This window comes from Pollachius pollachius (genome assembly GCF_949987615.1).
Source record: "Pollachius pollachius genome assembly, chromosome: 17".
Taxonomy (NCBI): Eukaryota; Metazoa; Chordata; class Actinopteri; order Gadiformes; family Gadidae; genus Pollachius; species Pollachius pollachius.
The window spans coordinates 10139285-10278607 of NC_136950.1; the positions used below are offsets into that span (position 1 = coordinate 10139285).

At 46.2% G+C, this 139323-nt stretch overlaps 15 protein-coding genes across 16 annotated transcripts in view; 7 read left to right on the forward strand and 8 right to left on the reverse strand.

Annotated features, from left to right (window-relative positions):
- LOC307088426 (disks large-associated protein 1-like) overlaps window positions 1-2851 on the forward strand; it is a gene marked incomplete at both ends in the record, with an annotated part of 28860 nt that extends 26009 nt beyond the window's left edge. The window contains 4 exons of the mRNA XM_079754320.1: window positions 1-339; window positions 711-802; window positions 972-1124; window positions 2636-2851. The exon at window positions 1-339 is cut by the window's left edge and continues 92 nt beyond it. Coding sequence (XP_079610446.1) covers window positions 1-339; window positions 711-802; window positions 972-1124; window positions 2636-2851 — 800 coding nt within the window. The remainder of the gene's footprint in view (window positions 340-710; window positions 803-971; window positions 1125-2635) is intronic.
- Window positions 2852-7362: 4511 nt separating this feature from the next.
- Window positions 7363-11322, reverse strand: tgif1 (TGFB-induced factor homeobox 1). Its single transcript, XM_079754387.1, has 3 exons — window positions 11082-11322; window positions 9297-9511; window positions 7363-8800 (listed from the first exon to the last, which is right to left on the reverse strand). Exons 1-3 carry the CDS (start codon window positions 11095-11097, stop codon window positions 8078-8080), a joined length of 954 nt encoding a protein of 317 aa, XP_079610513.1. The 5' UTR covers window positions 11098-11322; the 3' UTR covers window positions 7363-8077.
- A 2353-nt stretch (window positions 11323-13675) lies between these two features.
- Window positions 13676-15415, forward strand: otud1 (OTU deubiquitinase 1). The gene has a single exon (XM_079754750.1). The coding sequence runs from the start codon at window positions 13968-13970 to the stop codon at window positions 15351-15353; it is 1386 nt and encodes a 461-aa protein (XP_079610876.1). The 5' UTR covers window positions 13676-13967; the 3' UTR covers window positions 15354-15415.
- Window positions 15416-24528: 9113 nt separating this feature from the next.
- On the forward strand, window positions 24529-64299 carry prkdc (protein kinase, DNA-activated, catalytic subunit). Its single transcript, XM_079754555.1, has 86 exons — window positions 24529-24776; window positions 25286-25362; window positions 25450-25554; window positions 25838-25912; window positions 26206-26314; window positions 26451-26563; window positions 27208-27307; window positions 27538-27593; window positions 27724-27754; window positions 28017-28174; window positions 28334-28480; window positions 28936-29100; window positions 29276-29444; window positions 29648-29697; window positions 29883-29990; window positions 30250-30399; window positions 30863-30975; window positions 31337-31496; window positions 32088-32168; window positions 32269-32388; window positions 32762-32921; window positions 33374-33483; window positions 33662-33749; window positions 33879-34042; window positions 34637-34789; window positions 35292-35399; window positions 35699-35925; window positions 36098-36192; window positions 36447-36549; window positions 36828-36961; window positions 37585-37815; window positions 38162-38388; window positions 38680-38888; window positions 39187-39319; window positions 39609-39767; window positions 40273-40479; window positions 41115-41303; window positions 41464-41568; window positions 41942-42109; window positions 42735-42862; window positions 43392-43599; window positions 44194-44372; window positions 44695-44863; window positions 45078-45143; window positions 45278-45341; window positions 45705-45853; window positions 46135-46275; window positions 46623-46742; window positions 46851-46994; window positions 47085-47236; window positions 47610-47741; window positions 48019-48130; window positions 48445-48569; window positions 48677-48826; window positions 49153-49326; window positions 49655-49753; window positions 50111-50321; window positions 50780-50963; window positions 51485-51682; window positions 51841-51956; window positions 52452-52583; window positions 53520-53699; window positions 53975-54186; window positions 54300-54438; window positions 54817-55005; window positions 55745-55969; window positions 56187-56295; window positions 56418-56520; window positions 56728-56875; window positions 57259-57433; window positions 57758-57951; window positions 58328-58511; window positions 58967-59127; window positions 59444-59655; window positions 59883-59970; window positions 60074-60217; window positions 60503-60710; window positions 61214-61281; window positions 61373-61593; window positions 61835-61927; window positions 62050-62130; window positions 62237-62308; window positions 62461-62662; window positions 62867-63055; window positions 63446-63585; window positions 63891-64299. Exons 1-86 carry the CDS (start codon window positions 24614-24616, stop codon window positions 64093-64095), a joined length of 12315 nt encoding a protein of 4104 aa, XP_079610681.1. The 5' UTR covers window positions 24529-24613; the 3' UTR covers window positions 64096-64299.
- Window positions 64300-64668: 369 nt separating this feature from the next.
- garem (GRB2 associated, regulator of MAPK1) lies at window positions 64669-73125 on the reverse strand. Its single transcript, XM_079754485.1, has 6 exons — window positions 72789-73125; window positions 71940-72080; window positions 71155-71285; window positions 69335-70606; window positions 68721-68884; window positions 64669-67714 (listed from the first exon to the last, which is right to left on the reverse strand). The coding sequence occupies exons 1-6, from the start codon at window positions 72907-72909 to the stop codon at window positions 66928-66930; spliced, it is 2616 nt and encodes an 871-aa protein (XP_079610611.1). The 5' UTR covers window positions 72910-73125; the 3' UTR covers window positions 64669-66927.
- A 1428-nt stretch (window positions 73126-74553) lies between these two features.
- ncf2 (neutrophil cytosolic factor 2) lies at window positions 74554-78900 on the forward strand. Its single transcript, XM_079754845.1, has 15 exons — window positions 74554-74743; window positions 74949-75031; window positions 75133-75241; window positions 75481-75615; window positions 75768-75875; window positions 76171-76230; window positions 76336-76379; window positions 76819-76960; window positions 77113-77178; window positions 77448-77523; window positions 77655-77698; window positions 77817-77968; window positions 78307-78421; window positions 78546-78663; window positions 78762-78900. The coding sequence occupies exons 1-15, from the start codon at window positions 74570-74572 to the stop codon at window positions 78848-78850; spliced, it is 1515 nt and encodes a 504-aa protein (XP_079610971.1). The 5' UTR covers window positions 74554-74569; the 3' UTR covers window positions 78851-78900.
- Window positions 78901-79490: 590 nt separating this feature from the next.
- On the reverse strand, window positions 79491-83559 carry dph2 (diphthamide biosynthesis 2). Its single transcript, XM_079754846.1, has 7 exons — window positions 83376-83559; window positions 82904-83071; window positions 82626-82738; window positions 82006-82226; window positions 80917-81582; window positions 80370-80555; window positions 79491-79627 (listed from the first exon to the last, which is right to left on the reverse strand). The coding sequence occupies exons 2-7, from the start codon at window positions 83051-83053 to the stop codon at window positions 79500-79502; spliced, it is 1464 nt and encodes a 487-aa protein (XP_079610972.1). The 5' UTR covers window positions 83054-83071; window positions 83376-83559; the 3' UTR covers window positions 79491-79499.
- A 355-nt stretch (window positions 83560-83914) lies between these two features.
- On the reverse strand, window positions 83915-87962 carry mcur1 (mitochondrial calcium uniporter regulator 1). Its single transcript, XM_079755067.1, has 9 exons — window positions 87617-87962; window positions 87030-87149; window positions 86727-86830; window positions 85985-86086; window positions 85358-85399; window positions 85120-85191; window positions 84953-85006; window positions 84732-84846; window positions 83915-84356 (listed from the first exon to the last, which is right to left on the reverse strand). Exons 1-9 carry the CDS (start codon window positions 87879-87881, stop codon window positions 84301-84303), a joined length of 930 nt encoding a protein of 309 aa, XP_079611193.1. The 5' UTR covers window positions 87882-87962; the 3' UTR covers window positions 83915-84300.
- A 2811-nt stretch (window positions 87963-90773) lies between these two features.
- On the reverse strand, window positions 90774-94481 carry rgs9bp (regulator of G protein signaling 9 binding protein; the record flags this gene model as incomplete). Its single annotated transcript, XM_079755021.1, has 3 exons — window positions 90774-91156; window positions 91652-91958; window positions 94386-94481. The coding sequence occupies 3 exons, from the start codon at window positions 94479-94481 to the stop codon at window positions 90774-90776; spliced, it is 786 nt and encodes a 261-aa protein (XP_079611147.1).
- A 1791-nt stretch (window positions 94482-96272) lies between these two features.
- On the reverse strand, window positions 96273-101388 carry LOC307089022 (kinesin-like protein KIF20A; the record flags this gene model as incomplete). The annotated part of the gene is made up of 17 exons (XM_079755108.1): window positions 96273-96509; window positions 96612-96731; window positions 96818-97021; window positions 97366-97531; window positions 97669-97808; window positions 98005-98184; window positions 98317-98485; window positions 98610-98759; window positions 98862-98924; window positions 99011-99122; window positions 99313-99492; window positions 99762-99840; window positions 99948-100123; window positions 100237-100375; window positions 100547-100666; window positions 100824-100913; window positions 101227-101388. 17 exons carry the CDS (start codon window positions 101386-101388, stop codon window positions 96273-96275), a joined length of 2487 nt encoding a protein of 828 aa, XP_079611234.1.
- Window positions 101389-102423: 1035 nt separating this feature from the next.
- Window positions 102424-103933, reverse strand: rps20 (ribosomal protein S20). The gene is made up of 4 exons (XM_079754303.1): window positions 103805-103933; window positions 103026-103125; window positions 102775-102848; window positions 102424-102643 (listed from the first exon to the last, which is right to left on the reverse strand). The coding sequence occupies exons 1-4, from the start codon at window positions 103805-103807 to the stop codon at window positions 102461-102463; spliced, it is 360 nt and encodes a 119-aa protein (XP_079610429.1). The 5' UTR covers window positions 103808-103933; the 3' UTR covers window positions 102424-102460.
- Window positions 103934-104455: 522 nt separating this feature from the next.
- mos (v-mos Moloney murine sarcoma viral oncogene homolog) lies at window positions 104456-105481 on the forward strand (the record flags this gene model as incomplete). Its single annotated transcript, XM_079754615.1, has 1 exon — window positions 104456-105481. One exon carries the CDS (start codon window positions 104456-104458, stop codon window positions 105479-105481), a length of 1026 nt encoding a protein of 341 aa, XP_079610741.1.
- Window positions 105482-111325: 5844 nt separating this feature from the next.
- On the reverse strand, window positions 111326-113379 carry plag1 (pleiomorphic adenoma gene 1; the record flags this gene model as incomplete). Its single annotated transcript, XM_079754730.1, has 2 exons — window positions 113111-113379; window positions 111326-112601 (listed from the first exon to the last, which is right to left on the reverse strand). Exons 1-2 carry the CDS (start codon window positions 113356-113358, stop codon window positions 111326-111328), a joined length of 1524 nt encoding a protein of 507 aa, XP_079610856.1. The 5' UTR covers window positions 113359-113379.
- A 4320-nt stretch (window positions 113380-117699) lies between these two features.
- Window positions 117700-120644, forward strand: chchd7 (coiled-coil-helix-coiled-coil-helix domain containing 7). The gene is made up of 4 exons (XM_079755274.1): window positions 117700-118019; window positions 119158-119217; window positions 119334-119432; window positions 120160-120644. The coding sequence occupies exons 2-4, from the start codon at window positions 119164-119166 to the stop codon at window positions 120262-120264; spliced, it is 258 nt and encodes an 85-aa protein (XP_079611400.1). The 5' UTR covers window positions 117700-118019; window positions 119158-119163; the 3' UTR covers window positions 120265-120644.
- A 4814-nt stretch (window positions 120645-125458) lies between these two features.
- The window catches only part of arhgef4 (Rho guanine nucleotide exchange factor (GEF) 4), an 87897-nt gene continuing 74032 nt past the window's right edge, over window positions 125459-139323 (forward strand). For both annotated transcript variants that reach the window (XM_079754809.1, XM_079754810.1), the window contains exons 1-2: window positions 125459-125850; window positions 129404-129433. In XM_079754809.1, the coding sequence (XP_079610935.1) occupies window positions 125653-125850; window positions 129404-129433 (228 nt within the window). In that variant the 5' untranslated portion in view covers window positions 125459-125652. The remainder of the gene's footprint in view (window positions 125851-129403; window positions 129434-139323) is intronic.

A 139323-nucleotide genomic window follows, 5' to 3' on the forward strand; every position in this document is an offset into this window, starting at 1 on the left:
GCCGCTCCACCATGCCGCGGGGCTGGTCCCGCGACGCCACCTCCACCACCTCCTCCACCTCCACGGTCAGTATCCAGGGTTCGGGGAACCACTACCACGCCTGCAGCGGAGACGACTACAGCGACCCGGGCTTTGACCCCTCCATCCTGCCGCCTCCCGACCCCTGGATGGACGCCGGATCAGGGGGGGAGGAGCTAGACCTGGGGGGCGAGGGGAGGTCTCTGTGTCCACGGGACGGGCTCTGGTTCTTAAAGCTGCTCCGGGCGGAGACGGAGCGCATGGAAGGGTGGTGTCACCAGATGGAGAGTGAGGAGGTGGACCACCAGCTCCCTGAGGAGAGTGAGTGCACCTCTCCTTCCCCCCCCCCACCAGCCCCCATCTTTTTCTACACCTCCACTTTTCCTGTTTTCACCTTCTCACTTTCTCGCCTCTCCTTCTGCTCTTTTCCTTCTCCCTCCCCTTCTTCTCCCTCTTCACCTCCTTCTCCCCTCGTTTTTTTCCTTTCCCCCCTCCTCTCTCCTCTCCCTTTAATGCTAATGTTTTAATTTCCCCGAGTTAAAATGATTCTATATCACAATCTGTGTGGACTTATTTTGACTAAATTTCCCGTTGAAGGTCTCCTCTTCACCACTTCCATTGGTTATGAAGCTGGTAGTAACTGTGTGTGTGTGTGTGCGTGTGTGTGTGTTTTCCTGTGTGTGTGTGTGTAGTCCAGGGGAAGATCCGCAGTGCTGTGGGCTCGGCTCAGCTCCTCATGAACCAAAAGTTCCAGCAGTTCAGAGAACTCTGTGAGGAGAACCTGGTGGGTACCGTCCGTCTTTGTCCACTCCCCGACACAACCCCTCTCTTACTCTGCCCCTTTCTAACCACACCTCTTCTGATCACATCTCTTATTAACACACGTTGTGTGTGACTGTGTCTCTGTGTGTGTGTGTGTGTGTGTGTGTGTGTGTGTGTGTGTGTTGACTCAGAACCCAGACACACGGCCGCGGCCGGTCTCCCAGGACCTGGCCGGGTTCTGGGATATGCTGCAGCTGTCCATCGAGAACATCAGCCTCAAGTTTGACGAGCTGCACCAGCTGAAGGCCAACCACTGGAAACCCCTGGAGCCCCCTCCCATTAAGGTACTCCCCCCTTCCCATTAAGGTAACCCCCCTCCCATTAAGGTACCCCCACACCTGTCCTGAGCCACCCCGACACCAGCCCTGAGACACCCCTACACCTTTTCTGGGAAACCCCTTCATCCGTCTTGATACCCCCCCACACCTGCATGAGACACCCCTGAACCTTTCCCAAAGCCCTACACCTGTCCTGAGCCAGCCCTACACCTGTCCTGAGCCAGCCCTACACCTGTCCTGAGCCAGCCCTACACCTGTCCTGAGCCAGCCCTACACCTGTCCTGAGCCAGCCCTACACCTGTCCCGAGACACACCTTTACACCTGTCCAAGACACCTCTACATTTTCCCTGAGACACCCGTATAGCTGCCCTAAGAGACCCCTACACCTGTCCTGAGACAGCCCTACACGTCTGAGACACCCCATACCTGTCCCGAGATACCTACTTCCGAATTTAAAAAAAATAAAATATGTATAAATAATACCACTAATTCTATCCAGCATGCTACATTAGCCGCCGTGACTTCACAGCCATTAATGTATAATGTAACGTGTGCTAAGCTGTCTGTGCCGGTTTAGCATTAATATGCAGTGAAACGTGCATTAGCATCAGCTAGTGTGCGTTAGCGGCTGCAACATGTTGTATGCATTAGTTTAAGCATGCATTGTAAGAAGTGTGCGAAATACTCTGAGTCACTGATCAACACTTGAGACCCCCTGAAAGCTTCAACTGCAAAATTGTGGGGGGCTCTTGAAAAACCTTTGAAGACGGTTATTTTAAATCTTAAAATAACGACAGAAAAAAGAGTTAAGAAATTCAACCAAGAAAACGGGGTATTTTGCACACTGAGTGTAAGCGTGTGTTAGCGTCTAACATATTGCCTTCATTAGTGTAAGCATGCAGTGTTAGCATGTTTAGCATCAGTTAACGTGCTTAAGCGGATGTCTTAGTTTAAGCATGCAGTGTTAGAGTATGTTAGTGTATAATATTTTACCTGCTATAGCATTAGCATTGGGGGGATGTTAGCATGTATTAGCATCAGTTAGCGTGCGTTAGCGGGTGTAACATGTCGTGAGCCTTAGTGCAAGCATGCTGTGTAAGCATGTCTCATGTGCTGTGGCTTTTAGCATTAGCGGGTGTCAGCATGCACCGTTAAAGTGTGTAAGCGTGTAACACGTTGTGTTTGGCATCACCTGGTGTCTCTGGTGTTGTGTTTTGTTGACAGTGAGCCGTGTTACCGAGCTGCGGCCCACGCGTTTGGCCGCCTGTCCTCCACTAACGGCCACTTTGATCTCACGCAAACGGCTGCCGCCACGGCCGCCACTCACCCTTTACCCCACGCAAATGGCTGCCGCTGTGTGAATCCATTAAGTCTTTTCAAACCTGCTGCATGCGCTGACATCACTGTGTAACCCTCATCCTCATCATCACCAGCCGATCTCAAAGCTCTCACTCCGCGCGGCGGCACCGCCGCCGGGGGGGCGTGACTCAGACTGTTATATATGGTTCCCATCCAGGAGAGGAAGATGGCCCCTGTCGTGCCAAAGAAGCCCCAGAAGGGGCACCCTCCCCTGGCTAGAGACCGCTCGCTGGAGAGCTCTGAGCGCCAGCGGCTGGAGGCCCGCAAACGCCTGCTAGCCGCTAAGCGCGCCGCGTCCGTCCGCCAGAGCTCCGCCACGGAGAGCGCCGACAGCATCGAGATCTACATCCCCGAGGCCCAGACCCGGCTATGAGACGATTACACACACAGCAGCATAGACACGCGTACGCACACATCATCAGCATACAGGCACATACACACTCGCATCATCGACATGCAGATACACACATGTAGATAGATACACACACACACACACACTGGATACACACTGGATACACACACACAAAAGAGCACTGAACACACAGACTCACCAGTGCAGGTGTGTCTCCTATAGCAATACTTGGCAGGTGCTTTGAGCAAAGCGCAGGGTGTACCTCGGTCCCCAGGGTGGTGGTTGCAGCTACAGAACCAGGCCGCAACCAGATCTGTATTTGTTATGTATTTATTTATTTGGATTTATTTATGTATTTATTCTCCTCTACTCCACCCAGTTGGGATGTAGCAGCCCCCCCCCCTCCCCCCACCAGACGCTACTAGTGACTTCTGTATTCCTACGACCCTGTGACCCCATCAGGTGACCTGCTATTACAGAGCTAGCTGCTAGCCTCCAGCTAACAACACTAGCCTCAGATGAACCCTGCTAGTACTGCGAGCATTGCTAGACTCTGCTAGCCCCCTGCTAGTAGCACTAGCAACACTAGCCTCAATTTACCCCTGCTAGTACTGCTAGCACAGCTTGCCTTTGCTAGGCCTCATTAGTACCGTTACCACCCTAGCCTCAGTTAGCCCCTGCTAGTAGCACTAGCACCGGTAGTCTGCTAGCACCGCATGATGCTCTGTAAATACTGTGTTTATTGTGCCGTTAAATACAGCACAGCAGAGAAAGGTGTGTATGTGTCTGTGTTTGTCTGTGTGTGTGTGTGTGTGTGTGTGTGTGTGTGTGTGTGTGTGTGTGTGTGTGTGTGTGTGTGTGTGTGTGCTTGCATAACACGCTGCCAATCATTTTGCCATGTCAGTATGGAGTTGGTTTGCAACAGACAGACACTAAAACGTATGAATGTTTGATCGAACATGAAAATAAGACCATATTAAAGGTTACTCTCTAGTGAAACAAATTTTCCTGTCACTTCAACCACTGATTGGCTCATATATGTCAGCCAATCAAAATTATTCTGAGGGGATTGCTCCCCTAGAGATGGGTCCCATGATTTGACTGTTGCTCTTTAATTAGGTGATATCTTGTCAAACTGTTACGATTGTTTTACAGTTCTATGAGCACCAAGTGGGTAAAGTAAGTGATGACAGCTAAGAGCTCAAATACAGGTACATAACTAACCTTGGATTTAGTCATCAGCTCGCTAGCTAGCTAGCATGGCAATAATTGGCATCATAATAGGTAGCAGGCTAATAGCTAGTGTTTCAAAAATCCCTTATGTGGAACGCCAATGCTGTGTGTGTGTGTGTGTGTGTGTGTGTGTGTGTGTGTGTGTGTGTGTGTGTGTGTGTTAAAACACTCATTTCAAGAGTTCTTCCTATTTTTGTAGGTCCGACGTGGCCTGTTGAATAATAATAATAACCAGTATAGACGACTTCTCCTCCGCATACATGATATATTCTATATTCTATATTTATTCTGCGCTTCAAGCGTCTTTTGGTTTGTTGTGAGAACCGACAGGACCGCACGCATGCCGTCTCTCACCCGTGTTCGGTTGGGTTCTGTTTAGGTTCTGGTGTTGTGTTCCACCGTCTGCGTCACTCTCTGGAATGTTCTTCAGGAGAACACGGAGAGACTGGGAGAGAACCTCTCTCTCCACATTCTCCTCCCAAAACCCGGAGTCTTTCTAACGCCACTCCTGTTTTATATCAACCTTTTATTTATGGAGTAGGATTTTTAAAATGACTGTTTATGAAAATTGTGAATATTGATATTATGCACTGAGGACATGGCCCTTCAACTGTGTCTGTGTTATTTTTTTGTTTTAAACTTTTTATTTTATTTGTTCTCCTCTGCTTCTCTGTCATCAGCCTTAATTTACCTATTGAGCACAACAGCAGCCTCAGGGGAACCGTGTGTTTGTGTGTGTGTGTGTGTGTGTGTGTGTGTGTGTGTGTGTGTGTGTGTGTGTGTGTGTGTGTGTACGTGTGTGTGTCCTTGTGTGTGTCTGACTGTGTTACCCATGAGCAGTGTTAGTTTCCCCGGGTCAGGATCTTTCGGGGTTCGAACCCACAACCTCCTCCGTCCGTTGAGTTCTCAGTTACTAAAGTTCAGTCTATCTCTTGTTTAGTGGGTTTTGACTAGAGAAACGCCAAAAGGTTTGAAGTCTGGTGCCATTGGGGGTGATGAGAGGCGAGCCTGCTGCCTCCATCACTAGAAGAAGGGAGAGAGAGATTGTACGTGAGCAAACATAGGCGAATTTGTCTCACTTCTGCCATATGATCAAGAGTCTTTATTTATCTGTTTATTTTGTACAACTATTTTGGAACTTCTATTTGAATAGTGTGTAAAATGTTTGACCTCCTATCTGTCCTGTTCCGTGTGTAACATATCAGAACCGAGCTCCCTGTCATCCCTGGGTGTCACCCAGGAACCCAGAATGTTGGATTGTGGGTAACAGCCAAAATTGAACAGAGACTCTCCAGCAATCCGACACTTCTACGGTTTTGGCATTTAGAAGGATCAGAGAAACCGTTCAACTGGACATCATTTGTACATAAATTAATGTTTCCTTTATGTAAATGTTAAAAAGTAATTATAATATAATTAAGTAGTTATACTTATTTTGTAATTAATATTACTACACTGTTCATGTCATGGCACGTGTATTAAACTCTATCAGCATTACAATAAATATCTATATCTATATCTATATATATATATATACATATATATATACATATCGCTATCATCTCGTCTTTGTTTGTGTGAGTTTGACCAATTAAAAGCATTACAATGAGGAATGGCTTAGTTTAAACCCTTTTCTCTCCGTGGGGGCGGGGGCTGTGTTCATCCAACCATCACCCCTGGTTTCCTCTGGGGAAGAAGACTTCAAACATCAATCACTCCCTTGACCACCAAGTGATGGTGACAAGCTATTTAAAAAGTACCCTGTAGGGACATCCCAAGTCAGGAGCGTCCCCCCAGATGAATGTTGGATGGATCAGCCTACCCGTCTAAAGTCTCCCCAGTGGACTGTACCAACTGGTAGTCTGATCTTGTTTCATTCATCTGGGTTGACGCTCCCATTTGTAATGTCATTGAGGGTCATTTTGCAATGGCTTGTACTGTTCTTATCAACATCACCTTGTGATAAAACAGGAGCAATTTAAAGACGGACCAAAGCCTACAAGAGCAGACCAGCACCTCCAGACTGGTCCACCTACTTGGTTTTAGGTGTCTTGCTCAAGGGCACCCTACGATCAGAGCTCGGAGTAGATCCAGCAACCTTCATCCACCAGGTGACCAGAGCTACTGGCACCTCCTTCAGATGTTCAGGGACAGCTGGTATGTTCAGACACTCCTCCATGTGACGTAACACACCCACATCCTACTTGCCATCCCATTCAGTCAACTAGTCGATGCTTAAATCCAGAGGGCTACAGTGAGTTCAGAGACCGGTGGATTAGGAGCAGGTAGGGGTTGGACAGTGCAGATACAGGTCATTAAGAAGCATGTAAGGGTCGAACAGTACAGAGACAGGACATTAAGGAGCAGGCAGCGGTAAGACACTAGAGACCGGTCATTAAAGGATTTGGCCGGTTTGCCAAGACCCCAGGTTCACTCTTGAAATAGTCTATATCGAGTTGTAAATCAGCCATCAACTGACCCCGTCTGACGGTGTAGGAGTGTTTGTGATCAATGGCTGGTTTAAGTTGCCTCACCTTGCCTAAGTCAGGTGGATGGGCTCTGGAGCTGGGTGAAGCTGCACTCCTGTGGCGTTGCACTACTGAAGTAGTTTTCTCCAATAGTGCCCCAAAACAAGTGTGTCGATTCTGTGTTTACACGCCACTGCGCGTGATCACCAACGTGTTTTATCACACTGCCTCAAACCTAGCCACCATCTTCACTCAAAAACTGCAGGCCTCAGTCTCTAAGCCGTCAGCATGCGCAGTGGGGTGTAAACACAGAATCCAACTTGTTTGAAAAATCTAGACATATGGGAGTTGCTAAACACTACTTTGGAAAAGAATAGATCGCCAACTGCCTGTCTTCATGGCTCACACAAATCTGGACAAACAATGTCAACAACTAACCTGCGGTCATAGCAAACTTCCCAAATCTTTTATGGCGCAGGTCGGGCTGAGGGCCGTGTTAAGATCAGATATTATCAACCACAAACCAAGTGATTAATAGTAGGTCAACCTACTGTCAACAACTGCTTGACTCCTTCTAGCCAAGAATGATTGAGAACGATATGCATCGGTGGCCATTTCAACCCTGAACCAGCACTAATTTATGCATGGGTGCCTTAAAAAGCGCTTCATGAATGCAATTATTCATTATTATTCAAGTATCTTGAGTCCAGACTTCCAGCAGGAAAACATTAACTTTTCAGAGATTTAGAAAAAAACAAAACTTTATTTGAATTGCAAGTGACCTCTTCTCGCCACAAACAGTATGAAAACAAATCACATCTGTGGGCATGGAATCACATGACCTATACACATTGTACATAAAAGGTATTTAGTTCTGTAGTTTAGTGTGTTTGGTTGACTGGCCTTAGCTCGCGGAGGGACGGCTGGGTCAGACACCCCCTCCCTGCTGGAAAACAAACTTTACCTTTAATAGGAAATGGAGACGTTGTTTAAAAAGGGCAAAAACTGTAAAAGCAAAATCCAGACAAACAAACAAACGCAACAATATTACGATATTCTTATGAAAAAACATAACATGAACTACAGTAGTGATGTCATAAATGCAGAATATTGTTCTGAAGACACTGAGATGAGCTTCCGCTGCCTTAGTGGGCCAACCAATCAGCAACTGATCTACGAAATGTAAAAAATAAAGGAAAACGTGTGGAATCGACCAATCCCGGTACAGAATAAGGTCTCAGACTCCTCCCCCTTTCTCATCGTTTAAAAGGAATAACATAAAGCAGGCAGCGTTAGTCTGACAATTGTTTTTTGGTCCCTGTGTGCAAAAAGATGGAGCATGTAGAAAATAACATGTACACGAAGAAATCATAGACAGCCAAGGCACCTGAATAACGTCTCTTGTTCAACCCGGAACCTCCTTCTCCACCACGGATGGTTCCTTGAAGTGGGCGGGGCTTACCGTAGGCCGGCCCCGCCTTCCCACCTCACCATCGAGTCACTGAACGGTGGAGCTCCTGCTCCTCTTCCTGCTTCTCCTGCCGGTCTAGGGGACCAGCTGCTTGGCCTGGAGCTCCATCTCCGCGGCCCTCTTGAGGGCCACATCCACCAGGAGCTGGAAGCCGCTGAAGTCCTGGGTGAGGTCTGGGGGCGTCGGAGGGGGAGTGTTGAACAGCCCGCTGCTGCTGGGGCTCAGACTGCCCTCCAGGGTGGAGCTGATGGAGGTCAGGAGGGAGGCGATGGAGGACGCGGTGATGACATCGGGGGCCAGGGCGACGGAGGTCATGGAGGATGTGGGAGAGGAGGGGTGCTGGTGCTGACCGTCGCTGGGGGGCGTGTCCTCTTGGCACCTCGTGGCGCCCGCCGCCCCCCGGTCCGTCTCCGTGGCGACCGCGAGGGGGGGGATGCTGGCCTGCATCGCCGTGGTGACAGTGGTGTGACAGATGACTGAAGGCCGGAGGGGCAGGGAGGGAGATGAAGAGGAGGAGGAGGAGGAGGATGATGAAGAGGAACAAGAGGGGGAAGAGGCCTTCCGTAGGACCCCCGGCAGGGCAGCGTGGCAGCCGGACGGGTGCAGCACCCGCTGGTCGTAGCCGTCGTCGGCGCTGGGCGGCGTGCCGGGTGGCTTGGGCGACTGGGAGCCGTCGGAGAAGCTGTCCCCGGACTTGGAGCTCTTCCGGGAGATGGTGAACTGGTCGGGGTCCTTGCCGTCCTTACGGAGCATCTCCGGGAGCAGGCGGCGCCGGGCGTTGATGAACCAGTTACACACCTGGGGATCAAACACACACACAATTAGTTCCAGATCACAGAAACATGTGGAGCCACCGCACACACACTTGGTGTCAGATCACAGGTAAACTAGGAGCAACCACACACACGTTGTTTCAGATGCATCTTGGAAGCAAAACCGCTGGCTTAAACTTGCTTCTTCGGTTTTGAAAATGATGATGCAGCAATATTGGTCAAAACAAACAAGACCTAGAAGGACAAGCTAGGCTGAGGCTAAGCTAGGAGGAGCTGCCTGGGAAAGGGGAGCAAGGAGAGGAGAGGATAAGAGTGAAGAGTAGAGGACAGAAGAAGAGAGGAGGAGAGGAGAGAAGACGATCATAGATATATGGAAAGAGGGGGTTCCCCCCCTTCCAGAGCCAGAAATACTCTCTCCCCCCCCCCCCCCCCCCCCCGTCCTCGTGGTCAACCCTCCTTCATCCTAGCATCCCCGCAGACCTCCTCATGAGGCTGCCCCCCAGTGCCCCGTCTCCTCCTACCTGCAGGGTAGAGAGCTGCGTTTGGCGGGACAGCTGGGCCTTCTCGTTCTCCGAGGGGTAGGCGTTGTAGCGGTGCTCGTACAGCCAGTCCCGCAGGATCTGCACCGACTCCTTGGGAAGGTTCCCACGCCGCTTCCTCTTCCCGCCGCTGGACGACAGGTCCAACGGAGCGCTGTCCTCGTCCTCCGACTCGCTGGCCGACAGCATCATCATGCCTGAGGGGGGGGGAGAAAGGGAAAGTGAGTTGAACATTTTATTTTATTTTGTTATTTTCAGCACTGTGCATCGTTTTTTTTGGCAATTGTGTTCATGTATGCTACAGTTAGGAGTGAAAACAACTATAGTATGGGTCCTCCATGTGCTAACCCGCCTGTAGCCCCGCCCTCAAGTCTGCTCGGCAGCTGATGTGTCAGAGCTGTCATCTCGCTGCACCATGTGATTCATAAAAGAGGAGGGGGCGAGAGAGACCGTCACAAAAGGCAGATCTGACGGCGCTGTGTGTGTCCATGAGGGTTATAAAACCTGCCTTGACAAACACTGCCGAGGTCGGGCCGCATGCCACGACTCACATCCCAGACGATCAAGGAAACAATTATTGACCAAATGGGGAATTCCTCCCTAACGAGTTTTTTTTGTTGTTGGCGGCTTTCACTCGTTCTTTGTTTTTCTTGAATCCCTCTCATTACAAACGCACTCGTTTGACGTGTTAAACATTGACGTGGGCTTTTTATTTAACTCACTGGGGGGGGGGGTTAACAGAGTTGGTGACTTTGCGTTCTGATGGTTGAACAAGTTTCAGAAATAAACAACTTTAACTTTTACCACGTTAATAGGTTGGAGCAGGTAAAGTGTAAGAAGGGTTTCCGTGGCGGAGATTTGCGCTGCAGCGGGATGAGGTCACCGGGGGGAGGGGACCTGTGGCTGCTGCGTCTCGCAGACTAAACAAAAGAATCCTGTGGAGTCTCGGCTTCTTTGTGTGTTCGCTTAAAAAAGTTTTCCAGACCAACTGCTGCACTTTCGACTCCAAATCATTCCCGGTAGACTTAGATCTCTATCACCATCGAGAGGGGACAACATTAAAACGACTAGAAAGTTTCCCGCGGAGAGCTTGTCTGCTGGGTAAGTTTGAAGAAGTTGTGTAAGTCTATTGTGTTGTCTGAGGACCACGAGGTCAGGGACCCGAGAGCAACACACGCATACACACACTTCTCCTCGAGGTCACAAAACACTGAAACAAACTCTCTCACTGCGTCCCCCCTACAACAAGATTCCCTCAATAATATAAGCTGCTACATGGGCTTTTGAACCTTCTTCGGATGACTAAAGTATGGGCTATCAACACGGAGGAACAGTTGCTAAACTACAATAAACTTTCTCGCTTTTCAAAGCGTCCCCCCTACACACAAACACACATGTTTAACGTCTTGTTGTATGGTCGCCACATGTAGAACCACCATAGCAGGTAAACGGGTTCAACTAAACAACACTCGACCCTTTCACAGCATAAAGTTAAAGCCTTGAATACAACAAAAGCGGTAGTAATACATTAAGTGTGAATGTGTTGGAATATGCTGGGCTGTCGGTGTTCATGGCTGGGAGGTAGCGGTGTGTGTGAGTGTGTGCGGAGGTTATAAAGTGGTAGGATGGACGTCCCGCAGCACATGGACGAGCTGGAGGAGACAATGGACTGCATGGCGCACGGAGGCGCACGGCTATTACCGTCAACAATTCGGCTACATTACGCTCTTTTGCATACGATATCCACTTTTAAACGCGGGAGCTTACCCTTTTTTGACTTCATCTCTGCGATTAAATCCCTTTTTCGCCGTTCGCCACGGACGAAGCGCAGTCGTCAGTTTCCTCAAGTCGCTGCAGTTTTTCCCTCCAGATATTCCCAGCGTGTATCCGAACTGTCGAGATTCTCCTGTAACACAACACTACTTGTTTGCTCTTCTTTTCTGGTAATATGTTTCCCCCTTCAGCGTGTTTCGGGAGAGAGTGACCTGAGACGTGCACTAAAAGCCGTCTGGCCGTGTGTTTGATCGAGGATTTGGATGACAGCTATCTCTGACAGCTGTGTGACTCAACCGCTAAGACCCGCCCACCAGCCAGGACTCTGACATCAGCAGCCTGGAGACACAACGAAACGCACTACACAACACTATTCACACGCAAAATCAAAACACTACAACAAACATACCCTGTAGATACACACATTACATGCTACACAAAACTATGCATCCACAACACTGCGACATACACAGCTTGTAGAGACACATTAACACACCCTACACATCACTATGCACAAACAATTCACAACACTGCAACACAAACGGCCTGTAGAGACACACAGTAACAAACCCTACACTACACTATACACATATTACGCAAAATACAGCCTACAGACACACTAATGCACACAAACAACAAAAGTCCACACATACAGCCTGAAGACACACATAATAACAACCACAATAAAACACTACACAACACTACAAGCCATACAGCTTGTAGAGACAAAACAATAATACACAATAATAAAAACTGCAAACTACACGAGACTAAACTATATGCACAACACTACACAACACAACATACAGCCTGTAGAGACAATATTACACACTGCACAACAAATAAAGCCGGGTAAAGACCCACAGTAACACACAAACGTCACTATAACAGCACTCAGCACTACACAATACGATATACAAAATGCATGTCTTGTGTCTTTTCAGTTTCTTGTGTGATATGCTCATCAAAACCCTGTTTTTCAGTCTTAGCACAACACAATAACAGACTTGAGGAGTGACGTCACACGTGTCTCTCGAACCGCGAGAGGGAATCAGACTCGATGTTGTTTATGAATTGGTGCGACAGAGTTGTAAATGCACTGCCGTTATATTTTAAACATATCATTGTACTATTCATTAATCTTAACATTATTATTATTTATATCATAATGCGGTGCTAACGTCTCAGCATCTACCGGCAGCTAACCACCGCGCGACAACAGACTAGGTCGGCGGTTCATTTGTATGCGTCGCGCGGCTCTGCGACAGCTGCTGCAGCGGCGTCGCCTCGCGCTCTTTTATCATAATCCCAGCTACGTCTTTTGTTCTGCACCGTAACGGTAACCAGGGGCTGCACACACGGTGCGAGGGCGCCCTCTGCTGGTCAGGCATTGGCACCAAGTAAATCGCAGGGAGTTGCTTGTTTTTGTTTGGTCATGCCCTGGAATAGGCCTAAAAATATAAGACTCCCAAAACAAATTACCTCTGAGATTGTATGTTTAGTTTAAGCGCATTCAAATTTATTTGTGATTATTTTACATCGTTGAAAAGTCAGAATTGGGTCTTCATACCTATTTTTATGATTACCAGCCCATTTTATTGATATTGTATGATATAATGTAGTCCTATGTTGTTTAACCTGATCTCCTCTCGTGGATGAATATAAAGTCTGTCTAAAATCGAACAAAGAAAATCGAATCTGATCCCACCGATTTTTTTGAAAATTGGCCAAACGTAACCAGATATAATGCTGGTGTTTCTAGACAATATTTGGATATCCTAACTCCTTTCTTATGCTCAGATCCCCAAGTTAAAAAGTGTTTTTTCTTTCATTCTCCTCAATACTCATCCACAATCTGCAATCTGACACTCGGAGCATAACTCAGAATGAACAACTAACGGATTTATCTCAAACTAACTAAACAAATAACAGCCTTTTATTTAAATCCCGGTGACAACGCGCTCCGATGGCGCCCCTACCGGCCACGTCAGCAATAGCAGAAAATACAAGACAAGTCAGAAAAGTTGGTCACTTTTAGTTTGGAAATCATCATGTTCTGATGTAGCCTAACAATAATAATATTAATAATGTAGGTCTTATATTAGTCAGTCCAAAGGCCGACGTTATAATGTTATTATTTACTAACCTTAGGTAATTTAGTGTAGGTCGACATCTGCTCTGCACTGAGTAGCCTACATTATAAATATAACATTATACATGTATAGTTCTTTGAAATGTAAAAAAAAATGAATAAAGATTAAACGCCTGTGTTTGATACCGATCATTGTAACATCCAACATAGGGGAAAAAAAATCTTTATTGGGCTTCAAAGCTGTCAACTGTAGGCAATTCAACAACTACTGGATAATAAAATCACTAATATTACTAAACTACTTTTATCTCAAACTATTGTTTCTATGATGCTGGTCTATTAAAAGGCTGTGATTCATCAGAGGGAGACTTCAGAACTTTATTGGTTAATGTTGGCACACTGAATGCATTCCACAGCAGCGACGCCACAGCGGCGGCTCGAGGCGCGTCTGAGCGCTGGTCACCGGATGGTTCGCATTCTCTCGGGGTGCTGAACGTTACCGAATGTCACCGGAAGCCGACCATGACACGACCTGAAAGAGGAGAGGCGCTGAATATAACACGACAAGGTCTAAAATTAGTTAGGTTCGGTGCCCTACACGCATGACGCGCACGACGGCTCAACTTGACCGCGGCCCTTCCCTGCAGTGAGGTGGGACTCACGGCCATGGAAACGTCCACTACAACTCTCATGTTGTCTCTCTTGACGACACGCGGTATTTTTAGCCGTGGCGGTCACCGTCCCCCTCTCAACAGCCGCCACACTTCACTATAAAGCAGCCGGGCACCATGCGGCAGTACAGCAGCGGTCTGACGCATTACCCGCGCGCATCCAGCAAAGTCTTCATAACTTTACGACGCGGATCGGAGCTGTTGAACGAGACGACTAGTTCAGAGAATAAGGGAACCGACACACAGCACGGGACCCCTCCATCTTCGACGACCTGTAACGGTAAAACCGGGGATAAACTAAACACAGCGCAGTCGCCACCTTCCGTAAGAGACATGCCCGCGTTCTCCTACTACGAGGCTGTGCCGGTACATCCGGTCCGCTTCACCACCACGGCGGAAGTCATCGTCCGGCGCTCCGGTGTGGGTGAGAGGTCGGTACCGATCCACATCACCACAGAGAACAGGAGGAAGAGCCAGTCTCCGGTATCTGGGTCTCCGGACTGGGAGGCTTCACACCTCACCGAACCTGACACAAACAGGATGCTCTCGAATCTCTTGGAACATCTGAGCAACGGAACCGAACTCTTCCCCTCGGAGTCGGACGGTCCATCCGGACTTGGAAATGGTCTTTTCAGCTCTGACGGGACGAACGGAATCGATACCGGTAGGGGCCGAGAAGAGCGGGACAGAGAAACGGCGCGAAATCCAAACGAATCAAGAGTCGTTGTACCTCCACTGGACGTGGGACCCATCACAGGTGACATTTTGGTGATATCATCCGCAACCTCGGAGGAGAACGGGGAGGAGCCCATCCTTCTGAGGGAGTCCAGTAGAGACTCGGAGGACCGGGGAATCCAGTCCCCGGTTCATGAAGCCCCCCTCCCCCTGGGTCTGCGGGACCAGGTGAGCCGGTACCTGGCGGAAGTGGAGGAGCAGAACGCATACCTCCGCGAGAGGAACAAGTTTCGCTTTCAGGTCATCCCAGACGGGAACTGTCTGTATCGTGCGGTGTGTCGCGCGACCTCCGGCGACCAGTCGGGACACTTGGAGCTGCGCGAGCGCACCATCCACCACATCGCAGACCACCTCGAGCAGTTCAGTCACGTGATCGAGGGTGACGTAGGCGAGTTCCTCATCAGCGCGTCGCAGGACGGCGCCTGGGCCGGATATCCGGAGCTGCTGGCCATGAGCCAGATGCTGCGCGTGCACGTTCACCTGACCACGGGGGGTGGCGCGCGCAGTCCCACAGTCTCCACAATGGTGCACTACCTGGGCGGCGACGAGCACGAGAACGAGTGCACGCCCCCTCGACCAGACGACATCTGGCTCAGCTGGCTCAGCAACGGACACTATGACGTCATACTGGACCAGAGTGACGTCCCAAACCCGGAATATGAGGACTGGTGCATGCAAGCGCAGGCGCAGAGGAGGCGGGACGAGGAGTTGGCGCGCGCCATGGCCGCCTCTCTCTCCCGAATGTACCTGGAGCAGAACGGAAAGTGACGCAATAGACTGAAGTTGAACCTATGATGCACTGCAACTTGCACTTTCTGTTTCTGACTTGTTTTTATGGGATTTAAATTATTTTTCTAATAAGTTTTTGTACTACTAGAACGAAGTGCAGTGCACCTGGTGTTCCCTCTGTCGCTCAGGCGTGCAGACGTTTTTATAAAGTTAGTTTTTGTGAAGATTAAGAATATTTTTTTGTGTTTGTTATTTCGTATCTTGACTTTATTTTCATGTATTCCTACATAAAGTCTGATTTTCGCTTGTGGCCTGGTTGTTGCCTGTTCATTGTCCTGTTCCTTTTCACTTATTCAAATCTTAAAGGATTTGAGTTATAGTAATACATTTAAGTGTCGACATATAACTCATATCGGCCTACTAAAAACATGATGCACCAGGATTGAATTGCATGATCGCTAGTTTCAATAGCCTTTTATTTTTAGTAATAGAAGAATCATAAAAAGAAACTTCAGCTTCTTAATTCATAATTGATGTCTGGCAAAGTCATTTGGGAAGGCACCTTTAATACAATCAAGTCTCGTTATTATAATCAAAAACCAACAATTAAATCTTCACAAAGTCCACCATCACTTCACTCCTCTTGAGGCAGTAATTGTGTCGTTTTGGCCACCAGACGGCGCAAGAAGCTTCCTGTACACCTGAAGTGGCCAACAATCACAACAGGCCGTAAGTGAAAAGACAATAAGGTAATGAAATAATGTCAATAATTTATAGGTGTTAACACGCTGCTCGCTGCCTATATGTGAACTAAATGTTGAGACTAAGCATTTGGAATGGATAATCCCTCATATGGAATCGACAGTGATAACCGTCACTAAAACAACCTTTTTGTTAAGTTATCCGTTATTGTCCCTTATGGGGGAAATTCTTTCTCTGCTTTTGACCCATCCGGTTGCTGGTGAACACATGCACACCCGCAGCAGTGGGCAGCTGCAGTGCAGCGCCCGGGGTTTCAGGTGCCTTGCTCGAGGGCCCCTCATCCGTGGATGAGGACGTAGGAGAGTGCTGCACTACTACTACTTCCCCCGTCCACATTATTTGTATACCTGTTGGGATTCGAACCGGATACCCTTTGGGCACTGGTCCAGCTCCTTCACCAGTAGGCCACGGATACCCAACAAGGCTGTGTTTTGGCAAAGAGGGTACTCGAGCTGTTTGATAAGGACAATTTAAACTGTTTATAAAAGATGCATTTTCCGGCAGGAGGTAGAAACCGAGGCGTGTGGAGATGCTTTGCCCCTGTGTGGCACAGGCAAGCCATTGCGCCTGGAAATGGAATTGGTGTAAACCATTGAATGTCTTGAAGTTTATTCAGTGAACACATTTCAATTTGCAACCAGTCGATGAGATTGAAGTACAGCACTGAAGGAGAACCAACAGCTTTTGACCAACAATATAACTTTTTGTGTGTGTTTGATAGCCATATCTGGTACTCTAGCCATTGAGATACAGAATTGAGATACCTATATCAGGAGGGATATATCCTGAGATAAACCACAACAATAGATAGTAGATAGCGTAGATGCGGCTGCCTGTGTGAAATCCTAGTGTTGTAATGTGTAACAGCATTCATGGAACTCCAGTCAGCTCCCCCAACTAATTAGGAACAGTGATTATGATTGAGTGGCACCTTGTTTCCAACCAATCAGTGACAGAGAAGAATGAGATTGGATGTACATAACATTTATGAAGAACCTTCCCCAGCTGAGGTGATATCATTCTGTATGTTTTAAGTGGAATTGTAGTGGTTGATCTGGTGTCACGGTTTTACCACGGTATCTGTCCACTGCCATGGCTCTCATAAGGTAACATTTTTATTTTCTGCATGACAGAAATCCATGTTTTAATTTTAGCATAAAAAATGACTTCCCTTGCCGTCCCATGGACGTATGTGTAAATGCGCAAATCTTTTATTTGGGAGTTGTTTTTATAAACAAATCACTTGAACAGATTCTTTTTATGGACACCAGGGGACAGATTCTAACAGGATGGATGCATTAAAATGGCTTTTATTTCTCCTAGGGTACTGCGATTGTCTGTCCTACTTGTTGGCTGTCAAGTAATTGGTGAGTTTAAATCTTAAAAGAGGCCATTATAAAGGCCTTAAACCATGTGTTAACACATGTGTTTAACAGCTTCCAGGAATGGGTTGGCTGGGAAGCTTGGATATGCACAAGGGTTCATCCAAACCCCCATATATCAGCCCTATGAAGAGCAGACCGGATCCGCTCCCCAGCAGAAACCATGGATGCCCAACCAGAAGCACACCCTCATGACAGCACAGACACAAAAGAGATCATTGCCCAACCAGCAGCAGCAGCAGCAGCAGCCTCGTGGCTACCAGCAGCAGCAGCAGCAGCCTCGTGGCTACCAGCAGCAGCAGCAGCCTCGTGGCTACCAGCAGCAGCAGCCTCGTGGCTACCAGCAGCAGAAGCCTCGTGGCTACCAGCCGCAGCATCCTCGTGGCTACCAGCCGCAGCATCCTCGTGGCTACCAGCCGCAGCAGCCTCGTGGCTACCAGCCGCAGCAGCCTCGTGGCTACCAGCAGCAGCAGCCTCGTGGCTACCAGCAGCAGCAGCCTCGTGGCTACCAGCAGCAGCAGCCTCGTGGCTACCAGCAGCAGCAGCCTCGTGGCTACCAGCCGCAGCAGCCTCGTGGCTACCAGCAGCAGCAGCCTCGTGGCTACCAGCAGCAGCAGCCTCGTGGCTACCAGCAGCCGCAGCCTCGTGGCTACCAGCAGCAGCACCACCAGCAGCAGCAGCCTCTTGTCTACCACCAGCAGCAGCAGCAGCCTCTTGTCTACCAGCAGAAGCAGCCTCCTGGCTACCAGCAGCAGCCTCAAGGCTACAATCTATTGGAGCAGCTTCTACACCCGCAGCTGGTTGAAAAGCATCCTAGCATTGTGCCCAAGCTTTGTACCACGATTAAGAATATAGCTAGCTGGCTGCAAGGTCCCAGCTGTGTCCAAAAAAAAAAGCCACTACTCAGTGATGTGCTAGGGCAACCTCACCTGCACCCAGATCTGCTGAAATTTCTGCACGCGTACCCAAGTTGGCTGCATTCCTTGGCCATTCCCGAGCAGAAGCCACACATTCCCCCTGAGCCTGAAGAACTGGAGAAACCCATCTACATGCCCGCGCAGGAGCCGTCTATGCCCGCGCAGGAGCCGTCTATGCCCGCACAGGTGCCTCACCTGCACCCAGATCTGCTGAAATTTCTGCACGCGTACCCAAGTTGGCTGCATTCCTTGGCCATTCCCGAGCAGAAGCCACACATTCCCCCTGAGCCTGAAGAACTGGAGAAACCCATCTACATGCCCGCGCAGGAGCCGTCTATGCCCGCGCAGGAGCCATCTATGCCTATGCAGCAACAGCAGCCATCTATGCAAATGCACCCTATGCAGATGCAGCAGCCATCTATGCAGATGCAGCCGCCGCCCGTGCAGCAGATGAAGCGGCCGCCCGTGCAGCAGATGAAGCGGCCGCCCGTGCAGCAGATGAAGCGGCCGCCCGTGCAGCAGATGAAGCGGCCGCCCATGCAGCAGAGGAAGCGGCCGCCCATGCAAATGCCTCAACAGCAGGGATCTATCTCCATGGCCCAGCAGAAGCCTCAACGGCAGTATCCAGGTAAAGGTTCTTAACACTGATGTACAATGTGTGGATTTTTTTTTTTGTGCAAGTTGCTTATTGAAACTACATAAAGTCCTGCAATGTTTAAAAATAAGTCCATAACCATGAATTGTTCAATCACTGACCACCTTTTGATTGGCCTTAGGGTGATTACTGGAGGGTCCTCAGTGAAGCGGAGTTCAACTGTTCATCTGCCTACAGAAAATAATAAAATGGTTCATTTTAAATGGTACTGCTTTTATTGGCCTGTGGTGTTGAGCTCGGTGCTAAAAAGCGTTTCCCAAAAATATTTTAGGCAACGCCTCAATTTTATGAGGTTCAAGGTATTGGTGTATCCTATTACGATCGTTATAATCTTGATCGTACGTTTCTGCACTTGGTCAAATGTATGAAAGTTGGTTACAGTCCAGGGAATAACGAATCCATCCATGACTTGTAATCACAAGCTCTTAAATCTGGTCTTTGCCAACCTGGAAACTAGTTGTTTACTAGAAACGGCTCTGGCTTAAAGACGGGTTGCTTCTTCAAAGATCAGCTGTGTCAATGTTCTCTGGTCTAACCTCTCGCTATGAGAGGCCGCTGGAGTGCAAAGTTATTGTTGCACTTCAAATAGGAACATCACAATTTGACCTGAAATCACAAAGGGACCATTAACCATTACTCTTATATCCCAGGAATCCTTATCACATGTGTTTATAAATAAGTTGATGGCATGACTGTAGGAAAATGTCAAATATAAGCCAGCTTGCCATAAACTAGGCTAAAATCTCACTCTAAAACTAGTTTGGTTAATGTTTCAAATTTGGTAAAGGCAGGTATTATTCTAGGTACATGTCAGAGGGTGTACTATTGCACAAATATTTAAGTTATTTTATTAAACTAGATTAGTCAGATGTATCTTTAAATCAATGTGTCATGAAAATAGCCATTATCCTGCTGTCTTCCCTTGAATGACACTACATACCCAAGGACGTTTACCTGATAAAGGTGTTTCTTGGTAGTTTATATATCCATCAATTGTAAATATTCAGGGTTAGTTTTGTATATACAAGTGATATTTGGGTGGATTTGACAGAATTCAAGCTATGAATAATTGTAAAGTGTTTGTCGAGGTCAGGGCCGGGTATAAATGTAGGGGATGTGAAACTCCCCAACACCAAGTTGATACACTTATTTTTTTTCACCTTCCAACCAATTAGGAACACTGATTATGATTGAGCTGCACCTTGTTTCAAACCAACCATTGGCAGAAGCATCTGATTTGATGTAGTGCACTTCAAAATAGCATTCAACAGCAAAGCTGATTCGATTGTTATTTTCATGGAATTGCTGTTGCTGCTTCAGGGTAACAGGTTTACAGTAGTGTCAGTCCAGGGCCATCGCTGCCAACATGAATTTTCTTATATGGTAATTTCAAAGTTTTTACCTTCAGCTGTCACTACAGGCTATCTCTGGACAGATTTGAAAGGCTTTCATTCTCGTCTAGGGTGCTGCAATTGTCTCTTCTACTTGTTGAGGAATTCCAAGTAAATGGTGAGTTGAGGCTTAAGCTATGAGATAAGAAATTCATTCCTGCATGTGCTCAACAGCTTACAGGAATGGCTTGACTGAGAAGCTTGGATATCAACCAGGTCTGGTCCGAACCCCCATATACCATTCCTATGAAGAGCAGACCAGATCTGTTCCCCAGCAGCCTAGCCGTGGGCAGCAAAAGCCATGGATGCCCAAGCAGCAGCCTCGTGGCTACCAGCAGCAGGAGGAGCCTCGTGACTACCAGCAGCAGGAGGAGCCTCGTGGCTACCAGCAGCAGCAGCAGGAGGAGCAGCCTCGTGGCTACCAGCAGCAGGAGGAGGAGGAGCCTCGTGGCTACCAGCAGCAGCAGCAGGAGGAGCCTCGTGGCTACCAGCAGCAGCAGCAGGAGGAGCCTCGTGGCAACCAGCAGCAGCAGCAGGAGGAGCCTCGTGGCTACCAGGAGGAGGAGCCTCGTGGCTACCAGCAGCAGCAGCAGCAGGAGCCTCGTGGCTACCAGGAGGAGGAGCACCAGCAGCAGCCTCGTGGCTACCAGCAGCAACTTCGTGGCTACCAACAGCAGCCTCGTGGCTACCAGCCCTTGGAGCAGCTTCTACAAGAACTACAACCGCAGCAAGCTCAACAGCCTCGTAGCATTGGGCCTAGGCTATGTACCTTGATTGAGACTATAGCAAGGTTGCTGATAGGTCCTAGCTGTCTGACTCAGCATCTACCTGAGGAGCCTGAAGAACCTGAGGAGCCTGAAGAACCTGAGGAACCTGAGGAGCCTGAGGAACCTGAGGAGCCTGAAGAGCCTGAGGAGCCTGAGGAGCCTGAGGAGCCTGAAGAGCCTGAGGAGCCTGAAGAGCCTGAGGAGCCTGAGGAGCCTGAGGAGCCTGAGGAGCCTGAAGAGCCTGAGGAGCCTGAGGAACCTGAGGAGCCTGAGGAGCCTGAGGAGCCGGAGGAGCCGGAAGAGCCTGAGGAGCCTGAAGAGCCTGAGGGTTCACAAAAGCAGCAGCAGCCCGCAGAGCAGCGGTCTCCGCAGCAGCCTCGATGGCTTTTACTGCAGCCTTTCTTTAGTCAACTGCAGGCTCAGCGGCAGCCTGCACAGCAACCGTCCACACAGCAGCAGTCTCCGTAGCAACTCTCCACACGGCAGCAGTCTCCACGGCAGCCGACACCTCAATGGCGGCTGTGGCAGTCCACTTAAAGGTTCTTGACAATGATGTGGTACAATGCATGGATTCTTTTTGTGTAAAAAAGACGTCCATAACTATGAAACCGTTTCCCCAATTGCATCATCAACATTTTAATGGCCTTGGGGTGAACCGTGGAGGATCCTCAGTGAGTTGAGTTCAACCATCTGCCTACAGAAAAAGAATAAAATGGTTTATTTTAATTGGTGCTGTTATTATTGGCCTGTATGCATTTTCACTACTGATCAGATGCAAGTGAAGAGTAGCTTTCCATGTGTGTATTCTTCAGAGCTCACTGCTCAAAAGGTGTGAACTTATTTTTGGAACACTCCTTATGGAGCCCATAAGGTATTGGTGCATCGTAATACAATGACTACACATTTCTGCTTTTGGTCAAATGTATGGAAGTCGGTAACTGTCCAGGGAATACAATCAATTCATGATTCTGAATCATCTCACCCACCCAATCTGGTCTGTGCCAACTATGGTGAGAAACCCCAGTGGGACATGTTATCAAAACAAACATTCTAAAGTGGAAAAAGTAGATTTTACTAATAACCCATCATCTGCCTTAAAGATGGTTGCTTCTTCAAAGATCAGCTGTCAATGTTTTCAATAACTTTGCCGCTATTGTGCAAAGTTATTGAGGTGCTTCAAAAGGAACATCACGTTTTGGCCTGAGATCACGCAAACGGACCCGTGACCACTAATCTTATCTCCCAGGAATCCTGATCACTTGGTTTATAAAGACGCAAACTATATTAGTCAGATGTATCTTTAAATCAACGTTTCATGAGAATAGCCATTATCCTGGTGTCTTCCCTTGAGTGGCACTATACCCAAGGAAGTTTACCTGATAAAGGTGTTCCTTTGGGCGTCTCCAAGTTTTATATCCATAAATTGGAAACATTATTTAAAGAGCCATTTGGGTGGATTTGAAAGAGTTCAACTTTTTAACCAAATCGTAAAGTATTTGTCCAGGTCTCGGGCCAGGTATAAAATGTAGGAAACTCCACAACACTGAAACTTATGTTGTGTTTAAATTGGTCTACTTGTGCCCTATATATTGCACTATTGGAGTTATACCTTCTTGCATACGGATTGAAACCCAGCAGCAGCAGCAGCAGCTTCAAGAACAGCCAGCACACTATAGGCCTCGGGAACAGCAGCAGCCTCAAGAACAGAAGCGACAGCATCCCAAAGTGCAGCAGCAGCAGCAGCAGCAGCAGCAGCAGCAACAAAGGCAAGAGCCTCGTAGCCATTGTTACGTATTTTAAACACATAAGCTACACACACATAGCCACTAGGAAGTAGGATTGAACACATAGACCTTAATTACCATACATAGCCACTAGGAAGTAGGATCGAACACATAGGCCGTAATTACCATACATAGCCACTAGGAAGTAGGATCGAACACATGAGCTGTAATTACCACACATAGCCAATAGGAAGCAGGACCCGACATTTTAAGATGCAATAACTATTCCAGCCATAGAGGGCAGCACCTTTAGACAGGTGAGGAGGGCGAAACCAATACGTCATATAGGCCACGCCTACTCGGTATTAAACCAGGGCCTGAAGCCGATGAGATCAGAAACATCCGGCAGTCCATACTAGGGAGTTAGGTACAGAGGCCTGCTGTTTGTCGCTCACACGCGTGTCCATACAATTACCCTTATTTTGCTTCATAGTTACCATACCGAAATACTGTGGCGACTCCTCCGGGGTCGCGCAGGGGATCCTGGGAATTGGGGTTGTCAGTTGACAAAAGGGGCTTTTGTCAACTTGTTTTGTTGCTAGGTTAAGTGGGGTTAACGGGTTTGGGGTCTTTATTGGTTGTGTGTTAATTGTGTGTTGTTCCATTGTTGTGTGATCGGGACCATAAGTGAGAGTGTTGTGTGTGTTGGTCAGTTGTCCCGTGTTTCTCTTATGTTCGTCGTCGTTAATAAAGGCAGTCCGTAGTCGTGCGGTGTATGGGGCACGGAACTGCATAACTGCATGTACTTGGTCTCCCGTCTCGTCCTTCCCGTGCGGCTCGCCGCAATACTTTAACAAATAAAGTGAGTGAAAAGCCATCCGGATTAGTCTACTTTCTTCTACAACGCAACACCATCCGCCCAATATGCAGACGCCCCAGCAACCTCAAACGCAGCATACAGAGCTGCTTTTGAACCTGCTGGAGCACATAGCTATGTGGCTTGAGAAACTTAGCTACTTGCCCCAGCAGGAGCCCTGAAGCTACGTGCCCCAGCAGAAGCCTCAACAGCAGGGGAACACCCAGCTACATTCAACAGCAGGGGCAGCAGCCTAACCACACAGAAGTTGTAGGTCATGTTTATTCAACTGAAAACTTGAATCCTGCAAATTTTGAAAGAGGTCAATAACAATGCAGTTTTTAAGATGACAACTTTTAACACTTCCGGTTGATCACCTGACATATTTGCATGTCTAAAGAAAAATAAATGTACTCTTGTTAATTGTTTACATTCTTGGCCAGTAATTTTCAAAGAATTAATTATAGGGAAGCTCATATGACTAATCTGAGTAGGTTGCGTTGAATTAGGGAAAAGGGCGAACATTGACTATTTTCAAACTCAAAGTGCGTTACAAAACAAGGTAATGAGCAAAAAAATGGAACATAAACGTACATGACACTGTTGCGCAGTTGATTCGGAAAGTAGTGGACACGAATAATGCAAAGAAACCCGGGCGTCGAAGAGCATGCTGGGAAAGACTTGTGCAGCGGCTTCTGATTGGCTGATAAAACTTCCGCACACCAAAACACAACAGACGAAAAGCATTGACTCAGGATGCAGCTGGATGCAGCGGAGAAGTTATACTTGGCATGTGTGCTAGCTATGCTTATGGTGGTTTAAGCAGGTGTATTTGAGCTGCAGTCATGTCTTTTAATACCAACGCTTCTGGGGGGATTCATGGAATACTTGTTAAACTACACGAATCACTTACTGACGAAGACTTAAGGTCTGCAGCTTTCAAATGCCAGGACATTATTGGTGATCTTGGACAGGAGTGTTTGCTATCACAAACTGATAATGAACTTGGTAAGTCTAACTATGCTACGAGTGCCCCACTTTCAATCGCCATTTTATTAGTTTGTTGGGTTATGATAAGGTGTAGCCAACGTTAAATTTGCGAATTACCCCATGTTTATAATGTTGCTCAGCAAGTGAAAGTGGTAAAGTCACGTATATGTGTAACGTACATATTGAAATGAGCGACTCGTGAAAAGCGCTGCAAAATACATCAATACAATTAATTCTGTAAAATTAAATTGCTCAAGTAGAAACCAATACAAAGTACAGCCCCAAATTCAGTGTTGGCTAAAACATATATATATATGATGGTAACTTACAATACCTTTTTGACCTGTCGTGAAAGAATGTAGTGTCATGTTTACTTTCAGATGCAATAACTTTCGAGATTGTAGGTAGTCATACTATTTTTGTCATCAGATGGAATCACAACCGATATTTGGTTTAATACCGTATACATCTTCATAATATAATTGTACTTTTAATATGGAATAACGATTTGCCATTCTATGTGAAAGCCCTGCAAACATCCTTGCTGTTCTCAAAGGACTGTGGACTTCTCACCTTCCTCAGAAAGTCTCTTGGAATAGATGAGGTAAATGTCTAACCAAAACCAAACAAATTAAACCAGATATAGTTTTCTGCATTGCATTTGTTAACACAGGCATTATGTGTTTTGAAGCTTCGGGAAACAAGGGTTGAGATTATAAATTTCCTGGAAAAGTTCCTGCAAAGAATGTCATCACGGAACCGGAGCTGGGAGAAGTCTTACGCCGTTGATATACGGGTATGTTGGTGACTCTGGACAAAAATGGCAATGTATAATCTATACATCACCCACACTTGTGAAGTCACCATTTTATTGAAAGGGCAACATCATTTGTCTTTGTGCAAATGTGTAGCACATCTAAACAATAGCAGAACGAGAGATTGAAAGTACCATAAAGTATCTAGAGAAGCGATAAGCTGGCCAGTGATAAACTGTAGGCGATTATTCTTGGATAATATCACACTAATGGAAATCTCAACATGAAGAGTTGATTTGACTTGCTCTTACTTTTGCCCTCCAGGACACTTGCATGGTTGTGTATACAAAGGATAAAGCAGCAAAATGCAGAACTCAAACTATTGAGCTGCTCCTTAAGGTGAGTGTCTCCATCGACGTCCTTCTCCACCAGAATATGTAAACTGACTTAGTTAATGTTGTGAAACTGCAAGTGCTGATTAGAACGGAAGGGATTTTTTGGTTATCTATGTGAGGTCAAGCATTTTAGATTTCTTGGAAATGTTTTAACAAATAGTACCCAACCACCTCCAAAAGAAGCAGGTAATATCCCTTGTTTTAAGTCATCGTATATACACACACACACTCACACTGTATTAAGCCACGGTTTATGATCTTGTACATGGTTTATGACACATCTGTGTTACTTCTTAGGTTCTCTATCTGACCAAGGCTTCCAGTGTGGCATCTGACTTGCGAGTCTGTGAAATATTCAACAGATTCTACAGTGAGCTCTGTCAGAAATTCAAAATCCAAGATTCTGGTGAGTTTGCCCTTTCTATTTTGAATCAGACATTCTTTCTTGAAAAATATGTCAACAATAATCATAGCTTGAAATGAAAGGGGTAAAGCGCTAAACTGCTTGAAAACCCCTCTGCTCCCTGTAACGGTTGCTGCAGTCCTTGGTAAAATCTATGAGTTGCTGGGAGCCCTCGGGGAGGTCCATCCAAGCGAGATGGTGTCCAACTCTGAGAAACTCTACAAGGCCTTTCTCGGCGAGCTGAAGGAACAGGTACGCTCTGGAGATGCCGCCAGACCAGAGCACACAAGACCTGCTGCACACCTTTAAACATTCACCCAGTGGCACTGGCACAGAGCCTGGGCCGGAAACAAAAACTGGAAAGGGGCAGAGTTACGCCTTGTTTCCTGGTTAGTTATGGAGCCTTTCAGATAGGATTTAAATAACTTTATTTATACAGAAGCCATTCTACGTGGTCTTGTCTGAAACCTTACAGACACTTTTTCTAAGGACATCGGTTTCAGGCACAAGAGGTTTTAGCTTGCCTACCCATTGGGAAAAGTATGAAGCCGACTTTGTGTGTACTGTTAGCTGATATAGTGCTTACAGATCCCCTCCACCAGCAACATGGTTAGTGGAAAGGAATTTGAGGTAGTCTACCATCTGATTTGTGAAACTACTGAATTACTCACAATCTTGGGATTTATCTATTTAGTTTAATATGCAGAAACTAAATAATAATGTGATTATTTAATTTATCCATAATTGGCCATCTTTTAGAACAAACAGTATTCATTTCAGAATTAATCCTGTGTAACGAAGTAGACATTATGGACACTAGTGTCAAGAGAGCATTTTCCCTTACCTTGTTCTTGATATATTTGTCTGCAGGATTTCTCATCCTTGTTTAATTTCAGATTACCTCTTCCACAAAAGAGCCCAAGCTGTTTGTCGTGGCAGGCTGTCTGAGAGGCATCGCCGCTCTGTTGGTCAACTTCCCAAAGACCATTGAAGAAGGTGGGAGAAGCTTGGTTATGTCCCATTTCACACAAATCAACGTCCCTCCTCATCAATGTTCATGTAATGTACTAATACCCTGGAAGTAAAAAATCTCAGTCAGCCTTGTTTTGATTATCAGCCTGTGAACGCGTTATGATGCTGTTTGATGGCCTGCATTGATGGAATATTAAAATCAACAAAGTCATCATCTTTTAATTTAACCTATTTGTCTTTGATGTTACACACAGACCCAGTCACATCCAGAGACATTTTCCAGTATGCCTTGAAAACAATCAGCCCACAGGTGAGAAGTCTTTTTTAAATGACAGCTTGGAATTAGACGGTGGATAATATCTCAACTCAACAACAAGTAGTATAGTACAACAAGGTCTTACCTCCAGAACATTGTGTAATATCTCATTTGTTACCCGTAGATGGAGATGAGTCGCTACGCTGTCACCTTTGGTAAGCTCTACCGCTAGGGTTCTTCTGGCTTGAATGTCCCAAACACCATTGTAAGAAAGGCGAGGGCGTATGATTGTTGCATGTTGCACTCTCTAGGACGCTCTCCTTTACCCGGGTCGTGCTACTGCAGTGTTGTCACCCGTCTTCTGGCCCCCTCCTCCTCTCTCTCCTCAGACAGAGGTTAACCAAACGCCCTCTTTTAACTCTCTGTCTGTCTGTCTGTCTCTCTGTCTCTCGCTGTCTGTGTGTGTCTCTCTGACAGCTGGCCTGAAGTTGTTGGGGAAGCACGCAGCTCAGTTTGGAAGCTGTTTGATGGACCACTACAAGGCCCTGTTTGAGGTCATGTCCAAACTCTGTGGCCACATCAACGGGGAGATGAAAAAGACGAGCTACTACGCACTCGAGGCCTTTCTTAAACAGGTGACCGATTTTAAGGATGAAGCTGGCTGTCTCTCTCTCTCTCTTACTGGCCCCCGCTCTCTCCTGTCTTAACTGTTGAACTATTGATATAACTGAATGCTAGGTTATCTACCCCAGTGCATTATATGGTATCACAACTGTTGTTGTTTTGGTTCTCAGGTTGCCTTCCTGGTTGCGGAGAATATCGAGGAGCACAAAAGCACATTGAAATTCTTCATGCAAAAGTTCTGTTCCATAATTAAGACGATGGACTCCACCCACAGAGAGCTCTCCATCGCCATACGTGGATATGGGTTCTTTGCAGCTGTATGATTATCTTATTTATTAAATTATTATTAATACTACAAAACGATTCCCGTTTCAAATATAATACACGCAAACAATTCAGTACATGGTTGCCTGTCAATCTGCTACAGACCACTTTGCCTAAAGAAAGGGGCTTTGGCAAATTCTGGCATGAAAACAGAGTAAAGCAAGTACAAGATTGTAGTTTTTCTAATAGAAAATAAAACTTTTTTTTTTTTAATTGAGAATCGATTGGTAAACGTGAATCTAAAACAAATCGATTTTTCTTCCCCCACCACCTGAATTTAAGGCAAGTTTTTTGTTATTTATTAGTTGTCAATGTAGGAAAACAGTCTAAAGTCCTAGACAACATAGGTGAAGGGTCGGTTTGCACATCCATTGTTTGCAAATCGCCTTTTGGGTGAATGGCGTGAAAATGGCAGCGGCAACACAAGCAATTTCCTCTCCCTCCATAGCCGTGCAAAAAGGTGTGTCCCCAAGACGTGGATCTGATGTACACAGAGCTGATCCAGCGCTGCAAGCAGATGTACCTGACGGAGTCTGACGGGGAGGAGGAGAGCTTCTACCAGCTGCCCAGCTTCCTGGACTCCATCGCCTGCGTGCTCATCCACCTGGACAAGGTAACGCTTAGGCCTTCAGAACACCATGCTGCACCGCTGGGTCAGTGAGGAGTTGTACCAACAATGATGGCATCTTTGTGCTGACTATGCTCTGGGACTGGATAATAGAACATGCTTTGTTATGGGTGTGTATATGGCTGTGTATGATAATGGAGTGAGTTGTTGATGGCTTCAGATCCCCGAGGTGTACACGCCGCTGCTGGAGCGCCTCCTGGTGGTGCAGATCGACAGCTACCCCCAGTACAGCGAGCGGATGCAGAGCGCCTGTGGCCGCGCCATCCTCAAGGTGCTGGTTGCCATGGCTTCCAAAGGGCCTGTACTGTGGAGTTTTATCAGTTCAGTCGGTGAGTTGACGTTCTAGATATATATATAGGTTTTATTAAAACGATCTAGATACGTAGTACTTGATAGTAACAATGACGTACTTTAAATTTGTTCAATTCAATGTGTGGGTGACAGAAACATGTTGAATACCCAGTATGGTGGTGCTTCTCTACTGTGCGGCCTGACAACATGCCTAAAAACCAGATACTCTGATGTGTTTCAGTGCATCAGGGCTTGATCCGTGTCTGCTCCAAACCCATCGTGCTTACAGAGGTCAGATCATTTATCTTCAAGTTAATTTATCAGACACCAATATCAATGTTTATTTATCCTATGAACACCTTAACCAAACATGATTGACAACGATCTTGGCAGCGCTGCTCTTACTTACACGTATTGTAAACCAGGAAAGGAGGACTGTGGTGCACAATCCAGTCAACATCCCTCTTCCCTCTCAGGACAAGAACCCGGAGAACAACCAGATGCTCACAGGCAAGTGGAAAGTCCCCTCAAGCCTGGACTACCTGGGCCTGTATCGGAGCCTGCTAGACTGCGACCGTCTAAAGGTAATCTCTCTGCATGCTCACTGAGTGATACTTGGCGGATGGGTTTATCCGGGCTTCAATGATTATTTTATTTCCCATACTAATGGCTGGCAGTTAATCTGTTACACGTCAGCCTTCTGCGGAAGGGGTGCTTACATGGAGGTTGGAGAGACGAGATGATTTTGACCTGTATGCATGCAGGCCAAAATCAGGTCATAATCTATGTTTTTGTTAAAACAAATCCCAACGAGTCATTGCAAACTGAGTGCTCTTCTCCCAGGACTCAGGATTCTTGGACGGAGCGTTTGAATGCCAGAACAGTGCACTGATCTCCCTGAGCCGTCTGCTGTATGATGAGGTCATCAAGTCTATTCTGCGCATAGTGGAGAAGCTGGACCTGTCCGTCCAGAAAGTCTGTCCAGAAAGTCAGGTTAGCCCCAAATGGCGAGATATATCTGTCCGCGTTTTAAATGCAACCATCACTCTCCCGGAATGGGAAATCCCATGGCAAGAGATTGTCAGAATTGACTATTCATTTTTACCGTGTGTTTTTGATAATGGATTTGTTCGGGCACATTAGATTCAAAATTAGTATAATTATATGCAAGATGACCAACATCATCATCATGCTATCGGCAATATTTCATTACCATTTTATGCAAAAAGCTTTGTATCTCCAAAATATGCAATTTTATATTTAGTCATATTTATTAAATTTATTTTTGTTTGTTCATACTACAATGAACAAATGAGTACTTTGGTTACACTTGACTAGCAGGCCCTTTCAGACGAAAAAACCGGTGGGCCCCTCACTAGCTAACGCCCGTGTGGTTCCATAACAGGGCGTTGAGCTGGTTGTATATATCTATGTTCCTGTTCTCTCCATCCCTCAGGGCCCGGACAACGTCAACATCGTGGTGCTGGAGTCCTCGGACCCCACCGCCCATCTCATGCCCAACAAGGTCAAGGACTTCACCGCCTTCATCAACCTGGTGGACTTCTGCAGGTGACTCCATCCAACACTTAATCCCAACCTTTTCTCGTCCGTCGTTCAACCAGGGCTCGATTGTATAAATGACAGCAGTTCATATCCTCGCGTTACAAGCAATGGTGTTTACCAAGTAGCTCGTCTGCATGCATGCTGCAATGGGTATGTTGTCCCACCCCAATAAATACAGCAGCAAATGTTGGCGATTAGTACGCTATTAAGTATGGTATTTCAAACCTGCATAGCACACTTGGGTTTAAATTGAGAACCTTTATCACCACAAAACGTTGCGGCATCATAGCACATTTTGGTGAACACATGTTGTGTGTGTGTGTGTGTGTGTGTGTGTGTGTGTGCGTGTGCGTGTGTGAATTGTCAGTGCGCTGCTGCTGAGTACCCATGCAGAATACTTTGAGCCCTGGGTGTACCCGCTGAGCCACCAGCTCATCCTCCACTCCATCAGAAACCCCCTGGTCAGCGGCTTCTACAGGCTGCTGGCCGTCTCCATGAAGATGTCCCAGAGGATCCAGTACTACCAGGTATCTGTTCCCCCTCTCTGCTACTGTGGTGTGACTCTACCTCAGGGGCTCCTCTGCTCAGGTGCTTTGACGAGAGATTAGTGTGCTTGGTCATTTTGTGATTTAGGTTACAAATTTAATTTTTATTGTTTATGTTTTTCTTTATTACTGATTGATTATTTTTCCGTAATGCACGTTATCGCGGCATTTAAATACATAGTTGACAAATAACACTATTGAGGGCCCCGATTTTTGTTTAATATGGTAACAATATGCAAAATATGGTGCAAATATGGTAATAATATGAAATATGGTAATAATATGCTAATAACCTAGTACATGTAATAATGACTTTTTTTGTAATTATTTTTTATAATCATGCCCTAACTTTAATGTGGTGGGCCTTGAATGTCTGGTTGGTATCATAGTATGCCTTAGGCCATAAAGGCTGTGAACCACTATTCGGATAATGAGAACAGTATCATCATCATCGTATCCAACATTGTTCTATACTTGCTCTAGGTTTGACTAAAATCGCATCACAAAAACATAGCTGGTAACTGGTTACTAGCAGTGGGTTACTCAAATATGACCTCTACTCTTCTTTTCTAGGGAGTTGGCACCTCAACAACATCATCCGTGGAGCCGGTGAAGACCAACTGCTTTGCCCTGCTCGCAAAGTTCGGCAAAGAGGTCGGCTCTTCTCCCCCCCCGAGGAGTCCTCAAAGCGGCGTGAGTTGTGTGTAGAGGGAAGCAGAGCGGTCTCACATCAGTGCTTGTGTCCTCCCTGCAGGTGTGTCTCCGAATGAAGCAATACAAGGATGAGCTGCTGGCGTCCTGCCTGACCTTCGCCCTCTCCCTGCACCACAGCATGGTGGCTCTGGACATCAAGGCCTACTGCCCAGCACTGGAGGTGGGCATCTCTGTACAGCTCGCTCACCCTGGAGACCACTATAAGCAGGGGTCACTTGTTGCATGAGTAGCCATGAGGTTTGTTTAGCACTTGCATGCAGAGTGAATGCTAGTGGCCATGCGAAGAGAACCCAGGTAAGAAGTTAAGGAGCCAAGATTAAATAAATAAGTGTCGGAAATTGAACCCTTTTTTTAAAAGAAATTTCACAATACCTTCCTTTTGAGGTTTGTTAGTATAATTCAGGATTGCTATCAAATATATTGGGATGTTTGCATAGTTTCAGTACATTTGCACTTTGATTTTGATTATTCACAGTGAATAATAATATTAATTGTGTGTCTGTGTGTCTGTGTCCGTGTGTGTGTGTCCCCAGGCGGCCCTGAAGCTGGGCCTGAGCCATGTGCCCCTGGCCAACGCGGCGCTGGACGCCCTGGAGGCCTGGTCCTCCTTCATCCCCATGGAGGTCATGCAGCCCTGCTACCAGAACGCACTGCCCCTGCTGGACGGATACCTCAAGTCCACCTCCACCAACGGTTCTCTCTTCATACGCTTCAGCAGCATTTCCCTGGATATGAAGATAGAACTATTTTGACTGTGATCAGGCTAAATTAGCCTAATCTATTCCAGATGTATATGCGAGCACGTAAAGCAGTTAACGATACGATGGGATTAGATGTTAATTTAATCCGCTATCGGGCTTTAATTTCCTTACTTTAATTAAATACAAAATTGGTTAATCTGTGATTGGTTGGGTACTTGTTGTCTACAACATACCGTAATCCACTGCACCCCCTAAACTAAACCCAAGGTTCATACAGAGATGGTATTATATTTGCACCTTTCTGTCAATTGTCAGGATTTTCATTAGTTGGAGCGTGAAATATTTAGGGTTTGGATGCCAGAAATCGTAATTGGCCACTAGACTCTAAACTGCATTTGAGTTGAGTCATTATTAGATGTTGTGTTGTTTGTGTGTTGGTTTCAGAGAAGGACGACAGCGGCTGGGAGATGACGTCATCGGTGTCGTCTAAAAGTGAGAAGGGATACGGCAGAGTGATGAGGAGGCTGCTCAAGCAGTCCAAACACCTAGTCATGGTAGTGGCATGCCAAGGGTTAACTTATTACTCACCAGTACTTCTGTATTAATGACCCAGGAAGTCTTCAATGGTTGGGATAAATAGGGTCATGCAACATAAAGCCTTCAATAGTTCAAGGTGGACAAAGTGAAAAAATGCCATGCTTTCTTTTTGTGGCTTCTTCAATGATTTCACAGGAAGATGCTCCCGTTGTCATGGTGAAGCTCAGGGTCGTGCGGTTGCTAGGGCACCTGGGAGGACAGATGAACAGGAATCTGGTGACGGGTAAGGAGCTGCTGTTGTGGAATTAAACGTCCACTTAAAGCTAGCAGAAAGCACAATCCCAACAGCGGGTGTCTCAACCAAGCTCCCAAACTCTGATAACGATGGCTCTCCCTTAACCCTGTCATGCAGTGGTGTCGACGGAGGAGACGATGAAGAAGTTTGTTGCCTGGGATACGGAGAAGAGGCTGAGCTTCGCCGTGCCCTTCTCGGACATGAAGCCAGTCATCTACCTGGACCCCTTCCTGCCCCGCATCAGTGAGCTGGCGCTGTCCACCAGCGACAGACAAACCAAAGTACGTGACCTGGCCACCACGTGGAACAAATACATTGAGCCTCAGAACGGGGAACCTGGCCCAAAGGATGACCGAAATTATTGCAACTGGGGAATTCTTGTTATTTGCTTCAAATTGTAATGGCCTGAGCTCCTTTATTACACCGCAGGTGTTGTGAATTATAAAGCTGCGGTAGTCTAGATACGATTTGAGAAGTCCAAAGTGAAGAGATTAAAATTAGAAGCAGAAGAGAGCCTGATTTTGAAAATGAACCCCGAACAATTCACCCTCGCTCTCTGCTCCCTCCCTGCTCGTTTCATTGTCGCTGAAAAGTGCTGCATGCACGCACCTGTGGGACAGCCATGATAATGCTGTGTGAGTGCATTGCGATAAGAAGATGAACCAATCAGGAAAGGGAGGCTCTGATTGGAGAGAATAAGAACTCCTCAATGTAAAAAGTTTAAATTACAGTCGACCACAACACTGTCTCGCAGAGAATTTCACTCACTTAAAGGAGCTGGAAGTGGTCCACACAGTCGTACACAGGAAGAGGTTTCGTGAACCAGGAGTCCCCTGGTGCCGGCCCGTGACCCCGGGGCTCTGTGCTCCGTGCAGGTGGCCGCGGGGGAGCTGCTCCACAGCCTGGTGGTCTACATGGTGGGGAAGAGCGCCCAGATGGTGGACGATCCCAGCAGCCTGCCGCCCATGTACAACCTCCACAAGAAGCTGTTCCCCGTGCTGCTGCGCCTGGCCTGCGACGTGGACCAGGTCGGTGGTGTGTCCCTGGACCGAAACCAAGTAGAAATATATATGGACAATTAGTGTGGTTGGTTCTCTATATCAACTGCTGGCAATATGAATTGGATCCACCTTCTTCATGCCTTTGTTCCCCTGCGGTTCCTTGTCAACTGGTATGACAAACGTCTAGGATTAAGATAGTAGATTTACAATACATAAGAGCTCTACATGACTTAAGATACCAGATGTACAGTACTTTAGAGCTCTAGATCGAGTAAGATACGAGATGTACTATACTTTAGAGCTCTAGATGGATTAATATAGTAGATGTATAGTACTTTGGAGAGCTGGATGGTGTTATTGGATAAACGATTTATGCAGTTTAATATATTATTTACACTAGTTAGGATAAAGTTGCATGTTTAGCAATGACAGGTGTGATGTGTGTGTGTGTGTGTGTGTGTTTGTGTGTGTGTGTGTGTGTGTGATGTGGTCAACTCTTGTATGACCAAACCTGTGGTCTGGTTGCCAGGTAACGAGGCAGCTGTTTGAGCCCCTGGTGATGCAGCTGATTCACTGGTTCACCAACAACAAGAAGTTTGAGAGCCAGGACACCGTTGCGGTTCTAGAGGCTATTCTGGTAACGGGACGCCTCCATCTCAATGCACCCATGATACGTCATAAACGTACATGTAGGGTCGGATCAGAACTTTACTTGTTATTCTTTTTATAAAATCATTCAAAAAAGTAAACCACTGGTATATTGCATAATTACATTGTGTTCTTATCTTTCAAACATATTTGTAGATTGATACTTACAAAATGATATATTGTAAATACTATATATTATTTGACAGAATTATTCCTTGGGAGATAGTTCCGCCGTTGCTGTTTGAGCATCTCTAGGTGAACGCTGACCCTTGACCCCCGACCCTGCAGGATGGCCTGGTGGACCCCCTGGACAGCACGCTGCGGGACTTCTGCGGCCGCTGTGTGCAGGAGTTTGTCAAGTGGTCCGTGAAGCAGACCACGCCCGCGCAGCAGGAGAGGAGCCCTGCCAACATCAAGTCTCTGTTCAAGCGCATCTACAGCCTGGCCCTGCACCCCAACAGCTTCAAGAGGCTGGGGGCGGCCATGGCCTTCAACAGCATCTACAGACAGTTCAGGTCAGGGGACCGCTACGCCCGTTCACCTTCAGTCTAGACGGGGCATGCTTCGTTTTAGTAGATGTCTACCAGTAATCTTCGTTCCATCAGTCCTCGAAAAATGAAAGGGCGCAGTTACGCCTTGTTTCCTATTCGATGACGACAATCAAGTAAGTGATCTCTGTCTATTCAGGGAGGAGAATGCCTTGGTGGAGCAGTTTGTCTTCGAGGTTCTGGTAGTGTTTGTGGAAAGCCTGGCGCTGGCCCATTCAGACGACAGATCCGTTGGTAATATTTCTCTCACTTTTTTAGTTGAATATCATTGTTACCAAAAATAGAAAGAAATGTATATAACTTAATTGGTTGGTTTTCCATAAATAAGAACAAATAATTATTAAATGCATGCCAAAAGTATAAACATTATTGTTAATAATTGATGATAGCATATGTACTTGAGAGCTAGGCAGTGTTATGGAGTGCTCTGTGTGGAAACGTCTGCAGCGGAAGGCATCATTGAGGTTGACCTAGCGTTTCGCCCTCAGGTACGCTGCAGCAGTGCATCGGTGCCATCGACCACCTGAACAGGATTTTCCAGTACAAAGCTGCCGCTCTCAACCAACACAACGCCAAGAGACGCATCCCAAGGTGGGTCCCCAACACCTGCCTATAGCTTGGGGTTCCAGCCTAGCCACCTGTGGCTCGGTTAATGTGCTGGAAGTATTCCCAAATGTGTAATGTTACATAACCATGGCATATCACAGAGGGTTGGATCCACTACATGCAACAGAAAACGTTAACAAGCATATGAATATGCATGGAACATCATGGAACGTCTTTTTCTGAGGCTTAATGTTCACCTCAATCACCCATACCAACATGATGAAATTATTGACGGATTTCCCTTCTCGCCTGCCTCTATGTAGAGGCTTCCCAGCAGGCGTGAAGGTGTGCCTGTCTGACATGGTGCGCTGGCTCCTGGAGCAGTGTGGCCGACCGCAGGCCGAGTGCCGCCACAAGTGCATGGAGCTCTTCTATGCGCTGGTCCCCTTGCTTCCAGGTGAGCTGTCCTGTGCCCCAGCTTAGTACGCCTCAGCCGTATGGACCTGCTTTGTGTGGAGTTCAGAGCCAACAAGATCATGGCATTCCACAAATTGTTGTTAACGGAAATTCATCTACTTATAACTTTATCTGTGCCTGTTCTACACATGTGACACATGTGCACCCACGTCCAGCCATGTGTTATAAGCCAAATTTAGTTATTTTTGCTGTGTAAATTTGAATGTGATAAAGGGCCCCGAATTTACCACCAGGTGTGAGTGTGATCGGCCATTACAAGTTGTTCAAAACCTTCCCTGCCCTGTGTCTCGTGACCTTACCGGTGGCAGTTTCCACCCAGATGTTTGCTGTATAGATCAGGCAGATTTTAAAACAGCTTGTAAAGGCTAATTACACCCACACCTGGTTGTAAAACAGGGGACCACTATTCATTACATAAATCTGTTGAGGTTGAAGTCTCATTCAATCCCATTCTGAGGCTTTTAAATGTATGCAACCTATAGACTCCTCTATCCTTTACAAATCCTGTACACAATGTCCTCCTGAGGCATATTCACTCATGTCCCACCCTGTAGACTGAACACAGCTGTGGCCTGCGTCTCTTCCCATCGGGTCATCCCTCAGGTAACAAGGCCCCGTCCCAGTGGCTGGACGCTCTGCTCAAGGAGCAGGGGGTGGCGTTCCTGATCGGGAAGTTTGAGGGCGGGGGCCTGATGAGCCAGTCCACCCTGAGGGACCTGTCGGGCCCCTTCAGCGTGCGCACCACCCTGCAGTGGATGGACCTGCTGCTGGCCGCCCTGGACTGCTACAACACCTTCATCAGCCTGCACCTGGTCAAGCCCCACCAGGTCCTAGGTAGAGCCCCGCCCCTCCCCTGGTCTCCCAAGAGTCTGTCTGGTTGTCGGCTGTCGGAACACAGCCAGACGTTGTGCGTGTGTGTGTGTGTGTGCGTGTGCGTGTGAATAGCAATGTATAGCAATTGGTCCTTTAATGCCCCAAAAAATGTTTGATGCATAAACTGTTTGTATGGTTTTATAGTATATGACATTGAATGTTATTAATTAGCTTCATGGATTAGTTGTCTAAGTGAAAGTTACAAATTCATAAAGGCTTCCCGTTCATGTTCACATAGACTCTTCTGTAATCTGTATATAATCGGTGTCTTTGGGATTTATTTGATTTATTCTCGTTGTTCCTCGAGGTTCGGGAGAACAGTCCAGCTTCCGGAAGGCCATCCGGTTCTTCCTGACGGAGCTGGCCACCCAGGAGCTGTCTGCGGCCGAGGGCTGCTTCGCCGTGGGCCAGAAGGGCGCCGTCTTCAGCCCGCGGGAGGTGGAGCAGTACCACTACAGCAAGGGCACCATCATCGTCCGCCTGTTGGAGTTCGCCAGCATGGTCCTCCTCAAATGTGACCAGGCTCTCTGGAAGGTGGCGTCACATGTTATACGTCCAGTTGAATAACTGATTGATTATCATGGCACGCTCCCAGTTGAAACACACAGTTTTTTTTCATGACACGCATAAAGTGATTATAATTGTTGTTCATCCATATTCCAATTCCGTATCTGAAGAATGTGATGTGTTAGTTTCTTTGTTGGTCTTTCATCTTTTTCGCTCATTTTTCTCTGTCTTCCTTTTTTCTCTGACGTTGTCATTCATCTTTCCTCCCTCTGTCCTTCCCTGGTTCCGCCCCTCCCAACGTGTCCCTCTCCCTCCTAGCTCTTGGAGCAGGAGGTGTTCTCCCCTGTGTTCTTTGAGCTGACCGCGGCGGTGGTCTGCCAGCCGTCCTCGGTGGGCTTCAACATGGCCGACGTGGAGGTGATGAAGAACCTGCCGGAGGTGTGTGTGCCGCTGCTGAAGGCCCTGATGGCCTCACCGTACCGGGCCGGCCTGGAGAACAGCCTGGGGACCAAACTCACACGACAGAGGTGGGTGCCTCATCCTTTGTAGAGTACCGTACCCAGGGAAGTCCTTTCATGTTCTGTAAAATATTGTTCCAACTCAATACTCAATGCATGAAAATGCATGCAAGTGTACTATATAATGAACTGGGATTCCATGCAGTTTACGATGATGAGTAATCAACTTATTTATTAGAATTAATTAAAATATGAATTCCTACTTTGCTATTGTGCGTGCGTGCGTGGTTATATCATTGGTTGTTGGAACAAGTGATGTTGCGTGCGTGGTCATGTCATTGGTTGATTAAACAAGTGATCTGCGCAGTGTGGAGGAGCTGTGTGAGATAGACCTCTACAAGGAAGGCAGGCAGAGCAGCCACGACCACATGGAGATGATTCTGTCTGCCTGCAAGCAGATCCACAAGGCAGGCTTCCTCAGCAGCATTCTGCACAGCAAGGTATCCCAAAACAACCGTTTAATCATCATAAAGGGTTGGGGTTTGGGGTAGCATGTTGAAGTCTGTCTTTTCCACTGTGGATGACTTGGGACTTATTTTTACCTCGCAGAAACTTTTCCACACCGACATGTCGTTCGAGCACACACACAAACCCACTTACACCAAGAGACCAGCACATTTATCCTCCACATCGGATGGACGCATGCGGATCTTCTTTAGCTTGCTTGCTTGGCTCATGTTACACCGTTCATTCGGGCCTGCTTTGCTGTTCTCTCCCCTGGCAACGTAGGACGCGACGTACGCCTCGGACCTAAGCTCCAGGCTCCTCATGACGGTGTACAAGGGCATCGCTCCCGGGGAGGACAGGAAGGCCCTCCCTCCCCTTGACATCAACAGCAGGAGGCTGGCCGACGGCCTGCTCCAGCTGGCCTTCTCCCTCAGCCAGCAGGTGGGTCAGGATGGGGTTGGTTCTGTCTGGACTCTGCTCACAAGGCAGACGGGCGGATATCAGGGCGGAAGGGGGCATTTTACCTTATTTATTTATTCGTATTTGTTCTGATCAATCTGGATAAGTGTCCTTCTGAAAGCTTCATCCCATAAAGGGAATTTGTTTTCCTTTGATATAATCTATCAGAGGTAATGAAACAGAAAACAAGGCTTTACTCCACCCTTTCAGTTTTTCTACTCCGGTCTTGTGCGTATACTTGCAGAAGTTCTACTATATCATAGTAGGACCTTTTTGTATATATTGTATATACCGAGATATCTTTTGTATATATTCACACCTTTTTGTGTTGTCGGTTTTTTTTTTACCCCAATGGATTATTTTGTTATTGTACTATAATCTTGAGCACGGTTATTGTAACAGCGAACTTCCCCACTGGGATCAATAAAAAAAACAGAATCTAATCAGCCCTACTCCTCTCCTCTTTCCCATGATGCACCCTGGCCAGAGCGACTCCCTGGTGGAGCTCCTGCTCAACACCATCCGGCTCTCGGTGCCGCTGTCCGGTGGTCGAGGCGGCAACAACTTCCTCTGCTTCTCCCACGGCGAGTACTTCTACAGCCTCTTCCAGACGACGGTCAACGCAGAGCTGCTCCGGCTGCTGGACGCCACCGTGCCGGCCCTCATGAGGGCTGCCTCATGCAACCCCAGCATGGTACGCTCCCGCAGAGTTATGAACCCGCCGAGATGATAAGGTCCAAGGTGATGTAGGACTCTACAGTCGTGCACCCATTGCCTTGGTGGAGAGGTGTGCGTAATGCTGCTGTAGATACCAAACCTGTTGGAAAGAGACATTGAGACTACAACACCAAATAGATTTTTCCTCCCTCTCCGTTCCCCTTCCACCCTATGTTAGCCCACCACTGAGAAATGTTGCATTTCATACACCTGGGATTTACCGGCAAGATTCATTGAAGCAATCATGGAAAAGATGCTCACAGAAATGAGGATGCTTAAGCCATTTCTCGCTGTTATTGTTCTAAAATAACAGCTCTTAAATCGTACATACGGCACCTTTGTAAGGTGTGCGTAATGTTTTGTATACAAAAGCTAAATAATTGATCTCCCCTCTCACCCCTTATTTTCTATTGTGCCACATACGTTGTCAACTAGTTCGTTTTTTTTTAATGTTTGAGCCTCAATTTTCAAATTGACTGAACAATTTAATTGAAAAGCGAATGCTGACGTCCTAAGAGTCCATTCTTGCTGACTGACGATGGTTTCAACGAGCCCTTCCGGGGCAGAGGTCAGTGTTCTGAGGCCGACGTTGAGTGGCTGTGTGTGCTCCAGGTCAGCGTCCTGCTCAACGGCGTGCTGGACCATACCTTCAGAGAGCGCTCTGTCCGGAGGAGCCAGGGCAGCCGGCTGGTGGAGCAGGTGCTGAGCCGCTGGGACAGCCTGAGGCCCTGGTGGGCCACGGAGACCGCCACCCCCGAGAGCAAGACCGCCACGCTGCTGCTGCTGTCCAAGCTGCTGCAGGTCGGTCACTCACTCACTCACTCACTCAGATATATATTTTTTGAATTATGTATAAGTGGGTGTTTCTGTGTTTTTGTTTATAACATGAGTACCCGATACAATCATTTTTGTGGGAATATATTTATGTTGCGTGGTCTAATATATTGTATTCGTGGATCAGATCGACTCCTCTGTGTGCACCAATATCAACCATGAGGCTTTCAAAGTGGTGTTCTCCACCTTCACCACACTGCTGGTGGACAAGACCCTCCCGCTGAATCTGAAGGTAACTAACTAATTCGCGACCTAGAACGCCAACTGCATAATCAATAGTTTAGAATGAACCAACCCTTAAATTCTCCCTTATACATTTTCTGTCTGGAAAGTTTTACTGGTTTGTGGCAAAGATGGGTCAATTCTTTCACTCAATATTACATAACCATCTACAAGAAAACTGTAAACAACGCAAACAAACTTTGTCAACTATAATGTAAAATTATACAGCCTAGCATCTGTTTTAGTCATTATTGAAAGACGGTTCATGATGACTACAAGAAAAACAGTCAAGTTTGTGAGGCGATGTTCTATTTCTCTTTGTTAAACTATCTTGTCTCTAATCACTCACTCATTCACTCATTTACTCACTCTCTCACACACAGAGCCAGGCCCTGCTGGTGTTGCCCTTCTTCACCACCCTGCCCCAGGAGCCCCTGGCCGACCTGCAGGGGGCACTGGAGGAGCTGGTGGCCTCTCACTTCCCCATGCAGTCAGACGAGTTCCCCCGCGGATCGCCGCAGCGCAACAACTACATGGACTGTGTGCGCAAGGTGAGCCAACCAGAGGCCGTAGGGCCACCCAGATGCCCTAGAGCCAACCCGAGGCTGGTGAGCCAACCAGAGGCCCTAGAGCCAACCCGAGGCTGGTGAGCCACCCAGAGGCCCTAGAGCCAACCCGAGGCTGGTGAGCCAACCCGAGGCTGGTGAGCCAACCCGAGGCTGGTGAGCCACCCAGAGGCCCTAGAGCCAACCCGAGGCTGGTGAGCCAACCCGAGGCTGGTGAGCCAACCAGAGGCCCTAGAGCCAACCCGAGGCTGGTGAGCCAACCAGAGGCCGTAGGGCCAACCAGAGGCCGTAGGGCCAACCAGTGGCCGTAGGGCCAACCGTAGGGCCGTAGGGCCAACCGTAGGGCCGTAGGGCCAACCGTAGGGCCGTAGGGCCAACCAGAGGCCGTAGGGCCAACCAGAGGCCGTAGGGCCAACCAGAGGCTGTAGAGCCAACCAATCAGCAAAGAGATGCCACATCTGTTCTCTGTAAGAACAGATATTCTCACCAAGTATTCCCTTTTAATGGCTGATGGTTGCCTCTGGCATTTAAAAATGACATTTTAGCTCTTAAATGTTATCTACACACCACTTTTGTAATACCTAAGTATCCATGTTGTTACTGTTTATAGCTCCTAGATGCCCTAGAACTTTCTCAAAGCCCGCTGTTGCTGAAGATCCTGGCTGGGGTGTTGTGTCAGGACTCCAAACACATCATGGAGGACCAGTTTCAAAACTGTTTCCAAAGCATCGCCAAGCGGTAAGCGAAACTTCCCAGGCTGTCACCATGGCCATTCGTACGTACGTCATTAAGTTTGTTTACGCGTACATCTTGGATTGCATAGGCTGAATAATCATTGAGGCACCAAGAAAGGTATCTACGTCCCAATTACAGTTTTTGCATGGACGCTTCCGTATTAAAGAAAATGAAACATAATTAATAAAAAACGAAATAATTTCAGCAGAGGTTTAATACTTTGATAACGGGACTTTGTCCATCAAGGTACTTCAAAATATTTCGATCACTGTATTTTTTTTTAATGATGAGGTTAAAAAAATGTACCACCAACTTGAGTGATGCCCACACCCAGTTTAAGACCAGTGCATTAGTGTGCTTGTAAACAAACTGACTGAATGGTCCTCATGAGGTGTCACCACAAAGAAGGACTCATGCTTTCTGCGTGTCCACGCGGGTCCGCTGTGGTCCGCTGTGATCCGCGTGGCGTTAGTGCCATCACCCGCCCTGGTCGTCGAGGGCTCCACCCAACCTTGACCTCCGGTCCTCCCAGGTCCAGCCCGGAGCGGCAGCTGCAGCTGCTGTGCCTGGTGCACGGGGTGGTCCAGCGGGGAGACCTGCCCCTGCCCTCCATGCTCCAGGCCATGATGGAGCGGGTGCTGCTGCCCCTGGCCTCCCACTGCAGCCCCGGCGCCCTGGCCCTCTTCTTCCTGGAAAACGTCTCGGACGTCATGGCGCTGCTGCTCTCGCGCTTCACCAAGGTCCTTGGTTGCTCCCAGACGCGGTTGCTTTTTTGATATACATGTAGCACCCGTGGTCTCGACTGCAATGGGTAGATGAGGCGCTAGCATCGCTCTAGGTCCTCTAGGAGGAACACTTTAAAATGACTCACGAATGGGTTTGGTGCTGGTTGAATAGTTAACAATTGTAAGGCCTTTTAGCATCGAAAGTAATACTGGGTTGACAAGGGATTGTACACACAGGGATTTCTGCTAAAATTCGAATCATATGGTTTACTACAGAGCAACCCAAACGTACTGCACACAGGAATACACCAATACATTTGGTAAGGGTTAGGGCACATTTAGGGCATTCAGCAGACGTTTATCCAAAGCGACATCCAATAAGTACATTTGTCAGAAGAAAGCAAAACAATATATCACTGTCGGAACAGTACACATATTCGTAGTAACAAGTGCCAAGCATTTACAATTGCTAGGTTATATAACACAGGCACACACATAGTACAGACACTCCCTATATTTTACGGTCAAATGTAGAGGGGCTTGCAGGGGCTTGCAGCTGTGCCATGATTTCCTACTCCGTCCACTCAAACGTCCTGTCCCGGGTTTCAGTCCAGCGAAGACGTGTTTGAGTCCCAGCTGCTGAGGAAACTGGGCAGCCTGAAGCTGATGGAGCTGCTGTACTCCCGGCTCCCCAAAGAGGAGCTGTACTCCAAGGAATCCCGCGTCAACCAGGCGTACTGCCGCTCGGACCGCACCGAGGGCAACGAGCTGTCCAAGGCCCTCATCAAGTAGGTCAAACCCCCCGTCAACCCACATGAGTCTGATTGTCGCCGTCAGTGTCATGTGCGTTCACAATAGCAATTCATGATATGATATGATGGTGATGTAGCCTCACACCCCACATTGTTTGTAACCATTGGATTCAGACCTACCATTCACATTGGACATAATCCTGTGATGGCACATGGATTGTGCTTCCTTGGTTTCACTATACTGGTCTTCTCTGTTACAATGGAACCATTAAAGGGCACGTTGAGCAGAAGAACCTCTGCCCACGCGTAGCACGGTGAAGTGCCCTGCATCATGGCTGTCCGCCCCCCCCCACACCAGGTTGTCTTTCGAGGCCTTCACGGAGAACATGGCCGGAGAAAGCCAGCTGCTGGAAGCCAGGAGACGGTACCACTGCGCCGCGTACAACTGCGCCATCGCCGTCATCAGCTGCAGCTTCAGCGAAGCCAAGTTCTACCAGGGCTTCCTCTTCAGCGAGAAGCCAGAGAAGGTATGCCCCGGTCTTCGGAGACCGTAAATCGTACACTGTTGATGGTTTAACGGTGAACAATAAAGGACGTGTTTTTATTGCTGATGGATGCTAGTTAAGCAGCTGATAGACCAGACACACATTGTCATACTTTTAAGACCGTGAGACTGTAGTTGTAGAAGACGTTTGCTTTCTTTTAAGATAATTATTTTGTATTTGTACTGTTTTTTTCCAGCATCAATTCATTTTGGAAAACCTTATCGATGTCCAGAGGGCTTATAATTTTCCAGTGGAGATCGAGGTATGTGGCAGCAGATATGCACTACTTTGTGTATTAATGTCCCTTTGTCACGGTTTCTCTCAAACCCCACAGCTCCCCTGTCCTTTCAATGTCACTGTATATAATCATAAACATTATTTCTTCTTTTGATATAGGTCCCGCTTGAGAGAAAGAAGAAATACATCCTCATACGTAAAGAAGTGAATGAAGAGAACGGAGGTACAGTCTTCCTGATCTGACCCGGGCATTCCCCGTTGGCAACCTTACAACCACATATATATCAATGTTAGTGTTAGGTGACATATTATACCACCAGGTGTGAGTGTGATTAGCCTTCACTGACATCAAAAGTGGGTGTTTCCACCTAGATGTATGCTGGATAGATCAGTCTACCATCATACCAAGTGGACTGTAGCAAACGTCGCTGATCTGTCCGTCATACATCTAGGTGGACGCGCCCACTTGTGATGGCAGAAGAGGCCGATTTACAAAACATGTTGTAACGGCTAATCGCACTCACACCTGGTGGTACAATATGTGACCTTTAACCTTTAACCAACGGACCCGTGTTGTGCACCACAGAGGCCCCGGTGTATCTCTCCTCCCAGTCGTACATGGCCGACAGCAGTCTGAGTGAGGAGATGAGCCAGTTTGACTTCTCCACGGGGGTCCAGAGCTTCTCCCTGGGATCCCAGAACCCTGAGGGGAACCCGCGCACCGTCGCCAAAAGGGCAAGTCGTCCCTCCACGGTCTCAGCCTCGCTGTATTGACTGACTGTCTGCACGAACCCTCACACTAAAGAATGGAACCGCTGCAGCAGCAGCCTCTATTGTCAACCGGGTTGTTGAAAGAATGGTTTCAGGTTCAAATGAGTGCACTTACTGCTGCTCTGCTGCTTTTGTTAAATATTCGTTTTCGGGTATTACTCAAAACGTTAGCTGAACAAAGCTAAGCTAACTGTAAATGTATTCTTCAATAAGAGGCACATTAACAATTATGATTTTCACCACAGGAGACTGAGGAGGCGACGGCGTCCCAGGACGTGTCGGTGGTTCTGGAGATGGACGAGCTGAATCAGCACGAGTGCATGGCCTCCCTGACGGCCCTGATCGGCCACATGCAGCGGAGCGGCATCACCCCCAAAGTGGAGCAGGTCAGGGAGGTGCTCCCAGTGACACACACACACTCAAACACCTCACGCACACGCAGACAACCCTGCTCCCCGTAGCCATCCAGGTTTCCACCCCCCCTCTGCTCCGTGTCATTCCAATCCCTGGAAATATATAAACACCATTCAAATGATAAGCCGTGGTGCTTTATGAATATTCAGAATACCGAATAAGCTGCAAGGTTTTAAATGTATAGATATTTCTTCTTTGTGAATTTGATTTCCACACATGAGTCCAAAATAAAGTAGGGCCCTTGTGAGTGACCAAACATCGTGTTAGTATCCGTGGAGCTTCAGTGCAGATACCGGTTCTCAATGTGTCTGTGGAGCAGGGAGCCACGCCCAGAGAGCTTCCTCCATGGATGAAGTTCCTGCTGGGCAAGCTGGGGAACCCGTCCACGCCTCTGAACATCCGTCTCTTCGTGGCCAAGCTCCTCATCAACACGGAGGAGGTGGGCACCCAATCGCCGCTCGCATCTCAGCGCTCCCCATCTTCTGTGCTTAGTGTTTCCACATTGCGGTCGGAGGAGTGCCTGTAAAGACGTACGGGGGTGTTGCAGGTGTTCCGGCCGTATGCCGCTCACTGGCTGGGGCCGCTTCTCCAGCTGGTGGTGTCGGGCAACAACGGGGGAGAGGGCATCCACTTCATGGTGGTGGACATCGTGGTGACGGTGCTGTCCTGGATCAGCCTGGCCAGTCCCAAGGTGCGTTGTGCCCATGCCCGCCCCTCAGGGAGCGGTGTAGGGACGCAGGGGCAGGTGTCAGATCATAGACGTCACTTCTCTGTCCCCCAGGGTAACCCCAGGGATGAGGTGCTGGCCAACCGGCTGCTGGAGTTCCTGATGAGGCACAGCTTCCACAGCAAGAGGGCGGTGTTCCGCCACAACCTGGAGATCATCCGCACCCTGGTGGAGTGCTGGAAGGACTGTCTGTGTGTGCCCTACCGGTGCGGCCCCTGCACTCCCGCTCTGTACAACAACTGCATTGCAGTTTTTCCATTGAAGGCTTATCTAAGTGATTGGATTCAAACTGCACTAATTAAAAATGGACATAACAGCAAAGAGGATTTCGGGGATATGACATATTCCACAGAAAATTACTCTAGCTCTTCCTAGTTTAAAAGTAAATAATCTGAACGATTTACAAGTTGAACAGTGCACTGAACAACACATCTATGTCTTTCTCTTAAATCTACGTGGCGGAACCGTCATGTCTCATGCTTTGTCTTTTGAATAACGGTGAACCCTTTGTGTGTTCCCTGTCCTTCTTGTCCTCCCTCTCCTTTGACTCTTTCCTGTCCTTGTGTGTTTTCCTTTTAGCGTGATCTACGAGCGGTTCAGCGGCAGCGACCCCAACAGTAAGGACAACTCCGTAGGGCTTCAGCTCCTGGCCATCGTCCTGGCAAACAGCTTGCCAGCCTACGAGGCCACCTGCGGAGTGGACTATGACAGGTGGGAGACCAGTGCATGCACAATGCAAGAAGACCCCTGATAGTGACACGTCTTTAAAGTCTGCAGCCTTCCTAGAGATCTCATCACATGTGTCAATGTGGTAAAGATTTGATACCTAGTGTGGGCTGGTTTAACGGAACACTCACTGGCGTAAATTATCTTGGATTGTTAAATGTGAACAACGACAAATCACGGGTCATGTTCTTGATTGATTACATGATGGTTCTGGAGCATTGCTCATGTCCTGGCTGATTCAGATGCATTGTGTGTCTCTCAGGTACATGCAGTCCCTGGCCAACAACCTGTCCTTCACGCGCTATAAAGAAGTTTACTCTGCAGCCGCTGAGATCGTTGGCCTCATCCTGAAGAACATGGCTGAGAAAGATGAGGTAGGCAGCGTTTCTGTCACTCTTATTCTGCTTTTCGTTAGCTTGTTCACATTTTACAAGCTACCAAAAAAAAAGGATGCTGTTATAAAGTTAGATTTTGCAGGTTTAAAGGTGCTAAAAAAAGAAAAGAAAAAAAAAGATTTCAGTATAATTTGTTAGAAATGCCAGAGGTATCCGTCAGCTATTGAGTCAAATATGCTGTGAGAATATCTGCTTTGAGTTACCTGCGCCTGCCTCTCAGCCAATTTGGATTTCAGACATGTAGGCCTACATTGTCTCCTGGCTTACTAAACCTGCGTGTCATTTGCTGTCAGTCTCCGCAAGTCCTTCTGAGCCTGGCGGCCAGCAAGGTGACGGAGCTGAAGAAGAAGGACCTAGACGACAAGTTCATCATCTGCCTAAGTAAAGTGTCAAAGCACTTTCCTCCCTTTATGGACCGGTGAGTAAATATTGTACCCATGTATATCACTACGACGTCACCAGTGTGTCTCTTTTTGACAACACCCTCACCACGATCACTCTCCGCCTGTTGTTTCCGTCCTGCAGATTCGTGAACTCTGTGTTCTTCCTGCTGCCCAAGCTGCACGGCATCCTGAAGACCCACTGTCTGGAGTGCGTGCTGAGCCGCGCCGAGGTCATCCCAGACATATACATGCTGCTCCAGACCAAGGGCTTTGTGCAGATGATGGCCCACAGGTGGGACACTGCACCACCTCCCGCACGCTCACATGGCTGGTGCCTTTCGATCTGCATTGGCGTTCATTTTCATTTATCGGGTGGCGTTCTTCTGTTGTGACTCCCCCATGTCTCAAGGCATTTCATGGCATTTCATTTAGTAAGCGAGTGTGCTTGTTATATGCTACAAGCAATGTCTTTTAGACATCGCTCACATGGCGGGTGCCTTTCCCCTGCATTGGCGTTGATTATCATTCACCGAGTTATGTCCTTCTGTTGTGACTCCACCGTGTCTGGAGGCAGCCTGACTCTGAGTGTTGGTGTTGTCTTCCATTCCCCCCCCCCAGGGACGAGGCGAGGCAGAGGGTGTGTCTGGACATCCTCCACAGGGTGCTGGCCCTGCTGACCCCCCCGCAGATGCAGGAGGTCCTGGGAGCCGTGACGGCCTTCGTGTCCCACCCCTCCCCCGTCTGCAGGGAGAGGATGTACGACATCCTCATGTGGATCCAGGACAACTACAGGCTAGTGCTCGGCTGTTTAGTAACTTATCTATTGGGCCTTGCTTTCTATCTAGAAGGCCTTCATCACATGACCGCCATGTTTGCCATGTGCACTGACTTCGGGGCCAACGCTAGTTCCTGATTGGCTCAAGTTGGCACCAAGGGGATGTCACTTGTTGGCGTAGAAGCAAAGGTGTTGCATCGATCAGAGAGAGAGCTTTGCTGAACTACTGTTGACCCAGAAGTTGTTATAGTTGATATAGTTGTTTTGGTGCTTGCAATGTTGGCCTTGAAGGTTTGCTTAGGTTTCAGGAAAGTTTATTTCATGGGACTTCCTGGTTCTCCTTAGTGATGAGGAGAGCATGGCTGACGAGACGTCGGTGAAGGTCCAGGAGGCCGCCAAGGAGACCCTCCTTCAGGGCCTCGTGGATGAGAACCAGGGCCTGCAGTGAGTACCCGCTCACACCCTGTGGCTCTCTGTTCATTTGGGAAACCCAGGGGGATTTCAAGTTCCATGTGACTTTATTATCATTTTTTGTTTCAAGGCATTTCAGGTAGGAAGCAATTTTGCTTGTTATTTGCTACGAGCCATTTCCTTTAGATTATTTATCCAAACAAGTTTCTTGCTTGCTCAAAACAGCACAAGAATATTCACTATAAAACAGTACATTCTTTTGTCCATTGACCCAGGGTCACACATTGTTCTCCATTTCCTACTCGCCCTTCACCGGGCAGTAGATCACTATAGCAGCGGTCCTACAGACCTGAGGGCTACAGCGCTGTGCCTGTGCGTGCTCCCTCCCAGGCTGTACGTGCGTAACTTCTGGAGCCAGGAGAAGCGTCTGCCCCGGGCCACGCTGGAGCGCATGCTGCAGGTGCTGCACTCGCTGTACTGCAGCCAGATCGAGAGGTCCTTCCTCAGCCTGGCCACCAACCTGCTGCTGGAGACCACCAGCCAGAGCCCCGACTTCACCCGCAACATGTTTGAGTACCCGCTGTCCGAGTGCACCTTCCAGGTCCGTTCTGTCTCCCGGCGCTTTGGCCGTCTCCGTGCCATCCTTTGACAGGTGGCATGGCTGCATTTATATAATTATTCCTTCTAACACTAAACCTTTGTGGCGTTAGTCATGATTTTATTATTTTACTTATTTTTGTTAAGTTAGTTAGGGGTACACACGGTAAAGATTCACTGCATTCGTTATTTTTTATAATTCCACCAAATTCTGTGTAGATGGCTACCAGTTAAGTAGTCGACTGCAATGAGGTGTATCAGCGGATGCTAGTTTTTTGGGCTTTGTCAAAATGAACAGGATAATTGAGAATGAAAATAATGAGCTGTATTGGGATATTCCCTCTGCATCCCTCTGATGAATCACCATGGTCACTACAGAGTCCATGGTGTAGAAAGTGATCGAGCCCACTCTGAATACTCTCCACTTCTCAATGCACGCACGCACCCACGCACGCGTTTCAGGACTATGTGATCGACTCAAACTGGCGCCTGAGGAGCACGGTGATGACCCCCATGTTCGTGGAGACCCAGGGCTCCCAGGGGCCGGCAGAGAGCCAGGCTTCCCTCTCATTGGCGGGCAGGGCCAGGGGCCAGCTCAGAGCCACGCAAGCCACCCTGGAGTTCACCCAAACACAGGCAGCGGGAGGTAAAGCAGACATGCCACACGATGCCATATGTTCAGCCACAGTATGCCCACCTATTTTCCAAAAAGAAAAAATTACTTCAACTGTTCAACTGCTTATTATGATGTCTTTCCATATGGCACACATTGCACCCCTAACCATCCCTGGAAGAAGGGACCCCTCCTCCTCCAGGTTTCTTCCTTGATAGTTTAGGCCGTGTTCCTTGGTCTCTGGGTTAAGAGGGGGTCATAAACGGTGAGCTGTGAGCACCCTTTGAAATTAACCAAAGTCTATAAGAGCTGCATAAAATAAAAGGGCATTTTTTAGTGATTCACTCCCTCCTGGCCCCGTTGAAGCTGTGGGAGCCTGTGACCCATCAGTCGGTGCCGTTCATCCTGTTGTGGTCCAGGCCCCGACAGGGCTCTCTGTGTCATAGGAGCTGGATCATTAAGAACATGGAAGCAAGCAAACAGTCAACCCCAGTCCAGTCGCACCAATGTTAACCCCTCAGTCCCTCCTGAACCGTCGTGGCTGTGGTCCGCAGGACGCCGCACCGCCTACAACTGGCTGACGGGCAGCAGCGTGGACACGCTGGCCGAGTACTCGCTGGGCTCGGAGTCCCTCTCCTCCTCGCTGCTGGCGTACGGCAGGAGGCCGGCGGCGGCACGGAGGCCCGCGGGGGAGGGCTTCGGCACCCGACGCCTCACCGCGCCCACCGACGAAGGGGACAGCCGCAGCAGAGGTGGGTGGGGGAGTGGGGCGCAGGCGGGTCCTATTGACCCGCTCGGATGTCCTTTCAGTGGGTGGGCAATGAGCAGTATTTTAAATCACACTCGATGTTTCCAAGAGGTTGATGTAATCCTCCTCCTCCCTCTTCCTCTTCCTCCTCCTCCGGACCAGCGGAGAGCGAGCGGCGCGCGGACATCCAGAGGCTGAGGCGCCGGTTCCTGAAGGACCAGGAGAAGGTCAGCCTGGGCTTCGCCTGGAAGGAGGTGCAGCAGCAGAGACAGAGGAAGGTACTGGTCACCGTGTCGGGGGTTCACTGGAGACGCTCCCCGGAAGACTGGGAGTCTTCCCCTTCTAATGAACAATAATGTCTTTAACAAATACACTTTACGCAGACATATAGTACTTAGCGTCTTAACCTAGCTGTCTTTGTTGTGTACGTGGAATGGGTTAACCTAGGAATTGTAATTGCTTAGCACTTGTTTCTATGAATATCTTGACTGTACCTACAGCGATATATTGTTTCTTTTTCTTCTGACAAATGTACTTATTTTAAGTCGCTTTGGATAAAAGCATCTGCCAAATTAATGTAAATGTTGACTTGATTAAAAATGTGTTGTAGATAGTAGAAACTAGGGAAGACAGGTGTGTGTGTGTGTGTGTGTGGGGGTGTGTGTGTGTGTGTGTGTGTGTGTGTGTGTGTGTGTGTGTGTACAACCAGCCTCACTTCTTCCCTGTCTGCCCTGTTCTCCGTCCCCCCCCCCCGACCGGCCCTCGGACCCCAGGAGGACCAGGTGGACAAGAGGCTGAGGAAGGAGTCCCAGGTGACGCTGTACCGAAGCTACCGGGCGGGAGACTTCCCTGACATCCAGATCCCATTCAGCAGCCTCATCGCCCCCCTGCAGGCCCTGGCCCAGGTCAGCCCCCCCATCGCCCAGCCACTGGCTGGCTGCCTTCTTAAGTACCTCACTGGTCCAAGACTAAGCTGTTCAGTAATGAAGGGGATCGGATCATAGATGGGGATGCTATGTGAACTGGATTGGTCGATGCATAAGTAATTAATGGCGCCGAAATAGTGGTATCCGTGGCACATCTCAGACGTGGGTCAGTGGCTCAGGAGGTAGAGCGGGTTGGCTGGTAACCGCAAGTTTGCTAGTTCGATCCCCGGCTCATCCTAGCTGAGTGTCGAGGTGTCCCTGAGCAAGGCACCTAACCCAAACTGCTCCCGGCCATCTCAACCCCTTGCATGGTTGACTCAGCCATCGGTGTGTGAATTGCCGTGTTCTTGAAGAAAGTAGTCTAAACCGGATCGCTTTTAACTCGCTTTATTTGTTAAAGTATTTCGGTATGGTAACTATGAAGCAAAAGGAGGGGAATTGTATTGAATACGCGCGTGGAGCGACCCACGGTTGACCTCTTTTCTAGCCACGGGGCTGCCATGGGTTTCTGACCTCCGATCTGACTCCCGCTCCCCGTTTGTATCAAGTAGGCGTGGCCTATGTGACGTTTTGGCTCCGGCTTCCTCACCTGTCTAAAGGTGCTGCCATCTGTGGCTGGAGTAGTTATTGCAGCTTGTATGTTGGGTCCTGCTTCCCCTTGTGACTATGTATAGTAATTACAGCTTATATGTTTGATCCTGCTCCCATGTGGCTATGTGGGGGTAATGCAGCTTATGTGCTTAATTTACGTTACAGAATGTGTGCACAAATGGGTGAATATCAGGCAATATTTTCAAAAGCGCTTAATAAATGCCGTCCATTTACCATTTATGTGCTGTTGTATGTCAGAAGTGTTCCCCTCTCTTATACAAGGACTAATGCCTCAACCTGTGTTGTATTCCTGTTGCCCGGCAGAGAGACGCCATCCTGGCCAAGCAGCTGTTCAGCGGCCTGTTCACGGGCATCCTGGGGGAGATGGAGGAGCACAAGTCCATCGAGGAGGCCCGGCAGATCAAGGAGGATCTCGTGAGGGACCTCAACTCCTTCCTCAGCAGCAGCACCCTCTGCTTCCCTCCCTTCGTGGCCTGTGTGCAGGTTCGTGACCCCTGGGACTGTCATCTTAAGTGTTTCCTGGTTGCCAGTCAGCATATTATCTAGATATGTGTATATTTAGTGATGTATTTTGCTGTGCATTTGCTCTTATTAACCCCGAAAATAACGGTTTTAACACAAATTATATGGAGAAATTGTTATAAGTCAATCCCTGTGTTCTGATGAACCAAAGCCAGCGTTCTTGGTATGGTGTGTGCAATGTGACCGAGCAACCCGAGGTCCAACCCAACAACCTGCCGACTGGTCCGTGTGTCCAGGACATGAGCCTCCAGCACCGGGACCTGCTGCACCTCCAGCCGGCCTCCATCAGCTCCACCTGCCTGGCCAGCCTGCAGCAGCCCTCTGGCATCCTGCTGCTGGAGAAGGCCCTCCGACAGGCCAGCGAGGGCAGCGCAGAGCCCCCCACCAAACGCTCCCGAGGACGCAAGGAGCTCCCCCCGGACACGGAGAAGTGGATCCACCTGGCCAGGTAGGCGCTGCTGTAGTCTGACTCTGCGTCTCGGATCGGTTCCAAAAAATCCATACCTTTTTATGATTGGGTAGAAGACGTTTTTATCGGTGCTTTTCCGCACGTGACCCAAGGCTATACAGATCACTGGAGGACTACGACGTGGTCCGCGGGATCTTTGGCGGTAAAATCGGGACCAAGGCGATAACTTGCACGGCACTCGATGCTGAAGCCAACAACGACTTTGCAGAGGCTGTGAAGCTCTACAACGAGGTAACCCAGTCCCTCTAGTATCACCATACTATCAGGTAGATCCATGCCAGTAGTGTACTGTTTATTGTGAGCACATCATAACCTGCCTGTTCTCAGACATGATACCTAGCCACCTTTATCCAAACCTTTAGTGTGCAAATTCTGTCGTCTTTCATTTTTTGTGGGCTGGAAAGAAATGACCTGAATCTTATCGACACTACTGCAGTTCAAACAGCATATTACCGTTAATATATTTGGTTCCTTTTGAACCAGATTTAGAGTATCGTAGACGATGGCTTGCCGTGTTTGAGCGAGAGGCTCACCAGAAGATGAGCAGCGTGTGTGTGTGTGTGTGTGTGTGTGTGTGTGTGTGTGTGTGTGTCTCCCCGTCGCGGCCAGGCTCTGAACCAGGAGCAGTGGAGCGACGGCGAGCCCACGGAGTCGGAGAAGGACTTCTGGGACCTGGCCACCATGGAGGCCTACAGCCACCTGACGGAGTGGAAGTCCCTGCAGTACTGCTCCATCATCAACGTGGACGACAGCCCCGAGCCCGACCTGGACAAGATGTGGGCCGAGCCCTTCTACCAGGTACTGTAGTGATGGGACCAGGCCAGGGAACCCAATCCACTGGAAGGGCTGTGGCTTCTTTAGGCCCAGGCTTGGTTTTGACCAGATGAATAGAATAGAAAGTAGAATACAATAGAATTCTTTATTGTCATTGTACTGGATACAACAAAATTGGATGGCAGTCTTCTTGGTGCTACCCTCCCACATCCCCACATCCTCACACATACATGTATTGACATGCATTCTCCAGTGCATGCTTAAAGTGACAGTGAGGTAGGCTGATGGAAGTGTTTAAACCTTACGTGTCCAAGTAGGACATGGTAGGATTTGGCTGCTTGGTAAATGGACTGCATTTATAATAGCACTTTTCTAGCCAGTGGCCACTCAAAGCACTTCACAATTATTGCCCTACAATCACCCAGTCACACATCGACGGCGCTGTCAGCCATGCAAGGCGAAATCCAGCTCGTCAGGAGCAGTTAGTTAGTTAGTTCGATTATGGATTTGACATTATGCATTTATTTAGCTTTTCTCTCCAAAAAAAACTCTGTAACTGAGAATTTTGACATTTCCCCTTAAGAAACACAAAATGTTGAAATCAAAAATAATGTACAAATATGTATCCAGCTGTTCTGCAAAAAATTGTTTCAACATGATTATTTTAGTTAGGGTTAGTCGCGATCAAAATTAGATTGATTGCACAGGCCTAACTGTGACTGTATGTGTGACTGTGTGCCTGTGTGTGTGCATGTGTGCCCAGGAGGTGTACCTGGGCCACATGGTGCGCAGCATGCTGAAGCAGCTGCAGCAGGGCCAGCGGGACCAGGCGCTGCTCAGCTTCGTGGACCGCGCCATGCGGGTGGAGGAGCGCCAGCGGCTGCTGGAGAGCCACCACAGCCAGGAGCTCAGCCTGCTGTACGTGCTGCAGGACGACTACGACCGCGCCAAGTACTACGCCCACTACGCCATGGAGCTCTTCATGCAGGTACTGGAGGGGGCCAGGCAGACGGGACACTTTCAAAGCTGATCCTTAGAAAATGAACTCAAATGTCATTGAAAAATATCACGTGGATTTCAATCCCCTGTGTTTCGTTAGCCTAGTTTCATTTTGTTCAAAGCGTTTGTAAAACATCTGCAAAGTCTGTTTAGCCAAAGGGGCGGGAATCACTGGTGTTCCCTTCAGTCTTGGCTCTGCCCCCCAGAACTACTCCAGCGTGGACACCCTCCTGGGCCAGAGTCGTCTGACCATCCTGCAGTCAGTGCAGGCGCTCACCGAGATCCAGGACTTCCTGCAGTTCATCAGAGGAGACGGTGGGTAGCCCAAGACTAGCCCACAATGAACCCACACCACACAGTTGATAGAAGACTATTACACTTTACACTGATGGCTGTGAGTCGAACCTGGTTCCTATTTAATCTTGTGTGTTTGTTAGTTTCTGTTTCTTCTCTGAAGCGGCTGATCAGATCCTGGACGGACCGCTACCCTGACACCAGAGTAGATCCAATGAACGTGTGGGATGATGTCATCACGTCCAGGTAAGAAGGGCCTGTTCAAATGTCAAAGGACTGTAAAGGCTATGAAACTGTCAGAGAAGATCATTTTCATGTGTTGGGTAGTTTAATGGAAAGGTACAAAGATTTTCCATGTAAACAATTGGAACACGCACACAAGCACATTTTAGTTTTGTTGTTCTCCCCCTCGTGCTGATCGTTGAACTGTGATGACCTCTCTCCGGGGCTCAGATGTTTCTTCCTGGACAAGATCTGTGAGAAGCTGGGCAGCCGGGGGGACAGCATGGACCTGGACGGCCCCGGGGCCTCCGTGGACGTCCTGGTCAACAACTGCAAGTTCGACATGAGGCTACGCATGGCCGACAGCGCGTGGAAACAGGTGACTGGAGGGCTGCTGGGTTTCCCTGTTTGCTCCTCCCCCTCTTTGGAGATGTGCTTGTATTCACGGACGACCTGGGCTTTAAGTAACCCTTCAGTGTTTCTCCATCCATGGTTGAGTCAGGTCCAGTTCAGTTGTGCAGCGCTGGATCACAATTCAAAGGATTCCATAACATACCTACATTCAGAGGGACTACAGGGGGCTTGGAGGGTCTCCACTAGCCCTTTCGTTAGAATATCAAATTGGCCAAGATTAGATCAATAAGCACAGAGCAAAGTTATCTCCAGCTGTCTCGTTTTTGGTCTGTTATTAGCAGAGTCCAGTGTGTTTCTGTGTATCGGCCGGCCTCCTGACAGTGATCTCCCTTCACATCACTCGTGCAGAGTAACTTCCCGGTGACCACCAAGCTGCTGAAGGAGCTCCAAAGGGAGGCCAAGACGCAGAGGGGATGGTACTTGCAGTGGGTGCACTGCTTCAGCCGCTTCAGCCACAAGCGCTGCCTGGCTCAGCGTCCCGTGGAGCAGATCACGACCATGCTGAAGAGCATCCCACTGCTGGGTAGGCCCTCACACGATCCGAATCACGAACAATGGACAGAGGACATTTTGATCAAGGATTTTTAAGGCCGGGGAGTAGAGCAGGGCAACGGGCAACTGAAAGGGGACGCTAGTTTAAATCCTCAGCTTCTGCTGGCCAACTGTCATAATGGCTCGTGGCTGTCACGTTGGCTTGTGGCTGCCAAAGTGGCTTCCTTAACTGCTTGCACGGTGGAAGCAAATGGATGCGTACGATGGGTCCAATGTAACACCAATGTGGCAGTAGGGTCCAGAGAAAGGTCAGTACTGTGGGAGTCTTTAGATGTTTGACGTCCCATCTCCACAGAGGAGCTGGAGTCAGACTGCACCTCGGCTGCGGCCCACATCTTCCGGGACCAGAAGGTCCTGCAGGGCACCTCGTACCACCTCCTGGCCTCGGCAGTGGGCAGCAGCCACTCCGTCCTGGGGGCCGTGGAGACCAGCAAGGCTGAGAAGGTGTTGAGGCTCGCTGGGTCCTCCGCATCCACCAGCCAGCCTAAGGTCAGGGACTAAGGGGTTCGAAGGATAAAATGTTTGCTTTCTGTTTTTTGGTCATATACTTCTTAATCTTTTAAAGGTGACATATTATGTCACCAGGTGTGCATGGTAGGCTTGGTAATCTAGGTGGACACGCCCACTCGTGATGTCATAAGAGGAAGATTTGCAAAACGGCTTCTAACGGCTATTCACACTCTCACCTGGTGGTATAAAATGTCCACTTTAAGTGAGTGGAATGGACGTAAGCAAACATAATGAGTTGTGGAGAAGTTTTAAAACTTTTTTTTTTTTTTTTTTACATATTGAAATGGTGTTCTGTTCAATGGCGCCCTCACGAGGGTATGACGTACGGCGGCTGTGTAACTGTGGTGGTGTTCAGGCGGTGGAGGCGGCGCTGCAGCGGAAGGCTCTGGACCTCCTGGTGGGCGCCAGCAGGAAGGCGGACGAGGAGCTGCTGTCGTTCAGCAGCGGCTGTGTGGAGAGCGGCGGCGTGGCCCGCACCTACATGACCCTGGCCCACTTCTGTGACCAGCTGCTACGGGACGAGGAGCGCAGCGGCGCCGGTGGGCCGGCAACGCACCGCCACACCCCACACACTAGGCCGCCGTAACTCTGACAGATCGCACACACCACCATACCTCACACCTCAACACACCACAAACCACACCACACCACACCGCACACACCATCACACCACACCACACACACCCCACCTCCTATTCTCGCCATAGGGAAGTATTAGAGGAATCAAACAATGTTACAAATATACAAAAATCCAATGTCATTCAGATTTTTGATCAAAGTAACAAAAAGACATTGAATTTGTCAATTGTATTATGTTTTTTTAAAGGCCAACCAAACCCTAAAACACCTTATTCAAATGAAAGGGGATGGAGTGGCTGGCATAGCAGTGCTATGGATTGATCCTGGTCAAAATGTTAATTGCACAAACGTAGGATGGAATGTAAATCTGGACGTGTGTGTGTGTGTGTGTGTGTGTGTGTGTGTGTGTGGACAGTGAGTGAGTTCCCTGAGCTGTCTGTGCTGCCCTTGCACGTGGTGGAGAGCACCCTGAAGGCCCTGAAGCTGAACAGCGAGGACGCCCGTCTGCGCTTCCCCCGCCTGCTGCAGATCATCGAGCTGTACCCCTCCGAGACCCTGGACCTCATGACCAAAGAGGTTTCACAATAAGAGCGCAACATTCACAACAAACCAGCTTGATCAATTCATGTCTACACATGAGACAATGCAGTTAGGGCTGAACGATTTGGGAAAATGATCGTATTGAGATTATTGTGTCCAATATTGCAATTGTGATTTAGTATGCAATATTTGTTTTTAAAGGTCCTTATGTTCTGTATTATTCACTCACTGAACAAGCATTCACTACACCCTTTGATTAATCGTTCAGCCCTAAATGCTAATATGATGTTATATACAACAGTAGATATTGTATCACCATATCTTGAGTTGACATGAAGGTTTCTGTGAGCAGATGGCAACGGTACCGTGCTGGATGCTGATTGGCTGGATGAGTCAGATGGTGGCCCTACTGGACAAGCAGGAGGCGGTGGCAGTGCAGCATTCGATTGGCCAGATCGCGGAGAGCTACCCCCAGGCCCTGGTGTACGCCCTCATGGCGAGCAGGGAGAGCTACCACTTCCAGGACTCTGCCACGGGACACAGGCAGCAGGAGTTTGTTAACAAGTAGGATTCAGCCTCCAATGCACTGTTCACCCTCATCACTGCGAAACTACTGAACTGTGTCCCCATCACTATAACACCACTGCACTCTGACCCCATCCCTACAACCCCACTGTCCTCCCATCACTAGAACCCCTCAACAACTTAAAGGGGCATTATTGTTGTATGTTTCTACTTTCTAACTTTCTAATGCTTTGTGTTTCTGTGTGTGTCTTTGTGCGTGTGCGCAGACTCACTAGTCTTCTGGATAAGGGCGGAGCTGTACAAAACTTTGTAGACTCTCTTCAGCAGCTTACAAACCCTGAAATGCTGTTCAAGGTAATGTGGTTTATGGTCTATGATATGGTCCGTTGAGTCTCTCAACAACACATGACTCTCCGGATCAGCCTCCCTTGAGCTCCGTCTGTCAAATTGTCCCCAGGATTGGTGGGAAGATGTGAAGAATGAGCTGGAAAAGCCAAGTTTTGACAAGGACAAGATGGCCCGCTTGTACAACGAAATGCAGGCGTCACTCGGGAACACCAGAGCTGAAGGATGTGGAAGTTTCCGGAAGAAATTCAGCCAGGTTGGTTGGTTTGGTGGAGATTAGTACTAGCTAGGGGATTTCACTTAAAAACTGCTCCATTATGGTTCTCCTGGTCCAATGTGTATGAGATTCAACAACAATAGAAGTACGTTGTGTTTGCAGGGAAGGAAACTGGACACATCGACAAAATATTTATCAAATCTTTACATACAATGTATTCAATGCCCCTTCCAATTCAAAACAAATGAACTGGAATGGGTGCATTCATATTTGGTTTTAGAGCATCAATTGTAAATGATGCAAAAATGTGTTGAAATGTTTCAGAAATTCTATAAAGAGGTGGAGAAGATACTGGGGCCCCAGGGGACAAAGCTGTTTGAGAGCAAGAAGGACAAGAAGCTGAGGAAACAGGTGGAGGACCTGATGGGGGAAATGCGCCACTTCCAGAAGGAGCCAGGCAACCTGAAGGAGTATTCCCCCTGGCTCAGCAGCTACAAGGCAGACCCCTTCCACAACCAGCTAGAGGTCCCAGGTCAGTGGCCCACCGCCGTCACACCACTGTCCTACACCACTGTCCTACTGTCCTACACCACTGTCCTACTGTCCTACACTACTGTCCTACACTACTGTCCTACACCACTGTTCTACACCACTGTCCTACTCTACTATCCTACTGTCCTACACCACTGTCCTACACCACTGTCCTACTGTCCTACACCACTGTCCTACACCACTGTCCTACACCACTGTCCTACTGTCCTACACCACTGTCCTACACGGCTGCCAGGGGCTGATGGAGTAGGAAAGATGAACCTGAGAAATACTGAATTGGAGAACATCTGGCTGATCAGGCATAAGGACATCAAAGGCCTACTGGGCATCAGTGATCACTGATAAATCAAACCTTCTAAAAATGCTTATTAAGGATAGAATCAAGGTGTGCTTTGTTATATTTACCCATTGTTCTTTGTCCCTATCTGAATAAAAATCGCTCTGGTTCCACGTCGTGTTTCTTGCCCGCTCTGATCTCCACAGGACAATACGACGGCCGGTCCAAACCCCTGCCCGAGTACCACGCCAAGATCACCGGTTTTGACGAAAGGGTAGGTTCCCCTTCTTCGCCCCTCACACAAGAGCTCTGTCCGTCCCGACGGCGCGTGGCCCCTCTGACCTCTCGCGACCTTCCCCCCGCAGGTGAAGGTCATGTCGTCGATCCGGCGTCCCAAGCGGCTGATCGTCCGGGGGGACGACGAGCGCGACCACCCCTTCCTGGTGAAGGGCGGCGAGGACCTGCGGCAGGACCAGCGCATCGAGCAGCTGTTTGGCGTCATGAACACCCTGCTGGCAGGCCACGCCCCCTGCACCCTGCGCAGCCTGCAGCTCCGCACCTACCAGGTCATCCCCATAACCAGCAGGTACCGGCCGCTCTCTCTCTCTCTCTCTCTCTCTCTCTCTCTCTCTCTCTCTCTCTCTCTCTCTCTCTCTCTCTCTCTCTCTCTCTCTCTCTCTCTCTCTCTCTCTCTCTCTCTCTCTCTCTCTCTCTCTCTCTCTCTCTCTCTCTCTCTCTCTCTCTCTCTCTCTCTCTCTCTCTCTCAACTCAATGTAGTAGATGTTATGTAAAGCCTGGTTTGGTGCTCGGCCCGTGTGCCCTGTAAGGATCGGCCTCATCGAGTGGATGGAGAACACGTGCACGCTGAAGGAGCTGCTGGCTCGCAGCAGGACTCCAGCGGAGACCAGCGTGGACACGAGGTCAGCAGCCCTATATGTACACACTACATTCAGACTCAACTAACCCTGCCCCCCTATGCCCACCTCTGTCTTTGCATGATTATACTTGCATTGAACCCTCCAATCATTCGGTTTCTTCTCAGGCCGTTTCAAGTTTATGATGGTTGGATATCCAGCTTTGCTCCTGGCAAGGACGGTGCACAAAAATATACAGATGTTTACAAGTAAGTGGCAGTTTTAACATGCTACCATGATCGACCTGCTAAACCTGAGGTCAAAGGTCATCCCTCATAAACCCGCACGCGTTTGATTTGTTTGTCGTTCATCCAGAAAGGCAAAGCGTGCAGACGCTGTCAACAACTTCATGAAGGTTATGCAGCTCGTCCCGGAGGATCTGCTCAGGTACGCACACGCGCACACACACACACACAGTCTTTCTCACCCCCTACTGTCCTTGCTCTTTCCCCTCACACCTGTCTCTACCTATCTCGCCTCTCTCTTATCCCGCTCGATGTCTGTCTGTCTCTCTCTCTCTCCTCCCTGTCTCCGTCCAGGAGGGCGTTTGTGAGGATGAGCACCAGCCCCGAGGCCTTCCTCTCTCTGCGCTCCCACTTCATCAGCTCCCACGCGCTGCTGTGCATCAGCCACTGGATCCTGGGCATCGGCGACCGCCACCTGTCCAACTTCATGGTCAACACCGAGACCGGCGGCATGGTCGGCATCGACTTCGGCCACGCCTTCGGTTCGGCCACGCAGGTTCGCCAGCCCCGCCTCTCAATGGCCGCCATCCCGTGTCAATGTCATCATTAACGTAGTCGAGGAGGGGGGCCTCTTTCTGACCCACCATTCGCTGGAATGTCATGCAGGAGAATAATTTTAATACACTATTAGACCATGGTGTACGTACGATGATTGTGTGTTCGAGAGCAGATGTCTTACGGTGAGGGCTTTGTGGTTCAGTTCCTGGTGGTGCCGGAGCTCATGCCGTTCCGGCTGACCCGGCAGTTTGTGAGCCTGATGGAGCCGCTGAAGGAGGCGGGTCTGATCCAGAGCGTCATGGTCCACTCCCTCAGGGCCTTCCGCTCCCAGCCCGAGCTGCTGCTCAACACCATGGACGTGTTCGTCAAGGAGCCCTCGCTGGACTGGAAGGTGAGGGCGCCGACGACGGGAACTGCCTCTCTCTGACTGACGGGAACTGCCTCTCCCTGACTGACGGGAACTGCCTCTCCCTGACTGACGGGAACTGCCTCTCTCTGACTGACGGGAACTGCCTCTCCCTGACTGACGGGAACTGCCTAACAGTAGTTCATCCTAACAGAAGAGGGATTGATATCTTGATTATGTTATGTCTAATTACAGTACTTACAGCTCAGCAATTCCCATGCTTTATCAATACTCGCAATGTTAATAAGATAAGTTAGGCAAGGGGTCGTTCCACAGTATTGTTACGGATCTGGTCAACCTGTATGTAGAGTGCTAGTGTGTTGCTAGGTACAGCCACATGGCTACACCCGGCGGTGACCCTGTCTGAATTCACAGAACTTTGAGATGAAGCAGCTGAAGAAAGGCGGGTCTTGGACCTTAACCGTCAACACCAAAGAGATCAACTGGTACCCGCTGCAGAAGGTGGACTTTGCCCGCAGGAAGCTAGAGGGGGCCAACCCTGCCACCATCACCAGGTACAGCATCCAATACACCCACACGGGCAGCAGGGCTCTGATTGGCCCAGCTCACCCACACGGGTAGCAGAGCTCTGATTGGCCCAGCTCACCCACACAGCTAGCAGAGCTCTGATTGGCCCAGCTCACCCACACAGGTAGCAGAGCTCTGATTGGCCCAGCTCACCCACACAGGTAGCAGAGCTCTGATTGGCCCAGCTCACCCACACAGGTAGCAGAGCTCTGATTGGCCCAGCTCACCCACATGGGTAGCAGACCTCTGATTGGCCAAGCTGAACCGTACCACTGTGTCTGCCTCTGGTTAGCGAGGAGCTGAGGCTGGGCTTGGAGAAGGACCTCGCCTTCACCGGGATGCAGCGGGTGGTGTTGGGCACGGAGGAGCACAACGTGCGCGCCCGCCTCCCAGCGCTGGGCCTGACGGTGGAGCAGCAGGTGGCCTGTCTCCTGGACCAGGCCACCGACCCCAACCTGCTAGGCCGTGTCTGGGTTGGCTGGGAGCCCTGGGTCTGAAGGAGTAGTATGTCCTCGGAAGGACTGTTCGCCTCATCAGCGCCCGTTAAAACAACTTTGATAACTTTAAGTTATCGTGCTCTTGTGCTGTTTTCGTGGCACTTATGTTTAGAACTAGACACGTATACAGTTAAACTGTGTGGTTAGAAGTAGTCAAGCTATGGTATGTTGCATTATATGTGTCCTGTTGACAATAATTTGTAATAAAAGTCCTAAAGGTACGCTGTGTAAGAATCTAAAATTGCTTCTCGTTAATGACCCCTTTGGCCAGTCGGTGAACTGCGGCCTGTAGGAGCTCAGGCATTGAGAGCTCCGTGGTGTGACCGTCATGAATACACCATGAAGACAGGTGAGCTATAAACAATGGGATGGGGGTGAGAGGAAATAATGCACTTAAAGAAAATTAAATACGTTTTCGCCTGTAGTAAATCTTGCATGAAGCCTACTCCCTTTAACTCATCCAAAATGCAATCGTTCAATTTGTTGAATGAATACAATGACGCGCACATTAATTTCTGTTTTAATAGATCATACAACTAAAACAGGGAGAGTAGCAAAGTGAGGAGTGTCAGTTGTAGAGTACTGACGTCGTACCACAGCGCAACCAAGTGGGGTCTGCAGCCATTCATCAGACATCATTTATTTACACTGGCCTGGATTCAGAGAGGAAAACCTTGCAGGGATATTTAACGGAAACTACACCCTAATTGAGTTTTCTGCTCCTTCAAATGTTGGCACACTCGAAAGTGGTAATGATTAGGGTACCAAAGTAGTATGTTCCAAAGTAGATTGTTCAAATTAGATTTATAGCATAACAATTTGTAATTTTCCAGTGTCAACCGATCTCGGTACTTGAGGTTGTTTTTCCTTCCTTACATCATAGTACCAAAATCAACCTAGCAGTGACTATAGAGTGTAGTTTCCATTTAAATACACAAGGTTTGGCCAACTTCAATATCAAACATCAGCAAAAACACCTTGCATGTTCCTTCACATTCCATCTGCTGACAAAACAATGGAGCTTTGGTAGGTGATAACTAACAGTAGTGTCTGTGTCACAACATCGCCTTAAAGAAAATCTGTCCAAGTATAAGCCAGTTTAAATCAGAGGAAAGTTCTAATTGGTAATTCTCCAACTGTAAACAGGGATGAGTAACTCTGAATCCAAGTGTTTGTGGATCTTTGGCAAACTGGGATATTGGTTAACAAAAAATAAATGTACAAATATTGTATATTAAAGTGTAATTTTGGATTATTGTGGATAAGAGATGGTAGAGTAAATTAATAAGCAGAAGGAGCTGCCTGGTTTATGAACTTATCTCTGCAGCTGTTCAAAAATAAATACGGCTAATGCCTTAGGCCAATATGCATATTTTTTCCGTTATTTGAATGGTTTTAGTAACTTAATATAGAAATGAAAGTAGTTGACTATCGGGCAACCCCACATTCACATGCAGAGCCTTTGTGTTTGAGGAACAGAACTGCACCAAAGGGAGAGGTACTTTGGCAGGTCAGAGGGGAAACGCGCTACCAAAGTGACATACCAGGTAACACCTTTACATTGTGGTAGTTTAAGGTCTGTTGGTTAAGGCATAAAAAAGCTTCATTTCCCAGTCGGATAACAGTTCCACCTAAAACATGTAGTGCATGTGTGTGTTCACCTTGACTCTCTCCTTTGAACACTGAAGCTCCCTCCTCCACTGACTGCCTTTGAATGACCCCCATGTTGAACTGAGCAAAGTGCATGATGCAGGACGCGTACGACACGGCCCACTGCCTCTTGTTTGCATATTAGTGTTAAGGACAGGGACATATCTACGTTAGTCGGAAAGGCCTCAGTCCTTGTCATTCGGGAGTATGTTTGAATCTTCATTAAAAAGGAGAAACTTTGGCAAAAAGCAAGTGGTGAGTAATTCAACGCAACCGACTCCCCCAATATATATATATAAAAAAAAGGCATCAAATACAAATAATACATTGCATGGCTCAACGGGTTATCACATAAGGAGACCCCGATGAGTCCTTAAAGTGGAATACCACACCATTTGAAACTCCTAAGTATTATTGCAAAGACTTATTAACCACTTTCACATTACATTATGACATCGCTTGAGTCAGATAGGTAAAGGAACTGCACCAGATTTTGTGACATTGAGCTCATTGCAATCATTTGCAACTTCATGGCCATTCGTCACATGGCTCCAAAACCAGCAAATAAGAAACTTCTGTTAATATAAGTAGTAGTATCGAATGATACTGGGATTTGGTTGCTAAACTAACCTGCGTGTGCCTCTTGTGTTGGGGGGGAAAATGTCAGTTTCTCCATTAATACTTGTTACGCCACTAAAGGAGCAGTATCACACGCTTGTGTGTAGATAAGGTGCAACATTAAGGGGCCGTCTCATGTTTAATACAATATATATATTAAGCTTTGTCAGTTCACACAAATCTTTGACGTCAGTGGTACTCCCGTTTAAGAAAAAAATCGGACAATGCCCCAACAAAGCTAGTCTTTGTTTATCCTCCCCCCACTGCAGTTCAGTACCATTAACTCATCGGTTTCCATAGCAACCGCTGAAGGGCCACGGGGACAGAGGAGCAAGTAACAGACACAGAGCCTCCATGAAAGTGCCAACGGGTTGGATTCAGGTACCGTTGTAGCAGGTCCCCCTGTTGGACCGACGGGCTTCCGGGCTCCGCTCTAGCTGCCGTTCCCAGGAACCCAGGCGACACTAAAAGCTCGGCAAATTAACTTAAGCCGGTGTGCGTGGCGTGCATACCGGAGGCGGGACACACAACCGACCCCGCCCGCTCTCGACTCGTACCGCTGCGTTATATCTTGGGCCTCCACCCGTTCATGAACTGCATGAGCTTCTTGACTTGCAGCTTGCTCAGCTTGAAGTCCTCCGACAGGATCTCCTCCGTCAGCTGCAGCAGCAGGCTCCCGTCGATCTTCTCCGTCCCAAACAGTGCGACCACGTCGTCCGTCAGGCCGATGAAGCGCAGCGAGCGGGAGACCTCCTCCACGGAGAGCCCCGCCAGGCTGGCCGGGGGCTGCCACGCAGCCACCGCCACAGGGGGCAGGCAGCAGCCGGAGGTGGGGGAACACGCCACGGCCAATGGCTCCGGCGTGCCCTGCTCGTCCTGGCTGAGGGGCCGCCGTGGGGTCCGTGGGTCGCACTCCGAGCCCGCGGCGAGCGCCCCCTCGGGCCCCCGCTTTGATTTTGAGGTTCTGGGGGGCAGGATGGGGCAGGAGAGGCTCTGCTTGGCGGTGAAGGCGTCCATGGGCTTGTCCCCGCAGGTGCCTGAGGTGCAGCCGGAGGACTGGCCGCAAGCTGGGCGCGGGCGCAGGGGGCCCCCCCCCCCGTCGAGGTCCAGCAGACTGGCCGTCTTCGGGGCGCCCAGGGACCTCTTGCGCGGGAAGCTGTAGTAGCTCCGGCCGGCGGGCCCCAGGGGCTCCTCTCCGGCCCGGGTCCCGGCGTTGGGCCAGGACAGCCTGGAGGACATGCCCTGCAGCGGCAGGCTGCCGCAGGTGAAGGCGGCGCCGGCCTCGGCCTCGGCCCAGCTGCAGGGGCAGCACGCCGGGCCCTGCTCCTCGGCCTCGCCGTCACACCCACCGCTGCAAGCGGAGACAAGAGGTTCAGGGGTAACAATCAGGGGCTCATCGGTTGCCATCGTTTCTGATTGGCTTGTAAGTGCCAAATGACATCATCGGGCACCAATCAGAGAAGGCCTTTGAATGGACTTTGACTGACTGTACTCAATTCTGAATTATTTCTACAGATCCACCCAACCACCTTGTGCCGTCCATATGGACAGCTTACCTCCACTGAGACAGCATTTAATGTTTAAGTAGTACATAGACAACATCCAAGTGTTTAAAAGCTGCAGAGACGGGGATCCCATTAGCTTCCTCCTTAACGGCTCTTATCACACAAACTTAAATGATCATTAAATGTTTTTCTTTAATAATGTTTTTAACTCTTATTGTTAAGTCTTTTATAAGGAGGAAACAATTAAAATATGCAGCTACGGTCAATGACAAACCTAACCAAAGGAGATTGGAATTGGAGCGTTAACTGCCTGCTTACACCGAGACTGCTTTGCACGTCACAGACTCAATAACAAAATGTCTGAATGGTCCATGAAACAGCCTTGGAACGCCTGGTGAACTTTCAAACTGTGCCAAGAATATCGTGAGACAATGACTCCTACCCTGTAAACATTGATTATGTTTCCATAAGTTTCCATAGCAACTACCTGAAAATAGTACATCTGTAAACACTGAAAAGAACATCTAATGCAGAGCATTGGCTTTGGGGATCTCTCTCTCTATTAGCACTGAGTGCCTTCTTGCTGTCAGCGCCCTCTAGTGTAGTGAAGGAGTGAGACCCCTCCTTGATCAGATCAAGTATGAGGATATGATCCAATATTTATTTCAACAGGGAAGTGACGTGGCCTTAAAATAGGCAGAGGGACAAAAGGGACAGGAACCATGCCTTCCGCTAATAAACCGTCTGTCGCTTTCTTTACCAGAGGGCTTCTCTCCACGGTGACTCACGGCCTCAGAGTCTAAACAAACAGTGCCGTCTGTGTCATTGTGCTGGGAGCAGGATCCCTCTTACATGTTGTGCAGGCCTGATGAGTAGTAGGACAGGGTGGGGCTGGGGGAGCGAGTCTCCTGCTGCCGGGGCTTGGACACGGCGGGCCCCACGGGCAGCGCCGGCACCTGCTTTGCGGTCCGAGGAGGAATGGGCGGGGCGTTCAGGAGGCGACATTCCTCCCTCACCTGCACGGGGAAAGCCATGCGACGCATTCTAATGATATCTCAGCACACCTTTTCACCCGCCTCTTTTTACTGAACATCGGGCAACCCCACATTAGATCCATCGGTTAACCCCACATTAGATCCATCGGTTAACCCCACATTAGATCCATCGGTTAACCCCACATTAGATCCATCGGTTAACCCCACATTAGATCCATCGGTTAACCCCACATTAGATCCATCGGTTAACCCCACATTAGATCCATCGGTTAACCCCACATTAGATCCATCGGTTAACCCCACATTAGATCCATCGGTTAACCCCACATTAGATCCATCGGTTAACCCCACATTAGATCCATCGGTTAACCCCACATTAGATCCATCGGTTAACCCCACATTAGATCCATCATTGGATCCATCGGATCTAATGTGGGATTGTGTCGCTCGATTTAGAGATGCAATACTTACAGCCTCCGACTTGGGCGGGACGGGGGGCGGGGATTGACACAAATCGGAGGTGGCGATTGGTCCCAGAGAACAGGCGGGCTGGTAGGACTGGCCCACCGTCGCCCCGCCGCCGGCGTTGTTGTTCCCGCCGCACCGCGACCCCTCGCTCAGCGACGGCTGGGCCATGCGGGACTTGAGGTGGTCCAACCACAGCTCCTCGTAGGGCACCTCCGACTTGGGGGCGGGCTGCGGCGGCGGCGGCGGCGGCTGCACCGGGCTGGTGCTCTCCATCAGCTCGGTGAAGTACTGGTCCGCCTGCTCCGCCTGGTCCACGGGGACGCTGTCCGACGGCAGCAGGGCCCAGTCGCCGCACAGACTGGCGCAGCCCTGCAGGTTGACCTCGCTGTTGCTGTGCAGGTTGTTGCCGTACACGCACACCGACAGCCGGTGGAACGACTGCGTCAGCTCGTCCCGGGCGTACGTCAGCGAGCCGGGCGGCTGCGTGGGGGTGGGGCAGCCGCCGCCGTTGGTGCCGCCGCCGCCGCTTCCCACGCTGCCGCCGATGCCGCCGCCGCCGCCGCCGCCGCCGCCGCCGCCGCCGCCACTCCTCTTGGGGCTCTTGCCCTCGTCGTTGCCCCAGTCCGTGCGCACGTCGCGCACGGCCCGCGAGTAGTCGTCGATGTGGAACTGCTCCTGGCAGAAGGTGAACCAGCGGTGCACCATGGTGTCCAGCCACAGCTCGCCCTGCAGCAGGCCCTCGGGCAGCGCGCAGCGGGGCACGGCGGCGTGCAGCGGGAAGTGCACCGGCATGATCTTGTTGCTGCGCAGCACGCAGCACACCACCACCGTCTTGGTCTGCACGTTGACCAGCTTGTAGCGGTGGCCCTGCCGGATGTGGTGCAGGTCGTGCTGGTTGCGCGGCGGCCCGCTGGGCACCGCCACGTTGACGGGCAGCCGCGTCTTCTCCACGATGTGGCGGATGGTGTGCTCGCCCTCCTGCATCTGCAGCTCCAGCGGGCTGCAGGTGCTGAAGCGCCCCTTGCACTGGAAGGGCAGGCTGGCGCTCTCGTTGGTGCGGTGGTTCATGCAGATCAGGCAGGGCATCTTGCCCCGCCCGACGCGGCCGATGGAGTGCAGCTTGCCGATCTTCTTGAAGATGGTGTTGAAGCGGGACTTCTCCCGGGAGGTCTTGGTGTAGAGGATCTCCGCCTGGCCCATCAGGGTGAGCTCGTCCCCCGTGCTCAGGGAGATGTTGTACACCTCCGTGTCCTCGTTGCACTCCCCCGACGCCATCTAGGAACGGCCAATGGGATTGGTTAGGTTGAAAGTGGACATTTTATTCTGTCTGAGAAGGTCAGTGTACCAGGATAGGGTGGGGCCAGATACAGGGAGTGTTCAAAGCTGTTGTTTTGTGCAGACAGGCAGGGTATCAGTCGCTTGCTGCTTGATTTGTAGCTACTTGTGTAACTGATCACAGCCATGAGTAAGACTGATTGAATCAGGGTAGTTGCTGGGTCAAATATAGACCAAATGCTATCTTGAGTCAAATCTGTGCATTCCTTCAAGAGTTTCTTATTAAACAAAGATATTATAAACAGAATAAAGGGCTAAATCACTGATGATTAATGTATGATTAATGACTTAATCATACATTTATTGCATATCTGAGGACCCTTTCATAAGTCTTAATGTCAGTCAGGAAACTTTGAGACACATTCATTCAGGATTAATATCCCGTTCCTCAAACTGTTGTTTCAGACATGCACACACACACATATACGAAGCAGTCTCATTGCCCTTGCTTTCATAAACATCCAACAAAAGGTACTTCTCATGCGTACCTTAACGTTGAACGTAATGTCTTCCATCACGTAGACCCTTTCAGGAAAAGCTTTGGCCACTTCCTCCACACTGTTGAAGTACTGCACTGGTTCCCTGATGTCTCGGTCCTGCTCCAGCAACTTAAACTGACCTGAGACAAGAGGAGCACTACGTCAGACCTTCACTCCTGGGTGGAAATGGGATCGGCGGTCAAAACTCATGGCGTCTAAAATGGGTTCAAATTAGTGATACTTATAAATATGTCAGCCCTAAACGGTTGGCTACACTGTGTCTCTTCCTCTGTATCAACATTCTGGAGGATGCTGACATATTGGTTTGAATCGTGGAGGCAGCTTTACTGGAAATTGTAAGACACATAAAATATCACTTTGAATGTTTTGTGCTGAGCACCCACGTCGTAGCTTGGCAGTGGCTCAGGAGTTAGAGTGAATGGGAGCAAGTTCAATTCCCGGCTCCTCCTAGCTAAGTGTGGTCCCTGAGCAAGACAGCTAACTCTAACTGCTCCCGACAGGCTGCCTTTGCCTTGCATGGCTGACACCCCCGTAGGTGTGTGAATGTGTGTAAGAATGGGCCGTAATTTGTAAAGCGCTGTGAGTGGCCACTGGTTAGAAAAGCGCTATATAAATGCAGTCCATTTACAATATCACTATTTCACAGCTGGTGTCTGTGTGTGCGTGTGTGCGTGCGTGCGTGCGTGCGTGCGTGCGTGCGTGCGTGCGTGTATATATATATATATATACATATATATACACACACGCATGAAGTTTGTGGGGCTGTTTCCTACCTTCATAATGAACTGGGATTTCTATTTTGGGGCCGATAACATAATGTCCCTCTTCAAGGCTGTGAGCCGTTATGGTGGTCCACTGACGGCAGGAATGAAGTAAGAGGTAGTCGTTGTCCCGTAGTCCTTCCACTGACTCGCCTGATGGAAGAAATGCAACATATGCGTATTCATGAGTTGCTTGTTTGCCTAACACTCATTGACATTCTAACGAATCATTTCATGAACTGGTCTACTGTGTAACTGACGCACTATACTTTCAAGTTAACATGCCATAAGGTGCCAATAGGTAAACAAGTAAGGTTTAAGTAAGTGATTTAACATCAGGCAAACGTTGCCGGCACTTTAACCAATGGAATGCAGAACATTTCTAGCAAGGGTTTAAATTATTTATTATTCAATGCACATTATTCTAAATGGTAACCATTATATACATCCTGCTACAGACTTCTGCATATGTGCATATGTTGGCTTACAAAATTATATATGAATCATACATTTAGTTATATTATCATCGAAGTCCATGATGGGGGGCATGCATTGTACTGCATCAAGGGGGGATGACAGGGTTGTAGAGGAAAGGGAGTTACAAGAAAATAGATGAGGCTAGATGATAACTTTGCAACCTGCATACTGAGCTTCAGATAAACGGACACTGTTGGGGACCAACAACTCAGGCCTTTTATCGGTAGAATAACCCAAATATGAACGAGGACCATGTGCATAAGTAGTTTTTCATGGTCAGAGCCCTTGGTGAACGTTAGCTTCTGAGGCACTAGCACTGCACAGAGACCCACTGTAGCGTTTGTAAAAGCCTCATCGTGTGACCACAGAGAGGACACTGCTTACCTTGATCCAGCTTCACAATTTGAGGCAATCTGTAAGAACTGACGAGTTGATCTAACGGCAGGGAAGTGTTGCTCCACGGAACATCCTTCAGGTTGTTGTACAACATTGTTCCAAGGTCCATATTGTTCAGTTAACTTAGCCAACTACATCGGTAGTTAGCTGCAAAACGTCCAGAAAAAGCCTCGCCAAGCTAGCTCACCTTGAGAAATAGTCAAATATTGATGCGCGGCTTTCTACTCCACATCGCTGTTAATCGATCGTTGCATATCTCTTCTTTAAACGTTTATGTGATGTAGACATCTGTAGTATCAGAATGTGGTTATAATATTGCACAGCCATGTTTGTTTGTGTAATGTTCTAAGCTAGCGAAACAAGTCTGAAGTAGCGCAGGGACATTACGACTTCCGGTCGGATGGATTCGTTTTCAAAGTAAAGAACCATGGAAAATTGAACAGGAATGTTGGACCGAAGGGCAGGTTCACAGGTCGTCTACAATGACCCTAGAGGCTGGATTAGTGATGTTATTATATATAACAAATAATCTACATGACATCTCATAGACGTATTATATGTAATGGAATAGCCATTATTAATAGAATTCGACAAGTCTTTGCCCCTCAGTGCATGTAAAGTTACAATATAAAAAAATACTGTAAAAAGGTTAATCAAACATTGGATATATTGGATATATCCAATATAAGATACAATATTAACAGATACAGTTATATAGTGGAGTCTTCTGCAGGTTGTATGTGCAATAGTTACTTATAAGAATTACACTTAACGTGTGCATATCACCACAGGTTACAAAATGTGCTGCTGTGGTTGCACAATCCTGTTCTTCCCCAAAAAGATGGTTAAACCTATGTTAGTGGTTTGTTTTTGGAGTCCTTGCAGGTCTGTGTAATTTGAGGGAAGTAGGTTTTCCTGAAGCCTTCACCTCACACCTACCTTGAATATGTTCTGCTTAAAAGGCACAATTCTATAACCAATACAACTACAACAACTCAAATATTCATAGTCATCTCTCTCTCCAAATCGCAATGCACCAGACCCTCCAGAAATATCTTATTTGTTAAATTCTTGTTGTCACGTTGTTTCCCTTTTCAGTTTGACATGTTGGTTTGTTCAACAAACACAATACCTTTACACCAAATTACGCATTACTACTTTAGATAATTAGGGATGTTTGCATACATTTTTTTGACATTTTATTTATTTTTCCTTTTTCTCTTATCAACCAAAAATTCTAGAATCCCAGTCTCCTAGAATAGAGGGGAAAACAGAAAGAGGAATAGGGACCTGGCTCGCATTACATGTTGATTAATCCGACCTGACCCTCCAACAATTTGTTATGTGAGGGGTGGGGAGGAGGGGCTTCAGTTTCCCAGAGGAGAGCAGGCTTAGCTAATTGGTTACTATGGATATTTTAGATCTAGATAAGGAGCCAGTGAACCAATTGAATCTACATTTGGTGAATGTCATTGTTGCAACCAACCAAATAATGATATATATTCTAATCAAAAAGAAGTAGGCCTTCCTCTTTTCCAAAAGCACAAAATCAACAATAATAAATAATATAAATTATAATCCTCAATAATAAAATTATATTGTTAATTCCAATGCATTACTAAATTTGTAAACTAACAAGAACAGGCTGCTTCAGATTGGATGCAACAGCCCTGTCGTAACTAGGCTGTACTTCCTGATCCTCCGGGCGGTCAAGCGTTTCAATGTTTCCTCCCTCTCAGTCGGTAGCTGTCAATCTCTGCATCAACACCATGACTTTTCTGGACACTCTGAAACAATGGGATGAAGCTGTAGCCTGTGTTGACAAGGACCTACAGCCCCAAGCACTTCAAATCCTTGTTTCTATTGAAGAACCAAACTCCAAAATCTACTTCAACATTGGCTGTCTCCATTTAATCAACAAGGACTTAGAAGCCGCTGAGAGGGTATGTCTGTCCTTCATCACTTTCCTCCATAAGCAGGATATGAAAGAAACTTGGCATTGTTTTCAACATTTCAACAACTCCGGAAAGGTTATATAAAAGTGGTCTATTGCCGTCTTTATATTAAAATGCAAGTCACGATGAAAAGAGAACTGCTCTATGTCTCGTTTCCTCTGGGGGAAGTTAACTCTGTGTAACTCTTGGGTAGGCTTTTGACAGAAGCATAGGCAAAGATGAGCATCTGGCTGTGGCCTTCTTTCAGAGAGGAATCACCTTCTACAAAAAGGAAATGTATGGCTCCACTTGAGTATAAATTATTGTCACACCTTCCATTCATGAGTTATAACTCTGTTGTGGATGAAATCTGTTTCACCGAATTGTTTCATCTCAAGGTATGAGGAGAGTTTAGGAGATTTCCAGCATGCATTCAAGGACCTGAGGGGCAACCAACTCATTGATTACAAAGCACTTGGTCTCAGACACAAGCTGTATGCCTGTGAGGTTAGTGTTTCAAACGCACATCAAGTGGCCACTGCAGAACTAACACATTTCAACATATGTTTCAAGAAAATCTTTTACCAATTCAACCGAAACATAGTCAACCCCCCCTGAAATGACCAATTCAACCCTTCGCCCTGATCTACATTCAAAACACATTAACAGTTGGATCATGCCGTGAGGAATTTAAAATGCAGTTGCAATGCCAATACCCAGACTCCTCCCACTATCTCCACACCCAGGTTCTCCACAACATGGCGTTGTGCGAGGCTCACCTGGGCCACTGGGACAAGGCCCAGGTGCACCTTGTGTCAGCCCTCGACTACAAGACCGAGGCCAAGCTCAGCCTCATCGACAGAGCTCTGCAGTCCACTCTGGTCAGTCAGAAGCACTGTAGACGTCCACCGCCAAGCTCTCCACAGATGATAGATAGATCTGATACGATATATACCATACTACACTACACCGCTTTCACTTATTGAGCTGCTGACCTGTCTTGACATGGAAACGGCCATTCTTTTCCCAACAGAAGGAGAAATTCTTCCAGCCAGCTGTGCTTCACTCCAAAGCGCTGTTCCGACCCAATAAGAATTATGTGGCTGAGCTGCAGAAGAGGGACTATCTGGGAAAATCGAAGGTACCCATATCTAGGGACAATGTTAATGTATGGCAGGATGTAGAATAGTAGGCTCTTCTGAAAAGGTCCTATATGTTACTCAAGCCGATGCATTTTCCTTCCCTCATTGATTTAAATTAGCCTTTATATGTTTACCACTCACTTAAAAAAAAGTGTGTGGTTACCCAAAGTGATATAAGCAAGCCAAATCATTGGTCAATCAATGGAAATTGACATTACAAGAGGCATAGCATCTGTGGTTTGATTTTAGTATCTGGTTTCTCTTAAATAACTCCTATTTTTACTTACTCTTCAGGTTGTTTCCTCCATTACTCCACAAGATGAGTTTTCTGGATTTGCTCCATTACAACCACAGGTACATGAGGTCTTTCATACAATAAACTTTTTACTACAAATATACTACAAATGCATGTTCAATGTACATTTCCCTGTTTTAATCTATGTTTTGGTTTCCATGTAGGTGGACGAGGGACCTACTATTCCTAAAGAACCTGAGGTTCTGAGGTAGACACTGTAACCAAATATGAATAAATCTACAAATGAAATGATCAGACTCCTCTGCTTATTGTAACAAAGCAAGAAAAGTAGGTCTCATTGACAACATACAGTCACACTGCAGAAGGCACTACTTTGATCAACCTAGTCAGGTAATTTTGACCTTAACCCTAGGGCCACATTCACGTCCCTTAAGCCAACATCAGGCTTATTCACATCCCATCAAGGCCTACATCAGGTTTATTCACATCACATCCCATAGAGGCCTACATCAGTAATATTCACATCCTATAGAGGCCTACATCACGACAATTCTAGATTTGTGCCGCTACTACACATATACACTCTGTGACTGCCACGACGTGATCCACCAAGGCAAAAATCCGATGTGTGACGTGAATTGACCGCCGCAGCCCAAACCGTCCCCTGCCACTCTGTGCCTCCACAGGGCCTTCGAGGGAGAGCCCCACATAGTGCGCTTTGCGTTTGTCCCGGAGACGAGCGGCGAGCTGGCCGTGCTGCCCGGGAACATAGTGTTTGTGTTGCAGAAGGGCAAGGACAACTGGGCCTCAGTGGTCTTTAACGAAAGAGTACGTACAAAACATCACAGTCCACTTTAATAATAACCCAATACGTACAACCCAGGCTAGGGATGCATATAATGGGTTGTGCTTCAGTTAGTCAGTTACTACTACTCTTGGCTCCAAAATCCAATCCGCCGAGCTACTTCCTGTGTTTACAGAGAGGCCTGGTTCCCTACAATTACCTGGAGCGGATGGAGATCAATCTGAATTCAAAACAAACTCAAGTAAAGTGAATGTTTTCCATTTTGGTAGTTTACCAGTGTTTTCACTTGGATTCTAAAGCACAGCATGTATCACCCACACACATTTTTCTTGGAATGGTTAAATGTATTCAGGATCACAAAATCACTGACACAAGTACAAAGTAGATGCAGTTTTCGTGTGTTTTTATTTTAATTGCGCACAATGTTACAGTCTCCACACTGGCATGCCAGATGTATCTATTAATTTCAAGTGTTTTTAAGTGCATATCAATTAATTTGTCTCTGTGTAGGATGGCAACAACCAAATCCTTTATTTAGCAGACCTTCCAAGGCGAAAGGCACCCACTCGACCGGAAACTGAACAAGGTATACTTTAAACATGCAAAACACAACAACACAGTTTGTTAAGATGGATAAACCAAACCATATTTCCATCTGGGTTTGACTGGATAGTTTCCTAGTAAATATTCTGTAGTTAACCAGCTGTGCTTCTTAAGTCCCGACAACCAGTAAGAACAACGAAGACACCACAAACTCTGAGGTATGCCAAATCAAATCGTATCTACACCCGTCATTTGACCAGCACCTTTTTCTCTAGGTCGAAAATAAAGTAATGCGTGCTTGCCTCAGAACTGATATGGGTCTCGCTCTCTGATTAGACTGCGGAAGATGGTGAAGTTTCGGCATGCCTTGTGAAAGTGCATTACAAATTCAACCTAGCGGTCTATATAGACTACGGTTCTCCCTTCACTGCACTGGTGGAGCAGGTCAGCAAGAAACTGAAGCTGCCAGCGGAGGATGTCACCTTAAGGTATTACATCACCTTGAGGTATTATGTCAGAATTGCTGTTTCCACAGCTTCACAGAGAGAATTTCGAAACGTGTTTAAAGTTAAATTATCAGTTTGTCATCAGTTTAGGAAAATGTGTATTTGATTAGAAATGCTAAATATATTCATAGGATCCAGACTTGTATTGCCTGTAGCCAAATCACTTACAGGGTACAAACATTTGAAATGAAATATGCAGAAGTGATGAGAATAAATATAATCACAAACTGATGTATACAACAATGCTCTCTGTTTGGAAATGAGCCTGTATCCATTTAACACAAACATTCAAATCGCGTGACCCTTTTTGTGTACTCCAGTTGCACGTCCCCAGCGGCTGGACTGACGGTAATGGACGCCAGCACAGACATGCAGGGGGTCTGGAGCAGTGCCAACTGTGGGCGCATCACTCTGTGGTGTATCCCTAAAGAGGAGGTGGGAGGCCCCTTCATCAGGCTGAGCATCGCTCCTCACTAGCTCGTGTTTTAGGGGAATTCAGGGTTGCAGGGCTGAAGGGTTGACGAGGTGGGAACTAACTGTTCCCGTTTTGTGTTGCTAGCCAGTGAAAGAGAGCCCGGGGGTGCCGATTCATGTTGTGGCGCTATACTCCTACGAGGCCCAGAATCCAGAGGACCTCAGCTTTAACCAAGGGGACAGCATCCTACTCCTCTCTAAAGGTATCGCACACAAACTTGCCGCCATAGGATAAACTTTGTTCATCCTGGATTAAAACGGAATGACGTTTTAATCACTATTAATTGTCACATTTCTTTAGTGAACCAGGACTGGTTTGAAGGGGAGTGTAAAGGAGGTACTGGTATATTCCCTGCAGCCTATGTGGAAGCTCCGGTGGATGCCTTATAACCAGTTGCTGTGTCGTTACTGTGTGCTCACCGTTTGGCAAGTGATTGTAGCACTGGAAGCAATTCGCTTATTTGATTAATTTTATGTACTCACATGATTCTTGCAACATTTGGGTTGTATATACATGCCTGAATGCACTTATTTTTAGTTACTTTGGACAAATAAATAAATAACTAATTGTTTGCAATACATATATCTTTAATATGACTCAACTGAGTGAACCCATTTATATATTTTCTATGGAATTTGTACTCCATGTCATCAAAGCTTGTCTGCTCAAATAGGGCTCTGTCGGGGAGTTGTCTAAGGCATATTATTTGCATTAACTTATTTCAATTTATACCATGGTCACAAGCACAGCCGTTGTATTGAAACGACGCGCGTGTTTTTAAACAATAAACTATGGCTTCTTTGCTCGGTCTACATGGATTTATTTGAATAAGTGGTCCTGAAACAGCTTTGTAAGTGTTTGATAGAACAGTCGATTGTGGGCGGGACTGGGCACAGACTCCCCAGTGTAGATAGCCATCACATTGTGCTGCCATCATTTACAATATGAATAAAACATGTGCATAAAACAACGGTCCAATCATGTGTGAACCAGCGGTGGTTAAATAAGGCCTGTGGTGGATCTGACCGGGGCGAGTCATCACGAGGACTTCCCTTCGCCCTCGTAGGCGATGGCGATGCCCCTCCTGCCCTCCACGGCCTTGGCCACCGCCGTCTCTCCCAGCTTCCTCTCCAGGCCCTGCCAGCTGCGGCCCGCCAGGTAGGACGCTGTCGAGGAGAGAGAGGCGGGGTTAGGTATGGTGTCAACAGGCGGTGACGTCCTTACTGGAGCCCATCCCTCTCTAGGAACACATTACTGACTGAATATAGATATTTATATAAAAAACTGTGGATCTATAATTTAAGTAAGGCCCAATTATGCCCCTATAAACCCTACAAATTAAATATTGATTGCATTGTGACTGTGTGGATTTATCCAAAACATAAGCAGGAAATATATTTCCTTGAATTCAGATTACTACAAATTAATGTATCTACAGTGATCTGCATCCCACGATTGTTATTGCATGGTGTGGCAGTGTCTCATGGTGACATGGTATCATGGCAGTGAACCAGGGAGGACCATGACAAGCGGTAGTACATGACAATACATTATTTTTGTCAAAGATGACATATCATACCACCAGGTGTGAGTGTGATTAGCCGTTACAAGCCGTTTGGAAAATCTGCCTTTTCTTACATCACAAGTGGGCGTGTCCACCTAGATGTATGGCGGATAGATGAGCAACATTTGCTACAGTCCACTTGGTATGATGGTAGACTGATCTATCCAGCATACATCTAGGTTTAACTGCCCACTTTTGATGTCAGAAGAGGCCGATTTTCCAAACGGCTTGTAACGGCTAAACACACTCACACCTGGTGGTATGATATGCCATCTTTAAACGTGCATCCCAGCTCAGACGCCTCAACTTCAGAGCCTAGTGGAACCATGCTCTACGTCCGGTACCTGCTGTGTTGGTTTGGGCCACGGTGAGGTTCTGGTTCCTCAGGACCAGGGAGGAGGGGTCGTCAGAGGGCACCGCTGCCTCTTCAGACCACAGGCCGTGCTTCCGCAGCCCCCCGGTGATCAGGGACACGTCTGTCTCCTCTCCCACCTCCTGCTCACTGCTCAGCGCCACGTGGTTCTGCCCACCTGGGGCGGGAAGAGGGTTATTAAGGGCCCACGGCAACCAAGCTACTCCTCATGCTTTTCTAAGAACATTTGCTATACATATGTATACACTCCATGATGTCTATAGATAAAAACGTTATTAATCCCCCGGAGGGGTAATCACTTTGTTACAGCAGCGCAGCAGCAGTGGAAAACACAGGATAAAATACAATACAAATTAAAAGTGGTGCTAAGGAAAAACAAAAAAAGATGCTAAAGTAAATGCGAAAGTAAGGCCAAACAGGACAAACAGGGCAAACAGGACAAACTGTATGAATCGTAAAGTTGCCAGTTGCCAGTACTTCACAGTACAACAATGACTAACGAAGAGCCCCCGGCAGACCTGGCAGGAGGTTGCGGAAGTCGGTGACGTAGTCCTCGGACCACTCGCGGCCGCGGTTGCAGGCCACCTCCATCTCGAAGGGCGTGACCACGGGCTTGTAGAAGTCGCCGTGCTCCAGCAGCGAGTTCTCGGGGCAGGCGATCAGCACGAACACGTCGACCTCCTGGAAGTTGGCCAGCTTGGCCACGTTGAGCTTGCCCATGGCGAACATGTAGCTCTTCTTGCCCGCCCGGCGGATGGTCTCCTTCAGCCGCGTGATGATGGCCAGGTAGTCGGCCACGCCCAGCGTGCCCACCAGGATGCCCACCACGCCCGCGTCCTTGGCCCGCTCCATGGCGTAGTAGCGCTTCATCAGCGCGCGGTTGACGGCGGGCGACTCGGCGCGGCCGGCCGAGGTGGCGGGCTGGAAGGCGGCGAAGCGGACGCGGTTCCAGGTCATCATGAAGTTGCGCAGCACCGCGCCCTCGGGGCCCACGAAGAACACGCTGTAGTCCCGCATGCCCAGGCCCGCCTTCAGGACGCAGCGCCGGCCGAACTCGCGGACCACCCCGCGGGGGTCCTCTGGCCCCAGCGGTGGCGGCTCGCTGTGACCGTGGCAGTGGTCGAGGACGAGCGTGGAGACGACCGCGTTGGGGTAGGAGGGGGTGAGGAGCGCCTGGAGGTCGTCTGCGGGAGAGGAGTCATCAGGGGTTTGGGTTTCATTCATAACATGGGTTTGGGGGTGGCGGGCGATCGCGACGTAGATCTACGACCGCTCCATCGTATGGGCTGGTTGAGGTTTGTTTACCCCTTCTGCTCCATCAATAATGGGTTTGGGGCAAAACTCGAACCAAGTGATTAAACCAACAGTCCGGCTTCTTCTAACGTCATTTTTGACCACCGTAAACGTCTACAGTATTGCTCCTTATCTTTATATCACCACAATGAAAATACGCCTGAATTACACCCTGCATTATTTATCATTAAAAATATATATGTACATAAATGTATTTATATATCAATATCATTGAGGGCATTCCAACGAAATGCCCTCAATGAAAGACACCCCTCTCATGTGAATCCCAGGTCCATTCTGAAGGAGAAGCCTACCGATGGCGTGAGCGTAGTTGACGTCGTACAGCACGACCACGTGGCTCTGCGTGTCGGGGTACAGCTCCCTGAAGGCGGCGGCACACTTCTCAAGGTCCAGGGGCCGCCTCTCGAAAACGTAGATGAGCGGCAGGCGCGTGGTGGGGCTGAGGCAGGCCCGGCCGTAGTGCACGATGCAGTCGGCCCCCACGTGCTCCGCCGCCACCTCGTCCACACAGCAGCTGGAGAGAGAGAGGACCCCCATGTTAACGCCGCTGACATGAAGGACAACCTGGGGTGTGCTGCTCTGGGGACGGCCGTAAGAAGGTATCATTCTTCTCCTGTTCCATTGCTCCATACACAAATAACGTATAGAAGAACATGGTTTCTGCGACAACAAAAACCTGCCATGCCGTTAAAGAGCAGTTTGTTTACATTGAAGGTTTCCATCGCTGCATGAACTCACATAATCGCATTGAGACAATATTTAACTTAATACTGAAATACATAATTCTATCATAACTAGACAACCTGTATTCCCAGTCTCACTGAGGACAAGTCATCAGCATGCAGGTGGAAGTTAGCCCCGGAGGTGATAACATAGCATATCCGTAACACCAGCAGCCCTTGTTTGCATATACCTGCCATAGGATGTGTCTCCCAGTACGAACAGCTTGGCTGACGTACTTTTCTCGATCTCTGTGGCAATGGGAACAGAATGCACCAGCACTTCATCTGGGAACTGTAGTGCAACCTGTGGCGATGAAATTAATTAAATTATTAACGTGAACAATGCCAGGATACGAACACTATTCATTTTATTTTTATATGGTTAAGGGTTTCCTTGTGAATCCAAGTTCCTCCCTGGGCATGGTTTTGCTTTTAATTTCTTGGGTAAAAGCAACGCGCCACTGTCTACCTTTTTGAAACCATTGTTATTAATGAAGTCGCAGGTCCTTTTAATCTGGTACTGCTCCTCTACGTTTTCTAAGGGAGCGTCACTCCCTGACGTCACGTCCACTCCGCGCTGGAGGACCGCATCAGAGTTGCTGCTGAATGCATCGGTCATCCTGTCATTTAGTCGTGGCTGAGGATATAAGGACAAGCAAATGTTTATTAAAAGGGTTAGGGTAAGAAACATATGACTGCGGTCATTGTTAAAGAAAGATTGATCCTCATAACAACACAGTGGAATAGACGGTCACAAGAATCACTGAGCACTGTAAATGACGATTATAGAGGAAACTTGACCCTTATATTAGCAAAAAAGCCTAAAAAAGTAGGTTAGTACAATGACAGTGATAACGGACAGTTGATCCAAGGGCTGTCTTTAAAGCTGAGATGACAGTCACCCATACACACAGGCAAAACAAACTGATACATGCATTTACCTTGATTGAGTTCGCTTGTTATGGAGTCAGGTCTTTAATAATTCCACCTCACAAAGTTATTATATATCTGAGTCATTGATCCCATATTCAGAGAATACGCGATACTGTTTTATGGGAATAATCTAATATAACAATGTAAAACGTTACTTAAATAGTTAGCTGCCACACACGTGTTTCTCTACGAAACACACCGATATTATGACAACTTCCCGTCTGTATTTTCAAAATGAAGGTCCACTCAACTCTGTCAAATCACAACCGTTTGAATCAAAAAACACACAATAGCTATATTATTAAACATCTGATCACCTTTCTGACACCATTTATTGGAGAGGTTTACATTTTCTAAATCAATAACTTATGTTTATTGTGAACAAATCACACATTTGTTTTACAATAATAAAATAAGCTTTTATTAACAATGATGTGATAACAAATATTTGATCTCAATAAATAATATACTTCAGGTTATGACTTTGCAGTGTAGTCAGTTGTTTGCATCTCAAATAAACATTTTTATTGTTATTTTGGTCTTGGTTATTACCATAATTTGAATTATAAAGAGAATATTAACGTAATCAAGTTTACTAGATATTATTGAACATTTAAATTCCTTTTCAAAGCACACTTTTTGGCTATTGGCCAAATGTATATGTTACTAAGTGTTTATAAAATGAAAGCAATCCATCCACAACTCGTTCCACCCAGGGAATTGTGCTCTTATTCCATAAGACCAATGGGATGCATGTCTTCTTTGGTGTGAAGTAACTGAATCTGGAGACCTGAAGACAAACCTGATAAACAGGCAGCAGACTCGGTAAGTAAAAGGGGACCTTTTGCAATGGAAACCGGGATGTGTTGGTGAATACATTAACACAGTTGAAATACATTTGAATGGAATGCAGTGGAAGTGTTGCTGATTCGTTTACATCCAAATGCGATAGAAACCCAAGGCCACAGTCAGACAGGTAAACACTGAACCTAAAGAAGGGCAGAAAGAAAATTGCCAGTCGTAAAATGTTTTCTCTCAGTAAAACAAATTGTAAAATAATTATTCTAATATGATCATCTTTTGCATTTCAATCTCAATGACTATCTATATACGCACACATATCTAAAAATCTATATATTTATACACATACATATATATATATATAAACACACACATACATATATACATATTATTAATTACATACAAAGAACTCATAGCACAACAAATGAGATATATATTTACCTATAACTATCTATCTATCCATCCATCCATCCATCCAGTAAATAGATAGATTCATAATTTAAATTTGACAATGACAAGGCATGGTTAATGGATAGTCGTTAAGAACCAAGGTTTTTTCCTACCTGCAAGGTATTTGATGGTGTCCAATTTGTGTGATTCCAACATAGTCTTAAGACCTGCCACCTCTGTGTCTATTTTCATGTTAGTCCGGGTCAAATGGCAATCGTGCTCTGCATTCTGTAAGCAGCAGATATGCACACCAAATTACAAAAACATCTAATGGCGTAAAGGCAAGACTTACTGCAAGTGTATTATGGACAACATGACTCATGGAAGTACTTACCATTTCCATTATGTCTGTTCGCGTTTCCAAGAGTTTCTTCTCATACAGTGCTTTCTAAATAATAAGAAAAACAAGTCTCAAATGATGAGACAGCAAGAACTAAGAGAAGGTACGTTGAAAGGAGAATAAAACGGTAACAGCTACTTCCCATTGCTCATAGCCCTTACCATTTCCTTCACACGGCTTTTCTCGATGCTCATGTCTAAAAGGGTGTCGGAGCGCACTTTATTCATCAAGTCCTGCAAATACAATGAAGGCAGTTGATTTTAGCACATAAATTACGATGACCAATATGCAAAACAAAGTATCAATGTTATCTACACACCGTAAAAAAAAAAAAAAACACTTTAATCATCAATGGATTCACTTTTTTTTCAGAACAAAATTCAACTCAGTAATACTCACAGCCAGCTGACCCTTCAGCTGTAACAGATGTATCTTGACTTTCTTGAAGAATAGGAAAAAGTGAACGAAAGTGAGCACACACTCCATTATACATTCACGTAGGTACGGTGGGGAGACTGTTCTACGGCCCCGTAACAGTCTAACTGCATCCGTACTGTTGCTTAGCGTTCACAGTAGCATTAAAGGACAATAAGGGTCTGGGTGATTAACCATCGCAACCGTCTCTCCTGACATCATTCACATTCTCGACCAATATCCTATTTCAGAAGAACTTCATTGTGCCGATTGTGCCAAAGAGCATTAAGCGTTTTTCCCCCCACAAACTGAACTCGCTATTGACACGAAAGGGCTCTATTAATAGGGTCTACTTTTGTGGTGAGAATGTGTTCAAGCTTAATGCTCTTCGGCAGAATTTGAACAAAAAAGTCATTATAAACAGATATACAGTTTTAGTGAAGCCTGGAGGGACGCTATTGATGGTTTAATCACCAGGAACTTTAACCCTGGTCAAAGCATTAAAATGAGTCTCATTATAAGACATGAACCTAGACCTGGTTCATAACATTAAAATGGTTCTCTGGTTATCTCAGTGACTCATTAAAAGGAAAAAAAATTCCTTCCACAGACCTCATTCTCTGCAAGCAGCATGGAGAACTCGCTCTTCTCCAGAATGATCATGTCCTTCTTGACGGCTGCTATCTGGGACATGACTCGCTGCAACATTATCTCCTGATGGCACCCGTCCCATTGGTTCAGAGAGTGACCAACACACCCACACCCACACACACACATGCATGCGTTACCAAATGCTTAAATAAGGGGACAGCACCACCTGTGACAAATCACATGGTATTACAGTATTGAAAATGTGTGCCAGGTGAAAAAAACAAATTGGATAGGGCAATGTTGTTCTTTACCTGCGATTGAAGCTGTTGATGTGGTTTAATATCAAGTGTTAGGTTAGTCATCATTGTCTCCCATTCAATGCAAATGTGTATGGTTTTTGAAGAAGACATAAACTAATCTTATCTGTGTTCCCTAAACACATTATATTATCGTGTTTCCAAATCTGAAGATCTCTTGACCAAAGTTGATTTAGTCAAAAGATGACATAATAAAAAAGAAGGTAAAAGGGCTGCTACGATAGTGATGTGTGGAATGACAATTATATCTCAAATGTTTTTAAAAGGGGTGATGAGGCAATACAATCAGTAGGTTTATTAATTCTCACTCTCAGTGGTATAGCTGACACATTTAAAATGGTCATTTAGGACAATTAACGAGCAGAAATAGCACTAATGGTTTTCATTAAGTGCATTCTAGGGATCATCTTACCCCACTGATCTTTTATTATCTAGTCCTCTCATACCTGCTGCACTTTGGTGGCCATGTCGCTGTAGATGGCGTCCATGTTTGAGTGGGTGGTCCTGACCAGCATGCTGACCATCACCTCAGCCTGCGGTGTGCTGAAACCTGAACAGAAACACAGTTCAGGTTTATACTGAAACCTTAACAGAAACACAAGGTCATACTGGAACCTAAACAGAAAAAACAAAGTCCTACTGAATACTTAAACACAACGCAATTTCAATCATCAGGCGGATCCAAGCCGGGTAACAACCGAAGCCTGGCCCTTTGGCAGATATTTCAAAACAATCGAGGTGATGCAAACCGTTGTCTTCAAGGAGTCGAACCATGGCGTGGGTGTCAAAAAGGAGGCGTGCCCGCCCCCCCGCCCGGGGAACACCTGCCTTGAGGTCATACTGGAGCTGCCTGAGGGAGGTACTCAGCTCTATCGTCCAAAACACAAGACGGGAGAAGAAAGCGACTTTAAACGACAGTTAGATTCAAAAGGTGCATGTATTTCAAACAATTATATTTAAAATACTAATTCTAATTTTCAGGATACTATTATCTTGCTTTTCATTCATTCTTAAATTCAGTAGCAGAAATGACACAACGGAACTGATTAGGGTTAGAACATTATATCATTAACGTTGAATTCACTTTCAACAATGCACGGGGGGGGGGGGGGGGGGGGGGGGGGTTCTCAATGCAGGGCGTAACAGCATGGTCAGTGTTGACAGTCAACAGACAGACATACACATGCCGGCATACTGACAGGCTACGGGCGTGACCACTAGAATGACTAATTGCTTAAACTTAGGTACGTAGTGTTAATATGGGTATGTGACATAATGTATATATAACATTTGTTGTTAAACAATAACTTCACAATAGTCTTTCCGTTTTACTTACCTCGTACAAACACACGTGTTGTGTCAAATAACCGGCGGGTAGTCCTCGGTCTGGGATATTTTCCTAATACCGGTGACGTCTTCTTGCTAAAAACACTATGATCGATGGTGAATCCTCGCGAGGCGTTCACGCTATTCAAATATATCTTATTCAATGATGTGAGCGGTGTCGTTGCTCTGACATAATAACTGACCACGGGAACACATTTAAAATCACACCAAATAGTATGTACGATCGCTCTTGAATGAAACAGATTTAATAACATTTCTTAATCCTGGCCACAACGATTCAAACAGTAGAACGGAGCTTTCCCTAGAACGGATCTACACTCACCACTTGCACTCCCTTTTTAGTTTCTCTTGAATGACAAGTAAAGTCGTAGTTGTGACTATTAAGGTCGTCCTCTTTTTAGAAAGTACCGCTTTGTCTCGCGAGAGTACATATTTGATACCAGTGTCCTATCCCAGTACTCGTGTCTAGTAGGACAATCAAAACAAATCCAGTAATCTCATAGCCCTTCATTCAAAATGAAAATGCAAAATCTTCTAACAACCTGTCCTCACATCTGCCACCCATGCCTATCCAGGCCTTTCCTGACTCGATTTAATTGTTACTGCTTACCTTCCTTCTGATGTAAAGTGGCTTTGGTTCTCATCAAGGGCTATGAAAATATATTTGATGAATATTGATGAATTTATATTGTTGATGATGCTTGTGATGCTGATTTATAATTATATGTCTTATCATTAGTATCCTAAAAATTTTGTATTATTATAAGAATGTATTCTTATAATTATTGTCATTACCATCATAATAATATTAGTAGTAGTATTAATACTACTACTACTACTACTACAACGACTTAATTATTACTATTAGTTACTACAACAATTTCTACAAGGCTCTTGTGTATTTTTGTACAATGCAAAGACCTGCTCTGCTTGTTCTTTAACGTTACATTAAAGAACACAAACAAACATACATGGTAAATGATCATTGCAATTTTATTACAAGTAATATAACTATCATCGTTTCTACATATCTCTTCATTCAAAATAAGTGCATATGTACAAATGCTTTATTCACTTTTCCCATACAACATCTAGCTAATTAATAATTCAAGAAATAGTATTGAATGAGAAAATAGTACATTATGTACAGTAGCTCGGCAAAGTTATTCTTCTGCAATAATAAATAATAAATTAATAAGACCTTTGTGATCCTTGGTCCTGGTTTAAAGGAACAGTTGGTTTCTTTATGAGCGATTTGTCTCATCATTTCCGACTAGAGCTGCTTATAGCTGAATGTTTCTGCTTTTAAAATTGTACTTCTGTCTTTCTTTGGTTGATGTATGTGATCATTCATTCATGTCACCAAAATGTCCCACCATCTCATATTTATGACTTAAACAGTAACAGTGAAGCTAGTCTGAAATGTTTTCATAGTCTGTTCTCTGGATGATGGATCTGTCTTTCCAAAATAGATTCTATTTTCTTCACTGGTGGACACAGAATTATGTGGATTTGTTTGTTAAAACCACACTAATATTGGGTACCAAATATACCATCAAATAACCCTGTAACCCTGATTAATATCAACCCTTGCTCTGTTTTGTGTCACCTTCAGGGACAAGCAAAATAGATCATAATTTATTCTTTACAACCAACATGGTTGGCAATCTTTTTCGACTTCGAGAGTCTTAAAGCTACAGCAGGTTTTCTAGAGATACCAGACAGATTAATCTTGATTTTCAAAGTATACAACCGGAAAAAATCCAGCCCTCCCTTAAGGCCTTCCAAATCATTTCAGCAGGCCGAATAAAATAATTGGACAGGCTTAATACAGGCCTGTGACTGCCATAGATACCTGATTATTTACTTTTTTTGTCAATACAATTGATTAATTGATTGCTGTTGGGGGGTAAAGAGAATTTGAACAAATATTACAAAAATTGCTTCTAAAATAGATGGCCTACCCTAGCTGTAGTGTCACATCATCTTGAGGTTTGCGTTGCTTGCTTGTGTTCGGTCAGCCATCTATGGCACAATGCGTTCTTGTTCCATTGTCACCACTGTCATACTAACAGCGATATTGAATTGATAATTAACTAGGTACACATAGGTTCTGCCCCTTAGCAAAAAGAGTTATTCAGATCGGTGCACTTTCAAATTATGAGAAACAATGAATTTGTAATGCACCTTCCTGTCAAGATCTTTTAATCATTTTAAATCCTCATCATTTTGCTTAAAATTATTCATATTTATATTTCTATAAAAAAAATACTTATCCTGTTTTGAATAATTCTCTGGCTTTTCGTGACATACATTGCTGGTTCATGTAAGGTCAAGTTTGTTATACCATTGAATTATATATTGAAATAACCTAGTTCTCTCATTTGGGTTTCATCATTAAATAGTTCTGTGATTACTGCTCATCTATTTTAAGAGAGAGCAAATAGATAAAACAGAATTATTATGATGCAGTGACAGTGTAAAGTCACTGTGCAATTAAAAAGAATATTTATTTTAAAAGGTGCTGTAGGTAAGATTGAAGAGCTATTAATTGAGTGCCCTTTGGTATAAATGTCATAGCCATCCGTCAGCCATTAATGAGCGAAATGCCCTGTGGATATATATTTTTGGGAGATGACTGCATCTGCCTCTGCATAGGCCAAATTAGACCCTCGAACGCCCCCGGCTAGTTTCTAACTGATCAGGGCATCTTTCTAGGGATTGGTTCACAAAATCCCTGTTGCCTGTCAATTAAAAGAGCTTGAGTTGAACATTTCCAAATAGCGAATAACTCTCATCACTCTTCTGCTCTCTCTCTTCACAACTCGCATCATAACTACAGCACCTATAAGTGACTCTAGAGAACAACATTTGAGGATTTGGGGTTTTTGACAAAGTTTCTATATTCTTTTAACATTTGACTATTTCCATGCAGCATTCATACATATATTAGTTGAATCGATCAATGTCCTTTTTTTTGATTCGTCTTTTTGGAAGTTCTTGTCTTTTCCACAAGTTTTCCACTTGCAAGTTACTTTCCGTGTGTGTGCGTGTGTGTGTGTGTGCGAGTGCGTGTGTGTGCGTGTGTGTGTGTGTGCATGTGCGCATGTGTGTGTATGTAAGCGCACGACGAGGTTCACACATGCTCAGGAGAAGAGCACCATGCAGATGGAGAGCGTGGCCACCACCAACACCGCGCCGCACAGCAGCAACCCCATGAAGACGTGTCGGCGAGGCATGCCTCCGCCGCGCACCGGCCCCTCCTCCTCCATGGACAGCAGCGCCACAGAGACGCTGTCCGAGCCACTCAGGGGGTCCGCGGCCTCGGGGCCGCCGCGGGACTCCACCGTCCAGCGCAGGACGTTGACCTTGGCCTCCATGTCCTCGATCATGCGGTCCACCCGCTGGATCTCCTGCTCCATGGCGCTGGTCTCCTGGGGCTCCAGGCCGGCCGGGAGCGCTGGACCTGGGCTGGAGGCCTGCAGGTCGGGCAGGCTGAGGGCCCGCGCCGCCACCTCGCTGCCTCCTCCTACGGACCAGAGCCAGTTAGACACGCTCCTCCCTCCTTCACAAGGTAACTGCCCATCATCCACTGGTGTTATTAGATGTATTGGTATGAAGTGGGACAACGTTTGCTGCCTTCGTCGGATCACCATCGGGTATCAGCAATGTTTTGTTGCAACAGGCTGTATCTCGCTTTACAAGTACAGTTAGGTATGTTATTTACAAACGTAACACAAATTAAGAAGGGATGTTTCTGCAAAGACCTGCCATTGCTTCTATAGAAACCGACTTCATCTTTTGCCAATATTTTGCAAAAGCAAAAGAGAGCAAATGTGAAAGCTAGTGTTTCACCAGAGATGGGGCTGTCCCTTTGGCGTTATTTTTTCCCGTTTTGTCATCTTTAAAGGAGAGCCAAACCCCAACACCAATTATATATTGGTTTGGTATTAAATGACAAATGGATTAAAAAAAACACTAATCGTACGACCCCCTGGATCCCTTGACCACATCCCGTTGTTACCTTGCATGCCGGTCTGCACAAAGACGTTGGCGTTGGCCAGACAGAAGATGTTGGCCATGCCAAACACTTTGCACAGGTCAGCGTGAAGGAGTTCAAGCCCGGAGGAGAAGGCCACCCACAGGAGGTCCATCTTCCTGCGGTCCTCGTCCGGCAAACTCTTGTCCCGGAGACGAGCGGTGAGACCCTGGCAGCAGACCCCGGCAAGACTCTGGGCCTTCTCCCGCGTCTGCCTCAGCTCGTCCCTCAGCTGCAGGGTGTCTGTGCAGCCGCCCACACAGGAGGCCAGGTGTCTGAAGCATGCCACCATCTGGATCCCGAGAGTGAAACACGGCCACAACACAGTGAAACACGGCCACACCACAGTGAAACACGGCCACAACACAGTGAAACACGGCCACACCACAGTGAAACACGGCCACAACACAGTGAAACACGGCCACAACACAGTGAAACACGGCCACAACATAGTGAAACATTTGCCTGATATAAATATGATATATCACCATTGACATTTTTTTTAATGAATTCATACTCGCCATGATTGTTTTACTGTCTTTTTGGTGCACAGTATGCTTTGTTTGTCTAATTGAATGAAAGGCTCAGCCAACAATGATTACATTTTTGTGCCAGCTCAATATATTTTCAGAGTCCCAAAACCTAGTTGTACATTGGTTCTTGAACAGATGGGAAAAAAAAGTAAGTGAATGACATCTCATCCACTACCAGGCTGAAGCTCCCACCTGGTGGATACAAAGCAACCAGTTAGCTACCACACTGGCTATCAGGAATGATGCAATCCATTTGGAGACCAGTGAATGATTAGATGGCAATGTTGGTAGGAGAGCCAGGTTTGGAATTTGGCCAGGACACTGGGGTTAGCACAGTTGATGTTTAGCATATGACACAGGCCAGAGTGATGCACACCCTTTATTGGCCCTCCTACTCCAAAAATGAGCCAAACCATCCCTGCTAAGCTTCCACAGAGAAACCAGCAGGGCCAGACAGATATTCATGGTGCTGGTAAGACTAAACAGAGAAGACAGTCTAAACAGAGGAGACATTCTAAATAAAGAGATGGTTCAACAGGAGAGATTGTCCTCTCTAAACAGAGAAGATGGTCCTCTCTAAACAGAGAAGATGGTCCTCTCTAAACAGAGAAGACGGTCCTCTCTAAACAGAGAAGATGGTCTAAACAAAGAAGATGGTCTAATCAGAGAAGATGGTCTAAACAGAGAAGATGGTCTAAATAAAGAAGATGGTCGACTCTAAACAGAGAAGATGACTCTAAACCAAGAAGATGGTCTAAACAGAGAAGATGGTCCTCTCTAAACAGAGAAGAGGGACGAAACAGAGAAGATGCTCATAACAGAGAAGGTTGTCTAAACAGAGAAGACGGCATCTTCTAAACAGAGAAGATGATCATAACAGCAAAGGTGCTAAAATAGACTATGCTCTTCCAGATAAAGATTTACGCTAACCTCTTGCGATGCTAATTTCCTTTCCAACATTTAAAGTACTGTTTTTAGTACAGTTAGTAAAGCCTTTAATAGGGCAATGTGATGATATTCCAACAGGTAGCTGTGTGTGTGTGTGTGGGTCTGTGTGATGGGCAACGCGTTTGTGTGTGTGTGCAAGTTGCGTGGATGTGTGTGTGTGTGTGTGTGTGTGTGTGCATGTGTGTGTGCGTGTGTGTGTGTGTGTGTGTGTGTGTGTGTGTGTGTGTGTGTGTGTGTGAGAGATAGACTGAACCAGCTATGGGCAACTTACATTCCTTAATACAGATTAGTAGTATGAGCTGGTCTGGGATTGTTATGAATTATCCTCGGCGGCCAAGTCAGTCTTGTCATGCTGACGCATCCTGGAGAAAACTTGAACAAAATTGCTACACTGATCTATATCATCTTGCTGCACACCGTGTTAATTTACCTTCTGGGAAATAACCATGGGCAATAAAATGACGGGGTTTTAAATATATTATAAATAATCTGATAATCATCAATCTATTTCTGGATAAGCCAGGGGACTGGTAGAGTGTTGGACCATCGTGAGGTTGATTGGATGTGATATTCCTAATAATTGGATGAATACTTATAAGCGGTAAAAACCTTAACTAGGTCTCTATCATCATTAGACATCGTTAGACAACATAGACATTCTTCTTCTTCTATAAAGAGATGAGACATTGTGATTTTAATGAAAGCTCTATGTCTTTGCTTTTAATGTGTAATGGCAGACGAAAGCACTCTAATGGAATACATATACTGAGTAGTACCAGGAGTCAGTGAACCAAGATAAGTGTGTTCAAAGTGCTTTTTTAGCCATGGGGTTATGAGCATGAGGGTTCTGTGTTGTGGTCATCTTTGTAGAAGTAAGTATGTCTATAAGTATCTATCTTGTGAGACTTAAATTATTAATATCGTACCAGAGCTGCAGAAATTCTATATTTCCAAATAATATTTTCAATGATGTAAAATAAAGTGTAAATTAAGACAGAAAATCATATACTTTATGTATACCATAACTCAAATAGTGTCCACTCACTTCCACTCATGTATAAATATATTTTTATACATGAGTATTTTTTAATCATTAAAAAAAATACAGATCCTTAATATGTCTTACATATCAGGATTTAAAAATCAAGGCATTCTCTGACCAACCTCGTAAAAATAGGTACAGGTAAGCAGAGCCCCCTAACCATCCCCTGAAGCCCCTCTCACCCCCTCGGTCTCACCTTCATGAAAGACTCCACCAGCGCCTGCTCGTCCGCCGGAGCCTTCTCTGTCCCCCCCGCCACATCGTCTCCAACTTTGTTGTTTACCAGTGGCATCAGCCCTCCCTCTGGTCCAGAGTCCCCAGACCCCGGTCACGATGTGGGCTTCTGGCTACACCCGGCTGCCCTTGGCTCCTCTTGGCTTACCCCTTCTCCTCTTCCTCACCTGGAGTAGGGCGCCTCATTCAGCGGCCAGGTCAGGCTGGAAGTCAACGTGCTGCATTATGTCGGCGTACACACAAACAAAGACTACAGGTGCAGCAAGAGCACACCTAAACACATCCTGCAGAGTAAAAAGTCCAGAGTCGATAGGTGCGAATAAAGTTGGAAATTCTAATTAAAACAAGGTGATAGGTAACCCACGAGCGACGGTGTTAATCCTGCAATTGACCTCTATGCACTGATGCAGACTAGGACAAGCGGCTAAGCTCATTAACTATAGCTGAGAACCACGGGGGACGTGAGCAGCTGGCTGTCTTCACCACAATGGCCCTTTCACTGATCGAGAGGAAGTGCAATGCTCTGGGGAAGGGACAAAACAAAGAGGAAGGGGCAAACTCTGATACCTTTGTAGTTGCCCGGCCTACTTCTGGTTCACTAAACTGCAAAGGGATTTGAAGTGGATACCCTGAAGTAGAAAAAAAAAAAGAAATCAAAGATACTACCGGTAGTCATACATTCAGCACTTGGCATACAGTTTGACGTCCACATTCATAAAAGGGTTATGCGTGTGGTGAAACACCGCATCAAACAATGGGGGATTTCTGTGATGGACCTTAAAGTTTGACTGGAGAGGCAGCGTGAATGATGCACTTGGTGAATAGACTGCTTGTCTTGTTTCTTTTGGGCCCCAGGCCCTTGGTAATGGGTTCCTAGGAGGAAGCTCATATGAGGCTCATAGTCCAACCATGAGAAGTTTTTGAGTGGTTGTCAGCATGTTAAGTGGTGGTCATCTTACATAGCCTACATGTGTTGCATTTATTTGTATGTGAAATATGAAATGGAATTTTCCAGAAAAAATGTCTTCAGTATTTATTGCTATAAAGGTTTGTCTTATCTTACTAAATTCAATCTACTGTTATATGTAACTAAACTGAGAAAAAGTATGAGTTTCTTTATCCGAATGACTTCTAGACAGAAACAAGCTGTGGTTACGCAGCCTAGAATCTGGCCAATAGGGGGCATGAGCACATAGATTTGACAACTAGAATTATAAATTTTACTTTAGGCTGTTTATTCAGTGTACTTTCATATAACCAGAACCAAATCATAACCTTACAAAGACTTTACTGGTTAATCTAGTTTGTGTTGGTACGCAACCAGGACATTTCATCTTGCAGATCCATGAGAAGAAGCTTCTCTATTGTTTTGAGGACAGGAGTTAAGAATTCTGCAGTTCTCTGATGAAACTCCGGTCAGACTATGTTGTTTTCTTCCTTTATCAAAACTGTCAATTCACCTTGTTACAATGCATCTATCATTCATGTGAATATGCAAGTTCTTATTTAATGCAAATTCCATGGCAAAATGTAATGCAAGCCGAAAAAAAAATTCAATGACGTTTATTCCTTGCATCTCCATTCCACTTGTGAGTTGATTATCAAAACGCACTGCCAATCAAGCCACAACTTTGTGCGGTAAACCTCAGGCACCCACCCTGTAGTGAAAAATGTAGATGTTCATCCTCTACCAAGTGCGACTCAGGCCAACCTTCATAGTCACGTGAACCCAATTAAAGCTTACAGTCTTCAATAAAACATTTATTTAAAAAAAAAAAGATTAAAAACAGTTCTAAAAACAAATTCACATAAAAAATACATTCCCTTTACTTTTAAGACTCAAGCTCTTCTAGCTGCTCGGTTTCCCTCCAACGGTAGGCGTCGCCCTGACGTTCTTCCTGAGTGTTCGGCCAATGACAGTGGAGCGTGGAGATGAGACTGAGTCCCTGATGTTAGCAAGCAGGCCACGTTTGGGCTTGGTCTTCACAGGGGACCTCTGGGACAGTTTGAACACCTCTTCCTTCAGCAAGGAAATCTCACCGTCCTTGTCAATATTTTCTCTCAAGAGGTCATCGATGGATTTAGTCTTAGACAAATTAAACAAAAGTCTGGTTAGTGTAATGGGCTACAGTTTGAGTTTATGTTTTGTAGCAAGCTGATTATAGAAAGGGGCTTCGAGTTTCTTTACCTGGTCTTCAGACTTGCTCCGTAGGAACTCCAGCTCAGCTGATTTGTCCATGTAGTCCGCATGGACCATCCTCAGAGTTTCATTCAGGCCCACCACCCGCTTTTCAAGAGCCATGATCAGCTAGAAGAGAAAATATATCCCTCGTTTAAAAGTCTAAAGTATAAGCTGGCGAGCTGAAAACATAATTAAATACATTTCTTCCATACCTCCTGTTTTTCCGCACACATTTTCTCCACTGCACATTTTTCTGTGAACACTCTTTTGTATCGTGCTTCGCTCCCAGCTTCAGTTCCTTTATTTGGTAATGGAACTTCCACAGTCTGGCTGGACTGGTCCGTTGTGGACATCTGTGTTGACGGCTTGAGGGAAGACATCAGGTTCTCCAACTCTGAGAGCTTTCTCCTCAGGGCCTGTGCAACGGTGGCCCAGAAGATCCGGGTGCCATTACAATAAAACCATTAGTCATGAGATCAAAAACCTATCAAAACATACAATTATACAATTTTCAGTCATAGACAAGTGGAGAGTTAATAATGTCACACCTAAAATGTGATATGCCCTGTGCCCCATTTATACATGTAAACTAGTGGATTGTACTAGGAACACTGCAATAAGTAAAAATAAAATCAGATCATGACAAATGTAGCTGCATTGAGTCACCATTCTTTATGAAATCCCCCCAAGTGGATGGCCATTAGTTTTCTTGTCTGAAGGTCTTCATTCATTGTCAAATAAATACTAGAAAGAAATGTACCTCCACTTTCTCTTCCTCAGCAATAAATTCGTGGACGGGCACAAAGTCTTCTCCGATTCGGCCCAAAGCACATTGATAGGCATGCTCCTTGAAGGCCTCTTTGTACATCTCAAAAGTGTTCTCCAGCTTGTCATTGTGGCTCTCCTTCAGCTCCAGCATCTGTTGACTGCCACAGTGGAGTGAAACAAAAAACAAATGCAATCCCATGTTAGCATGCGTTTATAACCCAGTAGGTCAGCCGACTGACTGGATCAATCTGATGTGAATGTGCATCATTTAGGATACGGTTTAGTCAACCTTTACCTGAGGAGCTCCTCGCTTTCCATCAGCTGCTGCAGCATTGCATCTCCCATTTCCTTACGGATCGCCATCTCCTGAACCATGTTCTTCCTCCTCTCGGCCAGAAGCTTGATTCTGAGGTTCTCAATCACAGTGATCAGGTCCTAGTCAGGCAAAGGGTGAAGACGAGAAATGGGATTCAAAACGCCAGCCGGCACATGCATTGCCTGTATTAAAACACAACAGTCTTCCTCTCTCACATCTAGTGGGCCTCTAAAACCAGAGTGCATATTCAGTCAGGACAAGCGCTTGGACATGAAGTCCCCTGGGAAGTGAAAGCAGCGAACCAAGAGGTTGTACCTCCTGGGGCAGGATGGAAACATCCGCATCGTCCTCTTCATCCAGCAGCTCCTCCTCAGAGAGGTAGCCGTCCGGCACCGGGCTGTCCGTCCCCCTGGTCCTCAGCAGGGGGTTGCCATGACGGTCCATCAGGCACGGAGACCGAGACTGCAGGGACATGGCAGGAATCACATGGACCACCTACAGGCAACCAGTACAAGAGAACCTGGTAATAAACCACGGAACCTCCAAATCACACTTTATTTTTGTAACGCAAACGGCGTCCGTACAGAACGACAGAGGACTGAATAGTTGAAGGTTATGCAGATGGACCTGTTTGGCGACGGCAGAGAACTTCATAACATGCAGTGTCTCGTCGTAGTTGGAGGCACACTGGTTGATGTTGACAATCATGGACGCTTTTCCCTTTCCACAGAAAAAGCCCTGGAAGAGCTTTGTGAGTTTGCTCTCTCGGAAAGGAATGCAGCCACTCCTTGTCCTGCTATAAGGTAATAAGAGGAGACGGGGAAGGCACCCATGCCCTTAATCAAACAATTTAATCAAAGAATTTAAGTCCCAATTTAAATGACCACCATAGGATTAGAAGTGTCAGGTAAATTACGTACCTGTCAGTTAGATTTTTGTTGCGCAGGGCTGTAATGCATTTCCCCAGAATAAGCAAGGAGTTGTTAATGTTTCCAGCTTCCTTCAGCCTCTCCCCAAGTGTCTTGGTTTTATTGCATCTTTCAGAGCCGGCCAAATCACACAAAGAGAACCTATGGAGCAAATACTCACTTTAAAAATTATAGTCCACTGTAGTACACTATAGTCCATTAAAACTGGGCTTTATTGAAGACTCTTTATTAAAATCTACTCACTCAGAGATCCTTTCCACCGTGTTACCGTTGATCTTGAGAAGTTTCATGGTAAAAATGCTGTGGCTGTATAGAGAAAGAAAAATTGTTTCACCCATTTAAATCAAACACATCTTGGTTTCAAATGAAAACGATGGAGGGTAATGGATTGCCTTCTGCTTGAAGATTGATTCATCTTGGTTGAGGCGGCGCTACGATTTTTGTTTCCAAACTGTAGAAGTGTATTGGCTTCCTCCAGGTTGTGAATGTTGATCCACTTTAGATCTAGAAGCATTTGTAAAACAAATCCAGACAACCGTCTCACAATAACTTAAACGATGCCGAACTCATAAAAATCAAGATATTTGAAAAACATTTATGTACTGAGCCCTGAAGTCTGAACCACAGTGTGGATTAGCTGCATTGGATCAAAAGTAAAAGAAGTTGAGGATGATACATTGTAGATGTGTTTCACCTCTGACGTAGGCACTCCCAGCACGGTCCTCACACACACGCAGAGTGGGACGCTTCTTGGACTTGGGTCCCGAGGTGGTCTGAAGCAGGTCGTAAACGCTCTCATTGTAGATCTCATAGCAGGCCACCCATAAGGTGAACGTGAAGTCCCCAGTCTCGGTGGAGCCGCTCTCGATCGATGCTACAAAAGGGTCATGGAGAGTAGATTCTGATTAACATCAAAATGTTTAAGGGATAATTTTGTTGATAGACCATTTAAAAATGTGACCAGTCCCTTTCATAAGAGACACTTTCATGTTTCTTATGTCCATTTAGGCTATAGGAGAGGGTCATTATCAAAGTTGCCGTACAGTCACATGGTTTAGATCCTTTACATGGATTTCCCAGGAAATCAATAGTCTAGATAATGTGGACTGGTTCATTGCTTTGTGGGAAGTCATCTTCAGATACCTGCGTCATCATCGGTGGATTGGCCGGCAGAAGGAAGGCAGCCTGGAGAAACTCCATCTGGCTTTAGTGGTTCTCTGTCCTTGAATCCAAATTAAAAAGAATATACCCATTTTTTTTTTAATATGGACAGTGGCCAGACATTTCAACATCTGTGCTTCTGTACGACGTTGCATAAATATGAAAGACCGTTGCAAAAATGGCAGCCCTCGCGTTCATCTCCAGCTTCACTTGTTCGGGGCCCAGACACTGAGCGTCGGTGGCCAGGTAGGGCTTGAGGTCCATCCCCCTATACTGACACCGCCCAATGTGCTGGAAGGTAGTGCCTAGCACTCGTGGTAAGATCCCTGGATCTCTGGCAGTTCCTTAAACATGTCAAAAAATAAATACTATATACACACAGATCTGCACTGTTTAACTCACAATTATTAATATTCATGACATACATTTGTGGCCGTTCTGGTCTCAGTGGTTGTACCTTGGATTGTGTACGTTTTCCCAGCATTCGTCACACCATAGCTGAATATTAATGCATTCTGCCCAGCCAGGTAATCAGACACTTGGCTCTCCACCGTGTCCTCAAAAAGCTCATTTTGTGACGTGTCCTCTCCAAATATCTAATAAAATTGAAAAGAAAAACACAGAAAAAAAAAAGGACCAATTAATGAGAAAAGAGAAGTCTTGACACATCAATTTTCTGCCAGGGTTGCAATTACTTTCCAGTAATTGTAGGGTGTTTGATCAGCAATCTTATCTGAATCTGTGTTGAGTCCAGCACCGATACAGACCTGAGTGAAGGAGAATTTGTGGACCGCCACACCAATGCCCCTCTCGCTGCTCTTCAGGGTGGCTGATCCCTTGGGTGCGTGCAGCTTCACCACCTGGCTGTCCTCAATCACTACACAGCCCTGGGGAATCATTGGAAAGGTCTGAAACTCCATGTAGAGGACTTGGTCAGAACCATGAGCTATAGAATTTGGGATTTAATTCACAAACATTCAGATGTAACATTTTATATGAGACAGTCCTGCGTCTCCATTTGAGTGATGTCACCACATACTCTACCTGATCCTCCTTGTCAGAGAGTTCCTCTTTGAAGAAGGGGCGAACTCTCAGGTAAACTTGCAGAGTCTGCGGTTGGGACTCCACTTCACTCTATTAACCCAGGAGACGGTTGTCAGTAGAGGGGTTCAACCAGGATGTTGAACCCCTGTGGTTCAGTCATTTGAGCACAAACATTTATTTTTGATGATTGGACGTGTCAAGCTAAAACTGACCTAGGCCAACACTGAACAGTGGTGTAGGATACAAATATAATTGTTCCCGGAACACGAATAAAGAGACTAACCATACTAGACTTCTTTCACTTCAATTTTTCATTTCCAGTAGATACTTAATGGGAGTGCCAGCAGTTATCTATTATCTTTACTAATAGAAAAGGACAAGCATATATAGTGATGAGACGTGCCTGCCCGGAACCAGTGGAAGTTAATCTGGGGACCTCCGTGGGTCGCTGCAGGTTCAGGGAGCTGACTGGAAGAACGTCGCAGGGAGATTGGGACTCCATTAGGACGGCTCCAGAGTGCGGTCGGGTGGTTTCTTCATCGGTAGATTTAATACTTCCCCGCATCTTCCAGAACAATATCTCTCGGCAGCCTGATGTGAGTGTTTGCTTATTGCAATGTTCCCAATCAATTCCGAATAATTTATTCTTTACCACAATTAACGACGGTTTCTTGAACTAGTTGACCGTGGTAAAAGTTATGTTAAACCTGAGACAGCTGGGCCGGAACTCCTCCCCTCCGACCAAATCCCGTTTTAATTGAAAACAGGTGGTGCTCCCACAAATTGAAGTAGGCCTACTCCTCGACTAACCACACGTTACTATAATGACATCGTTACAAGAACAATCAACATGTGCAGATTATGAAAGTCTTAGTTTTACTTCTTTTTTTAATCATAGGCTACTTATTGTACGGTATTATAATTAGCTACCGAATGCATATAATGTATGTAATATTTCGTTGTTTCAAGTTTTCCCCACAAGGTCGGGGAGGTATTCGCTCGGGTCTTTGATAGTCTTGTTGATCGGCCGTGTAGACATATATCCTCAAAGGGGTCTGGTTTTGTTTAGTTCACATCTGCGCAGGGTGAAAGCTGCGCGTGGACTAGAACTATTCATCAAGTTTGCACTGATTTGTTTATTTAAATATCTAGACCTTCATTATGAGGCTCACGCACCGAAGCTTTCAGTTGAGGATGGTTTATCGGGATGCAGCCAGTATCCAAAATCAGACAGCTTGCATTTTATATTTCAACGAAGATAGAACGAAGGTCTAGCCTCATTTAGCATTGAGGCTTCATGCAATGATTTTGTTGGGACCTTGGATGTTCAACTACGACACAACCACTAACCATAGGGTTAATTGAATAAGGCCAATGGAACTATTTAACATTAAATACAATGATTAATTGCAACACTCTAAGACCTTGATAAGGAATGGCCTACTAAACTATCAACTGATTTATATTTGTGCATTTAAAGAGTTCTGGTAGTCAAGATATATTGACTATGGCAGGACTCATTCCTGGTTATACATTACGTTCAATGCATACAGTTAAGACAGTCATATCAAGCAGAGAACTGTTATTCATGACAGACACATTTTAGCCCGTTTCACTTTTTATTACAAAAGTGCTTTTTATGCGTCTGCGATGGTGACCTCGACCTCTACGCCAGGTTCAATGCTGATGGAGGTGATCTGCTTCACAATCTCAGATGGACTGTGAAGGTCGATGAGACGCTTGTGGATCCGCATTTGAAAGCGATCCCAGGTCTTGGATCCCTCACCGCAGGGGGTCTTCCTGGTGGTGATGCGAAGGGTCTGAAGGGAGAGATGGCATATTTAGAAAACCGCAAGACATTTAAAAACCTCCTCTTTTATGTTTACCAAGTATGAGACAGTCACGTATAGTTGACCGTTTTAATCATCAATCGAGCGTGGTGGTTTAATACCTTGGTTGGCATGCGGACTGGCCCCTTGACCTTCAGGTTCTTCTCCTTGGCCCCACGGATCAAGTCAGCGCAGACTGATGAGGAAAGAAGCATCACGTTAAGAACATGTCTCGACGCAGCAAGACTGCAGGGTTTACTGGAACATTGCTCAGAATAGCGTATTTTTGGTCATCACGTTTTATCAAAGATAAAAAGTTTTTATCCTCATCGCACGGTTTCAAAATTAGGCAACACACAAGGGTCCAAGTTACCTTTCTCCAGGGACTTGACGTTACGGCTGGTGAGGGTGATGCGGATGCGGTGGATCGCCACCTCGGTCTCCGCCGGGGCCTTGCCGGTTTCTTTGAAAGCCTGAAACAAGGAGAAATAAATCACTTGGATCAGCTGCCGTCCAAAACGGTCTCCATTCGAACCTCAGACGGCTTGTTACAGCCATTTGAGTAGTCTTCCATTAAAATTGGACATGGGCAGGCGCCTAATCTAAATATTTGACAGGTAATTGGATGAGCCATCTGTCCATCGCGTTGTTCCTTAAAGGATGCAGTGTGGTCCGAACCACTGCGTTTCGGCCATAATCGTTTAACTTGGAAACTTGGTCAGAAGGGTTTAGTTCTTGACCTCGCGAATCCAGCAGCCTCGCCAGGTAATGACCATTTAGGACATAGCCATTTGGATTAGATTTGTGAATATACAACCATAACACGCTTCAACGCAGCTAGGCGGAAACACACTCAAGTGTGGCGCCTCGTCCCGCTATGTGAAGGTATTGGTTTCACTCGGGTTGTTGTTAAGGTGAAGGCTTCTACACCGATACGATATATCCACAAGAGGGGTTACCGTCGACATTCACCCCGAAGCTTTACTAAACTGGAAAAAATAAATAAACCACGTGCCCAGCTCCAGCTCACTGTGCTAGCTAGTGTTAGCATAGTGAGCAGAGTTATCTCCTCTAATCAGCAACTGTATAAATACACAGCATATTTGTAAATAAATGAAGTAAATCAGTGTCGAAAGAGGCGCCAATATTTACCATTTTGATTATTCCTGACCGACTTATTCGTAAGTACTCCAAGCGAACAGCGGTGAGCCAGGAATGGACGCCACCGGGTGATAAGCACTAAGAGAGAGAGAACATTGGCCTCGTCTGCTTTAAGTAGTGCTTACATCCGGGACATCGCCTCCCCTGCTTCTTCTGCGGCTATAGTCGGCTACATGCTGCAGTACCCTCTAGTGGTCAGAGGAGTTCGCCGACGTGGGCGCGGTAGTTTAGACGTACTTATTATCCATGAGTGTACACAGCCCTGCCTGTAAATAAACTTATCCCACGGTTTTTGTCTGTTTTTCTTTTTTTTCAATATTAGATACTATTAAATAATTTGCTTTATCAAGAAGGGTCTATCGATAGGCTACCTATTTTTTATGTTATAGGCTTTGCTTCTTCAAACAAGTCTAATATATTTCCTTGGTGCGATATGGGTCAATAGACAAAACGAGAGTATGGACAACCACTTGACAGCTTCCTTTGAACGCCCAAGATAATAAGCCGTCACGTGACAGCAGTGTGGCGCTACAAAGTGAAAAGCCCTTAATCAGCCTGGGCATCACCATCACCTGTAAAACGGTGTGTTTGTGGGCAGCGTGGCTTGTATCGTGAGTCGTAGCGTAGGACCTACAAGCAAAAATGCCTTCTCCAATACCCGTGACTCGCCTGCTGCCGAAAGACTTTTATCCGTCTCTCAGCATCGGAGTTTGCAGTAGTCCACTGACCAAATACGCAAATGCTACGACATTGAACGTCCCTGCTCAAAGGCTCCACGGGAAGGTGGCGAGCAAGCTGTGGTCGTCGGTGATTCATTGGAAAGAGCTGCAGGCGATGCAGCAGATAGGCTCCGGGGGGTTCGGTTCGGTGTACAAGGCGACGTACTTCGGGGACACCATCGCGGTTAAGAAAGTGAAAAAGTGCTCAAAGAATAAGTTGGCTTCCAGACAAAGCTTTTGGGCAGAACTAAACGCCGCACATCTTCGGCATAAAAATGTGGTGCACGTGATCGCAGCGACGACGTGTGTCCCCGCCAACTCGGAGAACGAGAACAACATTGGCACGATACTGATGGAGTACGTTGGCAGCCGCAATCTCCACCACATCATCTATGGCTCTGCGGACGCTCTTGGGAAGGACACTTGTCTCAGGTACTCCGCTGATATCATCCAAGGCCTCCGCTTCTTACATTCCCACGGCATTGTCCATTTAGACATCAAACCGGCAAACGTGTTGGTTTCAACCGGGGACATCTGCAAAATAGTCGATTTTGGCAGTTCGGTTCAAGTGGACCGTGCGTGTGAGGCAGGCTCCGTCACGCCCTGTTTGCAAAACGTCGGGGGCACCTATACCCACCGAGCACCCGAGCTGCTGAAAGGAGAGAGCATCACCCCCAAAGCGGACATCTTCTCGTTCGGGATCACGTTGTGGCAGCTGTTCACCAGGGAGCAGCCATACCCAGGGGACAGGGAGCACGTTTTGTATGCGGTCGTGGCTTATAATCTGCGGCCGCCTTTGGAAGACGAGCCGTTGTTCCGACCGACCCAGGGGGTGCATGCTCTGAGCTGCAGGACGCTGGTGTGTCGCTGCTGGAGCGGTGAGGCAGCTTCCAGGCCCACGGCCGAGGAGGTCCTGGTGGCTCTGGAGGAGCTGCGGTCCAGAGCCTGACTGGCTCTGGACCGGGGTTCTAATGGCAGGTGTATTCGTTTCGATGAAAATGTTTATTTTCTAAAATGGTACTTTCTTTTATTTTTAGCCTTTCCCAACTATTTCAACTGTGTCCCCCCGCACCCTTTAAAACTAAAAGTGCGCTAATAACTAGTATGTTTTTGTTATCGAGAAAATATCAATTTATATTTTATACAAATGTCTGTTTTAATTATATTGTTTAAGGACTTCATCTATATGTTGTATTGTATGGATGATGTGATCATGACATTTTAATGTGTTGGGAATTTATTAAATTTTTGTCTTTATATTGTCATGAATATTGTCCACTTCAGGATATCTAAATGTCAAACCTCTCCTGAAGGAATTATGACAACAAAATTCAGGTTCAAAATAAGTGTTCCTACTTCACTCTATGGGATAATTTATATCCATCATATGATTATGGCTGTCAAAGAATAGCCTTGTGTTGGTTGCTATATATTCGGCTCAATCAACACAAGTCACCGTGGCCTCCATAGATATCCATTATTAGAACACACCAGGTGTTGGCAAGCGCTGTTCCCCTCGGCTCTTCATTTGCAGCCATCACAAGAAATGTTCCAAAGCTATGAAGGAGCCATGTCCTGAAAGCCAGGCAGTCTTGAAACTGCCTCATGAGATCTAAACAAAGGGCAGAAACTTGCTCTAGTCTAATAGTGACAGTTACCAGGCTAGTGTCCATTTCAGCCCAGCTGAACTCCTAAAGAATCAGCACTTTTTTGGAGTTATTACCCTTGTGAAAGTCTTAATATAAGGTCACTTTATGTAAAAGGTTTTGTGGTGGATATCTGATTAATATGTAATTTGCATGAATCAATACTTAAAATTAAGAATTGTTTAGGGGAAGATGTGTTGTATTTGAATACACATGCACTACCAACTACCAATAGTGACTTTCATACAACAGAGCAACAGCCCTAAATGGACACATACAAAGACACACACACAGCGATGCACAGCAAGAACATCAGAAAAACAGTCCTTTTCGGATCCTTCTTTTAGTCTTTATTGAACTTTCATTACATTGTGTAAAACACAGGAGTTGAAGACTGCAGCTCTTCTTTCACTCATAGCAGCAAAGTGTGAAGACCAAATCCTGTTATTCTGCCAGACAATAAATAATCTGTTTCTTTGGATGATGTCAATGTTACAAAAAGATAAAAGCTGCAGCATTAATTTCTATTTTACACAACTTATAAACATATATATTCTATTTTTTTTTATATATTTATATATGCTTGTGTGAATTACTTAGCCTATATTTATAAAAATACAACAGTAGTTTGTAAAATAGATTTTTAAAGTAAAATATAGAAGATTAGCAACTTCATTCTATCATCAACATCATTGTCATCATCACAGGATGTTGAAATGCGACGAAAAACAAAAACCAACATGGCTGGAATGCAGTTTGCTCTGAAACTCCTCAGCTCATCTTTGAGACAACATGTGGTGTGGAGGGAACTATCATTGTCTTCACTTTCTATTATCGTCCACTAGGGGGGGACTAGCCATCGCCCAATACCACAACACACAGGTGAAGAGAAAACAAAAAAAAGCATGTGATATTACAGGCGAGTCCGTCAAAAAACAAAGACTACAAAAAAGTCACAGTACAAATAAAAAATAGATATAGCTATATAGTACAACCGAGCACACATTCCGGCAGTTCAGCTAAAATGAAATTGGATATTTTGTTTGTAAAAACGATACAATTAAGAACTAGAAAAGAGGTTGGTAGCACCTTGTGGCGCTCGAGAAGTATATGTTAGCAGCTTTATCCAATACCAAAACAAATATTGCAGTATTGCAGTGTTTCTTACATACACATTCAATAAGGTTCACTGGTACCACTGAAGCTTATAAAGAAGGTTGACATGAATTGCTAAAAGGTCTGTGTCTCTCACTGACGAGCGTCTTATGTTCATTGTCTACTCTGTAAGTGTGCACTGCCTGCACTGAACAGCTCCTCTGGATGTATGGATGAGGGTTCTTTGAGTGGGTCAAATGTGGCTTTACATTCTAAACAGGTGTTTTACCCCCACCGCAACAAATATAACTGCTTAAAATTAAGCATTTAAAGTAATATCTCCCAAAAATGCATGATATATGCCTGATGACATTATGATACAAGTACATAAGTCTTCAGTTAGAAAATAATATAATGGTCAAAATCAAGTAGTATTTGTTACTTCTTTACCAAAAGTAAGGAAGAAACGCTGAGGTCAATAGGTGAGTGTTCTCAATATCCCTGTGTCATGTTGTGACGTGTTCAATGGTCGATTTAAACTGACAATTGAACTAAATGTGATCCAAGTGTGTGGTTAAGTGCTACATAATATTAATTATATTATTGATCTAACCTAAGATAGCCGATTGTTTGCCATGGGCCTTTTCTGATATGTGGCCTGTAAAGCAATTGTGGGGATTAAAGTCATGTTTTTGATAAAGGGCCTCCCAATGAGATACACAGAACGCTTGTGCAAGTAAAGCAAAATTGACACTTTGATAGGAAAAACACTGTCAAAATTGTACCTTTTAAAAATAAAACAATTTATATCATATTTACATGTTATTGTTCTCTAAAGAGCTAAATATATCTTCTACACATTTTGTAATAAAGGTTTTTAAACAAAAAAATGGGAGGAAACAAAAGCATTTACAAAAAAGTGCTATGATTACACAACAAAAACAAAACGAAAACATTTCCATTGCTAACGTTTCCTGTAAAACCACAAACCTTCACAAAATACAAAGAGGAAACTTCCATAACGCTTCTTTAAAAAAACTAAAAAAACACATTAAACATTCATTTCCAAATCCCAAAATAAAACACAGCCCACAAATCAGTTACACTAGTTTCCATTCATATTTCCTCAGCCCCTTGTCAATGAAAAGAAGTAGGACATTTAACACTATTCTGTTAACCTTTTGGAGTAGTGGAGCAAACAAAAACAAAAAACATGCCTGTGTGAGGTAAATGACAACACTATTGGGTTATGTACGCACAATAATTAGTATACAATGGAGCAATTTTCACTTTTCAAAGGCAATCGGTGTGGCAGCTTTAACGATGTCTACAGTAACGTTTTCCTCGGCTGATGGTCAAGCAACATGGCTACTGTAGAAGGTTGGATTTGATGGGCCATTCCTAGGCGCCACTGTTGCTTATCTCCTTCAGTGACTGAGGCACTTTGAGGCTGCACGGTTTCAGCACCTTTGGGGTGTGAGATAAAACAGTTTGAGACGAGGCTAACTTTTGGCTCTCACTTCTGATGTCTCAATCTACGGCAATACAAGGCCTCCTTCATGTGAGATAATTTTAATAGCCCCATTAGGATACCGGCACATTTCTTTCACACAGAGTTAGTTTATGACACATCGTTATTTTTAATTAATGTTTGCAATTATGCCAATTGGTACTTTCAAATAGTCTGTACGTTATCTGTTGATTATTTGTGGTAAAAGTGTAAAGTGATAAATCAAAAGATACATATATACTTTTTGCAGAATTGTTTTGAATGAATGTTAACTTTGAGCCACTTGTTTTGTAAAGTTTGGTTGTGCGATAATCTAAAAGGGCGCCTGTGGAATCACAATGTTTATAAAACTAGTTTAATGGATGAACTGATCTGTGTTAAGTGCTCTTTTAACTGGCATAGCAAGAATAAGTCTGGAATAAGTTCCCAAAGAATTCCCAACCAACCATGGTTCATTATTTTATGAATATCTTGCATTCAAGAAAGGAAGGATTGCCCACAAAGGCAAACTTATTAGCATGATTGATCACCAATAATAGCTTTAGAGCACCGTTCCTGAAATGACAATGCTTAAATTCATGTGAATACAAATATGAAGGCACGGAGTGCAAAAAATAATCAACCAAATGATCACAGATTTCTTAATTGGATGTCTCCACTTACAACTAGGCTCCTCTTGACCTTCCATAATAAAAATAGTTTATATTCACAAAGGCAAGTGTTAAAGTTAAGTTCAATGTTATATTAAATAACATAGTCTTTTTTGCACAACTTTTAAAGGGTCAATGTAAGGGTTCATAAAAATATACACTTTGAGGTCCAAAGTCAGATTAATCAATATGTATAGGCCTATTTAGTTTCACGCCAAGGTAATGAACAATACATTTGCTAATTGAATTAACTGTCCATAAGCGAACCTTTTACCTTAAAAAAGTGTATTTTGTTTGCAGGCATGTCTGCAAGGTGCAAATTGTAAGCATAGTTGAGTTGGTAGAAGGGGTCAGCGATAGCAGCTCAGTAGCCATGTTGAAAACCATCAGAAATGATTCCTGTGTGTCTCCATGTCCCTCATAGCGATGCTTTGGATGACCATACAGCGGCAGAGTGACACGGGGAACCTGCTGGTTCCTCCTACCGGGGTGTTTAAAGGGTAAGAGCACGATACGGTAGAATACTGAAACACAATAGTACTAGATGTCGCTAAAACCTTAGCGTCAAGGCGCTGACTAGACCAGCTGGAGTCTTTTCACGTGTCTGGATAACCTTGTGCATTGTTGAAGAAAACAATAAAATAAACTAGCAGCCAAGTTTGCATTTGGTAGACTTTGGTTTGTGGTTGATGAACGGAAAGAACTGAAGAATAGTTAGAGCCCCTTTGAGGAGTTTCAGAAAGAGCAGAATGATATAAAGACTAAATTTCCCTTGAACACTATTGCTTCTTGTCACTAAGTGCTTCTTCAATCCTGTGGTGCATTTGTTTTTGTAGGGAACAGTAAGATACATTGTGGTGGTATGCGGAAGAAGTTTGCCTGTTCTATGATTGTGCATAAGTTTGGCTCCTTCTCTGAGAAACATGATATAGAAATGACTAGACTGACTTATGTTCTTGTTGGCTTTTGTCGGTTACATGAGTCATCCGATGATTTCATAAAAAAAGACACACTTTTGCGTGAACTCTAATGCAGTGAAATAACGAAGTGAAGTAATATGGTCAAATAACACTGTTGCCCAGGAGTTGCTATTGAGTACCTACTCTATAACAATAGTTGACTTCTTTCTTCAGTCTGTATGTCTATCTGTCTGGCTACAATTCTATATAAGTAAAGGAGAAAATAAACATATAACATCGTTAATTTGTGACCACATTCCCATATCACAAAAGTTCAAAGTGCTATATGAAGATCAATGTTAAATGCACCAATTGGCACACTAAGTTCGGGCCAAGAAGGGGGGTTAGAGATAGAAAATATCACTGCAAACGTATTTCTACGCCAATTAGTCTATATTTAAATCCCAATATAAGTTAGTGTGTATCCTGTCAAAGGTTAACACTGGCTGAGTTAGTGGTGGTCTGTGGTATTGGGAATTATAAAGATTGTTGGACAAAAAAAAAAGAAGGTAAATCCCAATTCAACACATCCCAACATGACCCCTTAAGAGTGTCGCAGAACTTGCCTACTACTGTCGGTGCCTGACATCACGTACGTCGGTCGCTGCTGGTGTCAGTGTCTGCACATGTAATCCTAATCCTTCACTGGACAGAAGTGCTCATGATATCATATCAACAACAAAATACAAAACATGTTACTGGCATCATAATGTGTCCAGAGTAGCCGGAGTCACCCCCTCCACATGGGTCGAGGGGAGGCACGTTCTGTACTGGTGGGAGCAAAGAGCATTGACATGTGTTAGGGAAGAGGGAGAGAGAGAGAGAGAGAGAGAAAGAGAGAGAGAGAGAGAGAGAGAGAGAGAGAGAGAGAGGAAGGAAACATGGCTAGGCTGCCTTAGAGACCCTGTGCATGCCAGCAGCAGTGCGGGGGCGTTACTGGAAGGCCTGGTGGAAGCGGGGCAGTGTGGTGGGTGCGCTCAGGTTGGAAATGAAGGAAGCGGGCAGCCCCTGCAGAGCCCCCTCCCTGGCTTCTGGTCCCTCGGGGCCCTCCGGGGACCGGACCAGGGCGGCGGGCTCGTGGGCGGGGGGATACGGGGCCCCCAGTGTCACCGCGGGGCCCGCCCCCGCAGGGTTGTACGGCGGGCCGTGCAGGGGCAGGAAATTAAAGAGCTGCGAGAAGTCCAGCAGAGAGGAAGAAGAGGCCAGGGCCTCGCCCGCCATGGCCCCCGACGCCGGCCCCGACACGGGCATTTTGGACATGGAGGAGGCCTCGCCGCCCTCCTCCGCCAACACCTGCGGCCCCAGCTCCAGCTTGGAGACGGAGAGCTGGGTGGCAGAGGCGGAGGCGGAGGCGGAGGCGGAGGCGGCAGCGGGGGCGGAGGAGGCGGAGGAGGAGGGCATGGCACTCTGCAGCTCCATCAGGTAGGTCTCTAGCTCCCCCTTCAGGCTCTGCTCGCGCTCCTGCGCCACCGACATGGCACCGTATGAGGTAAAGCTGGGCTGTCCCAGCGGGTACTTCAGCGAGAAGGGGTGCATGGGCCCGGGGAAGGGCTCCGGGTCCAGGCCGGGCGCCGCCGCCGCCGCCGCCGCCGCGTACACGTTGAGCTGCAGCGGCCGTGGGAGCGGCGCCGCCGGGGGGGGCGAAAGCCCGCCCTTGAAGCCCGCGAGCTGAGGCGTCAGGTCGCAGACGAAGGTCTCCAGGGAATCGGCCGGCTCCGTCTTAACCCTGAGCAGCTCGCGCGCGTGGCTCTTCTTCACGTGGCGCGTCAGGTGGTCCTTGCGGCCGAAGCGCTGGGCGCAGTACTGGCACAGGAAGTCCTTGCGGCCCGTGTGCACCACCATGTGGCGGCGGACGTCCTTGCGGGTGTAGAAGCGCCGCTCGCAGTGCTCGCACCGGTGCTTCTTCTCCTTGGCGCCGTTGGACGACTTGCCGGCGTGCGTCTTCAGGTGCTCCAGCAGCACAGCCGTGCTGGCGTACGGCTGCAGGCACACCTGGCAGGTGAGGTCGCCGCTGTGGGCGGCGTGCAGGGCCAGGTGGCGCTTGAAGCCCAGCTTAGTGTTGTAGCTCTTGCCGCACTGCGGGCAGGCGAAGGCCTCCTTGTAGGGGTCGTGCGTGTGCAGGTGGTTCTTCAGGTGGTCCTTGCGGTGGAACATCTTCTCACAGTACGAACACTTGTGGTTTTTCTCGGGGGAGTGAGTCGCCGTATGCCTTTGGACACAGACATGAGACATGGGGTCAGGCAGGGGGCTCACTCACACACACAAACAGACAGACAACACAGACACAGAGAGAGAGAGACACACACACACATTTCAGAAAACAATAAATCAAGGGTTTCATGTTGGCATACTATTCATAACACAACAGGATCAGAGAGAGACAGGACAGCGTTGTGTAGGGATAAGAACACGGTACATATCAGTGTGCAGAGAGAGACAGGACAGTGGTGTGTAGGAGCCAAAACACGGTACATATCAGTGTGTTTAGAGAGAGAGAGACAGAACAGTGTTGCGTAGGTGTGTAGAGAGAGAGAAAGGACAGTGTTGTGTAGGGATCTGAACATGGTACATGTCAGGGTATAGAGAGACGGGACAGTGTTGTGTAGGTGTGTTGAGAGAGACAGGACGGTGTTGTGTAGGGATCCGAACCCAGTGCATGGCAGTGTGTAGAGAGAGATGCGAGGCATGGGGGGGGGGGGGAAGACGACGACTCTGTACCGTAGCAGCTTGTATTTGGAGACGAAGGCCTTAGTGCACTCGGGGTGGGAGCATCTGTACGGCCGCTCCCCCGTGTGCGAGTACGAGTGCACCTTGAGCTTCTCCACGCTGTTGAAGGCCTTCTGGCACACCTGGCAGGGGAAATTCTTTTTGGGCTTCCCCTCGGCTCTCCTGCGCCTCCCGGTGGCCGGCATGAGTTTGGCTTTCTCCAGGACGTGTGGACGGGGCTCCTGGGGACCCGTGGCCATGGCACCCTAAGGCAGAGCGGCTCCGGGGACGGTGGCGCGGGGCCCGACGCGCTCTGAGGCAGGCTCTCTGTCCAGCGCTATGTGCTCAACACCGCCAGGATTGAGGGGCCTAGGAGGACAGAGCTGCGTTAGCTTATGACACACAGGCACATGAAAAGAGGGCTGGGATCGCTGCTTCCTCTGGACTTCAATGCAGCGCACTTTGATCCAATACTGCCAACCACACGAATGTAGTTTGGCTCATGGTTTGTTTTCTTCTCAAATTCTACTTCCCAAATCATTTTAAGGGAGCCATTTGTGCAAAAAAAAAATTGTACAAGCCAACACTGGAAATACCGCACCGATATGTAATTTGAAGAAGATCATAAAAACAATTAGATCAAAATGATAGTTAAATTATATGGATTTCTTGGTGAATATAGCTGAATCCTGGTTATCATGGTTATTAAGCTAAACGACTTCATTGTACTTCTCCAATTTTGTGCTTTCTATAAAAGCGCGTTGTTTTAGGAAACAGTGTTTCTGCTATCATCCAAGTGCCCCTTCAGAATTGGCACTGTGCCAGCTCCGCGATCTCTGAGCGTTAAATATCACACAGTATTTTCATTCAGTGCCATTCAGATCCTCACAGAACTTTTGACATAATCACTTTGGATAACACATTGGAAAAGCCTGTTAGTTGTATTCTCTTCAAATAAAGAAGCAGTCTTTTTCTAAACGGTAGCTTGAACAAAACCAAAGGTTTAATGTAACATTTAAACTGATTAATTGATAACTAAGCTGTTCCTATCTCATTCAAAAGCCTGCTTGGAGTCAGGATGAAAAATGAAGATTGCTTCAACCCATCTGTGTTGCTCACATTAAATAACTACAAATTAAACATCTAAAGTAAAGGTTTCCAGAGAGATTTCGTTAATATCATTATGGGAAAAGATAATCGTTCTCCTGTTCTTTTATTTTGTTTGGATCTTTTGGTCAGGCCCCACGTCTGTGTTCTGCCTTTCTTTTCAATGTGTTTCAACCCCTTTACCCTCCTTCCTAGCTTTCTAGAACTATAAACATACACCAAAAACTATCTCTAGGTCTTCCAGATTAATTATAATTAAAGGTTAAGCAATAACATCTACTGATTTTCAATACGATTGTAGTTTTCATTTGAAATAGTATTAGTACAATAAATAAGTAAATGTCATGGAAATCTCTCTTACAATTTGAAATTAGTGCAAATGTTTTGTGTTTCTAGATTTAGAAAACCTATAAAAGTGACAAAGTTAAGAATATGTTCTTCTTTAATAGTCAAGATTGTCTTTAACGTGACATATATAATTAGGTTTTCAAAGAGGTCCTATTCTATCCCTATACTTCTGTTTTCAATATGGTTTAACTTTTACCTCAACTTAGAAAGCCGAAAGCTATCAATAGACAGAGAATAGAGGCATACGATGTCCAACAATGCATAGTTTATCATAAAAGGATGATTATAAAAAACCAAACAAGACTCATCATGTAAACAGCCCTCAATGCTTGCTTCAAGATAATCTTAACATTCAACAAAATTGAAACAACATGAATAACAACAGAAAGAAAGAACACAAAATGAGAATGTTCACAGATGATTGTAAAAAAACAGAACGCTATATGACGACACAAGATTATTAAAGAGCACTTATTGGTGCATCCTGGGAGTTATTGAACCCAGAAGCTAGGGTATCTGGTAATCAGTGATCAGTGAAAGGTCTGAGGAAAGTATCAGTCCACAATTTATACATAACATTATTGCAGTGTTGATCTCAAACCTTTGATTTGATTGTAACTCTTACAATGTTTACTACTATTACTACTACTACTACTACTATTGAAAGCGTACTACTACTACTACCTCTACTACTTCTACTACTACTACTACTACTGTTACGACTACTAATGAAAGCCTACTACTACTACTAGTATTACTAGGTAATAGGAGTACCACAAATATATAACTTAATAAAGTAGTATTTTAGTTCTGAAAAATATTCAGCTCTGAAGGGTCTATCACACAAAATAATATGTATTAATAGTAATAATAATAATAATAATTATAATAATAATAATAATACAAATAATAATGATAATAAAATAAGATAATAAGAAAACAGAAGCCATCATATAACTTGTTTAGCTAGATTTCCAGAAACACTTTTCAAAGCTGCAATAGTGTCAATAACTTTTTGTAGGACATAGTTAATTTGTTCCACATAAACATAATGCTCCCTCTTAATATTGAGTGCCTTTATAATAAGTTAAAACACACCTACATTATCCTGTATAAACAACGTAAACAAAAACAAGAAGGAGTTAAAAACAAGGCTTTTTGGGCTTTTTTTGCCTACAGGATTTCTGTTACTCAGATTCACAACAAGAATAGTTTCTGTTTGGCAACAGAGCTTCACTACCACTCCTCAACACTTTCACATAATAATCAATTATGATTTAAAGCATATTAACAATTAATTCAAAACCACCAAACTGACATAAGCATTAATACATGATGAGCACATAGACTGCAATTGAACCAAATAGTCAGTGGTCATCCTATCATGAAAAACAAATGACAAACTATTGAAACCAGTACTGTGGATTGAAACCAATATGGTGTAGGTCTATTTAATTAATTGGTTAAAAATCCACATCATAAACACAGCATTAAACCACTTTAACCACATGGTGCTAGCATTGTGTTCAGTAAAGCCATCACCATATCAAGAGGCAACTTTCAGCCATCCAATAACAAAATCTTACACAAAGTTGCATCAACTTTCTCATACAGCCTATCGCCATCTCGACCACAACATAAGTAAGATTTTTCAGCATTTTACACTACCGGGGTTTGTGTACCTCCCCAGATCTCTGGCCATGTTATGTAGCTTTGAAACTTGTGTAGAGATCATTAATTCAACCGACATATACATCTACTACGATAGGCCATTACTTGTTTATACCAATCAGTCAGGTTATTTGCAACCTGCCACAAGCACAAAACCCACTAGGCTTTTAACAACTGTCGGAAAGACAGTGACTACTGGCCAGAATAATTGCTAAACAATAATATATGATATATAAACTAATTACTTTGTCTTAAGTCCTCCCTCCATTTTGTCAGTTTGTTGACAAACAGCGTCTCTCCCGTGTTTTGTGGATTGGGGGGTTTAAGAATCTCAGTGGTGAGGAAGAGAACTTGTAGCTGATCAATATCTTCTATGGATGAAAGTGTGATCGCATGAAGCTCGGAGCAGAAGACCCTGATCAAATGCCATTGTTGCCTTCTCCTTTGGGGCATTTCGCGTTACCGTTTTGCAAGTGAGATGCTTCATTCGATAAGGTTGTGTTTACACTGCTTATAATGAAGCCTACATGTGAGGCAAAATGCAATGTGAATGCTGGCAGCATGAATTTTGGACACTATTATTGAATCCAAGTGCGCGTGTGTTCCTGTCGGCGGTCATCGCGGTGCCGTTGTTATTACATTTAAAAATAACTAAACTAACTAACTGGGATCAAGTTTTTCCAGTTTTCTTCATTCTGTTAGCTCCTATGGTTGTTAACACTTACGGACATACGACATGACAACACTATAAGGAATGACAATAATTTATTTAAATTTTCTCAGTCCTACTTAAGCCTTCCCTTGGTTTTCTCTGTGGTCCCACACTGGGTACTGATTAACACCAACTTTTTCCTCAGCTCACCCCTCTCCCATAATTTAAATAACCCCGATATTTTAATTCAAGAACTGAGTAACAATTTACTTATTTCACACCAAACTTACCCCGGACGCTTTAACATCCTTTCTGTTGGGTTTTTCTTGACTTTCAACTATTTTCCGAATTTTTAATAATTTTTTTCTCATATTTTTTGCTAGACGCGACGGGCCTGAAAATTGTTTGCTTTCGCCTCTTTCCAGCAGCCATTGTGTGTATGCGCTTCAGTCCAACCAAACTATATTTGGCCACGCCCCTCCTAGTTCCTCCCATTTCTTATTTTTGATTTGTGTAAGGTCCTGTCACTTTCATTTCAATGTCATTTACAGTCCCTTTTAATTCAATTCAATTTTTGGACTCGCTAGATATACTGTCAATCGTTTTAGGGATTCGTTTTGCTTTCACGAACAACAATGGGTTGGCTAACCCAGCAGAAAAGTTATCCCATTGGTCCAGTGTCCTGTCATTCTATTCGGCCTTCTACGCGAATCCCGTGCGTAGTGCACCTCATTGGCTGGCCGGGCTGTCCGTCTCCGTGACCGTGCGGCCGGGTTTCCTGGTGCGCTGTTGCTGGCGGTGCGGGTCAGTGAGTGCAGCAGCAGATAGCTCGACGGGAGCCTCGTGGGCAGCTCACTGCCGCTGCTAGGAAGCTAGTTACATGTCGTAAAGCGTCAACTGCTACAGCGGTCGCTGTTACCGAACCACCACCACCGAGTGCCTAGAGTACACAATTAAAACGGCATGTGATGCCAGGCTGACGTTGTATATGACAGTATAATTTCTAAACAAACGACTAACCGCAGAATTGTTCTTCTGCGTGTTGTTGTGGTAGAAGTGGTGGTGGTTGAGTAACCTTCGATCTAAGCCATACCAAGGTGCATGTCCTGACTGTTGTGTGGGCTAGTGGTCCATACTGTAAAGGTAAGCTTTTAAACTGCACACCAGTATTTGTTGCACGTCAATTTTACGTGTCTCGTATGTAACGTTAGTTGTAGTTCTGTTTCGTGTGCATCGTCCATACAAACCGATTTCAATGTAGCCCATGCCATACAAAAGTATGGGTTTGGCAATTTCAACGAAGGTCAACTTCGAAAATGTCAACAAAGTTTCAATGCTGCATAATGATCTGCGAAATTGTAATCAGCTGTTTCCCAAACTCACAATGTTGGGTCTAGGGTCGGTTTCTCAAAACATATCTGGTAGCCTACTTTATAGACTAGATAAGGACATGTAAGGTTTGGAGGTTATTTGATGATAAATTAGGTTAGAAGTGACAACTTCTTTGCGAGTTTGATTGCTTTTGTCTGCGCGACTCCAATTGTATCCATATACTCATAATAGATTATAGGGGATTTTAGGCTACATAATAGGTTACTTAAGCGACGATTTAAGATTTTTGAAACAGAATGCATTTGCATTGCATTATTTTATTTAGTTTTCTTTATGTCTGAGCAATGCTTCGTTTGTACTTATTCTTAAGCAGCAGAACCAGGGCTTTGTGGCTGCGGGGAATGTGGGCCAGGGTTATTAGGATGTGGTTCGTATGTAAACTATTGTTTAGGTTTATATCGCACATGAGACAACGCTAGTGCAATATCATTATCCCAAATGCCCACAAGGTGGATCTGCTGCCTTTCCTGGTTAAAGCATGTTGTGATTTTTTTTTTATTTATTCAGACTTTATTTAGAGAAATCCCGAGTTCATTGAGAGTTACACATTACAGGTTTAAATAAACAACCCTGTGAGATAGTCATGCATTTTCATGAATTTCCACATGAAGCAGAAACAGCTTTGTAAGATCTTTGAAGCCAAAGTGAGTGAGACGTTTTATTGCTCTGATTGGGTTATCCTGTTATGAAATTGTGTTTGGTTGCTTGGATACCAATTCCAAGAAGAAGGAAAAACTTTGGAAATAATGATGAAATAACACAACGATGTGCTTTGTATAAATTAGCTCACCTGAAATGGCTGGCTAAACAGGTATTTATTTATATAGAGGATATTAAAGCTAATGCAGTACCAGCCATGCACTTAATTTATTTTTTATTGTTCTTGCAGGTCAAAATGGATAAAAATACACGGAAACTCCGTAATCAGGACATCAACCCATGCATCAAAGTAAGTTGAGTGAGCTTCTGGAGAGTGCATTGAATTTCAATAGCCGCCCTAAAAGTCTTTGTCATTTTCATCTTAAAATGTTCCTAAAAGAAAAAAGTATTTTTCTTCCCCTCCAGGAAAGTGATGAGTCTCAAAGGTGTTTGGATGCCCACAACTATGACAAGTCCATGTGCTCACCCTATTTCATAAACTACAAGAACTGTAGGAAGTACTGGGTGAGTATTTTCTGAAAGGCTTTCTAAAAATGATTACATAGAGGACCTGAGAGACACTGCTCAAGGTCAACACCAAAGATGCTTTCCCACTTGCGGGGAGCAGTGTGCGCGTCCTCAGTGTCTCCGTTACAACAAGCTAGCCAGTGCTGTTGAGGTCCTTCTTGAAAGCGGGATCAGAGCAGGGCTATGTCACTCCTGGTTTGTGAGTTCGCTGAGGTTCTGGGAAAACGGCCACAGTGACTTGGGATGTCATTTTGTGGTAAGTTAATAGCATACCTGCAGTGCACGCATTGAACACATACTAACCAGAGAGAAGGCTATTTACTGCAACACTGGCTCAAACGGCCAACACTTCAAGGAGAGGGATGTTCAACCCAGGTCAATACTTTAAAGTCTAGTCCAATGACAACATGCTGGCTGCTGCAGCATCACATGTTCTGATCATGAAGCTTCTCAATACGCCATCACCTGACTATCCAACCCAATGAAAAAAGGGACAAAAGTGTCAGACCACAACGTGAAACTATGATTCTATAACACTGTTTCTAATGGAAGATAAGCATTTGAGGCCAATAATGTTAATTTGGTGTGTGTCATATTTGCATTAGTCGAGCAGCCGATTGATGATCTGCCAAACGGCAAAATAGTGCAAAGCCAAGTACATCTAATTTATTTCCAAATAAAGAGATGACAACCCTTTTGAATGTTCTTTTTTGTTTCTTTAAAGCATAACCTCATGGTGCAGCGGAGGAGAGAGGGGGTGAAGCCGGAGATGCCCACTGCTGAGGAGAGGAAGGAGATCCTGGCTGGGCTGGGTGGCAAGCCGTACTGAAGCGTGCTCCTCGGAGCTCCTCCTCCTCCTCCTGACGACCGCCCCTCTGGGTCTCAGCCCGGTCGACGGGAGCCCATGAATTGGACTGGCCCGTCCTGGTAAGCTCTGCGTGGTAGCTGTCGGGACACTGCAGAGTACCTGGCTGTGTTCCCAGACACCATGGCGGTGCGGGAAGAGGAGGCTGTAGGTTCTACCAAAGCTGGGTTATAATTGGGATCCGGAAGACCTACCGTATCTGATGCTCCATCCATGTTTGTATGTGTGGTTGTGTTGTGTTAAATTATAATGTATAAAATCTTATGGAAGAGTGATGAATATTGTACACACTTTGCAGTATGCTGTGTCTCGTGTGAAATAATACATTAAAGTGTAACACGTGTCCCAGATGTCTCTTAGTATGTTACAACTGCAGTTACTTTGCACTGTTCACTTCCTACTACAGGTTCCCAAAGCTGTAGTGTCACACAATGTACAAAGATTAAAATCATAGATTTTCCACACCCGTGTGTGATGTCTGGTCCTGGATCCATGGTTTTAGCCAGGCTGTTGCCCCTAACCGGACCCACAACACTAGAACCCTGAGGTGTAGCATTCCCTCAAGGGGACAATATGCATATTAAACCTACAGAGGTTATCCGTGCCCAGGTCCAACTCAATGTGAGACCTAATGGGTTTCAGCCATGACGAGACCTACCAACCCATCAAGTGTCCCTTGCATCAGAATTAAAGCTAACACAGCTTTGTTTCCTAATCAGTGATCTTAAAATCTAATTTCATGAGCCAGATCTGAGGGCAGGATGACTGCACTACCTCTACACATCGATAAGAGACACTCCCTGATGGGTAGTGTCTGCTTATTTAACGGTGTTGGCTGGTTCGCAGCATACTGTCCATCCAGTTATTACTAGGTCTATACATAATCTTTAATGGCAATTCAATCATAGGGTTCCTACTAGAAAACAAAATCTTGTCAATGCATCTGTTTAAATTTAAATATCATGCATTGAGTCTTTAGGCATTTTTGTGCCTGCATCGTTTAGAATTTATAACATTAATTTCTTACTTCCTTGCAACATTCATCAGATGATCTTGAAAAGCAATATTTCCTACTTGGAGGTTTAATTCTACAAAGTCCCTTCCAGGTAGGAAAATAAATCAATGTTTTATTCTTTGGGATCAGTTGAGTACAATAACGTTCGTGACAAAATCTTCACTGCTGTATTTTCATTGATTGATAAATGTAAAGTTGGATGATCTGAAGTGGGTCAATAGAGGAACAATGGTTCTTTCTGTAGAACACAAAGTCAATCTATCTTTAGAGACCTTTTAAAATGACTTGCTTTCATATGAGTATTAATGTACACTATGAATCACCTTTGATGGTTTGTATCAGACCTAAATCCTTTGATTCTACTGCCCACAATGTGAACGTTTCCCCATAAGAATCATGTAGACCCATTGTTTCTCTGAAGATGCATGGTAAATGCTGCCAGTGTCTTCCTATGACCCATTAAACCAAATACTTTGCCACAGTAAAAAAAACTTCTCATCAATGTTGCATCGTCTCATGATCTTGCAGATTCACTAGGTAAAACATCAGACTGGTCAGTTCCAGTTTCTGACTGAACCCCTGTCCTGGTTCTTGCTCCAGACTCTGGTCAACCAACCGATTCTAAATCTTATGCATGAATCAGAATGCAAGGCCTCACATCTGGTGTTTGACCCACCTCACATCTTGCGACTCTACATCTCACTCCACATCCTCGATGTTATACCTAAAACATTTTTTGTTGAGATGCACTACTTAACATTTGGCTAAAATGAATAATTACATTTTAAATCTACCGGCCTATGTTTTTTAATCTTATGGCACCCTCGTCAGTTGTTTGTTTTGATCTATTATGGATTATATGCTTTGATTGGTCTCTGCTTCACCTGGAAGTCACTTAATAACTAAATGGAAATGTAAACCAAATTTACAGTGTTTTTACTGATTAATTGTTGATTATAATTAAATCACTTCTGCCTTTGGCAGAAGTGATTTAATTATGTTCTCTTAATTCTTCAGTCCGACTCTTACTAAACTGCGCCCCCTGGCTCCCATTTGTTTCAAATGTCATAAGTAAAGTGAACTATGTATGCCTACACTTTTGTCTAGTCTAGATGCATAAAACAAATGTTGGTACCTCAAGCATACATGCTATATTTTCCTTAAGTAAGTTTTTCCGATTCTAAAAAAAAATTGTTCTTTATACATGTAAAAGAAGGATGCGCTAATGTGCATGGATACAGTCACCAATAGATGGCGTACTTGGAGTACAAACTGGAGCCTGAAGCAGCGTTACCTAGCTACTAATTTATTGCTAATGGTTGTGTCACTTACACATCTTTGGTGAATACTGGCTAGCGCCTAGCCTATAACTAGATTATACATGATATAGCCTTCATTACGTTTTACACATACAACATACCTGCTTCATCCTCGTTGTTTTCCAAGTGCATTTTCCCCCCCGACCATTGTGGTTTGGTCTTCTGTCAGACAAAAAAGACACATAAAAATGCTAACTACATAAAAGCGAACTACACAGAAAATTCGTACGTTTACCTTAAAAGTCTTAATTTTTCCTGAGGCGTTATGGATGCTTTTGTTCGGTTCTGTCATTCTTTAGGGTAAGTATATGAATTTAATTAACTTTAACTTAAAATATAAATCACCATTATTCCACGCTGTGCTCATGTCTTTCTCTTCTTTTTCTCTTTTTTCTCTTTTATACCAGAAGCATTATCAGCTTTAACCCTGATTTTGAGTGAGATTTTGAGTTTGTCATACCTCTTGTCATTTAAAATATTGGCCAGATTACCTGTTTGGATTTCGCCTCTGATCCATGCTGCCAGCCGTCTGAGGAGCGACCGGGCTCGTCGGAGGAAGGCCTACAGGTTAATGCAGCGCAAACTGGTGGGTCCAGATGCAAACAAGACACTTTTCACACCAACCACCTACCCTTCTTTTGTGCACTCATAGCCACCGGCATGGAGGCTATGCCCTGCACAGTCCTGGTTTCATGGTTAAATGGTTTTGTCTTCACACCATAGACAGAGACTAACTGTAGAGAGGTCATGCCTTTGATACCATGTGAAACATTGTCTTGTTACACCACCCCTTATGACTGCCCTGCCCCTTGAGAATACAAGGCGTACACTAGCAGAGAGCTTTGTTTCGTTTTTAGTTATTTTTTAAGTCACTTTTGTTCAGCTCATTCATTCATTAAAAGCAAATCCCGGGGGACTCATTGAAGTGTTTATGTTGTGGGATTCATGTGAAACAGAACAAGATGGTTCATGTATAACTTGAATAACATTAATAACCAGTAATAATAAACAGTGGTCACAAGCTCATTCCATCATAGAAAAAGACGAGTGGCCTCTAAGTGATCAATGCTCGGTGTTTGTTACTTGCTTCGACACCCTGGCATATTGCCTAGCAACACAATGGTTGCCATTTTCCTCAGGTTGCTTGCCAGTCTGGGGGGACGGGCCTTAGAGATTGACCAGTGTCTGAAATAGGATCATTCTAGTCACTGGCATCTGCCTGAAAATAGTAGAGAAAAGTGTATACACTTTCATATAGTAGCATGTTATGGTAGTATATTATACCACATGAATGGGTTATTGTAGGTATGTATATTACTGAAGTAACATTTCTATGCTGGCTGAATATCCTCAACCAAAGGGTCTGTTGCTGTCTGAGTGGGTAATGTCTAATTTAAAAAGACACAGGTGTTACGATATCACACAAATGTGATGTGTATTGAGGTGTTAGGGATTCTTAAGAAATTGAAATTTAGAACATTTTTGTCCCTTTATCTGTTTTTGGAGGTCTTTCACAATGTGGGCATGAAGGAGGAAGGAGAGTGCTCCCCTACCTATGTTTACCCTGAGCAGATGAAGATGTTGATCCGCTCTGTCTTCCCAGAAGACATCTGTGACTACCCAGACCCCTGCCACCAACAGGTAATCCCCCTTCACACTCTTCAAATCTGAATAAGCATTGGCAGTTAGGTTGAATATTAAAGTTAAATATGCATAGAGCATCAGCTCTATCAGCTCTATGCATGTGTCCAGACTACGAGCTACACGGGTGGTGTACCTAAAGACTGTGCTCCATCAAGCGGTGCATTTTGTGGTTTGAGTTTGAGCCATCTAGAAGCCAGAGAATGCGGGCTTACACATTTTTCAATAATGTATTTTACTAATTTAAGAAATGCCATTGAGGTGTTTACTCTTTTTTTTTAATAGTTGGTGGTATTTGAATCCTGACTATTGGTGATGTTTATCTCTGTGTCCCTCCAGGTGGTGTATATAACCATGGAGGATCTGCACAAACTCAGCTAAAGCACTTGTTGTTTAAGGTTTTGAATCATTTGTTACAAAGGCCATATTCAACTTTGGGTTTGACTGTTAAGCGCCTCATAATTAAAACAATGCTTGTTGGTTTTTTTCCTTACTTTGTTTTAGAAGTGCTAGAACAATTAGATATTTGTTTTTTTCAATATTTGATGAGGGCTATCAGACTACTGTGTGACGTCTAGGGGCGGATATTTGAAATAAACTATTTAACTATTTGAAACGTGAAACAAACATTCTCTAAATGCAAAGATTACAAAGCTAGAGCTTTAATAATGTTGCCTTTGACCATCGGAAGATAGGTGGCGCCGGAGTATCTTCATTAAACATTGGACGCTATGCGTTTTAATTAGTCCTTGTCTTTACAACAAAAAATTAATTAATTAATTAATTAATTAATTTTACTTTTTGCACTATTAAAGTCGGTCACTACAAAATTAAAACTACCTGTGTACAAACATCCGGTTTGAAAGGTTAATTCTATGTCAATTGTAAGTAACATGATCAACTGGAATTGGTGACATCAATATATTGTTAGATTTAATGCTGTTTTAAATGTTTACTAGCGAGATTACATTCAGCCTAGATTTGATGGCCATTTGGTGTGTTATATTAAAAAGACAACGCTTTTACTTTGAAAAACGAGGTACAGTTGAGCGGAAACGTCGGTGTGTGTGAACCAGTGTTTCTGTGAGCTTGACATGTTTTGCTGAAGTTGCGTGTGTGCGGAGTACACAACACGCGCTGGACTGGAGGGAATATACACCTTTGGAGTATATATTATGCTGGCCGCTCGTTTATTTCTGAAGGGCTTGCATGACGGAAAATTGTTTCACATTCAAGAATGTAAAACTTTTTAGAAGTGCCATGCTCGGCCCGAGGACGTGGCTTGGATAACAATTAAGATACTATATTTATAGATAGGGGAGTTCTTGAAGTTTTTTTTAGAGCTGTCCGTTACAAGAAGATATCGTGGAAGGAAAAATGGATGATGAGGATGGTAATAACATTGCGAGATTTGGCCCGAAAGAGGAGAGTACTGGGGCCGCGGACAGTGAGGGAGGGTCGGAGGGGCGCTCCGAGCTCCTCATGTATCTTACCTGTCCGCCGGAGAGATACAGGACCGCCAAGTTCTCGCTCGCAGCCTACGTCCTCTGTTGGGCGCTACTCAAGTGGTATCAGGTACGATTTAATGAAAGATTTAATACATGTCTGACGCCTGTTCAATATAATACAGCAACGCTTCTCTCTAGCGTCAAAGAGTTATCAGGACAGCTGACACAAATCAATACTTTTTTTGTCGATGTCGTAGGGCCTAGTCTCTGGACGTCTAAATCCATTATGCATTGTATGCTGAGTAACAACCCCCCCTTTGCTGATAATAAAACACATCTAAAATCAGACCAAAGGCTTACTATATTGAATATATTGTATTGGCCAGTTTAAGAGACCTGCACAAGGAATAACCCTAAACACGAATTAGTTCACATTAACATCGGCCCGTGCCATGAGTTATTCTGATTTATCTCATCTTGGCTTTTTTCTTTTTCTCATATTGACCACTGTTGTTCATCAATAAAGTCACAGAAAGTCATGTGTAGCTGTCACGGCTTTCATAAACCGATACCAATGGGTAGGCCTACTATTTCCTCTTGTGGAACAAATGTCTTCCTAACGCCCATGGGGGCTTTTGGATCCTGGCCGTGTGGATGACAGGGCTGTTGATACGGGTGAGAGTTTCACCGCTGTTCCTCCATCTGTAAATACTTTCTCAATGGAGGAATGTAAAAACATGATGGCAGGCAGCCAGCTAAGCTAATATCACCGGACTGACTATGTTCTGTTATAAACTACCACCTACTATGTAACATAAATCTCAGCCTCTTGTCTTCTTCGGGAGTATTTGCTCGGCCTCGCGGCGGTGAAGACAACCTAAGTGGCACAGACATCACTGTATGCCAAGTTGACACAACCATTAGCCTGCCTACTAAGGAGAGGGTGTGTCAGCAAAGAAGGGAAAGGTGAGCGATCGTGGGGGGTGGGGCACGACAACCAAAGCCCACCACCGTTCCTGGAAGCGCTGAGGGAAGCAGGCCCTCAGTGGAACCGGGCCCAGATTCTCGTGGCTGCCGCTTCGCCGCTGTGTACAGGGACAAGCAAGGTCATGTCTTGAGTTTGCCTGTGGGCCGCCTCCTCCCTCTTCCCCTTCTCCCTTATTCCTTCTCCCCCAGCAGCCTGGGCTCCAGACGCCAGGCAGGGAGGTGTGTTGCTGACGGTGCAGGCCTCAGGCCGGTCAGATCCTCCCCGTGCCTGCTGTCTGTGCCTGCATTACTGAGCTGTTTCTCTCTCCAACATGCCAGTGCTGCATTACAATTCTAAGCTTCTTCTTGGCAGGAGTGTGACTGAAGCGTGATGAGGTCATTCAGAGTTTGTGCATGGCCATTGATTGTAATGGCACAGGGATGATCAACATTCATTAACTGAGAGGAACACGCTAGGGGAACAACAAGTATTTATTTTTGGTTCATTTTCCATTCAACGCTTGACCTCTGGGATTGTGTAGGCGGGACGCCACCAGTATACGGAGCGATTGTCCTCGCCTTGGGCAAGCGCCTCTTGTGTCACAGTTGAGGTAGAAAAAAACAAAGCTTGCCAGCCCGAACAGTTTTGAGAAGATAAAGGACCATTCCCAAAGGCTTTCCTTTGACTCGTCCACATGGGTGACTGGGCATGTTAACCCCCATGGACTAACCGCGCCTCTGCTTGCTGACAGACGAGCGATGACTTGTAGTGGCTGTTTCCTCTGACTCGGCTTCTATACCGTTAACACTCCCGTGCCTCCACGCACGTTCCATTATCTCTAACCAGCGTTTGACTCACTGATTGAGTGTGCTGCTAGAACACATTCATTAAGGGCTGTTAATAAAACATCTCATGTTTTCATTTCTAAGCCTGGATGGCTTTGTTTAGGATTCATATGACATTCATGGCGTGATTGGAAACTAGCTAGATATAATAATAATAATAAATAATAATAATATAGCTAGATATAATTTAAGAGTGCTTTGTTTGAAGCACACTTAAACTAGTAAATAGCATGGTGGCTATAGTCCTACACTACGTGCTTTGTCAAAAGCTTTATATTCTGGAGTTTGACTAAGGATTAGTTGTCCCTGATCTGTAGCAACGTTTTTTTCTTATTTTCAATGTTTGCAAAGACCCCCCCCCCCCCCCCCCCCCCCCAGGTGGAGTTATATCAGAATATCCGGTGTTCGTATTAAATAGGATTAAAGTCTACAGTAACAACGTCTTGTTTGTAATTTTCCAGTCACACTATTTGGACCCATTTCATTTTGTTTTATTGTCTTTCTCCACAGAATTTGTTCAATGGTTAGTATTAATGAATATAGTGTTCGCACACACACTTTCCATTTAAATTCTACCTGAGGCTTAATGGGTAATAAACTCAGACTCTTTTTCTTAACAGAATAACTCTTTTTTAAAGAATGGCTATTGGGTAACACCACATTTGGCATTCAAATCTGAATCTTCAGGTCTGGCTAGCCAATCAGTATCTGTATATGATGATTCACTATGTTGCCATCTGCTACAAGGTGCACATGCTAATGGTTAACATGAGCACAGCCGTAGCATCAGCATAGCACTTAGTGTAAGGAAAGTCCTCAGGGTGCAGCTAAAGCTGGAAGCTTAAGTCTTCGTCCATCAATTACTGCTCTCATTAGGCTTGTCAATCACAGACGCCTGCAAGAAATATGTAAACATACATATCATTTGGCAAGGAGCTCCTTGGGAGTATTGAGAAGATGTTGGAGGGTAGGGTAAGCCTGAAAACTCGGACCATCTAGCATCATCACATTTTGTCGATATGCCTTGGCGGTTAACACATTAAGTTCTTACAGAGATAATTGCTTAGGGAGCTTCATTTATTTGTTTGTTTTGTCTATTTCTAGATTTCATTGCCCATTGGGAAACAAGAACGCAGCAGGGTTTTACATCAAACAGTATTTGAGTCACTTTTTCAGCTGTGTCTGTTGCTGTCAGCTTGCCTTTATAGCGCACACCGCAGAAGGCACACTCTCTGGACAAAAGCAGCTGGTGTGGATGTGTGTGTGTGTGTGTGTGTGTGTGTTTGTGTGTGTGTGTGTGTGTGTGTGTGTGTGTGTGTGTGTGTGTGTGTGTGAGTGTGTGTGTGTGTGCGCGTTGAACTGTATGCGTCTAGTTAGTACCAAGAATACGAATCAGAGTGGACGTATTGGACCACCTCAGATATTTACCCTATTTCGGTTAACACACCATTCATCAGAGTGCATGTTTTGTTTCAGTGCAACCCCTCACCCAGAGGCCGTTATCTGGCGCTCCGCTTTCTGTTTGCCTCTGAGCATCCATCCACCCACTACAGAGGTCCTTTTCACCTGAGTCGGATGGCGTATCTGCAGTAACTGATTATAGTGTTGTTTGTTTGTTGTTGTTTTTTTAAACAAGGGCTGCATGAAACGACTTCTTGAAAATGTTGTCCTGGAGTTGATTAGAGCAACCAGATTAACTTGTTTCATTGTTTCCTCAAGGTTTTGTCGGCTATTGCCATAGGCTGTCCTAAAAGTACAAAAAGTACTCGCACTCATGAGTCATCGTGATGTTCTACACCGATTACAATGTATGGGATAAAATTGTTTATTCCTTGTAAAATGATTATGCCTTTCTCTTTCTTCTGCAGAAACGCCGGTGCCATTCTATCTCCTTACAGGTAAGCTGAGGGCAGACATTAGAAATTAGATGGTAAAATAGTGAGTTCAAAACACTCAGAACACACTGAGGTCATCACAAAACACTTGAAGCTCAGCCTATGCTTATTTCCCTGGAATTGAAATAGTGGGAACTGTTATGGTTGAGCTGTAACTCTAGATGGATACCCCCATTCAACCTTTCTCTTTATTCATTGTACTTCACTTTGGATAAAAGCATCTATTTTATGACTAAACAGTAACATTGCCTAAGTAGGCTGAGCCAAAACTGATGTAAAATGGGATCCTTCTAAGGACACTCTACTTCTTAGGACATTTTAATAGCTTTGATTCCATTAACCTTTTACCAAACATGTCCACTCTTGATAAAAGGACACGAGTTACAATTTAAGACGACAATGTGTGCGCAATAAGTTCATCTCAACAGCTTTACTAACCAGTTCATACCATGTCTCGACGCCCACTTCATTCCCCATTCTACAGCCGACTGTCCGGTCTCTCTTCACTATACTCCATCCAATCCATAAAGGCACAAAAACGCCCATGCAAAATATATGAGAGAAATAAAAAAAACATAGCAAATGCATTTTCAGTAGATGTACAGCAATCATAGGACAATATAACTTACAGTGCATTGAAAGGAACACCATCCTTTGAACCGGCACTAGGTTCCTTTGAAGAATTAGGGGTTACGAGGGAAAGTGAATGAGGAAAGTGGTTGAATGGCCTAATAATAGGTTAACACTTGGTTGTCCTTCCTCACGATCGGTAGAGACGCCAATACAAATGATTCAGAACACTTTTCTCACACATTTCAACACATATGAGACTAATTGGGCTAATTATATTCAGACAACTTAACTTTTATTGTTACTTCACCGCTATTTCCCTTTGAACCTACGGCTGTAACCGATCTTCGCAAGGCATGAGACTGCACATATTGGCAGCACATGTTAAAGGGATTATCACTGTGGGTGTTAAAAGATTAGGGGAGTCTTTATTGGAGCGAGGGCTTTATTGCGGGTTGCGCTCAACCTCCCCCCTCGCTTTAATGTATTCCGGATCATCACTTATGCGCTCCGTCTTCAAGCTTCAGAGGGTCATGTGGCTCCAGGTAGCCATAGAATAGTAAAACTCCCATGGTGCTTTGGGGGTTGTAAAAAATACTCCACGCCGTGCCCCCTTTGGCGGGCATCACCCTGACATGCTGCACTCTAAAAGAGTAAACAAAGTGTTTATGTGATAGTATAGTGTATATATATGTGTATATATAACAGTTAGGCTGTTAATGCCTAACTATTATTTGTTATTGAGACAACCTGCTACTAGTCCAAGAGGCACCCCATGTCTGGCAGACCCCCCCCCCCCCCCCCTTCATCACCACCACCACCACCACCACCACCACCACCACCACCACCAGACCCATTCCTTTTTGTTGTGGAGGCAGCTCCCCGACACAGTGCGAAATCGCTTCCAGCACCGTGACCCCTGAGTGAACCCCACTGTCCTAGTGCCATCGGAACACCGAGCGCACACACACGCATCCAGGCACGCAAACACGCACGCACACCCACTCACACACGCACGCCGAGGGAAATCCAATGTGCCTCGCACACTCTGTAATTTACAGTGGGGGACAAAACATTGAATCCATTCGAAGCCTGTGGAGTTCAGAAACCACAGAGCACAGCCGTGATGAGAGAAAGGGAAGCGCTGTCTGAAGAAGCAGTGGGGAGCTTGTATCTGCCTGTCTGACTGACCGAATGACCAAACTACACTATATTAGTATGCGGGGATGGTTGTTTGGCAGGTTGCGTTTTGGATTGATACATACGCTTTCATAAAACAGGCTTTATAAAACTCCTAGAAAAAAAAAAGCTGCACTTTAAAATAGTTGGATCATCCTTTCGGCGAATCTTTTCCAATTTCTGGAAAAGTCCTTGTCATTAAAAATAAAAAATTAAAACAAGCCAGGCCACATAACAAGTAGTCACAACAAACCAGGACTCTGGGCTGGCAGCTGACCCTCTCCTCTAGTGACCCTCCACCAGCTCCTCCTCACCGCTCCTCCACCAACGTCTTCCAGCTGGCCGGGCCCCTGCCCGATTGGCCCCGGCCGGGGCCCCCGCCCGCGAGGCCCCGGGTCACTCGGCTCTGAGTTGGACGGCATCTATGAGAAAGGGGGGGGGGGGGGGGGGGGGGGGGGGGGGGGGCGGACGGCGGTTGCCAGGATACACCTTGGCATCGACTGCCTGGAGGTTTTCTATCGCGCAGCGAGATCTTATTTATTTAGTGAGTTTTCTATACCCCTGTTGGCACTATGTTGGGCTGGTGGAGTGTGGCCTTGTCTGCCGGTCGGTTCTGTGCATCCGCGTCCCGTCCACGTCAGAGTGTCTATTGACAGTGCTATGCTGTGACTTGTTCTCAATGGGAGTCAAAGTCAGGTTACATTTTCATACTAGAGAGCATAGGGCTGGCTCCACAGAGAAACAGACCGTATGCTCAGGATAGAATAACGGCACAGGCGTTATTACTTTGGTGGTCCAGGGAAGTCATGTGGGGCCAAGATATGCAGAAACCCTCACTGCGGACGATTGCATGCATTCGGATTAGAAAGTTAATTGTTTGTAGAGGTTTTAGGTTCAGTGGACTTCAACTCTAGTATTTCTCATGTAGGTTGGCCGGACACCCCTTTCTCACCTCTCTCTCTATCTCTCTCTCTCCCTTTCCCTCTTCCTCTTTCCCTCTCCCCCTCTCTCTCTCTCTCACTCCCTCTCCCTCTCCCTGTCTTCCTCTCCCTCTCTCCTCCCCCCCCCCCATCCCCCCCCACACACACTCTCTCTCTCTTACCCTCACACGCTCTCATTCCCTTTGCTCATTTGTTTTCTTTAGTGGGTTTGTCCAGCGGGGGGGGGGGGGGGGGGGCCTCCAGGCTACCATGAGAGACGGAGGCAACGGTCAGAGAGAGAGAGAGTCGGAGAGAAAGTCGGTGAGCGTCAGGATACTTTTGGGGGAGAAAGAACAGAAAGAACCCTAGGCCGGCCCGCTTGCAGTCATCTTCCCCAGGACCCCGTCACCAGAATGCTCTGCACGGGGGGCCATGGCACAGGTGAGCGGGGCACGGCAGTAGATCAGGAGGTGGAGCGGGTTGGCTGGGAACCGCAAGGTGGCTAGTTCGATCCCGAGCTCCTCCTAACTGGGAGTGTCGAGGTGTCCCTGAGCAAGGCACCTAACCCTAACTGCTCCCGCTGAGCTGGCTGCTGCCTCGCATGGTTGACTCCGCCGTCGGTGTGCGAATGGTCGCATGAATGGGTGAATGTCAGGCAATATTGTAAGGCGCTTTGGATAATAGCGCTTAATAAATGCACTCCATTTACCAGGTGAGGCAGGAGTGAGTTAAAGGACTTGTTGGCGAGTTGGGAGGAAGTAGAAGCGAGCGGGCTCCTTTCTGTTGGGCTGAGCGCCGGACGGGGCCGGTGGTGTCAGCGGCCAGGGGCGGCGGTGTGTGTGTGGGCTCTTCCGCAGCGGATTTGTGGCGCGTTGTCTTTACCCCCCCCCCCCGTTCCGGAGGAGAGGCCTGGGCCGGAAGGCTGCAAGGCTCTGTGTGCGTGTGTGTGTGTGTGTGTGTGTGCGTGTGTGTGTGTGTGTGTTGTGTGTTTGGTTGTGTGTCTGTGTTGGGTTCAATCTGTTGTACACGGTTCCTTTTTTACTCGTCAAAGCAGAAAGACATATATACATATGTCTTTTGAATATGATTAAGTACATAAAGTTGGTCTACTTGTCCTTTACTATGACGAGTGGGAGAGGTTTGGTGCCTGGATGGCTGATATTTGAGGTGCACACGCTGTCAGATCCATTCCTTGCAGTCTTTCTCACACTGTTATATTTGCTCTTACTCACTGCATTTGTGCAAAGATGCAAGGTGGTTCCACTCCACTGCTCCACACACACACACACACACACACACACTCACACTCACACTCATACATTCACATACACACACACACACATGCCTGGACCCTGATTAAGCAGTCAGCATGCGCAGGCATGTGTGTGTGCACTAATGGGCTCTCGTCCAGACTTTTAACACATAGTTGACACAAGAGAGAAAGAGGGTCAGGAATTTGTCTCCCATTCCACGTCCTGTCAGGCTAGGGGAATTGTGTGTGTGTGTGTGTCTGTGTGAGGCAGGGGGTTAGCATCATGTTGGAGCTCTGTCCCCCTTTTCCCATGCTCCTCTGCTCCTCTCCCATGACTGTGGGTGAGTCGAAGACTGAAGCTTCTCCTTTTTGCCAGAAAGTGTTGTCTAGCTGTCCAGATCTCTCTCTCTCTCTCTCTCTCTCTCTCTCTCTCTCTCTCTCTCTCTCTCTCTCTCTCTCTCTACCTCTCTGTGTCTCTCGCTTTCAATATCTTTTTATCTGTTTTATGTGTGTCACTATGTCTCCCTCTCTCTGTTTTGTGTCTTTCTCTCTCTGTGTCTGTTCTGTGTGGATGTGTGTGTCTCTCTCTCTCTGTTCTTTGTATGTGTGTGTGTGTCTCTCTCTCTCTCTCTCTCTCTCTCTCTCTCTGTGTTCTATGTGTCTCTGTTCTATGTGTGTGTCTCTCTCTCAGTCTGTCAGCCTCTCCCTTAGTGTCACTGTAACATTATGGCTGCTGTTGAAGGTCAGGAGACCATGTGTCCTCCTCCTTATCATCTAAGACTATTAACTAACACTTTACATTTGTCTGTTAGTGGTTTGCACAGTCTGTGTGTGTGTGTATTTATCCTGCCGGGTGTGTCAAACTGTGTGTATTTATAACACTCACTCTAGATGTAGTTTATTATGATCATCTCCTCACCTGGCTCTTAAAGTAAAGGGCTCCAGTAGCAACTATCGGATGAGACAGGCCAAGCTAAAGCCATCCAATGAAAACCCGCCAATCAGATCCAGATGCTTCTGCTGTGCATTGAGGTCAAAATCACTCATTCACCGTGTTGAATAAGTGTTGATTTTTCCTTCTGGAACACTGGCAACATCCCCAAATAGTTGGAAGAGGTCAACACCTTGACATTTGACCCAGAAAGGTCATGTTTTGCGGGGCCGATGCAGTTCAGAGATCATTCTGGGAGCCGTACCTCCCGGTGCTAACGCTGCGACCTGACGAGCGTTGTTATGCTAGCTGTTAGACCGGAACACGTCCCTCGGTGGACCAGATGGACCCCATTAGTGCCGCTGTAGGTACCACACAAGGCTCAGGGTCCTACGGGCTGCTTGGTATGCAGAGTGTGTTCACATCACTGCCTGATCTCAAGTCATGTGTTGCTTAACACACACACATTCATTCAGACTATTGGGACATTGTCTAATTTGGTTAAAAGGTTTCGTTTGAATACAGGTTTGAATTTGGTTTTGTGGCACTGAAAAGTTTTCAAGCACCCAAAAAATCTGAAAATCCTTACCAAAGCACGGTCAACATTGAATATCTCCTAGGTTCTTTAGTGTTTCAAAGTCACTATTCTACTTATGTTGACAGATGGGAGGACCTGATTACACAAATTAAGTTTACAATCTTTGGTTGTAAATCCTAGGTGTCATATTGTGGTCAGCGTTTGGCGTGTTATTGAGACACAGGTGAAGTGTTGCGTCAGGCAGTGAGCTTGTAGTGTGCACTACTCTGTTAGTCATACTGGTAGGGGAAAGGCTGGGGTGTCCCCAGGCCCTGTCTCCACCGTGGAAATGGGATCTGTTTATGAACTGGGATGCTGACACACGATCAGCCCCCCTCTTCTATCTTTATCCGCAGGCTGGGATGAATCCTGGGATGAGAGGCCTGTATGAACCACAACACGTTTTACTCTTGGAAATGTACAGAGTCATGAAAACGATCATGAAGCCATTGAAACTGGGAGGGCTATTGTTGGGTGAAGGGCCAATGCAGGGACTGATCAGTGCATCCAGCTGTGTCTATCCCAACGCCAACCCTAATCACCCCGTGATCAATGTTATAAATCATTATTCATCTGGTTACACCAGGGCCAGTGAGGGTCGTGGTTACACCATTTCATGCCAGCTCGTGCAGTTCACACACAAAGAGAACAAGGACACAGAATGTAAATAAATATGGGATTTACTGAAGACACTTATAATCTGGGATTGACAGGTAGGGCAGGGACAGGATGGCTGGGTAGGCAGACAGGTCGCCAGCCGACGATGGTCGGCCCACGGGCTGTGTGTAGGACTGGTGAGAGTTTGTTATTGTGGCAGGTAGTCATTAGGCGATGGCTCCCCAACCAGTTTGTGTGCGCACATGCAGGTTTGTATGTCATGCACTCTGCCTTTTCCAGTCATCCAGACCAGAACTCTGGTTCCTGGGTCGGTTTTCTAAGATAAACACCATCTGGGCTCCTCCGGTTCCCTTCCGTCGTTTCCTTACCACTAATTCTGGAGCAGCTCCCCCCTGGATCCAGCCCGGATGAGAGACCTCGTTCCTTCAGCCGAAAGGGCCGACCAGACGAGGGGGACCACACTGCTCTGACCGGAGCTGGATCCCCAAGATGGGACTGTTTTTTTTGTTTTTGGTCTCGCTTTTTGGATACTGCATTGCTTCTCACAAGGCTCACACATATTTTGGGTGGACGGCTGGATGCACACCCAAACACACACACACACTTTCTGTGATTAATTTTGACTGCTACAGGTGTCCCTTTTCAGTGTTGGACGCAGAGGCCACCCTGCCGTGTGACTGGCTGGCTCAGTAAGTGTTTTTCCGTGGGGCCTAGTTGGCCAAGCTTCAGATTACCTCAGGTGCAAGAGCACCTGAGGTATAATAGCATAAACACATGTTGTCGTCCACGTATGTTCTGACATAACAATACATTCCTTCATGTCACTGCGGATATAACTGCGCCTACGTAGTGTGCAGGTGTGAAGGACCTGGCATCAGTAACGCATCCTACTGTAAGAACAGGTAGGGCATAGTGGCCTTTGATGTGCCACTGCTTCTCAGTTCTCCAAACTTCCCCCGGAATCAACATTGTATTAAAGGACACGTTTTTCTTGTTTTGGAAATCCCATGTTTTCTATTATAGTTGAAAGGTATAATATGTACCATTTCTGCATGATTATAACTATAAACGACTAGACCCGTTTTATATATCTTGTTGAGCTCTGCACTTACAAGGTCCAAAATGAGTGTACGGACAGGGCGTTTAACCTTGGGATTCCAACAGCTATGGGAAGCGTTTATTTTAGGTGACATGTTTTTAATAAGACCTCAGATATGATGAGCTGCTGCGGCACTATGGTGATAGCGATTAAGAAGAGTTTTGCAATGGCTTATGCCAAAAGGTCCTCTTAGCTCTTCTAAAGCGAGCGTGTAGTGCGATTTCACGTCCGAGTTCTCGCCTGGTAGTTATTCGTTGACCTTGTTTTTGGAAAGGTTGAAGGATTTTAATTTTAATAATCTTATTTTTTTTCTTTACCTTTTGGACAGATCGTTGATCTTGTTTTTGGAAAAGTTGAAGGATTTTAATTTGAATAATCTTATTATTTTTCTTTACCTTTACCTTTGGGTTGTTTAGTCCCTTCCAACCAGTGGGTGCCATATAATGTTTGTTGTGGTTCCACCAGTCAGGTTGTTTCCATTCGAGACAGACACGTGCCTTCAGATCTCCATCCCCAGGAACCTGATTGTTCGAAACAAATTTGAAGCGCAAGACAATGAAACACCCTGTTCACACAGATTTGAGCTTTACTCCGCATCAGACTTTAGATGTTTGTGTCTTGCTAAGGGACACCTCGACACTCGACACAGAGAAGACAGGAATCAAACTAGCAAGTCAACCCGCTCTACTTCCTGAGCTACTGCCGTCCCTAACTAACTGGAATGTCCCTTTCGATTGTTGTTTAACCCAAATTCCCCCGCAGTAAAACAAACCAGACAGAAAGACAGTTGCGGTCAGGCCGGGATGGCAGCGGAAGAGCCATGGAAAGGACGCCAGACAAAAGATCACAGGCCTAGGGAGAAAAGATGGAGGACAAGGAGTGACTGGTTGGCCGGCTCACTTTTGTATATTTCTGGGGCCTGCGGTTTTCTCTCCCCGCTCATTAAGTCTCTCTGGCCTTCATGGGCTGAACACAACTGTGTGTGTGTGTACATGTATGTGTGTGTGTGTGTGTGTGTGTGTGTGTGTGTGTGTGTCTGTGTGTGTGTGTGAGAGTTTTTCACGTATGTGTGAATGGGATGGATGGGGAAGCAGAAGATAATCAACGTTGTTCTTTTGTTTGTGTTACGTCGAGTGAGTAAGAAGCCTTTTTCTCTTCCTCTGGACGTCAGCGTCCGCTGGGTTTACACAGAGAGGAGGAGAACGCTCGTTTAGCCTTGTTTTGGTGGCGCATGACGACGTGTTGTAATGAGCTCTGCTTTGCTGACTACAAACATGGGCTCATAGGAGGGCGAGGGACGGAGCGAGGGGGGGTTAGAGAGAGAGAGAGAGAGAGAGCAAGTGGAAGAGGGGAAGAACTGAAACACAGGCTGGTAGATAATGTCCAACCTGTCAGGGCTCATTAGGACAGCCGGGACCACACGGACTTCAGCCCGCTCCCTAAAGCAGCACAACAGTGTTTGTGTGTCCCCCACTAATTGTCTCTTCTCCTGCATATTTGCTAAATTGTTCAACTGGCTGATCCTGGATCCCCAGTGCTCACAGTGGGCCGTTGTGCGTAAATAAGGGAAGCATGTGAATGGGGACCAAGGCAGGCCCGCCCAGATGCCAGCACCCCCTCCCCACAAATCTTATCAAACACACAGAGGGCTTTGGGCCAGCTCCGGATTTGCATGTCCTTCGATTAGTTATTCAAGCGACACAAACAAAGTACGTGGTTTTAAGTGGCCGCTCGGGCAGAGGGAGAGCGGGAAGGGGGATGACGGGGGTGGGAGGAAGGCTCCAGAAAGGATGGAGAGGGCGGGTGCAGTGGTGATGGTGGGGTGGTCCTTACATAAGGGCCCATCCTCTTTGAGGTCCCATAGGGTTGGCCCCTTGGGGGCCCCCGGTCCAGCACTTGTCATGCAAATGAGGCGGTGGATGCACGATGATTTCTCCCCGTAGTTGTGGGTAACGCAGGAAATATATGAGCATTCAGCATCTCTCCAGCCTGGAGACTGAGGGAGGGAGTGAGGTAACGAGTGAGAACTCATTTTGTCACGTCTAACCCTATTTGTTATAATTTAGACTATGACAAAGCAGGTCACAAAAATAGCTGAAGCCAATTCCATTACATTCGCTCCTTTTGAATTGTTTATATTGTTTTTGTGTCTTTTTATGATGCATTGCTGCCATGGGAATCATTTGAAAAATGATCATAAGTTATATTATGACTAAACGACCATGCTGCCTTGCATGCAAGAAACATAGCTCTGGGTACATCTATTGTCATCGTTTATGAATGAGCGTCTAGCAACTAGTCCATAAAAAGGGGACGACCATGGGCTTTGTAGTGTGGTAAACAAGGAACGACGGGTAGCATTCTCAATGGGCACGTGTTGTCAGAAACACACAGGGGTTCACCCTCTTGCACGGCAGCCGGCACTAGCAGTCAGCCATGAGGGCTGGTCGTGAAAGGTTGGATCACAATGCCGGTTCCACGGGCTTCTTTGGAGGGCTGTACGCTGCGGCCCGAGCCACAGCAGGGAGGTCACATGTTTGCCGTATGTCAAGCTTTGTGCTGGGGCTGTGACCTTTGACCCCTCGGCCGGACCCGGTTACACATGGGACTTCACCGGTGGGCCCCCATCCTCATCCTACCCCCGGTGGGTTTTTTTTTAACATCCCCCATTGGTCAAATCACACCTTCATTCATTCATTCAATCGTTTGATCCACTGTGTTGGGAAAGGGCATTTCAAAGTGCAGAC

Excerpts from the sequence above, each read along its gene's own strand:
- tgif1 (XM_079754387.1), bottom strand. Across the intron at positions 8,801-9,296 it reads CGCAGCTCTCTACCCTGCAG|GTGTGTAACTGGTTCATCAA; the intron begins GTAGGAGGAGAC and ends TTTGATCCCCAG.
- otud1 (XM_079754750.1), top strand. The coding sequence starts at position 13,968 with ATGCGGCAGTACAGCAGCGGTCTGACGCATTACCCGCGCGCATCCAGC.
- prkdc (XM_079754555.1), top strand. The coding sequence starts at position 24,614 with ATGTCTTTTAATACCAACGCTTCTGGGGGGATTCATGGAATACTTGTT. Across the intron at positions 28,175-28,333 it reads TCGAGGCCTTTCTTAAACAG|GTTGCCTTCCTGGTTGCGGA; the intron begins GTGACCGATTTT and ends TTTGGTTCTCAG. Across the intron at positions 59,656-59,882 it reads CAGCAGGAGTTTGTTAACAA|ACTCACTAGTCTTCTGGATA; the intron begins GTAGGATTCAGC and ends GCGTGTGCGCAG.
- garem (XM_079754485.1), bottom strand. The coding sequence starts at position 72,909 with ATGGACCTTGGAACAATGTTGTACAACAACCTGAAGGATGTTCCGTGG. Across the intron at positions 70,607-71,154 it reads ACATTACGTTCAACGTTAAG|ATGGCGTCGGGGGAGTGCAA; the intron begins GTACGCATGAGA and ends GGCCGTTCCTAG. Across the intron at positions 67,715-68,720 it reads TCATCAGGCCTGCACAACAT|CGGTGGGTGTGACGGCGAGG; the intron begins GTAAGAGGGATC and ends CTCCGCTTGCAG.
- ncf2 (XM_079754845.1), top strand. The coding sequence starts at position 74,570 with ATGACTTTTCTGGACACTCTGAAACAATGGGATGAAGCTGTAGCCTGT. Across the intron at positions 75,032-75,132 it reads ACCTTCTACAAAAAGGAAAT|GTATGAGGAGAGTTTAGGAG; the intron begins GTATGGCTCCAC and ends TTTCATCTCAAG. Across the intron at positions 76,231-76,335 it reads TTGCTCCATTACAACCACAG|GTGGACGAGGGACCTACTAT; the intron begins GTACATGAGGTC and ends GTTTCCATGTAG.
- dph2 (XM_079754846.1), bottom strand. The coding sequence starts at position 83,053 with ATGACCGATGCATTCAGCAGCAACTCTGATGCGGTCCTCCAGCGCGGA. Across the intron at positions 80,556-80,916 it reads CTTCCGCAACCTCCTGCCAG|GTGGGCAGAACCACGTGGCG; the intron begins GTCTGCCGGGGG and ends TTCCCGCCCCAG. Across the intron at positions 79,628-80,369 it reads GGCCCAAACCAACACAGCAG|CGTCCTACCTGGCGGGCCGC; the intron begins GTACCGGACGTA and ends TCTCCTCGACAG.
- mcur1 (XM_079755067.1), bottom strand. The coding sequence starts at position 87,881 with ATGTTATTAAATCTGTTTCATTCAAGAGCGATCGTACATACTATTTGG. Across the intron at positions 87,150-87,616 it reads AACACGTGTGTTTGTACGAG|AGCTGAGTACCTCCCTCAGG; the intron begins GTAAGTAAAACG and ends TTTGGACGATAG. Across the intron at positions 85,400-85,984 it reads TGCTGCTTGCAGAGAATGAG|AAAGTCAAGATACATCTGTT; the intron begins GTCTGTGGAAGG and ends CTATTCTTCAAG.
- rps20 (XM_079754303.1), bottom strand. Across the intron at positions 102,849-103,025 it reads CGTCAAGTCCCTGGAGAAAG|TCTGCGCTGACTTGATCCGT; the intron begins GTAACTTGGACC and ends TTTCCTCATCAG. Across the intron at positions 102,644-102,774 it reads CAGTCCGCATGCCAACCAAG|ACCCTTCGCATCACCACCAG; the intron begins GTATTAAACCAC and ends CTCTCCCTTCAG.
- chchd7 (XM_079755274.1), top strand. The coding sequence starts at position 119,164 with ATGGATAAAAATACACGGAAACTCCGTAATCAGGACATCAACCCATGC. Across the intron at positions 119,218-119,333 it reads ACATCAACCCATGCATCAAA|GAAAGTGATGAGTCTCAAAG; the intron begins GTAAGTTGAGTG and ends CTTCCCCTCCAG. Across the intron at positions 119,433-120,159 it reads AGAACTGTAGGAAGTACTGG|CATAACCTCATGGTGCAGCG; the intron begins GTGAGTATTTTC and ends GTTTCTTTAAAG.